The sequence below is a fragment of the Taudactylus pleione genome, unplaced genomic scaffold, assembly GCF_031769625.1.
Source record: "Taudactylus pleione unplaced genomic scaffold, aTauple2 ptg000086l, whole genome shotgun sequence".
NCBI classification, from domain to species: domain Eukaryota; kingdom Metazoa; phylum Chordata; class Amphibia; order Anura; family Myobatrachidae; genus Taudactylus; species Taudactylus pleione.
Window position 1 is genome coordinate 672,570 of NW_028284488.1, and position 144,179 is coordinate 816,748.

Below are 144,179 nucleotides of genomic sequence, written 5' to 3' on the forward strand. Positions count from 1 at the left end.
ATGAAATCCACCTGCTGGAATGTAGGCTTAACAGTTAAACTAAATACATAACACATATTTGTGGAATAAAGCTTTTTAATCTAGACCTGTCATCACTGTAAATGTCATTTACATGCCTGTTTTGTAATGCACTTGAGAAAATATGCCAAATGAAACCAAAATGAGGGGCACACCCTCTCAGCAACCACATTAATAATCTGAAAAATACACACAACATGAGAATGAATCTGCTGTGATTGGCTTGAGATGACTCAGGCCATAGTAGCAGGTACAGGGAGGGTTCATCAATCACAATTATATATAGGTAGGATGTTTACTTTAAGGTTTTAAAGTGATAAGGAAACCACAGCTTCCCTCTGCAATATAACAGTGTAAGTTACGTATAAATTATCTACAACAAACTAAATATTATTTCAACAAGGAAACATTGTTTAAATATTTGAGTAGTATTGACTTCTCTTCCTATGCAGTGTATTCAGAGATACTAATACATGCTACAGAAAAGATAGGCACTAGTATAGCTAATGAACAATCTTCTCTAACATTCCTATGCTCACTCCTGTGCCAGTCCAGGAGAAAACATTTTTTACTTACTGTTTTTTGCATACAGTACATAGGACCTGTTGAAAATCTGATTTAAAATGTACCCTACCAACAGTAAAGTTTGCTCCTGGTGTCAGTGAGCATCTTTGTAATCCACAAGTCTTTAGATTTGACTTACTGTTTTCAAAAGACTTAAGGTTTTATTTACAAAGCATCAGTTTGTAAAACCCGGCACATCTGATAGTGTTTATGGCCAATATTTAGAACAGCCATTCTTTAATTGCTTCCTGTGCCCTAACGATTTTCATTTTTTTAAAATGTTTACAGGGAGAAGGGCTTACATCATCATAAGATCCAAAACCACCAGTCATAAATAAAGGCCAATGCCTTAGCCTTTCCTTGCCACTTCGTGTGGTGAAAGGAATATTGTCAATTTTATGTCTTCCTGCAGTTAACTTCCCCTTTGATGGTGTTTCTTTACCAATGTAAAAGATTGCTCCTTTGATTTTAGATGCCCTGACTTATCGGCTTTAGTAGATGACGTAGATGGAGTAGTATCATCATGACTGGTGGCACTGGCAGCAGCTCCAGCACTAGTATGTGGTTCCTGCTCTCCTCTCAACTGATTGTTCTCCATATCAACAAACATGATTGAATTGGGGTACAGCACACACGTCAATTTGTACCAATTTTAAATATTACACTGCAGTATGAATGACCTACAGTGTCACCACATTTTTTATGAATAATACACTGTGTTTCCACTTACAGTGTCACAATAATTTTTATGAATACTTTGTGCTACCACTTAGTGTCACAATATTATTTATGAATAATATACTCAGCTACCACTGACAGTGTCACAATATTTTTTATGAATAATTGGACAACACAGCCCCCATTGGATGGAGTACAGCAGAGCACAACCTGACAGCCCGGGACTCAGCAAGCAAATGGCGCCGATCGCCGCTGGAAGGGACTTATATACAATCCAAAACCCATGAGAATCCGACAGCAAGATTCTTGACATTTTGCCTCGTCTGGATATCTGAGTCAGGCGGGAAAACACGAGCCAGACTCTGAACCCGGCCCAGATTGTGAAATTCAAGTGGGTCCGGTTCTCTTAAAACCGGACCCACTTATCAGTTTTAATGTATCTGACTGCCAAAATAAAGCAGACACATTACATAAGCTTTTCACTTACTGGAAAAATATTGATTCATTTTTTACATTAAAAAATAAAATGTATACACTATCACCTGCAGAGAATATTTTGTGGTCCAGTTTTCATGAAGATAATAAACTAGTCTATGCTATGTTTAAATACAACCTCACATCCCCCTATCTTATATTTAGTTACTACTAGGGGTGAGCGGGTTCGGATTTCTGAAATCCGAACCCCCCCTGAGCCCCCCCGATCCGAGGCCGATCCGAGTCAGGCTCGACTTTTCCCACCTGACTCGGATCTGAAATCGAGGCAAAACGTCATCATCCCGCCTTCCGGGTCTCACGGGTTTTGAATCCTATAGAAGGTACCTGCATCGGCGCCATTTTCTCACTCGGCTGTGGACAGTGAAGAAGGAGGGTGGGAGTTAGGGCTGGCTGGGCTGTGTAGTGTAGTGCAGTGTAGTGTTGTCCTGTGCTGTGCTGTGCTGCTGTTGTCCATAGGGGCTGTGTCCACTCCTTCAAAGTCCATAGGGACTGGCTGTGTTGTGCTGTGCTGCTGTTGTCCATAGGGGCTGTGTCCACTCCAAAGTCTTGTGCAGTGTCCCAGTCCTAAAGGGGTGTTGTAGTGTTAAATTTGTAAATAAACCTTTTAATACATTCCTGCCTATAAACCTCTAAGATTCACCTGCCTAGAACCTCTAAGACAAAACCTGCCTATAAACCTCTAAACACAACGCTAATTGCGTACGCAGTATGACCGCAAATAAAGACAGGAGTGGAATCTTGTGGTTCCAACGCACAAGTATTATTCAGGTAAAAGTACAGTCAGTTACACGCAATCTATACATACATAATTTAGGCGTAAAAGGAAATAATACAGACCAAGTACGGTTATACATACGCTGCGCCTCTGGACCCAGAGATAGACTTCTGACTAGATATCCTCAGTTCACCCAAAATTCAGCATGAACTGGCAAACCAGTGATTGGACACATGTATTTATTCCCCCCCAGACTGAAACAGGACAAAGGGGAAACTTCCTGCTGATCTCATTGGTTCCTAGAGGAGGAGCATATGTAACGACACATTTAACAGGTTGTTTCAAATAGACTTTCCCTGCCTCTAACAGCCGGGGTCTTTCTGGTAACGCCTCCTGTAACATTCCATCAACTAAAACATTTTGTTGCTTATAAGTTCTGCGATCCGTAACTTGAGTTTGCATGATGCGATCTCTCCACCGATAACACCGGGATTCTGTAAAAAGCGTACGCATCAGAACGAGACCAAACATACCTTGCTTATCATGTATAATACCTTAGATATCAAAAACCTCTATTTCTTAGCATTTACACTAACTTAACCAACTTGAATCATACATTTTGATGCTTATGGAACCTTATGTGCGAATATGTAGTGTGTGGGTATTCGGGGTTTGATATAAGGACGCTAGTTATTAATGGGTGAGATTTAAGTGCATAATCTCTCATACACGAAGTGAACATCCAGCAGTGTGGATGGCTGAGGGTTGTAATTCTACATGCCCTCTGTCAGCAGGCCCCCACCTGCTGTGTTCAAAGGAAAACAAAACCTCTTTTGTTCTCACAGACTCTTGTGTGAAGTGCAAATGTATTATCACCTCAAACTGTGGGATTTGGAGTCATATTCAGGCAAATCCAATTGTGTAGATATTATATTACAATTGCCACAACTATACTTTATCTGCATCCAGGGATTCCCAATTTGTATGTAAAAATACCCATTGTCTCTTCTTATTTACTTCTACTCAGACAGCTGGTTTTTCCCGTTGCCCTTGGTAGGTTAACAAAAACATTGCCATCTGTTCTTAGCTCCTGGGTTATAACTTGAATTAATGCTGACCACACAAAATGGTGTATTGCGATCTCATTTCCAACATGGAGTCTTGCGGCCATTCGCAAGATGGCGTCGCTGCGATAAAATTTTAAACTGAACTTGTCTCACTCAATTATTCAGCTTCGACAGTAGTGTTGCCCAGGGGGTGCTCTGTCCATCAGGGGTGCTCCCCCCAAGTGCAAAAAAAAATAATATTTTTTCTGTGTTTGTGAATTGTGTGCACTGTGGCTGCACGTGCATCAACAAAGGAGCAGCGCCAAGCATGCGCCTGTGTCCCATTAGTAAAGGGCCAGCTGGCTTGTCCGTTAAAGGGTGCTGTAACCCCCAAAGTACACTCCAAACAAAATAAAAAAATATTTTCTGTGTTTGTGAATTGTGTGCACTGTGGCTGCACGTGCATCAACAAAGGAGCAGCGCCAAGCGTGCGCCTGTGTCCCATAAGTAAAGGGCCGGCTTGCTTGTCCATTAAAGGGTGCTGTAACCCCCAAAGTACACTCCAAACAAAATAAAAAAATATTTTCTGTGTTTGTGAATTGTGTGCGCAGTAGCGGCACGTGCATCAACAAAGTAGTGCGTCTGTGTCATAAGTAAAGGGCCGGCTGGCTTGACCGTTAGAGGGTGCTGTAACCCCCAAAGCACAATCCAAACAAAATAAAAAAATATTTTCTGTGTTTGTGAATTGTGGCACTGTGGCTGCACGTGCATCAACAAAGGAGCAGCGCCAAGCGTGCGCCTCTGTCCCATAAGTAAAGGGCCGGCTGGCTTGACCGTTAAAGGGTGCTGTAACCCCCAAAGGGCACTCCAAACAAAATAAAAAAATATTTTCTGTGTTTGTGAATTGTGTGCACTGTGGCTGCACGTGCATCAACAAAGGAGCAGTGCCAAGCGTGCGCTTGTGTCCCATAAGTAAAGGGCCGGCTGGCTCATTTCTTAAAGCGTGGTATAACCCACAAAGTGCACTAGTCTCCAACAAAAATAAAAAAATATTTTCTGTGTTTGTGTGCGCCTTAGCCGCACGTATATATCAAATTAATATAACATAAATGGAGGACCAAACTTTCTCCGATAAAAATAAAATAGGGAACGATCAAGAACCACTTCCTCCTAGTGCTGAAGCTGCTGCCACTAGTCATGACATAGACGATAACATGCCATCATCGTCGTCTGCCAAGGACGATGCCCAATGTCATAGTAGAGGGCACATACAATCCCAAATGACAAAGTTCAGGAAAATGACCTTAAAAAAAACATTTAAATCATCTGAAGAGAAACGTAAACTTGCCAATATGCCATTTTTGACACGGAGTGGCAAGGAACGGCTAAGGTCTTTCCCTATGTTCATGACTAGTGGTTCAGCTTCACATGACGATTGAAGCCCTCCTCCCGCTAAAAAAATCAAATGAGTTAAGCTGGCAAAAGCACAGCAAAGAACTGTGTGTTCTAAGAAGATATCACAAATCCCCAAGGAGAGTCCAAGTGTGGTGGCGGTTGCGATGCCTGACCTTCCCAGCACTGGACGGGAAGAGGTGGCTCTTTCCACCACTTGCACGCCCCCTACAAGTGCTGAAAGGAGCACCCACAGTCCACTTGCTGATATGCAAATTGAAGATGTCACTGTTGAAGTACAACAGAATGAGGATACTGGTGTAGCTGGCGCTGAGGAGGAAGTTGGCGAGGAGGATTCTGATGATGATGTGGTTTGTTTAAATCAGGCTCTGGGGGAGACAGTTGTTGTCCGTGGGATGAAAAACCCATCACGGTCATGCCTGGGCAGAAGACCAAACATTCCACCTCTTTGGTGTGTCAATATTTCTATCCAAATCCGGACAACAACTGTCTTGCCATATGTACCATATGTAAAGGTGAAATAAGTAGGGGTAGGGACGTTAACCACCTAGGAACATCCTCCCTTATGCGGCACCTGCAGCGCATTCATAAAAAGTTACTGTCAAGTTCAGAAACTTTGGCTAAGACCGTAAGCAGTCCAGGGACACCTAAATCCTGTTGTCCTGTTTTATCCAAGCGCCTGCAAACCACACCGTCAACTCCCTCCTCGTCAATTTCCTCCTTAGTCAGGATCGGAAGTAGTCCTGCAGGCCATGTCTCTGGCATGACTGACTCTCCTATCCGGGATTCCTCCGGAGGATCCTGCATTGCTACGCCTACTGCTGCCGCTGCTGCTGTTGCTGCTGCTGGGAGTCGTTCATCATCCCAGAGAGGAAGTAGGAACACCACTACTTTTACTAAACAATTGACCCTCCAACAGTCGTTAGCGAGGAGGATGAAGTACGACAGCAGTCATCCTGAAGCAAAATGTATAACTGAGGCCTTGACTGCTATGTTGGTGTTAGACGTGCGTCCGGTATCCGCCATTAGTGCAGTGGGATTTAGACAATTGATGGAGGTAGTGTGTCCCCAGTTCCAAATCCCGTCTAGATTCCACTTCACTAGGCAAGCGCTACTGAGACTGTACAGAAACGTCAGAAAAAGTGTCCTCAGTGTCCTGAAAAATGCGGTTGTACCCAATGTCCACTTAACCACGGACATGTGGACAAGTGGAACAGGGCAGACTAAGGACTATATGACTGTGACAGCCCACTGGGTAGATGTATCACCTTACGCAGCAACAACAGCAGCGTCACCAGTAGCAGCATCTCAGAAACGCCAGCTCGTTCCAGGGCAGGCTACGCTGTGTATCACCGGTTTCAGTAAGAGGCACACCGCCGACAACCTCTTAGAGAAACTGAGGGAAATCATCGCCCAGTGGTTTACCCCACTTAGACTCTCCTGGGGATTTGTGATATCTGACAACGGCACCAATATTGTGCGGGCATTACATCTGGGCAAATTCCAGCACGTCCCATGTTTTGCTCACACAATAAACTTGGTGGTGCAGAATTTTCTGAAAAGCGACAGGGGCATGCAGGAGACGCTTTGGGTGGCCCGAAAAATTTCTGGCCACTTTTGCCATTCAGCGACTGCGTGCCGAAGACTGGAGTGCCAGCAAACACTCTTGAACCTGCCCCACCATCACCTGAAGCAAGAGGTTGTGACACGGTGGAACTCAACCCTCTATATGCTTCAGAGGATGGAGGAGCAGCAAAAGGCCATTCAAGCCTATACATCCACCTATGACATAGGCAAAGGAGGGGGTATGCACCTGACTCAAGCGCAGTGGAGAATGATTTCCGTGTTGTGCAAGGTTCTCCAACCCTTCGAACTTGCCACACGTGAAGTCAGTTCAGACACTGCCAGCTTCAGTCAGGTCATTCCCCTCGTCAGGCTTTTGCAGAAGCAGCTGGAGAAAGTGAAGGAAGAGCTAAGACGGAGCGTTTCCGCTCGGCATGTGGGACTTGTGGATGAAGCCCTTCATTCGCTCTGCCAGGATTCCAGGGTGGTCAATCTGTTGAAATCAGACCACTACATTTTGGCCACCATGCTCGATCCTAGGTTTAAAGCCTATGTGGTGTTTCTCTTTCCAGCTGACACAAGCCTGCAGAGGTGCAAAGACCTGCTGGTGAAAACACTGTCAGCTGAAGCGGAACGTGACACGTCAACAGCTCCTTCATTTTCTCCCGCAACTGGGGCTGCCAGGAAAAAACTTAGGTATCCTAAGCATCCCGCTGGCGGTGATGCAGGGCAGGCAGGACCAAGTTTGGACATCTGGTCCAGACTGAAGGACCTGGCAACAATTTCTGACATGTCTACTGTCACTGCATATGATACTGTCACCATTGACAGAATGGTGGAGGATTACATCGGTGACAGCATCCAAGTAGGCATGTCAGACAGTCCGTACCTGTACTGGCAGGAAAAAGAGGCAATTTGGAGGCCCCTGTACAAACTGGCTCTATTTTACCTGAGTTGCTCCCCCTCCAGTGTGTACTCCGAAAGAGTGTTTAGTGCAGCCGGGAACCTTGTCAGCGAAAGGCGTAGGAGGCTGCTTCCACAAATTGTGGAGAAGATGATGTTCATAAAAATTAATTACCAACTCTTCCAGGGAGACCAGCCTCCAGAACGTACAGAGGGACCTGTGGTGGTGGATTCCAGCGGGGACGAGTTAATAGTCTGTGAGGATGAGGATGTAGACAACACTGAAGAGGGTGAGGAATCGGTGGATGAGGAGGATGAGGACGACATCTTGCCTCCGTAGAGCCAGTTTGTGCAGGGACAGATTAATTGCCAGCTTGTTTTGTGAGGGCCCAAACGAACCAATCATTTCAGCCACAGTCATGTGGCAGACCGTGGCGCTGAAATGATTGGTTTGTTAAAGTGTGCATGTCCTGTTTATACAACATAAGGGTGGGTGGGAGGGCCCAAGGACAATTCCATCTTGCACCTCTTTTTTTTCTTTGCATTATGTACTGTTTGGGGCCTATTTTTTCAAACTGCCATCCTGTCTGCCACTGCAGTGCCACTCCTAGATGGGCCACGTGTTTGTGCCGCCCACTCGTGTCGCTTAGCATAGCCTTTTGGACATAAAAACTCTATTGTGAGGTGTTCAGAATAGACTGGAAATGAGTGGAAATTAAGGTTATTGAGGTTAATAATAGCATAGGAGCAGAAAAACCAACACATTCTGTGATTTTAGCTGTTTTTATTCTTTTTTTTTTTTTAAATACAGATCCAAAACACAAAATCCAGAACCCAAAACACGGAAGGGTGGTTTTGGCAAAACCAATCCAGATCCAAAACACGAAGAAAGATCCAGATCCAAAACCAAAACACAAAACACGAAAAGTGGCCAGTGCACACCCCTAGTTACTACTGATGCAAACACAATTTTGTTTAATTGTATTGTTTTTTCAGTTTATATGGGAAAAGACATTCAAATACTTTACAGAGATGTGGTCCATCTGTCACTGTCCACACACAGCCCAGGCAAAAGCTGACAATACACTGCACTCAGTGACGGGAAAGGGTCATGGCCACACATCGAGGGGCATTGTCACAAGTCACCCTCACAACACGTCCCTGTCTCTCTGCATGCCAGTCGACCAGAGTGTTGGAAGATGTGGGTGCTCAACCAGGCTTTTGGGCCAGACTGAAGTGCCAAATGGCCAGTCCGGACCTGATTCCACAATTACCATTCCAACTTGCCACCTAAAAGGTGTTTAATTGATAATTATGCAGTGTATAGGACAGACAACAATTGGCTGGCAATGAGAAATGTTAAAAAACAGATAAAAACGGTTGTTCCAATTTGCTGGTTAAATAAAACATATTTAACTCAACCACCACAACCACCACAACCAACTGATTAACGTCCAGTGTAGGATGAAAGGTGGAAACTTTTCCCCAAACTTAATGATATTTGGCACAGCTGTGCCTAGTTAGGGTACCCATAGTATAATGGTCCACCCACCATTTCCTATCAGCCTCATGCCAGCTGGCACCAGAGCTGGTTTCCCATGGAGGGGATGGGCCCACAAAAATGGAATCAGTATGAAATACTGGCAGTAGGGATCCTGGTGGCCTGAATCCCAATGCCGGGATCCCGAAATGGTTAACATACCTACACTTGTTGGTCAATATGCTAATCCGCCCCTTTCCCGATGATAACCCTAACCCTCCCTCTTTGGTGCCTTACTCAAACCCTCCCCCCTAGTGTCTGAACCTAACCTCCCTCTCCCCGCACCCTAAACCTAACCCTCCACCCTAAGTGCCTAACCCTCCCCCTAGGGCCTAACTCTCACCCCTAAACCTAAGCCTAGCCCTCCCACCAACCCCTTTTCTTACATTTAGCATCCCGACAGTTGGGATGCTGGCACTGGGATTCTGACCAGCATCTGTATTCTGGCACCAGTAATGAAAGCGTCAGCATCCCGACCACCGGGATGACGAACGCGTACCCGCAAAATTGCATGTGTGCACCTCTCCTGGATATAACCAGCCCTAGTGTCAATAGCTCCAGGGCTCTTTATATTATATATGGAATGGAAAGGGTATGGAAAGAATAGAAAAAAAAAATTAAACACTTTGTCTTTGACAAACTTCAAGTCCCTAAATGGTTTAAACAAAAGGAAAGGGAAAATTGGAATGGCGGGTCGCACCAACTTCAAGTCCCAGCACGACATTGTTGCCAAACATGGCTGCCAGGGCAAGCTGGCACTTGGAGAACCACAACCTGTAGGACATGCAGATCACCAAAGAATAATGTAAATAAAGTCACACAAACAGTTTAAGAAAATTACACCTAGTCCAAAGGTACTGGAATACTCTGAAATCAGGGGGACCCCACAATCATTTTTCCAAGTTTTGGGGTAACCAGTACCATTCTGTGTTTTACATGCAGAAGTAAAGATGTGTCCTCCTACATCTTTCCTCAATACGCCATGCAGCAAGATATGCCTGGCGTGAGTGAGCTGCCAGGTCCCGTGCAACTCTGCTAGCATCAGGCATCCTTATTTGCCAAAAATACATCTAAGTTGCAGTGTGGTGCAACTAGGATGCACCAGGAGACTGTGCTAATTAATTTGATATGTGACACTTGTATATCTGTGAGAACCTGAGTCTGAACAGAACTTGGCATGGAAAAAAGCTTTGGCCACTGCATCATCACTCTTTGCCAGCTAATTCAGAGACTCAGGAGTAAATTTACTAAAGTTCGATTAGAGATTCATTTTTATGAATCACTGAAATCTCCTGAGATCGAATTGAACTTGAACAGCAACATACCTTAGCAAATCTTGAATTTACTAAGAATGGATTTTGCTTTCGATTTTCAACTTGAATTCGATCTTGTTTCAGTTTAAGAAGGGATTTGCTGTTCAATTTTGCATGTTCATTTTCAATTCGAACAGCAAATCCCACTCCAAAACGAACTTCAAAGCCCCAAATAGAACTGCTTCATGCTTTCATTTTTAGCATGAGCAGTTAATTTTGACATAGATACATGCATACATCAGTGAGATGCATGCATGTATCTTACTGTGAAAAAGTTAATGTTTAAAAAAAAATGATGTGGGGTCCCCCCCTTAATACACAACCAGCCCTGGACTTTCATAGCCAGTCATAGTTGTGTAAGTACAGGGGAAAAATTGTGAACGGTTCCCCTGTACTTAGAACAACCAGCACCAGGCTCAGATCCGGTCCTGGTTCTGGAATTACAAGAGAAAAATGCACAGGGTTCCCCTGTAATTTCCACGACCAGCACTGGACCCTTTCTAGCGGGGGGGGGGTAATGTCACAGCCAGTGAAACCTTATCACCGGGTTTCCCAGCCAAAACATTACCCCTGACCGCTAGTCAGCCTGGGCCAGGGATCCCTGGGGAGTTGGGGACCCCCCAATAAAGGGGTCCCCCTCTCCAGGGCACCCCAGGCCTAATATGATAGCCCGGGGCTATCCCTGACACCAGTGCGCAGTGGGTGGCAGGTTGATAAGTGTAAACATTGTCTTTACGAGTAGAACTGCAGGTCCCAGCAAGCCTCCCCCGCATGCTGGTACATGGAGAACTACAAGTACCAGTATGAAGGGCATTAAGGGCCAGCTGGTACCTGTAGTTCACCTGCAAAAAAATGTTTAAATAAACACAATACACGCACCATGACAGTATAGTTTTAATACATACATACACACTCACATATACTGACCTACATTACTTGGACTGGTCCACTTCTCCAAGTAGGCATCCAAGGTCTTCGTAAAATAAAAATACACAAAAACCCAAGCAACGCAACAGGTAAGAACTACGATGGTTGTTATCTCCCGAATGAAGACCTCAGACACGTCTTTTCCCTTTGTAGAGCCGTGTCTGAGCATTCATTGGCTGAGAGAGGTCAGCCCCCACCTCTCTCAGGAAATGAATGGCTCCCACCATTGAAGTCGATGGTGAGAGACGTAGGGTTACTTAAAGTGATTTTGCAGTTACTCTCACCCCCCCCCCCCCCCCCGCTAGAAAGGGTCCGGTGCTGGTTGTGTGAATTACAGGGGAACCTTATGCATTTTTCCCCTGTAATTCCAAAGCCAGGACCGGATTTGAGCCTGGTGCTGGTTATGCTAAGTACAGGGGAACTCTACGCAATTTTTTCCCTGTACTTACACAACCAGTACTGGCTATGAAAAGTCAGGGGCTGGTTCTGTTTTTAGAGGGGGACCCCACGTAATTTTTTTTACAACATTAACTCTTTACAAGCTTTTTACAGTAAGATACATGCATGTATCTCACTGATGTATGCATGTATCTGTGTGAAATGGAAATGCTGACAACTAATGCATGAATTTCTTCTATTCATTTGGGATTTGCAGTTCGAGTATGAGTTTGTTTTTCATTCGATTTACAAATCAAATGTTAGTAAATGCAGGGATCCTATTGTCCTCTATGTGAAAACTTTGATGTTTTTCAGAAATTCGATTTCAATTCAAATTCCGTTTTCTGTTCGATTTGACATTCGATTTGGGCTTTAGTAAATCCCTTCATAAAAAATTTAACCAAAATCGAATGCCAAATTGAGCATAAAGCAAAATTGAACCATAGTGGTGTGTACAGGTGACCCGCATATCGCCAATGCAAATGCTGGGGGAACCCGGTGGTGATTGACAGCTCAACTAGGCGGGCGATTTAAATGCCCACACATTTGAGCTATCAAGCCTGACACATCGGGCAGATGAATTTGTAAGTGTGTATACCAGCTTTCTGCTCCCTGGTAAAGTGCCAGGAGTTTTTGAATTAGGATGCCATCATCAGCCAGTGTCTAGCCCTGAGAGAGAACTTAATATTGATATTTGCTTGCACTCTCAGAGGGTGCAACAGAAAAATCCACATTATGTGCTACCTCAGGGCTAATCTCTTGCTGATTGTGAGCTCCTGATTTAATAGCTCCCAGGACTTTACCCAGGAGCAGAATTTATGCGTTACAGCCCGCGGCTAATTGTATCTGTTCCTATAAGTTCTAAAAATAAATTTTGCAAGTAAAGTGATTAGCATTTTTTTCCAAGTAAAATGTTTCATAAAAGTTACAAACAGCGCTGCAATTCACATTATGGGTTATTGAAAGCTCTGAAAATTAACAGCACAAACACAAATCAAGCATTATTTGAAAATTGATCATAGTGCTTTCAATATTATATAGCTACTCACACTGCAATTACTTTGCTCTCTTAGCTGCTAAAAGCAAAGTTATACATCTTCATACTCTTATTAAATAATCCTAAATGTATGAATGTTCATAAATACATGCTTGTTTGCAGTCACTTGCAGCAAAACACATTTTCATCTGAATCAATGAAGGTTTTTTCACTTTCGTCTGGATCAGCAGAATGTGGATTAACAGGAAGCGAAGAACTAAAGTTTATTGGTTTTACTGCAAAGGTGTGCAGTCACTAATAAATAGAGACAAACTGCATCTTACTCAGCTAAACTGCACACAGTAGACAAACCCAGAAGCAAACTATGGGGCAGATGTATTAACATGTGCATAATGATCTATAAATGTTTGGCCCTGCTTCGCCCATTATCAAGGTGAAGCAGAGCCAGCAATGTATGAAAAGGGCATTCGCCAAAGAGGAACAGTGGTAATTCATCTCTCCGGCGAATTGCACTCTCCCTCTTTAACAAGTGCTTGCATGGATTGGAGTCTGAATATGCACCAGTCAAAACTTCCCAGTGGCACACACAACTGGTTAAGAATATAAAACTTTATTTTTTTTTAGAATCACAATCCCTGGCTGCATATTCCGACAGCCAAGAACAATACTGTATGTGCTGCAACGACAGCTGGATCTGACATAATCGATAGTTGCAATTGTCAGAAAGGTCAGTGCCACGGACCCTCCACAACTTGCCAAACCAGATCAATGCCCTATCTAGTTTATAGCGGTGCCCAGAGCTGAGCTGAACTTGGCCGGGCCAAGTTTCTTGGGATGCGTGGCCTAATGTAAGGTGGTGTGGCTATGCATCACAAAGCAACGCCGCGTGCTCCACAGGGGGCATCATTGTACCCCTCAACCAGGGGCAGATCTAGGGGTGGCATGTTCAGTGCTATCGATAACCCTTTCTATAAGGTGCAGGCAGTAGAGCCCCTCCAGGAAGCCCCGATAATCCGTACCTGCTCCCCTCCCTCTTGGCGCCCCTAGTGGCGCCAATAATGACAGGGGTAGATAGTGCCCTCGTCATTCTAATCACTTCCCTGCATTTTTGCATGCAGGGAAACGGGAACTGCAGTACATAATGTGCGCAGATACTAGAAATCCAATTAACACCTTTTCATACATCTGGCCCTATATCCCCAGACAGCTATGAAAGCATTCAATAAAGCTTATTATATCAGCACAGTGACTTCCAAAATATATTGACAGAAATTATAAAGAATTATGGATTAAGATGGTAACACGTGAAATATTTGTAAATAACAAAATAAGTTTAATTTAAACAATGTATAAATAAATAAATACATAAAATATAAAATACATTGACATATCATGCCTGCATGTGCTGAAATTCAAAATTGTGAAAATTAAGTTTTAAATAACTAACTATATATATATATATATATATATATATATATATATATATATATGATATAGACACACAATTGTCTTCATTTCCCACAAATGATAACAACATGATTTTGCAAGCACAGGTAATAATTTCTCTGCTGCTTTAGGAAAACAAATGTTAAATCATCAGCCTTCCTGCAGTACCGATTTGCAATACTTTTTCAACAATGTAAAAAAAAAATAACTGTTGCCTTGTCTAACAAGTTCTATTGTAGTTATAAATAGAAAGGTTTGTTAGCATTTTTTTAAACTGGATTAATGCTGTCAGCTGAAATCTCCAGCACATAAGTAGGTGGGTTAAAAACAACATAACACATACAGTGGGGGGCGGATTCAATTCTACGCCTATATCGAAGATTTAAAGCAGCCCAGCATTGCCAGTTTTCCTGTGTAAATCTATGGGGTACGAGGGAACATTGCTGACAAATGCAAGCTAATGGCATTCCAACTGTCCTGGTGATGTTTCACTGGCAGTTCATGGACATCACTGAGAACTGAAAGCAGCAGCAAAATGATAACAAAATTATCATCAGATGAAAGACATCACTATTCCAAAAATGGGTGGACTTTTAAATATAAAGCACATTAGTGTCAAACCTGTAAACGAACAGTTAAATTAATAAATTAAATATGAAATATTTTTACATAAAAATGAAATGCACAGTATGGAAAACAATGCTGAGGCACTTAAAAAAACAGATGAAGCGATTTTTGGTTCCATCACATGGCCCTGTAAAGATAAGATAGTGCTACAGTACCTAGTGCAATTCAAGTGGCTGTGTGTGATTAGACCTACAACATAATAAGAAATAGTGCAGCATCACGTGTAGTACACTTCTGTTCCTAAGTGAATAAGGTAAGTTATAATTGAAGTGTATATTGATCTTCAAAAAGTCAGTTTGTCCGTCTACACCTCTTTCATTTATGTGGGCCTGCATTTTGCCAAAAATGATGCATTCCACAAAGAAAGCTGAAGGACAGGCAATGTGTTGTAAGCCTTCTGTTTCAAAATATCATGGAGCACAGAATAATGAAACAAGTTTTCTATATGAGATGGTTGAACCTAACAAAAACACAGCTTCATTTGGCTTGTAGCTACAGTCACTTAGCGATCATAAATATTGGGTGGATGGGGATGTCCAAGATAACAGTCCTGCATGTCTTCTATTCCATGTGACTGATCTTAGAACAGTTTATAAGCTTGAGTGTTAGCAGCCTGTGATGTAGTCCAGATGGCTAACAATGCTATGCAGAGAGTTTTTAAGACGATCCAGTGTCACCTTTTCCATGGTAAAGGAGGCGTTTTCATGCTGCTCCTTCAGGTCTTCCTTTATGTTTGACTGTTTGGGCTCTCTAGCCATACAGCCCATGATACTGTTAAGGTGCTGTAATATGCTGCGAAGATTCTCTATGTCACTCAGCATTTGTTCCACGTTTTCAATTGGAATAATGGACAGAATGTTCTGGAACACTTCAAGAGTTTCATCTATCTGTTCCAGGCTCAACAATAGTTGCTTATTAGGTATGAAGTCCAAACCGCTAATCGTCAGACTACTGGGGTAATTGAGCTAATAGGATAAAATAAAAGAAAACATAAGTTATTGGTCAGTAAGTAAATAATGTTATACATATTTATAATGAAATCCTGTCCACCAATATCTGAAATTGTAAATTAGTGTGCAGAAATCATAAAGTCTTGGACTTTTAAAGACTTTACACTTTTATAAATAAAATCATAAACCCCATTTATTAAGGTCATTCCATAAGAAAATCCATTCTTTCACTTAATAGACTACATACCATGGAATCTGCATGTAATGCTGGCTGCTGGGATGCCTCCTGTCACAATACCGACAGCGGCATCCCGATGGTTGGTATCCTGACGGGTCGGGTAAGTCTACTTACCCTTCCTCCTTCTCCCGCTAACCCCCCCTTCTTGTAGTCTAACCCTAACTCTAACCACCCAACACCTTAACCCTAACCCTCCCCGTTAGTGCCTAAACCTGTCTCCCCCTTCATGCCTAAGCCTAACCCTCCCCCCTTAGTGCCTAACCATAACCCCCCCCCAGTGGTGCCTAACACTAACCCTCTCCCCTTAGTGCCTAACCATAACCCCCCCCCAGTGGTGCCTAACCCTCTCCCCTAGGGATGCCTAACCCTAAATTCCCCCCCCCCAAAACCTAACCTTAACCCCGCTACGCTACCTAAACCTAACACTCCGCCCGCAGCTAACAGCTAAAGGCACCCCGGACTAACCTCATTCGGGCTGGCATCCTTCTGGATTCTGGCGTCGGGATTAAGATAGTCATCATATTTTGACACCTATCTTATCCAGCGTCGGGATTCAGACCGGCGGCATGCTGTCTGCCGGTATGATAACTACAGCCATGCTACATTTGATACCTTTACACAGCCAAAGTAACACATCTTCATTGCACCCTGTGCCACTGCTGCCCCTCTCCCATGAATGCATGCTGTCATCAGGCTACTCCTCAGGGGGTGAGTTGGCGGGAATGCGATCACCAGAGCAGGGCACACTGCCCGAACCATAAGGATGCTCTGAGCAGCAGTACAGGGTGCATGGTCAAAGTGTCTGAAGGATGCTCCAGCAGGCATTGCAGCACGAAAACTGGCTGCAGGGTGCCGTTTGAGACACCATGGTATCCAGATGCAGAGGCTGCGACGGTGCCTACCCCAAAAACCGGCCGCACCGTCCTCCTTACGGCCCGTACCTTACATATTTTTATCTATTCAAGAATGAGATAAAATACATTTCTACTTGTCATCACATAGAAATATTTTAGCCATTAACAAATATTTTCAAAGAAACATTGAATGTAACTGATGTGAATGATTAAATATTCAGCACTGTGTAATATAGTGGTGCTACAGTATATACATAAGCGCTAATAAATAAATTATTAATGACATTAACTATTGATTTTCACTGGAAACCTTAATGCAATGGGGACAAGAGCCAGAAACAGGAACAAAACTACAAGAATAGAAATTATAGGCCCTGATTCAGAGCCGGACGCTCTGACCAGAGCGCTCGCTCTGAATCAGGGCCCACCTCCATTAATAATGGAGCGTCCTCCTGGACGCTCGTATAGCTGTGGGTCACCATCCACAGCATATACGAGCGTGCAGGATGATGGTCGCGATGGTCTTGACCATCGCGACCATCGAAACTGCGAGCAAAAGCCTGCGGTTGGGTTTTTCATCCGCAAGGCCAGGAGTGATTTTGGCTCTATCAGAGCCAAAATCACTCCCACTGACATCACTAGTGATGTCAGTGGGGCCGGCTTCAGACGGTAGGCATTCCCTTGGGAACGCCTCCATCTGGCAGGCACGCCCACCAAAGGGGGCGTGCTGTCAGTCACCATCGACAGCACGCCCCCTTTGATGAGACACTACGAGCGAAGGAAAGTCCTTCACTCGTCGGGTCTCGCACATGCGCACGACGGAGCTCCCTCCGTCGTGCGCATGCGCAGTGGGGACCATCGACCCACTTGCGAGCGGACAGCCGCAAGTGGGTCTGAATGAGGGCCATAATTCCAAGCTAATATCCCTAATAGTAGATTATACTAGATAGTTCCTGATAGCCTGTGTCAGTTTCTCTCGTTGCTTATACAGTATGCCACTTGATTAGATTGTGTAACTGAGGAGGGAAATGTATCAGCAATAAATATATTGGTGCTCCTACTAGGACAGATGTAGAGCCTTCTCCCCTTTAGTTTGTCAGCAATTCTTGCAGGTTACTTAAATATCAATTTATTTTAGTTGTTGATTTCTTGGATAATATTTTACTATGCAGCACACTGCTTATTCGTTATCTGTCTGCATTCAGATGTACCCAGGGGAAGCAGTTACTGTTACCTTATAACATTTTGCCCAATTAGGTTCCAAAATCAAAATAATCCCAAATCATTCCCAAACTAGCTTTGATTAGTAACCAAAACGAACCTATTTTATTTTAGTCTGAGCAGTTGTTTTGCATTTCCATATGTCTCACCTGTATTGGATGCTCCTGGATTCTCGTTATCAGAATTCTAGAGAGCATCTTTGCGTCAGCCTTGATTAGATCAGTTGTTATTGGCAGACCCTGGCACAGCGGCAGCCACACCCATAAAAGTCCATATAAGGAGAGCTGCATGTTTCTCTCAAACACAACCCTAGAATAAAACATAGCTTTTGTAACAAAGACCAGATGAAGATGCATTAAATAACCATGTCTCAGTGATACAGGTAAACCATGTTATGTTACCAGGGCCATATGTTGTAATTTAAAAAAAAGCACCAAGAGGTTGCAAGGCTCCTGCAACAACACTTCACACATTGGACCTATTTATGAATTGTATTATAAATGTATAAATGATTGTGCTATGCTGCATGAATTGTAGAAGTGTACCTAAATGCCGCCAAGCTACACAGGTTTTATGGAGCAAGGAAACATTAGGTTGAAGGGGCCAGTGGGAGAAGTTGGTTCCTTGTACAGTGCAGAGTAGGTGCACCAACATGCAAAGTTTTGTTGAGCAGCACAAAAATTAGTTTTCATGTAGAGAGCGAGATAATTAAAATGAGAAAAAGAGGGAATGAGTGTGCACTTTAGGGGCATTCCTTGCTGTGTGTAGGGGTGCACAGCTATTTCAACCCAGAAAAACTCATTCATTTTAGCCCAGCTGTCAACTTTTTGGAGATCAGGTATCGTTTTGTATTAAACACATTTTGCACGTCAGTTGAAAAACACATTTCTAGACACTCATTTCCAATGAACAACAAAGCCTAAAATACACAAAGGTGCCATATGTAGTAAAGGCTGTCCCAATGTCCCCCCTGATTATTTAAAGCTATACATGATGCTAAGCATAGTAGTACTATAAGAAATGTTATTGCAGTGGTTAAATCAGAAGTTTATAATTTTGCATTATATATTGTATGGGCATATGTATCTGAGAATGGAAAGCAGATATTTGTTTTTATGTGTATAAAGCAGACCACTGAAAGTGTAGTTATGATGCCAGGCATTTTGCACGGTATATCCAGAGTGCATCTAGTGCAGGCCAAAAACATTCTGTTAGGTTAATAGGAGGGTGCCTTTTTGTGTGGGAGAGAATTTAGTATATAACCTACACCAGGACAGGGCTTAAAATTTAAAATTAATGTACAGTATAATACAGTAAGTTACTAATAAAGAATAATAATTTAAATAATAATAATAATATATATAAATCCTGTGCTTCTCTTGAAAATAATTTAGTGTCTTTTAATTTGAATTAATCTCTTCCTACTAGGAACTTTAAGAGGCATATTTATTAATTTTTGCGGTTTCACCCCAGTATTTAAGATTCCTTATCACCACAATTTGCGGTAATAAGGAATCTTTGATCGCCGGAATGTACACTATTATTACTAAGCTGATCAGCAAGAAGTAAAGATCCCATATGCGATCAGCGCATGTGCAAGCGGGCGTCATACAGACGGGATCTTGCGGATCCCTCTCATGAAGAAATTTACGGTGAATAGCCCATAGGCTACAGGAGCTAACGCCATTTAGCAAACGTGGCCAAGGTTGGTAAATTGCACAAAATAGCATCTGCCATAGAAACCTATGGAGGCTGCTATTGCGATCGGCAATGGGGGAACCAAAGCAATATATCCAGTATCTGCTGTGGAACCCCTGTAATACATCCAGGGTATGCTTACATTGTGTGGACGTTTTCAGGAGTTTCCCGCAAAATTTGTTAATAAATATGGCCCTAAATAGGTAAACATAAATAAATTGTATCATTTTTTGAGGTAAATCGAAATGCAAGTGGACGTCATGGGTAAGGGATCCTACAAATCCCTCTCCCAAAGAAATTTGCTGTGATTAGGCCATAGGCTGTGGTGGCTAACACTATCTGAAGATGGCGTTAGCTGCATAGGCCAAGCAGTGTCATGACTTGCATGTAAGAAAGTTCCACTGGTGAAAAACTTTAAACTCAGAATATCACTTTTAATATGTGTCTATTTGTCAGGCCTGCCAAAAGAGTAAATCCTTTATAAATTTAGATACAGTTTGTAGTACAGTTTATGTATATTGTTCTCAAACAGTACAGTATAAAGTATATCCCCTTTGGGCAGAGCTTTACTGGGAGGTACTGCACACAGTACAGAACAATGTGTTGCCAAATACTAACTTATCCTTATTTCCCCTTACTATGTTCAACTTCTAACACAATGGGCAGATGTCCTTTGATGATCCCGTACTTATAAGTACTTGGCAGTTCAGAATGAGAGAATCTGGAATCACACTTATGCCAAAAGTCTTCCTTTCTTTTCCACAAAGTACAGTAAAAACCTCTGAACAAGGTTCAAATATGTCACTGGTTTCATGCAATGCAACCATAAGAACTGAAATGCTTCACATTTTGATTTGTTGCTATTACTAAATAACATTAATGGAATATGAAAGTATTGGAAACGGAATGATAATGTGACTACATGCACACCCTAATGTATACATATCTATGTAATCATAATACATTCTGCTGTACATGAGAGCAGCCATCACCATTGTCATCGGCACTTACATCTACCCCACGTTAGGGTCATATTTGGCATCCAGAGAGCATACACGTGACTCAGAATATTAATAAACTCTGGCTAAATGCCCACACCACACCCTGTGGGCAGGGGCAGCTTGAGGGGCAGGCTGCGAACATAGGCTGGACGAACTCAGATTTTAGTTAGTACAATGCACACTAACAACAAAATAATGAACAAACAAGGTAAGCCAAGAGGGCTGGCTGGGGGCCTGAGCTGTGTCTGATCAGACATGATAGCATAAGATCGATGCTGAGCATGGCTTGAGGGGGCTCTGGAGCTAGACTGGCATAAGGAGCAAGCACTGGCCCATGAGGAGGGGTGCTCTCACTGAGTTGGTTCAGATGGCATATAAGGGGCATGGCATGAGGGGGCTCTATGGCATTAGTGTCATACTGGTTTAATAAAGAGGCATTATGGCTGAGAGGGCTCTTAGCAAGGTATATGAAGAGGCTCTGATGCCATATAAAAGGGGCATGAGATGGCTTGGCATATATGAGGGGCTCTCTGATGCTATGTATAGAGTTATGAAGTTCTTTACTAGAGTGGAAAGAAAATGTCCTGAAATAAAATGGTCACAACCCTACTGCAGAGTTGGCCACACCCCTAAGTACACAATATAGGTAAAAAAAAGTCAAAGGTCAGAGGTCCGATATGAGTGACCCACGACATGCCTTGCGCCACATATCATTATGCTTAACCTGAGATATGTTAATTTGTGGTAAGGGGTTAAGGGGGCTCCAAAGGAAATTTTCGGCCTCGACTCCACTTGGTCTAGAACCAGCCCCTGCCCGTGGGCATCAGCCAGAGTTGCAATTCAGTTACCACTGCATATAAATGACTGAGGTGCAAATCACACACACACTTACTGCACATGACTCAGGATCAGGGCCAATGTGTCAGTTAAAAAGGGAATAACTAAATTATTGTACATATCTGTCATTTATGTACAAATTGTCCAGTCCAGATATAAAACACTCTATGAATAAATCTGTGTAGTAATAAGTAGTATATTCCATTAGTACATTATAGACATATTTAGCCCAGATTTTTATATTTGTTCCTTACACTGCTTTCCTTGCAGTTAGCTCAGAATGATCTCATGGATACTGATCACTCAGTTTTTTCTTTGCAGACACATGTCTGAAATGAGCTGAGTCATACAAAATCTCTGCTTTCCCCTTGCTGGGAAGTCACAGCCTCTCAGCTTTCATGCTTCAAAGAATTTGGCAGTTTGTTACTGGTTTTTATACTGAATTCAACTAGTGCTACTGGGGACAGGCATTCCGAAATGGCCTTGAAGTATGCAGTAACAGATTGTACAATTAAAGGTTGTTTTCCAGATATAGCTAATATACAAAATCACTTGGAATTATAGACACACACTGTAAATGTTATTTTAAAGTATTTGATCATTGAAAATAAAATCAATGAAACTGCATGGGGCTGATGCAGTGCTGAACCCAAATCTATTTTGTGGATGTACAGTATCTTGTGTATTATCGCACTGCGCTCCTATTGTGGGTGATTACTATTATTATTACATTTCATTTATAAGGCACCGCAAGTGGTCCACAGCGCTGTAGATATGTCATTAGTAGGACAGTACAGGGTACACAGAACATTACATCACAATACAGTAACTAAAGCATAAACAGAGCACAAGTAACAATTAGCACCACAATTCTCAGTACACAATACAATACAGCTGGGAAGGTGCTAGAGAAGAGGGCTGTGAGAACAGTGGTGAGGAGGACCCTGCTCCTAGGAGCTTACAATCTAGGGTGATTGAGTCGTATGCAAATGAAGGTCGTAACTGGATGATAGCAGGCATTCACATGGAGGCAAAGTTTAATGAGGGTGTATTGGTGCAGTCGCCGGCTATGTAGAGTTGCCTGTAAGCATAATTACATCTTCTCAGAGGGATCTTCCACCAAGGATAGGGCTGGTGCAAGTGTGAAGTGATAACAATGGGGGCTATGAAGTTAAGAGTACAAAAAGGATGGTCTAGCTGCAGATATGGGTACAATTCAGCATACGGGTGAATATCTGCATTTAGGGCCTGATTCAGACCGCTCCCGAGCGTATAGCGCTGGCAAGCGGGTCAATGGCGGCCCAGTGCGCATGCGCGGCGTGCACAATGGTCGAGCGCGAGCCCTGGAGCGAGTGAGACCTTCACTTGCTCCGGAGCTCGCAGCAAAACGGGGCGGCTGTCGATGCTGATCGACAGCTCGCCCCGTTTTGTAGGTGGGATGGGGGGGTGGCTGAACAAACAGAGGCGTTCCCGAAGGAACGCCTGCCGTTTGTGGGCAGCCCTACTGACATCACTCATGATGTCAGTAGTGGACTTCCTGCTCTATTAGAGCTGGAAGTCCACTTGGCATTGCGAGTGCTGAGACCCTACCACAAGGGTCTCCTCGCAATGCCGATGGTCGCGATAATCGCGACCATCGCCGGACCGCTCGTACAAGCTGTGGGTGGTCACCCACAGCTGTGCGAGCGGCCTGCAGGCGGAATTAAAAAAACATAGGGACGCCCTGATTCAGAGCGAGCGCATGCAAATAGCATGCGCCTCTGAATCTGGCCCTTAGTTCTGTACACGCAATGCGGGTGCAATAAAGGCCAACTTGCATTCATACCTTTCTGTGTTCTAGGCAATAACAATTAAACAGTTCACTGTTGATTCTTCAACTCTCAAGGAGCTATTAGGCGTATTAGAATAGTAATAAGAGTAGATAAATCTTGTTACTTAAAAACAAACGGATTGAACAATATGAAAGTAATTTTTTTCTTCAACTATCATCATTTCGGAAAAATTGCTAAATCCTAACGGTATAGTTGGAATACAACATGAATAATTACTTGGCAAGTGGAAGGCATTATAAAACATAGCAATAAAGAACAGCAATGTGAACTGATAAGTAGCACTTGTATAAATACATAATACTATTAAAGCACAGAAAGTGTGTTATGGGTTATATAAAGAGTATTCTAAAGTAAAGGAAGTCATTTGTTATGTAGTAGTTTCTATGGAATGTATGGAGACGAAATGTGAAACATCTCATTGTTACAGGTTAATATTATATTAATCAATCTGGGAAAAGCTACAGGAATTCAATGTTGTTTTTAATGATAAATAACATGAAAGGGCAGTACTTTAACATTGTTTGTTTTCAAGTGACTCATTTAAAAATAGTTTAAAATACACAGTTTGTGGTTATTAAGATTACACAACAGAGTATAGGGTCTACCACCACCATTCTTTATGATGTCCAATTTTAAAATTAACTGATAAATTAGGAGAGCAATAATTACAAAGTATAATGCATTTGCACGATTGTCATTCTCTAATCACTCAGAATAAAATGACAACAATAATCTCAGTCTGTTCCTGGCCATGAAGGTATCAGAAAATCAGAAGCTGGAAATTAGTTGGAAAAACAACGTAAAGTAATATTTAGGTATATTTCATGGGTGGCTTTAATTGTATAGGCAGAATTATGGAAACGTTTATTTCCTGTTTCAATAAAATTATATTTATTGAAATATGTTAGTTAAAATGAAATCCTATGTAAACATATAATTGTATATAGTTGTGTGTTTGACCCCACAATCTTCTGACATCAGATTGTCAAAAGTGGCACATCTCTTCTGTATGCTGTTTGTGCTTAGATGCTGGGATCAGCTTATACACATGGAAAAGCATAGTGCTATTAAGATTCTAATATCCTGATTGACTGCAAGTAATTCTACATCCGGTAAATCTCCTGCTCATCCATCAGTAGCACAAATGTGTTAAAGATGTCCGTAAATTACAATTATAATTATGCTTTTGTATGCATACACATTAAATCTTATGGGATAACTCAGAGTTTTGGAATTACTTAATCCTGTCATACCCTAGCTCCATGGGTGTAGCTATAGCAGGTGCAAGATGTGCCATATCAATGGGTTCCAGAAGCTTAGGGGTCCCATGACCCAGCTCATATCATGGTCTACCATGCTCCTGAAATTGCCTGCTAAGAAATTGGGTCCGGCCCATTGCCTGGGCCTGATACGGAGAGCTCGTCCATGGCAAGCTTTGTCTCTCCCTCTCAGTAAAGCTTCACACTAATATGATCCATCTCCCACATTCCTGTCTCATGCTCACAGACATAGCTGAGCTAATCAGTAAGCCCACCACTGTCGGAGAGTAGGCTTTGTGAAGCTGGGGTGTTGGAGATTAGGACTGTACCAGGTGTGGGAGATTAGGACTGGTGTTATAATGTGAGCAAGGACACTAATATGGGGAGTAAAATGAACTGGAGCACTATTATTGTATGGTGCATAAAGTGAACTAGGACAATATTATAGGGTATAGAATGAACAACCACTTTTGGGAGAGGTGTCTCTCTAGAAGCATTGAGAAGGTGCCCCTTCAAAATGTTGCTACGAGGCCCACAAAGTTCTAGCTACACCCCTGCCTACCTCGATATATATCCCCTAGGTCACAGCTTATATAAATTTTGAACATGAGAAAGGCATATGCCAGTTATCTTGCCATGGGATTGGAAATCCCTACACATGCCAGGTCTCGTTCTGCTCAAAAGTATCAAAACAACAAAATCCATTAAGTAACAAATGAAATTAGTATTTTCTAGCAAACAGTTTGCATGTAGAGTTACAAGTAATCAGAGAAATTGATAATTTCAATGAGAGAAAGCATCCACAGTGCACCAATGAAGGTGGCGAAAGAACCCTATCAATATCCAAAGTTGTGGGGCCCATACATCTAGCCTGTATAGTGACAATTCCCCATTCTGATGATGCTGGGGTCAGGGGATCGGAGAAATACAACTTGGTGGACAATCTCAATTTCTTGATTCTGACCTGAAAATAGTCAGAATCGTCGAGTTGGGGATTTTTAACATATTGAATTTCCCCAATTCCCTAAGAGGATCTCCAATCATCGATTGCATTTTTGATTGCCAAATGGCGGATCGGATCATCATTGGCAGAACGGGAAACGGGCCCTACATTTATCGCCACCATTAAATTAAGCCCAGAGATGTGCCTAGTTATTCTGGGCCTGACTTGGTAACTGAAAAATGTCTTTTAATTTTCTTTACTAAGTGGGAACTATAAAATACTAATAATGTCAGTGTAACCATGATTTCAATTACCATCAAGTGAAATCACAAATATGTTAAATTAATACTTATGAATGAATGTCCTAAGTTTTGTTCCTCTCGCTTTCAAACTGTTGCGTGAGACGTTATAGACCTGGCCATTTGTCAAGTGTGCTTTGCTCTAGGTCTGATTTTTTTGAATGGAATGTGGAACTTACAGTAGTAGTTGAATAATTCCATTCACATTGTGATTACACATGCTCCTATAGGAACATGTTTGGGAGGGTTTGAGGGTTTGTTGGTTGACATGATGAGTCATCCAGTACTTAGATTCTAACAAGATCAGACACTGTGTGTAATGTCAGCACATGTAATGTAGCTTAGTTGGAAGAGTGATATGTGTGGTAAAAGCAGACTGTCATTAAGTTAGTGGATTGTTTATGATGGAGAACATGAAAGAAAATAATTGTAAAGTTGGTAAGTACTTATTTTTGATCAAACTAAAATATGTATGTTAGTAATGCTGATTTTAGGTTAATGTGCAGGGAGACTTTGAGAACACATAGTAAGTATATTATTAAACATAAAGAAAACATTTTTGTGCTTTGCTTTTAATGCCATTTAGTGCATGGCCTGTTACAAGGTAACAGGTGCCTTAAATTGAGAATGAGAAAAAGCTATAACAATTTCAATTCAAATGGACCAAAGAAATACTCAGCTCATGGAGACAAAATGCAAAATCACAGGAATGGTTGAAGAACACACAATACTTTGTTTACAGTAACATCCACTACAAAGTAAAATGACATTAATAACAAGAAGAGGCTGATGAGCATAACTGAGCTCATAGGATCAGTTTTAGAGGGATATGAGAGCTGCTATGACATGATCAATAAGAAGTAAGCCTGAAACTTATTGCCACAGTTGCCACTAAGTATAAATGACTGGCTGACAAAGGAACTTGTCAGTTGTTCAAGGATAATTTGCTGTACAGACCAATAGGAAAATTAAGATAAATAGGAAGAGGAAATTACATAATACAGCATGTAAAACTGTTTTTCGTGAAACCATATTCTACTAACAGTTCATGCAGTGTTGGCTGTAATGATATAATGTAGCTTGTCCTCAATGTGCTTTCACTTTCACTCCAGTCTAAAAGTTTTGTAAATATCAGACTAAATTAATAAACTGTCTTAAAAGTTAGAGTTGCAGCTTAAATTCATGTAATAAAACATTCAAATGTATTATTTTTAATAAGTAAAACATAACAAAAAAAACACATAACTTTCTATAAAACATTGTGATTTAAAATATCTAAACTTCAGTCATGTTCTATCATGTTAAATATATAATATTCTGTGCTCCAAAAAATGTATATTCACTATAGCCACAACTATATAAATCTTGGCAGCTCCTTTGACATGGCATAGCTGAAATATTTGTGAATAGAACAGAGTTCCTTACCTTTCCAAGCCTGTCTTAGTTTGAATGAAGTGTGAGTGAGCCCATCTTTTTTCTGTCTTTATATAGTCAGAGCAGCACACACATTGATTGCTTCATGATATTATTACTCATCCCAGAAGCTAGTGCAAAAGGGATGCTGTCACTGTCACTTCATTCACACGGTTATAACATACACATGTATTTTTTTACTCTTACTTTCCGAAAGCCCCAGAGGCATTTTACTCATTTCAGGACCATGAAACTTTTAAGAAAGCTTAAATGTGCTTCAACTTTCATTTTTGACTGTATCCATATAAATGGTTATTTCATGAGTGTGTTCAAATCTATAAGTCATTTTTTTAAGATAATAAAACAATTAACATAACAATTTGTCTGTGCCATTTATTTTTACTTTTAATGACTATATTTTTATTGCGTTATTATACTTCTACATTAAATCTTTTTTATGGGTTACTGACCGCTTGGTCAAACTTTTGTGAAAGCCAGATTTATCAGCCCAAAGTGATACGCTCAGCTGCTGCATTGCTTGGATGTTATATTGTGGGATCTTCAGCCATGGTTAATCAAAGCTTACATTCTTGCTTTTAGTGTCTAAAATGTTGCTTTTCTTTGCCAACAAATCTTCAAGGAAACACTCTGTGGCTGAAAAAAAATAAAGGTGCGCATCCACTAGCAGATAAGGGAACGACAGTACGATTACAACATTGTAATCGTACAGTCGTTCCTTTTCCCCTGCAGTGCCTACACTGAACTATATGTCGTTCAGTGTAGGCACCCTCCCTCATCCCTGACCATGGCCACAGTTGCGTAATTAGGGCAGGGCGAGCAGGGCACGTGGCCTGGGCGCCGTGGAACCAGCAGCACGGGGAGCGCCACCAGCCACGGTGCCGGCCCGTCCTAGTTACCCAGTGTAGTGCCGACCGCAGTGAGAGCGGTCATCGCTACACATTTACACAGGACCTGCGCTAAGCTTCCCAGCGCCAGTCCTGTGCAGCACAGCCGAGCCCCTTCCCTCCCCCTGAGCGCTTGCCCAATAGCGCCAGGCAGAGGGTGGGAGGCAGGCTCAGGCTGTGCATTCTAACACACACATCGCCGCTAGCGTGGCGGCAATGTGTGTGTTAAACAGCAGCCAATGAGAGCCTAACAGACTCTCATTGACTGCTGCAGCGCTCACTGCAAGAGCCGGGCTGGAGCTCACTCATGAGCTCCGCCTTCTGCCTCTTGCAGTGGGTAATGGGAGAGACGTCATGACGTCTCTCCTATAATGCAGAGCGCGTCAGCCCGGGAGGGCTGACGTGCAGGCGGCAGCGGCGGGAGCGGAGCAGGAGCGTGGATGCAGGTAAGTTTTTATTTTTATTTTGTTTTTTTGCTGTGTATATGGGGGGGACCTCTACTGGGGGCAGTAATCGGTGGGACAACTGCTAGGGGCACTAATCGGGGGGACTACTACTGGAGGCAGTAATCGGGGGGACTACTACTGGGGGCACAAATCGGGGGGACTACTGGGGGCATTAATTGGGGGGACTACTACTGGGGGCACTAATCAGGGGGACTACTACTGGGGGCACTAATCAGAGGGACTGCTACTGGGGGCAGTAATCGGGGGGATTACTACTGGGGGCATTAATTGGGGGGACTACTACTGGGGACTAATCAGGGGGACTACTACTGGGGGCACTAATCAGGGGGACTACTACTGGGGGCAGTAATCGGGGGGACTTCTACTGGGGGCACTAATTGGGGGTACTACTACTGGAGGCACCATTGGGGGGACTACTACTGGAGGCACTACTGGGGGGACCTCTACTGGGGGCACTAATCGGGGGGACTATTACTGGGGGCACTCTATCAGGGACCACTACTTGAGAGACTACTACTGGGGGGCACTATATAAAGTGCACTGCATATGGTGGACTACTACTGGGGGCACTATATAAAGAGCACTGCATAGGGGGGGACTACTACTGGGGGTACTAATCAGGGGGACTACTACTGGGAGCAGTAGTCGGGGGGACTTCTACTGGGGGCACTAATTGGGGGGACTACTACTGGAGGCACCACTGGGGGGACCTCTACTGGGGGCACTGATCGGGGGGACTACTACTGGGGGTACTCCATCAGGGACAACTACTTGGGAGACTACTACTGGGGGCACTATATAAAGGGCACTGCATAGGGGGGACTACTACTGGGGGCACTATATAAAGAGCACTGCATAGGAGGGACTACTACTGGGGGTACTATATAAAGGGCAGTGCATAGGGGGGACTACTACTGGGGGCACTATATAAAGGGCGCTGCATAGGGGGACCACTAATGGGGGCACTGCATGGGGGGAGGACTGCTACTGGAGGCACTATATAAGGGGCACTGCTTAAGGGGGGTCTACTACTGGGGGCACTATATAAGGGGCTTACTACTGGAAGCACAAGGGACACTGCACTGGGGGCACTAAATAGGGAGGACCACTACAAGGGGCACTGGATAGTAGGGACCACTACTGGGGGGCTGCATAAAGGGGATTACTACTGGGGGCACTGTATAAGGGGCACAACTGGGGGCCTGCATAAGGGGGACCACTACTGGGGGCACTGTATAAGGGGAACTAGTGGGGAGCTGCATAAGGGGGACCACTACTGGTGGTACTGTACAAGGGCCACTACTGTGGGCCTGCATAAGAGGGACCACTACTGGGGGCACTGCATAGGGCGGACTGTATAAGGAGCACTACAGGTGTTAAGGTGCATATGGAAAGGAATGTTAAGAGTGCCGAGAAAGGGGTATATGTGTGCTGTTGACACACCCCATTTTTAAGTGACCCTGCCCCTTGTGACCACGCCCATTTTTTGACGCACGCGCCTTCGGTGCGCACATACATGGGGGGGGGCTCCATTTGAAAATTTGCCCTGGGCTCCAAATACCCTAGTTACGCCACTGCATGGCCAATCTGTCGTTAGCGGCAGATTGACCAACATGTTTAGGCGATGATTGATGTCGGAAACGACCAGCGGGAGCGAGCATCGCTGGTCGTTACTGACATTTTCATGCCCGATTTGTGCACGATTAATGAGCGACTAAATGAATACAATATCGTTATCGTTCAATCGCTCATTTTAATCGGCAAGTGGATACCTGCCTTAACTCATGCATCTAAATTGGCACAATATTTTAGCCTTGATTTTGCTTCAATATTATAAAGAGTAATTTCTAATTTTAGATTGTAGTAAATAACATTTTCTAATTGTTCTTCACTAAATTACTTTAATTACAAAATTTACTAAATTTCTTTGATTTATTAAGTAACACTTATTACAGTTCTTTTTATGTTACTCAATAGTTTCATGAGCTTGCCTTAATTAATTACTAGAAACAAGCATCACCAAAGCAATCTCTTAAAAATATTTACAGTAAATGTGCATTTTCCAGTCAGTTATATAGACATGGTTTTATAGCACTTTGTAGACAGACAAATGAACAATGTATTGTAATGATGCTGGTTACTATACTTATGATTCCATTAATCCCAGTGGTGTTTAACAACTTTCCAGGTTTACACAAGGAACAAGAGTGCAGCATGGAGAAAGAAGGCTTATTGCTTCTCAGTTTCAATAGAAAATATACTATATACAGTACATAACAACGGAAAGAAGAGAATAGTATCTGGACAGTGTTACATTTCATTTATATAAAATATAATTAAATATAAATACAAATATATCCTACTATGCTGCAGTCCAAATAGAAATATCAATTAAATAATGTGAATCATTATAACATCATATAACAAAGCAACCACATCAATGAACTATTGGGGTGAATCAGCTTGGGATGGAATTGCAAAGCTGCACGCAGACATCCAATCAGAAGTAGCTACTGTTACTGATCATCATCATCACTGCATGTCTTAGCGCCAGCCCTCCAGCACCCAGAGCAAATACGGCTTTGTACAGGTGATCACATGCATTTGTTACCAAGCCTACTTCAGTGTCAATTATGCAGACACTGAGTGTGTTTTGCCCCTTCTCTCCCCTGTTCTGCCTCTCCAGTCATAAGTATTCACATGTGGCAGAACTGTCTACTTCTTTGTTTTCTTTGTGTGGTGAGACAGCCGCTATTCAGAATATTTTTTTACATATTAAAGCAGTTATTTCAAATGTATTTTTATTATTTGTAGAGGATTGCATCACTAACAAACAAACGTGATATAAGCATTCAAAGTCAACTAGGTGAGAGTATCTTTTCATAAAAAGCATGATATGTCACCTTAAATAATATAATTTACAGTCGTAACTTCATAATGACATTATGGGCCAAATGTAATAGGGTGAGAGTTTAGAAAATATAAACTCTCACACTTTTTAAACTGGGCCAATGTAATAGAGTCGGAGAACATACAGACTCGCATGTTTTCAGACACAAAAAAAACTCACAATTTAAACTCTCATCCAGAGGTTTTCCCATTTTGAAAATACAACTCGACCAATGTAATAGTGAGAGAGATTACTGCTAAACTCTCACATAGTTTATAAAATTGGAATTAAAGAGCAAGGTAACTGATTTCATACCACATGTCATGCCTCAAACAGTCAAATGTCTTTTGATTAGCCATCTGGGTTAGAATATTAATGAAACTGTCACATAATACTAACATTTTGGGGATTTTTTCTCTATGTCTATGGTAGCATATAGCCAGCCCATATGAAACAGATAAAGCGAGAAATGGGAGGTGTCAGGAGACTTCATGATTGGCGTTGGCTTTATAAACTATAGCACTATGGGCCTCTTCCCTCTTTTGGACAGACATTCAAAATTGATCATTCTGGGCAATATGGTACATAACTTACTAAATGGTCTTTTTAATAGAATCAGTGTTCAGATCTAGAGCATACTGTCCACTACAAATATTCTATTGATAGAGATGGGAAATGTTCTAACCATTGCACCATTACCATTCATATTTTGATGCAGTCTTCCTGTTCCCAATAGATCAGAGGGGGATCCAAATATTCCTGTTAAGTAATGTTAAACTTGCAAGTATGCCATAGGGTAGGGAAGTAGGAAATCCTATGTCTCCATGGCTCAAGTGAATGTATATGGTTTTCCAGACATTTTGTCAGGCAAATAAGGTAAAGCCTTTGTGTTTCCAGTGGTGGAGGGAAAGGTTGCCATGCCAACTTGTCTGTGATATTTATGTGCACTAGTCTGAGCCATCCGGGGAGGTTGATGCTATAGCAGGAGAACACTCAGCGTGGGGTCCACCTTCCATAATGACAACCAGTCCCAAACTGGTCAGTTGAAGCCTGGAATTCCTAGTGAAGTGTAGGACAACCTCATATAATGAAGTTTCCACTCCCCAAGGACAACCAGCACTGGGCTGAAAGCCCAGGGCTCTTTGTCACATCCCATGGACTTTGAGTACGGAGTTAAAGTGTAAAGCACGTAGCCCTGAATTTCCATTATGTCTCTCTTGGCATAGAATCAGGATATAAGCCTGAAGCCCTTCTGTTCTTGTGTCCCTAATTGCAACTATATAATTTTCTATTTTAACGGTGTTCTTTGACATACTAGCCAAAGCCATGTTTCCCAAACTGTTGTATTAATGTTTAACATATGTAGTCCATATCATGTTGTACTTGTGATAGGAAAAGGTGTCTTGGTGTTGTTAAAACCCACAACTAGAAGGCAATGGGGGGTTCTAGGGTGGCATGTGCCCGGGCGCCGGATTTGAGGGGCTCCGCAGGGCCAGCTCCTGGGCCATTCAACCAGTGCAGCTGAATGAGGGTACCACCTCATAGGGGGTGTAGTGCCACAATTTGGAGGTAGCAGCATGCCTCCTCCCTTCTCTCCTTGCTCCCGCTGCATGCAGTGCATGCACAGTGCACACTGTACTGGGCTCTTGCAGGCTCGGTTGCAGCTCGGGCAATCGGTGATGCAATGGCATGTCATCATAGGTCACATTGAAGGTTATGTCACTGCACATCATCTCCATCCATGCTGAGGCTGGCTGCAGAGTTGAGGGGCTGACTGAGGAAGGTGATGGGGGCTGGCTGTGGAAGGTAATGGAGCTGGCTGAGATAGGTGAGGTGGGCTGGCTGAGGAAGGTGATGGGGGCTGGTGGAGGAAAGTGATGGGGGCTGGCTGAGGAAGGTGATGGGGGCAGGGTGCTGGCTGAGAAACATGACGTCATGCGCACTGAAGAACAGTGTGTGAGGAGTCTGCCACCACCACTGCCTTATGGAGGAGCAAAGAGAAGATCCAGATAAGTGTGGGGGGGTAACACAAATACAGGTTGCTGTTGCAGAGTTATAGGGGGGGAGACAAAATTATATGGGATGGGGGGACACAGTCTACTTATGTTTATCAGTTTCAGAATGTCTCCTCTAGCGATTTGCGCAGCTAATGGTATTGCATGTTGGTGTCTTTTATTTCTTGCAAATCATAGCGTGTCCCCTCATGATCACCTTCAACGCCTCCCAGAGAAACACACAAAATTTATATGGAATTTCATTCATTGTTAAATACAATATTTCATCCTGGGGGAGTAATGATGCCCAAATATAAAATTAAGAAAACAAAGGGACTCCAATTGTGAAATATAATATGAGTGATGGAATAGATGAGAAAAAAATGAAGGTACACAAAGTGGGTCAATTGTTGTCCTATAAATTCACGTCATGGACTTTGGAAACAGCTCTATAAAAGCAATCTGTGTCCAATTTGTGGGTTGGCAGATGGTCTGGAAAAATACGCTGGCTGAAAATAACAAAATCCAACCTACTATAACATTTATTCATTTAAAATTGAGTTATTCTTCTAAAATGCTTAGTTTAGCCTCAATTATGACATACAGTACATTGTTCATAAACAGTGAGGAGACATAATGGGCCTGATTCAGAGGTGCAAGCAGATGCAGTCCTGTGTTTTTCCGCAACCGCATCTGAGCATACTGACATGCCGTCTGGCAGCAGCGCCAGTTGCTTTGTGCATTTAGATGCATCATCAGGGCATCATCGGTTGCAACATGGAAACTTGTACCAGCCATATGGCAGGTGCAATTTCACCATCTGAACAAGGTGTCCTATGTCAGTGCAACTGTGTATTTACTATTTAGACGCAGTTGCTGTCAACGACATGCCTGCCTTCGGCTAGCCACCCCAAGTTACCTCCCAGAAACGCCATCTTCAGTTCCTGCATCTAAAATTGTACTGTATCTCCCAGCGGTAACCATCGGAAGGCATGCACAGTGTGACTCGGATGTGTGCGCAGACCGAAAACATCGGTCACTGTGTGCACCTCTGAATCAGACTCACAGCCTGTAACATGACAGTTAGGAGCATATTGGTTGGTACTTTATCTCTCTTCACTTTATCACTTTCCAAGGCTTAGTACATCTCCAAAGGGTGCAAATTTGCAGCTAGACAAATCGTGTTGCAGTTCAAGGAGTACAAATGCATTATGTTATCTTATGTTCTTATGCATGCAGGAAAAATACTGCCTAGCTTTGCATGTAGCACACAAATACAGGGCAGCTGTATAGTTACACTGCGATGGGAACATGCCCCATCCAACTGTAAAGGGGAATTGAATTGCTGTGTTGGGTGTCCAGCACTGATAGCCACCAGTGCTAACAATTGAATCACCCCCATCAAATCTTATTGTCCTCCTGCTTTACTACCCCATTCAAATAGGGAACAAGTGGCCTGGAAATTAAATTAACATAGAGCCACAAATCTGTACATTTCAAGTCAAGTTCTGACATTTACTCTCCCAAATTAGCTTCTACACTGATCCCCGGATTGGTCAGCTCTGTGGACTCCATCAAATTGAATGACTGTCCCTTTTCATTTGTTTCCAGGTTACAGATGAAATATAGCATAAGTATTATAGTCTGTAATATGGAGAAAGTTTGTTTTAATAGCTTGTAAAAGGGGCCTGATTCAGAGATGGGCGGTATTGCACAGCCGCTGCAACTTTGTACGCAGCCGCTGTGACGTAATATTGCTAATGCCGCACAAGGTATATTGTGTAAATAGACACCTCAGGTATCTCAGGATGGTCCTGTGTTATCATACTGCTGGGACCAGTAAAGCTGAGTTGGAAGACGCAGACACTGGCCTCGGCATGCCTCCCAAAACTAGGCTGACACGTTTCCATTTTTGAGAAAACTGGTCGTCACACCCCCGCCCATGCCCCCAAAAGGAATGCAGCATGTTAATCATGCTGCAGCTCGGGAACACTGTGTGCGATTCCACAGAGGGTGGGATGCATGATGCATGGCAGTTTGTATGTGATGCATCTCCCCACTCTTCGCATGCATGCGGGTGTTATTTACGCCGATATGCATGAATAAAATTACAAAGGACAGCGCTCTCGGTAAGAGCTGTCCTTTGCGAGTGAGGGGCTTCCGGGTCTATAACCCAGAAGTCCATCTAGTGACATTGTATGTATGACTATGCACAGAATGAAACGCGTGCATCTGAACATGGCGTTACCCATCGCATCCAAGCGATGCATTCCGAGGCTTGGTGCTTATGAGAAATGTGGTACAACCCCCGAAAACTGCATTTTCAGGGATTTGACCGCATTGCTGACATTGCTGCATCCCAACCAGTAAAGATATCTGCACATACACAGTGCGCCATCTGCACATGTGCAGATATTACACCATAGGTGATGTATGGAAACCATCGGATTTGCGTACATCTCTGAATTAGACCCAGTGTTTAAAAAATAACAATTAGGAGCTGTTTGGTTGGTACTTTATCACGCTCCACTTTATCACTCTCCAAGGCTTAGTAACCCCTATATCTGGATTTGCTCTAAATAATCTCAAACAAGTTCAGTGCTAGGCAGACTCCTGGGAGGTGCTCAGTGGAATCCGCATGTTACTTGGAGTGGGAACCGTGACTAAATGACTCACTCATTTTCATGAAATGAATTCATAAATATAAACAGTTTCTCCCTGTCACAGGCCAGTGATTCTTCTTTTACTTCTTTTTCTGCTATTGGATGTGTATTATCCTATCTGCTCATGTTATATTGTACATTCTTTAAATGTCACTGACCTGTCTCTATTTACAGTGTCTCTTATATCTTCCTCTTTTCTCTTCATTCTTCCTCATGACCCTAATTGTCATCTGCTTTTCTCTTGTTTTTCTGTCTTATGAGTACATCTGTCACTAACTTCCTAATACTGTATGGTCGTTCTTTTCCTTATTGATTATCTGCATTCTGGCTGGGCCAATATGCAATATATGGCACTTATCCTCATGGATATAATGCCTATTTCCCTACAGATTGTAAGCTTTCAAGCAGGGTCCTCGTACCTCTTTGTACCTTCTATAGACAAAATGTACTACAGCCATTCAAACTAGTGAAACAAACTCTCAGAGGCTAACTAATGGGCTTTGCTGAAGTTCACTAAAGGGGGAAATGTATCTAAACGTCTAAAGAATTGAAAAGCGGTGAAGTAGGAAAGTTTCCAATAGCAACCAATTAGCTTTTAGCTAGCAATTACCAAGAAAGTTCTATAACATTATAGATACTGTATACAGTAAACTGATCGGGTGCAATGGCCAACTTTTCCATGTCACACCCCCGGATATTAAATCCTCTTACCTCATTTAGGGGTCTATTTACTAATCAGTGTTAGGAGAAGTGAAAAGTGATAAGTGCCAGCCAATCAGCTCCTAACTGCCATCTTACAGGTTGTGTTTAAAAAATGACAGTTGGGAACTGATTGGCTGGCACCTTATCACGTTTCACTCTTCTCTTTTTACTTCTCCTAACACTGCTTAGTAAATAGACCCCTTGGTGTTTCCGATTCACTGGTTGGCATGTCTTCACTGACCAGTCATCTCAGGATTTCCGCTGACACCATTGCAGCCATTCACAGAAACTTTCTTCTCACAATACTCCAGTGTCCAATGCTGGTGCAGAGTGCCCTACATAAACCTCTCAGGCACCTTTGCTTGGCCAGTTCAGCTAGTCTTCTTGGAGTTTCTGTCTCAGAAGCTTGTTTCCTAGCTACTCCTGGCTCCTGTATCTGCAAATATTCAATCTTTTTACACACTACAAGGATCCACAACATTCTACAAAAGCACTACAGCTCCAACCTGCAATCCTGTGTAGTTTCCACACTACAAGCATCCACAGCTCCATTCTGCAAAGCATTGCAGCTCCAACTTGAAATCTCTTGTAGTTTCCACACTACAAGCACCCACAGCTTCATTCTGCAAAGCACCTGCAGTTCCAATGTGAATACCAGAGCAATTATCACATTGCTACTTCCAGCCTGCAACCAGCTATGAAAAAAACCTCCGCTACAGCCTATCAAGTGTTCACCAACATCACCTGCAGTTCACACTGCTCAATTACTAAATACAACCTGGTCTACTCAGCAAGTACTCCCTAGCACCACCTGCAGTTCACACTGCTCAACTACTAAATACAACCTGTTCCTCTCAGCAAGTGCTTCCTAGCACACCCTGTAGTGCTCTCTGTCAAATCCCAAATACAAGTTTTCCTTCTCAGCTTCAACTCATCGGTTACCAGTTGCGTTGCCAGTTCCTTCCCGGTTACCTATTGCTATACCAGTCCCAGCCCGGTTACCTATTGCTATACCAGTCCCAGCCTAGCTGCCTATTGCTACACTGGTTACAGCCTGGTTACCATATGCTATACCGTTTCTAGGCCAGTTACTTATTGCTACACCAGATCCAGCCCAGATACCATATGCTATACCGGTTCCAGCCTGGTTACCTTATATTATCTCCTAGGACTCACACCTCGTTATTTCTTATCTAGGACCTGCTCTTCTCTTCAGTCCTTACTCCATGCAAAGGAACTTAAACAAGCCACCTAGCTTTCTTCCCATAGCCTCCAAACCAGCTCACATTCAAAACTCCAGTCCGGGTACTAAAAATTCCTCAGTCCTGATGCTTGTTTACTTCTCCACCCCTTAGGTTTGATATATCTCCCCCAACTCCTTACTTGCAGCCACAACACTAGTATCCATGCTTTGCAGGCATTGGGTCCTATTTATTAAGTTTTGTGTAATCAACAACCACAGTAAATACTGAAGGAGCGCTGACAGGGAGCAGCTGTACACAGAGGTTAGTCAGACCTCAAAAAGGAAGAATATACAACAACAAAATTACAGCGCTAGAAATATATACTGATAAAATGAGGTATATTTAATAATGAATGAATGAAAAAATTAGTAAATAAAAACATGTGCATTGAATTCAATCATGAATTAAATTAAAATAAAAACATCATCCGATCCACCATAATAACTAATCCATAGGTGCTTAATGGCATGTGATAGTCCAATATTATTGGTTCCCAAATGCTGTTTAAACCAAGCCAGATAACTACCAAGTCCAATGTAAATATGAGGTCCTAATTAGCAATGCTGGCAGGTAAAGGATGTCACAACCGATCCTTTACCACCTTTTTTTAACCAAGGAGTGCCAGCTGCATGATTCATCCACGTGCCTAAATTGGCTGTACCAGCCCATCGCCATACCTGTGACCAGGGGACCGGACTCATGCGAAAGCTTGCCAGCATTGCTAATTAGGACCCCATATTTACATTGGACATTGGACTTGGTAATTATCTGGCTTGGATTAAACAGCATTTGGGAACCAATAATATTGGACTATCACATGCCATTAAGCACCTATGGATTAGTTATTATGGTGGATCGGATGATGTTTTTATTTTAATTTAATTCATGATTGAATTCAATGCACATGTTTTTATTTACTAATTTTTTCATTCATTCATTATAAAATATACCTCATTTTATCAGTATATATTTCTAGCGCTGTAATTTTGTTGTTGTAAATTTTGTGTAATATTTGGCGATTTGGAATATTATTCAGGGCAATTTATCACAGGCAGTTGTCAGTACAGTACATGTGTTGCAATAAGAGCCCATCCTGGTAATGGGTAAAAAATAAAGTGACAATTAAGCAGATTTTGGCTGCGAAAACCCTGTGATGGGCATTGGGAACAGCTCCAAGATCAGAAAAGCCCTGTCCCCATAGAGGAAATTAGGATAATGCCATTATCATCTAAGCTTTTTCGAGCTTGGTAAATAACCAAAGCATTGACGACCCTGAAGAAAACTATGAGGGTGGATGCTATTTAGAAAGCAGGAGAAATCTCCGATAGCCTTGCTAAATAAGGGCTGTACCCAGGTCTACTTTAAACAAGTGGAAATAGCTGTTTCTGCTCTTAAGGGCAGAAATAGTTTTAGATATATATAAACCCCTTAGAGATTAAAGTTTCACATTCAGTTGACTCGCACAGTAGAACCATATGATTGAATGAGATCTTTGAAAGGAAAACTGACTGAAATCTGCTGCTCTGTTACTAATACCAATAACCTTTGGTTTGTTTAATATTTGTACAGTAATTGTTATCTTCACTTTCAAGAGTGTTTAATAAGTTAGGAGGAGTGTGCACTGCATTACATTGTAACTTATTGTATTGTATGTTACAATGCAGATTCTGATTTTCGGGTAAATGTGGTACATGTTCCCATAAATGTTTATTTACATTAAACATATGCCTAGGTTTCTGCCTTATACAAAAAAAAAAGAAATTAGTTAAGGTGGTATTGAAGCAAAATAAAACGCATGCATATCAAGTTACCAGATGGTGGCCAATCCCAGGGCCGGTGCTAGGCATTGCCCTTCCGCTCAGCGGCGGGCAATGCCTGACAAATAAATCAGTTCCTGACCGGGCAGTCGCGGATATACAGTAATTACATTTAAATTCAGACAGGCTGGCAATTTGGCTAATGGGTTGTCTGGTCCACCCTCGAACCACCCCTTAGTTTTGCCTATGCCTGCCAGGCCCGCTCATGACACTGCTGTGCTGGCTACCTCAGCCTGCCTGTTATACAGTTTGACAGGCGCAGCTAGGGTTGGACTGGCCGACAGGTGTACTGGGGAAATCCCTGATGGGCCCTACTGCCTGAGGGCCCCAGTCCATCTTCTAGGGGTCAGTAACTTGATGGAGCAGGATCATGGATCAAATTGAGTGCTGGGTTTGTTTCTATGGAAACTACACTAAGATTATCCCTCCTGCCAATCAAAGTGGGTGGTCCTGACACATCCCTGTTCTCTCCTTTGTAAAGAGATGCTGTTGTTTGCATGTACTCTCTAATGGAATGACCAAGTCCCTCTCAGGTGGCTGGCCACACCCTCTAAGCTTGGGCCCCTGCCACTGCATTCTCTGCTGGGCCCTTCATGCTTCAGTCCAACACTGGGCACAGCGTGTGCAGGTAAATGGTAAATGCGCCCATAAAGCAAGCAGTAGGGAGGCCGCCACTCCAGCCCGGTGCCTCCCTGCAATGCTTACCTCGTGGGCTGCATCACGCTGGCCCTGGTCATATCCTTTATGTGTGAGGTAGAACATACATTAAAATCCACTTTGAATTCTTGGATACTTTTACAAAACTGCCATTCACATCTTTTGTCCAAACTTCAAACCCCTTTTTTAGTTAATGAATTTTAGTAAGCAGAAGGTTTAATTTTTTTTTCATGTTCCTTTTTTAATGCTTATTCAATTTGCATTACATATGTTAATACTGTATAAATATAATATACTGTATAAATATAATTTACTATACAATTAAAGATCATCTTTCATTTTTTTCTTCCTATAGAGAAAATGACTCTGCCACTAGTTATACATCCTGTCTTATCGTATGATTCATACAAACTAAAACAGTCTAGGCATGAATACTGTAGTATGTTATTTAATGTTCTAGAGTTGCTGATAGCTCATTCTGTATCATCTACAGTATTATTTTCTACAACAAAGTGAGGTCTATCGTCAAACACATATTAAAAATGGAACATATTCCTTTATTTTTTAATTTATGAGACAGCTTTGAAGCATCCTAACAGATCAGCACTAACAATATGTCCTGGAGGAGGGTTTTGTACTTATTATAAAATGCCTTTTATCATTTTACTCTACAGCACATGAATATTCATGGTTAGTTCTCAGCTATAATGTGTAAGCCAAATAATAATTCACCTTCCACTCACTAGGTTTATAATAATTGCTTTGTAGGGGTATATTGTTCTGCAAAAGTAATTAAGTATACATGAATTTTGGTCTCACACACAAGTTATTAAAATGTTTATTTTAACTGTATTTACTACATGAGTTGAGCACATGTCTGTGAATTGTAGTGAGGGTTGGATAATACTGACAGTTATTATTAGGGATCTTACTGTAACCTCTGTTTTAAGAAGGACTTCCTGGAAAGCCAGACAACTGAGCGCCTGCTACTCAGCAGCATTCATTGTCCCATCTCATCCGCCTAACAAATCGCAGAGTCAAATATCATTGGCAGTAAAGGGACTTGCAAAAAAGATTTGCCGTTCTATTGTGAGTCATAAATGAAACATCTGATCTATAATACATTGTCTGCAGCGGATCGGAGTTATTTCCTGCTGGCAGTGTAAGAAATTGGCACAAGTAAATCAGCTGCTGCCTGTACAAATCTAAGACATTAGTGTACAGTGTAATACAATAAGTACTTTTAATGAAGTAAGTGCATCTTTTGCTAATAACATTTTACTGAGGGGTCTATTTACTAAGCAGTGTTAGGAGACAGAGTTAAAAGTGATAAGAAAGTGATTAGGTGCCAGCCAATCAGCTCCCAACTGTCATCTCACAGGCTGTGTTTGAAAAATGACAGTTGAGGGCTGATTGGCTGGCACCTTATCAATTTCTTATCACTTTTTACTCTCTCCTAACACTGCTTAGTAAATAGACCCCTTATTATTGTACTCTAAATCACTTTTAAGTAAATCACTACTGTTGAGTTTACCATTTCACCAACAGTAGGCTTCTTTCACGTCCCTGTACTATTGATTCACTTTCTCCAAAAAGCGGTGACCTCATCCACGTGCCATTCACATGTCATTGCTTTCTAATCATATGTCATCTACTTTCTGTCCAACTGTATCTCCCTTCTTTGTCTGACACAAATTACATATTTCCCTATCTACATTACCCCTTCGTAACCCTGTCCTGGAGCCAAACTCCAAACATAAGTTATGGTTTCTAATTCAAACATATTTTAAATGCATTAAAAACTTTTTTCTGATGTACCAATCTACAGAACAAAATGACCAGAAGTAGTAGAGTAATTCATTGTGCATAAGTAGGGCACAATTCATTATGAATCAGCATTGCACTCAAGGTTGGTCTGGTGACAAATACCTGATGGAATTAGGATAATTTGTGCACATCCTGGATTAAGATCATTTAGTGCACAATAAATCATTATTCATCATTGTCTACATAGAAACATAACCTTTGTAATTGTGTTACTGGAAGTTTATACAATATTGTATTAGTTTTATTGTCCTATCTATGGGATGTAACACTGAAGAGCTCACAATCTATTACCTACTACAATATACTCTGCTACATTCCTGTGGTGTGAGGCACGTGTGTATAAGGAGACTCAACAGCATAATCATTTTATTTATTCATTAGTGTGGAAAACTGAATATTTTTAGTGCTTAGTCACTCTAAGGCTATTCAGAAACCACTGCATCTATGTGCAGCCTGCTGGGACTATAGTAAGTACTGAACATGCATCTTTATTGACTATGAACAAAAGTAATAAAGTAATAGCTTCATTTATATTGGTATATATGCCAATATATCATATTATAACAAAATAACAATACTTACGTAAAGAAAAAATGTATATAGTTCCGAGTTAGCAGATACATTTAACGGTTTGGTATGAAATCCCAGCTGTTGGGATGGCGCTGATCAGAATACCGACAGTGGCATCCCGACAGCCAGAATCCAGACACTCATAGGAACGCATGGTAAGTATTCTCCCATTCCCTACCCTAACCCTTACCCTCCCTCCCCAGTGCCTAACCGTAACTCCCCCCCCTAGTTCCTAAGCCTAACCTCCCCGCACTCTGAATCTATCACCCCCTCCCCGGTGCCTAAACTTAACCTCCCCCCTAGTGCCTAAACCTTACCTTCCCCTCCCCGCACCCTAATCCTAACACTCCCTCCCCAGTGCCTAACCCTCCCCCTAGTGTCTAACCCTAACCCCAACCTCACCCTAACACACCCTGATACTTACCTTCGGGATGCCAATGTTCAGGATACTGGTGCCGGGATCCCGACCAGTCGGGATTTCTGCGCTGGTATTTAGACCGACGGCATCCCGCACACTGGGATGCTGACTACATCCCACATTTAACATGATATATATGTGAATTGTTTAATAATGTTCAGGGTTAAGATTTTGAAACAAAAAGAAATAACTAATGTAATTTTGCAAACATTTGTTATTACAGTATTAATCATTTTGCTAATTTTCATTTCGATAACAATTTCCAGTAGAAAAGTGAGAAGAGCAAATTTAAAATGTGAACAATAATTAGAAAAGTGACAATCATGAAGGAAAATCTTAAAAGGGAATCATGAATTACAAATGACTGCACCCAATTATTACCTAGAACTTTTATTTAAAAACTTACAGTATGATTGTTTTTTTTTTATTAATTTCTATTGCTAATGTATTTTTTTATTATTCAAACAGTACTTTACTTTTATGTTAATTTGTTATATGCTGTGCTATTCGGCCATGAACTATATTTGAGCAATCAACATTTTATATTACTGTTCTGAGAAGCATGGATGGGACCAGCATTTGGAGGTTGTGCTGGTTACTGTAGTGCCATTTAGAGGATTTGGGGGTTCCTCCAGGTGAGTTGGTGTTTAATTTAGATATATTAATGTATATGCTATTATCATGTAGCCTAACAGTATACAATTATATGACCCAAAGTGGGTGCTATTATCACGTAGCGTTAGGGACCACCAGAACAGAGAAGCTTTAACGCAGTCTGGTGGCTTAAATATATCTTTGCAAATATATGCACCAAAGATCTCTATATTTCTAGTATCATGTAGTATTCAAGTCTCCTTGCTGGTCTATTGCAGTGTGCTGGGGGACATTTTACCTTTTCTTGTCTAGATTAGCCCCTCCCTTTCCCTGCACCTATGAAGGGCCATTAAGATAATTTGAGTAACCACCATTTTATATTAGTGTAAATAAATTGCCAGTCTTTTATAAACAAATTACAAAATGTGTTTAATGTGTTTCTGAGATGCAGAGTATGGTACTGTTCTTACTGTGTACAGTGGTATCACTGTCATCATTACTCCAAAATAATTATTGCAAAGTAATTTTCCTATCCTGGTGTGTAAAAAAAAAATCCAGTGTTTTATAAACAAATTAAAAAATTTGTTTAGATGAACTATAGACTGCTACACCAATCTCATATGACTCCAAAATGATGGTATTTTATGGGAATGTCTGAAAATTCTTAGGGGTCTATTTACTAAACAGTGTTAGGAGACAGAGTGAAATGTGATGTGCCAGCCAATCAGCTCCCAACTGTCATTTTTCAAATACAGCCTGTGAGATGGCAGTTAGGAGCTGATTGGCTGGCACCTTATCACTTTTCACTCTGTCTCCTAACACTGCTTAGTAAATAGACCCCTTAATCTTTTAAGTGCACTCAAATGGAAGCTGATTTGTTTAATTGTACATGGCTTGTGCTAAAGTCAAATAGTTTTGGTCACTAATACAATCTTACATTTCAAATCCATTAGGGATCACCTTCAAAGTCACCTCTGAATGGGCTCTATGGGATATCCATACCACATCTAAGAGACCAAAACTATTTTATGGGACTTGACTACTACTGGCCATGGTGCACCACTTTTCATTTTGGGCTTTGCCAAGATTGTGTGTGTTTGACAGGCTGCATATAATACTGTACTTTACTAAGTTGTTTATATTCTTTTGTACCTTGCAATGCAATCCATTATCAGTTTCTCATCCAGGCTGAGGCCTGTGATTTGCTGTTAGGACTCAGTTTTCACCTTACACTTGAAGGCTGAGACTATCCACCCTCCCTTCTGCCCTTAGGTGTTTGTAATCAGCACATTGCTGTCTACATATTAAAATGGGCACTATTATAGGTAAGTCCTGGATAAATTGACATAATGTGGTAGTATTAGTGATGGGGTTCACCTTGACGTGGTGGATGGGCAAACATCTTTGGCCAAACATGAACTAACAACCTCACTTATACTCCATGTTAATTGTAGAGTTGAGTACTTAGAGTGTGCAACTGCATTCTTTGTTCCCTGTATTGTACTACATGTCTCAGCATGGTCGCACCTCTTATTATGTTTAAAATTAGGGTGTGCAGTCCAAGCCAAGCTCCCTTCCCCTTTTCTATTGTTTACTTTGGCCAGCCAACTCACTACAGCCTTTGGCCAATATTGGTGAAAACAATATTATGAGCTGTGAGGTGGTCAAAATGGATTGGAAATGACTGGAAATTAATTTTACTAATGTGAATAATACTGTAGGAATAAAAACAGGTCCAAATTACATGATTTTAGCTGTTTTTATCAATAATACAGAGCCAAAACAAAAACACAGATGTCTGTGCACATCGCTAATTGCCCATTAGACAGTAGCACACGCATGGGGGTTTCTGAGTACCAAGAAACCCCCCCGACAGACTAGAGTGCAGGCAACATGTTCTTAAGCCCCACCCCCTCACAGCAATTTTGCCACGATTCGCGGGTCTATATTATGGAGGCGGAGCCAATATGACGCAATTTATTTTAAATAGATTTGAGTTTTTTATCCCCGCCCCCGGCGGGGCTTACGAACATGGTGACAGCCTGCTAGATCCTGTCCCTATCAGATCTGCTGCAAAGTAAGTTTTTTGTAATGTATGTGACATATGTTTGTGTGCTTGTGAGTAAGGTATGTGTGACATATGTATGTGTGTATGACAGAATTTTCAGATTTTGGCCTCTATTCGCCACCACAACGGTTTTGAAATGAAACAAACAAGATGTGCTTTAACTGCAGACTTTCAGATTTAATTTGAGGGTAATTACATCCAAATCGGGTGAACGGTGTAGGAAATACAACAGTTTCAATATGTGCCTCCCACTTTTTAAGGGGCCAAAAGTAATGGGACTATCAACTCAAAAGCTATTTCATGGACAGGTGTGGGCTATTCCCTCATTATTTCATTATCAATTAAGCAGGTAAAAGGTCTGGAGTTGATTCTAGGTGTGACATTTGCATTTGGAATCAGTTGCTGTCAACTCTCAATATGAGATCCAAAGAGCTGTCACTATCAATGAAGCAAGCCATCATTAGGCTGAAAAATTAAAACAAACCCATCAGAGAGATTTGCAAAAACATTAGGTGTGGCCAAATCAACTGTTTGGAACATTCTTAAAAAGAAAGAACGCACCGGAGAGCTCAGCAACACCAAAAGACCCGGAAGACCACGGAAAACTGTGGTGGATGACAGTAGAATTATTTCCCTGGTGAAGAAAAACCCCTTCACAACAGTTGGCCAAATCAAGAACACTCTCCAGGAGGTAGATGTATATGTGTCAAAGTCAACAATCAAGAGAAGACTTCACAAGAGTGAATATAGAGGGTTCACCACAAGATGCAAACCATTGGTGAGCCACAAAAACAGGAAGACCAGATTAGAGTTTGCCAAACAACATCTAAAAAAGCCATTACAGTTCTGGAACAACATCCTATTGACAGATGAGACAAAGATCAACTTGTACCAGAGTGATGGGAAGAGAAGAGAAGGAAAGGAACTGCTCATGATCCAAAACATACCACCTCATAAGTGAAGCATGGTGGTGGTAGTGTCATGGCGTGGGCATGTATGGCTGCCAATGGAACTGGTTCCCTTGTATTTATTGATGATGTGACTGCTGACAAAAGCAGCAGAATGAAGTCTGAAGTGTTTCGGGCAATATTATATGCTCATATTCAGTCAAATACTTCAGAACTCATTGGACAGCGCTTCACAGTGCAGACGGACAATAACCCGAAGCGTACTGCAAAAGCAACCAAAGAGTTTTTTAAGGCTAAAAAGTGGAATGTTATGCAATGGCCAAGTCAATCCCCTGACCTGAATCCGATTGAGCATGCATTTCACTGATGAAGACAAAACTGAAGGGAAAATGCCCCAAGAACAAGCAGGAACTGAAGACATTTGCAGTAGAGGCCTGGCAGAACATCGCCAGGGATGAAACCCAGCGTCTGGTGATGTCTATGCGTTCCAGACTTCAGGCTGTAATTGCCTGCAAAGGATTTGCAACAAAGTATTAAAAAGTGAAAGTTAGATTTAGGATTGTTTAGTTTGTCCCATTACTTTTGGCCCCTTAAAAAGTGGGAGGCACATATACAAACCATTGTAATTCCTACACCGTTCACCTGATTTGGATGTAATTACCCTCAAATTAAATCTGAAAGTCTGCAGTTAAATCACATCTTGTTTGTTTCATTTCAAAGCCATTGTGGTGGTGAATAGAGGACAAAATATGAAAATTCTGTCAATGTCCCAATATTTATGGACCTGACTGTATATATATATATATATATATATATATATATATTAAACAGCAGAAACGGTAGACACTTCAGAGGATTTGGCTTAAATAGGGTTAATAGACCATGAAAAAACCACTCGGCACACCGAGGCTGCAGTTCAACGTTTCATGAACTCAATTAATTTCATCATGAATTAAGTTCATGAAACTAAATTAATTAAGTTCATGAAACGTTGAACTGCAGCCTCGGTGTGCCGAGTGGTTTTTTCATGGTATATTAACCATATTTCAGCCAAATCCTCTGGCGTGCCTACTGTTTCTGCTGTTATTTATTACCTTATTGGAGTGGCACCTGCGGTACCTCAGTATACAAGTGGTGGAGTGCCAGCACATTGACTGTCAGGGCCGGCTCCAGGGTTCGGAGCACCCTGTGCCGGCCCTCGAGAAGGCGCCCTACCAACGGCGCGGCGACCGAATTTGGGGGCATGGCCTAATTACCATAGGCAACGCCCCCTGTGTGACGTTATTTGGAAGTGTGCCCTGCCAGCCCTCTCCCGCCAGTGAATGGTTGGCGCGCGCATGCGTGCGGCATCCATTCATACTCCGGGGGCACTGTGGGGGTCCGGCGGGTCCCCAACCTCCCGATTTGACCACCAGCGGGCCACATATATTTATATATAAACCCCCTATAAAAATCCTGCATTTGCCTCTGTTACGTGTCGACGCCTGTCATTTTACCCTCGCCGGGATAAAGCAGTCGGGAATCCGGCTGTCGGGCTTACGTCAGCTGGCTTCCCGATTGCATCCCGTCCTGTTATGCTCATTCAAATATACATAGCCCTGGTTCTTACTAGCCACACTGAAGTCTTAGTGGTATCTAGGTACTGGTAAAGCTTTATGGGAAATGCAGCTGTTAAGGGTGAAGTCAAAGGTTCTGTTCTAAGATTTTTTTCAGCAATTATATGATTCATAACAGGTATGATGTAAGATTAGTTTTTTGAAGAGTAGTCTGGCCAAGAAAGTGAATTTCAAGTGACACAAAACTGCAGCCAATGAAGGGTGAAGTTATCAGGTTATTATTACTGCACCTGAGGCAATTTATTTCTATGGGGCATAATTATCACAATCCGCTTCTCAGATGCGGATGGGATATGATAAATTCACCCACAATCGCACCCAAAATTTTAATACATCACAAGCTCTGTCCCTGCGAATCTCTCCCCCGCACTTCTCAGGGTATTTTTAGCAAAAAATAACCTTACAGAGTTACTGCGCATTTGCCGCCTGCTATCCAACCAAGCCCCCCACTCCCGCGCGATTCCCCCTTCTTTACCCCACTAAGCTAACACTTACCTGTACAGTGAGCCAGTGACCCAGGGCAGCTGATCGTTTGGCTCCTGCTCTGCGACCACGGTCAGCTGCTCTGTGCTGTAAACTGAGATGCTGAGAGCCACAGAGGAGCTCACCGGATCACCGACCACCGGTCCCCTGAGAGCAGCTATTTTTTTTCTTTAACTATTTTTTTTTACAGTGACCGGTTTGTGGTGTATTTAGAGACACACAAGGCTGATCACAGGCACCGGCTCCTGGCTCTGTTTTAGTGAAATGGGGGAAAGACCACATAACGCCATCTCCAGGTGTCATTATTATGGAAGGGCTTCCCCCGTTATTTTTTACAATTTTAGTTTAGTAAATCTGATCTCAAGAAAAACAGATCTCATTTAACATTACAAGTATGGGAAATGCAAGTTGCTTACTAAAATATTGTGAATTTAAGGGCTTGGAGTAGTTTTATCCGAAAACTGCTCCAATCGCACTTTAATACATTTAAGTGATACTAAAATAATATAAAAATTAGTAAAAATAATATTGATAAATATGCCCGTAGATGGGGTAAATCTTGGTTTAGAATTTATATTACAGCAGTGTTGGTGGTGGAGTTATCTTTAAATGTTTTTAGTTTTGTAGTTAAAAAAAAATATGTTTGTCAGCATATAGGTATTGTGTTCATTCTGATAATGTATTCACTGGAAGCAAAAAATGGACTGGGGAGATGGCAGGCTGCATGTCATCATGTCCTGCCCACAGGTCCTGCACCATGTTTTAGTACTGAAGCACCTAAAATGAGCAAGTTGCATAACAGCCCCATTTGACCTTAGGAGACTCAGAATCATAAATAAGCTTAAAAAAAAGGATATGCAGGAGAGCACAGCAGGCAGACATGATTGACAGGAACAGGATATAACGGTAACCAGACAGAAGCGGCAGCCGAAGAATATAGGAGACAAATACAGGAGTCCGGAGGACACAGAACAGGTTTATGAATAAAAATTCAAAACAAGGGACTTAAAAGTTCCTTCTTTTGAGAGGAATATTCCTAGATATAAATCACAACTGAAGCTTATTATTACCAGCACATTTCCACATAATCTCCAGCGTGAAAGACAGCAGAAATAAATTACAGTAGTCCAATTAGTTGAGAGGCTAAGCTGTAAACAACAACACAAGGTAAAAGCTTTGGGTTTGCATTTAGGGAGATGTCATGGAGACTAATGAAGTCTCAGTTATTCTTATTACTATAGTGTTCGCAGCAGCAGTGTTTATTTAAATACTTATTTATTCAGCAATTGTTACCAAAGGTGGAATTTTAAAATAAGAAAGAGCATTAAATATGGATGTTTTGGGCATCAGTTCAGCATATATTTTATTTAATCTCCATTTTAGGAAGTAATAAACTTTCTCAAGAGTTTGTGTAACGTTGCAGTTGTTATAATTTTTGTGTGTGACAGAAAGTATTCAACTAGATGCCCACAACTATATGGTACTTTACATCTAGGGGCCGTATTCAAGTAGCTGCGAAAAGAGCTGTTTGGAGAAAAGTTTTCTCCGATTGCACTTTTCGCCTGTTTTCAAAGTATCTCCATATTCAATTCAGAACTTGGTTCAGAACCATTTGGATACCCTTCCTAATGACTAGTAGAGCAAAAAAAATGTAAAATTAACTTAATTCACCCCAAAAAAGACATGTCATTTTTGGGGCGAAATTGAAAAAAGTGTTGGAGAATGTAAAAAAGTGGGGGGGCCTGGTACTTTGGGGGGCTATATGGTTGGGACAGGTGTTTTTGGGATTGCACAAGGCTGCAGCATGTGTATTTTTGATATTTTTTAAATCTTCATTTTAGAGACATCAAAATATACTAGTACCCATTTTCAGGAACCCCAAATTTAACCTCGGTACTTATTTTTCTGAAACAACATTGCTTTCTATCATTTTTCCTCACATATACAAATATGGATATAACAGCCCTTTGCAACAAAATAAGGCCCTGATTCAGAGCCGGACGCTCTGACAGAGCGCTCGCTCTGAATCAGGGCCGTCCTTCTTGATTTTTAGAGTGGCCTCCTGGCCGCTCGTATAGCTGTGGGTGACCATCGCGACCATCGGGTTGCGACGAGACCCTTGTGGTAGGGTCTTGTTGCTGCAAGCACTCCCACTGACATCACTTGTGGGGCCGGCCTCAGACGGTAGACGCCTCCGTCAGGGCAGCCACGCCCCCGGCACGCCCACCAAAGGGGGTGTGCTGTCACTCAACATCGACAGCACACCCCCTTTAGTACGAGACCCGGAGCGACGGTTTGCCCGTCGCTATCCGGGTCTCGCGCATGCGCACGACGAAGCCGGCTCCGTCGTGCGCATGCGCTCTGGGCCACCATCGACCCGCTTGCGAGTGCTCAGCGCTCACGAGCGGGTCTGAATCAGGCCCTAAGTTCACTAAATACCGTTATTAGGGCTACTAGTACTATTCTATATTGATTCCCAGGGTCACTGAAGCTTTTTATGGAGTACAGACTGATTTTCCCCAAAAAAGAGGTTCTTTTAGCTAGTTTTGCTTTAGAGAACATTCACCTATCCGCGTTTTCGCGTGTTCTACAATTGAATAGGGTGAAAAGCGGGGACACGCATGGAGAAAACATCTCATCAAAACAGGCGAATGAGGCAAATTCAATCCGCTTTTCGCCAGACGGCAATTTTCGTTGCTAATTGAATTCGGCCCTTAGACTACTATGCACCCCAATTCTGCTTGTGTAACTATTCTGTCACAAACATTGCAGTCTTACATGTGTAGTGTATGTAATGTCTCCTGATATGGCCAAATGAAAACACAGCACTATATCTATGTCAGGCATACAAATGTGTGTACTCTAAAGTTAATCTGTGTCATAAAAGTATCAAAATATTCAAAAGTCATATTTTCCATATTAAGCGTAATGAAATACAAACACTCACACAAATGTTTATTTCTTCCTAAATGAAATGCTAGTCTTCTTTTCTGCAGAAGTTCAATTAGCAATGGCAAAAAATAAATCTGAATAGAAAAATGCGACCAGACAACCAGGAGCATATTAAGAGAGGAGGGGGCCCATGTGCAGTCACCGTCCAGGGCCCGGGCATTAGTAGACTCTAGCACTGTGCCAGAGGAGTCTACTGTGCATGCGCAGGTCACCGGGGGAATGAAGCGGCAGCCATTTTCCTAGTAATTTCCCTACTGCGCAAAACACCAGGAAAACAACCACTGCTCCATTTTTCCGGTGATTTGTACAGCACTGCTACTGCCGACGCAGGACTCCAGAGAGGTAAGTATTGAAGAAATGGGTGCAGGGTGTACGGTGTGGACCCATGTCCACTGCACACCCTGCACCCATTATAGATAAGCCACTGTAGGCAACTAGACAACAGAGCTGCCATCAGACTTTGTGGGTACCAGTACAAATAACACATGCAGGCCCACTCTAACCCGGTGTGTCTCCAACCTCTCCCACAGGCATGGGAAACAGGCATACACACTGACCCAGACATACATAGAACTAGAGATGAGCGGATTGAATTGTGAGAAATCTGATAGAACCAAATTTTGGTGGCATGCCTTAATTTCTCCAAGCAAATTTGGGGCGGGCTGAAAGCACTGATACGCATGATCTGTGCAGTCTAAGTTATGTTTTAAAAAAAAATAGAAGAAATAGCTTCTTTTTTTTTTTTTAAATGTGTGAGGTTTTTCCCCAATTCAATAACCAGCCCTGAACCAATGAGCCTGGTTTGGTTTTAGAAAATAGAGGGAAAAAATGGCATGGGGTTCCCCCTATCTTCCAATAACCAGCACCAGGCTGAACCAGCCAGGGGGATAATGCTATAGCAGGAAGACTGACAGCGCGGGGTCCCCCTGCCATAAAGTTAACCAGTCCCAAAAAGGTCAGCCCAGGGCTGGAATTCTCACCCTCCCACCCCCACTCTAAAAAGGGGTCTCCCCTCCAAAAGGTACAACTAGCAGCCCAGGGCGCTCCTACACAAGTCAGTGTGGGAACGCCCCATTTGCAAACACTTTAGGTCCACTCCCAGTCTCCACTCTTAAACACCCAGGGATCGCAGAGCCGGACCCTTACGCACGTGTTACAAATTCCGTACACAATTGTGCATGATACCTGGGTTCGCACATGCACAGTAAGGGTATCCTGGACTTTTCACACATGTGCAGAAGTAAAAAATCGCTAAACTGTACAACATCAACATTGAGTCCATCACTGAATCAGGCCCTGTGTCAGGAGAATTAGCTTCCACCTTAAAGTGTGTCTCTATTACTGACTGAGTTGCACAAGCACCACTCATTTTTCTGTAGATGAAAGAGATCTACTGTATGTAAGAAACAAACGATTAGACACAAGCTGATGGCACAAATGAATACTAAGTGAATACCGAAATGAACAAAGTACCTTCAGGCACAATAGTCTTTGCACAAATGAGCAATAAAAAGTGGCTATATATATACAGCTGCTGGATGTCATCATCATCACATATCTTTACACCAGGCCTTTGGTATTTGCAGAAGATCTTAAGAAGCTGGAGATGCATACAAGTCTAATTACACCCTTACTGTACTCCGCCTATGTTTGCCTGTCAAAGGGGTAAAAAGCAAATAATCTAACATGTAAATCTAAACACGTAAGCATTTCTACAGTGGTGTAGCTAGGGTATTTGGAGTCTAGGGAAAATTGAAAATAGAGCCCCCCCCTATGAGCGCGTGCCGAATGCGCGTGCAATGAAAATGGGCATGGTCACAAGGAGCCTGGTCACTTAAAATTGGGGCGTGTCAACATAACACACACCCCTTTCTCATCACTCAGAACATTCCTTTCCATTCCTTATGCACGTTAATGCAGTGCCTATTATACAGTCCCCCTATGCAGTGCCCCCAGTAGTGGCCCCCCTTATGCAGGCCCCCAGTACTGCCCCTTATACAGTACCCCCAGTATCAAAGTCCCCAGTATTCAATTAACTGCGAAAAGTGCAGTTTGGAGAAAAGATTTCTTCGATTGCACTTTTCGCCTGTTTTCAAAGTATCTCAATATTCAATTCCCCGGAGATTTTGCCTACGCGAAAACTCCATAGGCAAAAACAGGCAAAAAAGTTTCTCCAGCAAAAGGCAGGAGAAAAGAAGTGCAAAATCCATATTTTGGGGTATAAATGTGGGGACTTGGTTCATAACCCTTTGGAAACCCCCATAATGACTAAAGGTGCATACACACTTAACGGTTTTTTTAACAATTTGTCGATAACGACGTCTTATCGTTAAATCGTTCAAAAAAAACATTCAGTTTATGAGTTATAACAATGAACGATAATCACAAATACGCACTCCGGTTTCTAGTTTGTAGTTATCTTTCATCGTCCATTTCAGACTGTTCAACATGATGATTTTCATTAAGGGAAGGAACATTGGGCCTGATTCAGACCCACTCGCGAGCGGCTGTCCGCTCGCAAGTGGGTCGATGTTATGCACTGAGCATGCGCACGACGGAGGGAGCTCCGTCGTGCGCATGCGCCAGACGCGACGAGCGAAGGAAAGTCCTTCGCTCGTTGTGTCTGATCAAAGGGGGCGTGCTGTCGATGTTGATTGACAGCACGCCCCCTTTGGTGGGCGTGCCGGGGGCGTGCCTCCCTGACGGGGGCGTTCCCACGGGAACGCCTCCCGTCAGAAGCCGGCCCACTGACATCACTAGTGATGTCAGTGGGAGTGATTTTGGCTCTGATAGAGCCAAAATCACTCCGGAGCTTGCGGTTGAAAACCTCAACCGCAGGCTCCGGCTCGCAGTTTCGATGGTCACGATGGTCACGACCATCGCGGCCATCAAAATGCACGCTCGTATAGGCTGTGGGTGGTGACCCACAGCTATACGAGCGTCCAGGAGGACGCTCCATTTTCATGGAGGGCGGCCCTCATTCAGAGCGTGCGCTCTGCTCAGAGCGTACGGCTCTGAATGAGGGCCATTATTCGTTCATTGTTAAAAACGTCGTTCATTAAACTTCAAAAAATCGTTCACTTTTTCAAGGGAAAATCTGAAAGAAAATCTGACAGAAAATCTGACAGAAAATCGTTGGTCACAAAATTGTTACGTGTGTATGCGCCTTAATAGGGCAAAAGAAAAAATTTACTTAATTCCCCCCAAAAAAGACATGTCATTTTTGGGGTGAAAATTTAAAAGTGTGATTCTTATTGGCTGCTGCGATGAATTCACAGCAGCCAATAAGAATCAGGACAATTTTTTTGGCTAGCTCAGCTGCACCAAACTAGCTGAAGTCGCGGCACTCTCTGTTGGCTGTCACTGTGGGGCAGATGTACTAAGGTCTGAAAATGGATTAATTGGAGAGTGATAAACTACCAACCAACCAGCTCTTAACTATCATATTTCAAACACAGCCTGTAACATGACAGTTAGGAGCTGAGTGGCTGCTAGTTTATCACCTTCCAATTTAGCACTTTCCAGAGCTTAGTACATCTCCCCCTGTGACAGCAATAGCCAATAAGAATCAGGCTAATTCTTATTGGCTAAGGTTGTCACATGTAACAGCCTCCATTGCATATGTGCCAGAGCCGTGTTAAGGGGGAGCATGGGGCAGGGTGCCAAACCAAAAAGAGGAAACAGTGCTGGATCGATAAAGACTGGCGGGCCTGCACTGTGGCTACTGGTGTCGCCCTGGCTGAGGACAGGGAGGGGCTGGTAGCTCCTCTCTCTCTCAAACAGGTCAGTATTCTGTTGGGGGCTGGGGCAATGTAATGTATGTTATATTTTTTATGTGAGGGACAATGGCCCTCATTCAGATCCACTCGCTAGCAGCAGTACACTCGTTCCGAGCGATGTTCGCACATCTGCGCATGCGTACGGTTTTTAGTATGCATGCGCGAACCAGTCAGTGCGGCCCAAAATTGTTTGTACGCAATATAGCGAGTGCCTGCTATTTTGAGTGACAGAATGAGGCGTATGTGGGTGGTAACAGGGGAAGGTGCTTGAAAACGGGGAGTGGAGATCAGAACGCAGGCGTGCTTAAAGGTCAAAACGGGCGTTTTATGGGTGTGCATAATTAATATAGCAGCGTCAATGACCACGTCATTTTTTTTTTTTTAACTCAGAACTGCTCGCAAAATAGCGGTTGAAAAAACCAACCACAAGAATAGCGAGCAGTTCATATCCTGTTCGATGTACTCGATTAATCTAATAAATAGCGGACATGACGTAGGATGCGAGCGGCCAGGGGGCGTATTTTTAAAAAAAACGAACGCAAGTTTTGCTCGCTCGTTCAGACATAGAGGCGTGAACAGACCGCAAACAGCGAACGGTTCATTGAATAGCCACCCCTTGTTTTAGAACGAACGACCGCAAATAGCGAGTGGCTCTGAATGAGGGCCAATGTTTTTTTTTTCCTGTGGGGAGACATTGTGTTTGGTTTTTTTGCTGTGAGGGCCAATGTGTGTATACTTTTTTCCTGTGGGGGCCAATAAGTGTGTATTTTTTTTCTTGTGGGGGCCATTGTGTGAGTTCGACAGGACAGAATCCATGCTCCATGCTGTGAGGTCACGTCTACTTTTGGCACGCCATGCCCTCTTTTTCTGCATCTACAGTGCGAGCAAATATAGATACTCGATGGATCACGGAAGATTTTTAGCTTTAAAGGTAGATCACCGAGTCCAAAAGTCTGGCTACCCCTGCCCTATATGTTCAGGTAAGAATTGCTTGATGTTGTGTAGAGAGCCGTAACTAGACTTTTTGGTGCCCTGTGCCAGAGAGAGCATTGGCGCGCCCTTTCCCAATTTTTAACTAGGGACATAAGATAGTGCACCTGAAAAAGGGCCATGGCCTCATGGGAAAGGGCCAGGGAAGAGATAGGGGAGGCCAGGAGATGCTGGTGATAAAAAAAGAGGACACTACAAGTGAGAATGATAATAAACAGGAAAATTGACAGGCCCAAACAGCGTTCCCTGCCCTGCGGTGCCATGCCATGGCATAGGTCACACTACCCTAGTTACAGCCCTGGTTGTGTAAATACCTGTATCTTATCATTGCACAGTAGTGTATAAAAATGGATGATAATTAGACTTTTCATGAAACAATGCAGCACATGTAGAGTTGGACGCAAACTTTGTTTTTCACCTTTTTTCCCACAATTTGCACTTTCTCAACTGTGGATGCACACCAAATATTCTTACATATCCATAGCCTAAGTGCACTCTGCACATGTGACCCCTTGCACTAAGGAGTACGGGATTGGGTTGGAGGCCGTACATAAGCATGACTCAATATGCCATGCGGCGTGAGATGCCTCAAGAAGTGTAGCATACCATCCTTTTCTTTAAATTTTGCTCCTTATTCGCATTGCAGAAGCAACAAAACACCAAAGTGTACTTGAGATGCTGGACTGCAACTGTATCCACACACTAATTAGTTTTAAACACGTACAAAGTCTCAGATGAAGCACAACAGAAAGTGGCATGTGAGAAATCCATGGCAGCTGTATTGCAGAACTTCGTACACAGATTCAGACTCATTCGCACACAAATGTGCTATTTGGCATGCCTGAAGCCACAATGTTTGAGGATACATCTGTACAGTCCCCTCGAAATGTGGGCCTGATTCAGACCCGCTCGCGAGCACTGAGCGCTCGCAAGCGGGTCGATGGTGGCCCAGTGTGCATGCACACAATGGAGCCGGCTCCGTCGTGTGCATGCGCGAGACCCGGATAGCGATGGGCAAACTGTCGCTCCGGGTCTCGTACCAAAGGGGGCGTGCTGTCGATGTTGAGTGACAGCACGCCCCCTCTGGGGGGCGTGCCGGGGCGGGGCTGCCCAGACGGAGGCGTTCCCATGGGAACGCCTACCGTCTGGGGCCGGCCCCACTGACATCACAAGTGATGTCAGTGGGAGTACTTTCAGCTCTGTTTGAGCCGAAAGCACTCTGGGGCTTGCGGCAACGAGACCCTACCACGAGGGTCTCGTCGCAAGCCCGATGGTCACGATGGTCTTGACCATCGCGACCATCTTCCTGGCCGCTCGCTATAGCTGTGGGTGGTCACCCACAGCTATACAAGCAGCCAGGAGGCAGCTCTAAAAATCAAGAAGGGCGGCCCTGATTCAGAGCGAGCGCTCTGTCAGAGCGTCCGGCTCTGAATCAGGGTCTGTGTCCCATGCTGACCACAAGCCAGATGCATGTGTGCCTGTTTGGAGGTGTACCACTTTCATATGCTCATCTCCTTGTTCAAAATGCAAACTGAGGATGATGATGATGACTATTGGCGCTCCCTTCTGATTGGCTCAATGCATCTGAACCACTCCCATTTATTCTAATACTATAGTTATGATGTTGCTCTGATCTATTACGGAGATATTAAAAATCGGACCGGCAACAATAAAGCATATTTCCATTTGATCTTTAAAGGGGTGTGTGTGTGTGACGTGACATAAATCAGGTGCTTATCTCCTGTAATAAAGCAGGCACCTATGCTACCCTCGCCGTGCTGACAATAAATATGACCAGGTCAACAAGCTAAGCTAAATGCACCATTTTGGGGGACAGATTTTGTGCTTGTGATGTACATATAAGTTCAATTCAGCTCCACATGAGAACCAATATGTTTAAAGTAAAAGTCTAAGGGGATGATTCAGCTTTGAATGTAATTGCAAAGCTGCACGCAGGCAGCTTTGCAATTCCGTCCTTGCTAATATGCAAATGCAAGTTATTACTTTGAGTTCATTTAATAGCCAATTCATGTATTAATTTGATTTCTTTTTTCATTGTGAACGTCTATGGAATTTTACTGTATAGTTATCAGTAAAACATTTATACCATATTCTTCTCATCAATAATTGTTCATCATCACCATTCATCAGTATTATATGGTGTAGCGCTTCAGTACCCTATTACCCTTGCTGATCACTTATTGTTTAGAGACGGGACATCTCTTTTTCTGGAGCAGCTCCCCTTTTAAAACATGATTTATCTTTATTAAGCGCTGGCTCTCTTCCCCCTATTGATTATAATATGCAAATGCAGCAGGAGGTGTATGACAATCCCTATTTCATTTTGCGATCCCAGCACTACGACCGATCCTCATCATGACTATCCGTCGCGATGGTGGACTGCTAAGGCTTACTCAGGCTGGCCGGCTTGCGAGGCCAGGAAATTGCATCTGTAGACACAGTCCCTGGCCTTACCTGTCCCAAAAAACAGGGGCATACGCCCCCGTTTCCGGGAACGCTGGTTGTCCCTGCCCCACACCGCGCCTTAATTGCCTCTCAGAGGCATAGAAGGGTCTGCATGCGATCACGCAGAACCCGTTCTGCACATACACAGAACAGGTCCTGCCAACGCGTAGATTCCTGATAATCAGGCCCTAAGTAGTAAAACCTTTAAAAGTAATATTTTTTCCCAGGTGAGCACTTGTTGTTGCTGCTTTATTTTAATATTTTGTATTTTGTCTGTTTCTTGAGACACTGCTACAATATATATAGTTCTACTTCATCCTTCACCCTACAAGTTTTATAAGACATGTACATTAGGGGCCTGATTCAGACTTGTACACCTTTGTATTCTCAAATACGTTTGCACTCGCAATGACTCCCCACCTGAAATAGCATGCGATGGACTGTGCAAATGTTGCTACACCCACTTCCCCTATCTGCATTGTGTGCAGTTCCTCCAGGGTTGAGAATACACCACCGTCAACGCAACATCGGATGCAAATCAACTCCTCCAGTAAGTCCCGAGCTGCGCAGATTCTAAGTCAACTATTTCTCTGAAACTGGTCTCTAAGACTTTGGTTATGTGATTAAGGAGGCAGCGACAAGCACATACACACCCCTGAAACTCTAATAACACACCCATGGACCAGCCTCCTTTTATGAACACTTTGAGCCACCTCCCCGACCACCCAGGAACGGCCATAGATCTCAGTGGTCTGCTCAGGACCTTGCGAACAGGGAGACATTGCAAATACTGTCTGAAACTTTAGTTTGCGGCGCACTGGGACAATACACAGATTTTCACGCATGCGCAGCAGCAAAAAATTGCTCACCTGCGTGAACATCTGCAGAAAGTACAACTCTGAAACAGGCCCTAAGTACAATATGAATTGTTTTGTTTTCAAGGTTTTCCAATGTAATAGTTACAGAAAACAATATTTAGCTTCTCTACTGTCTCAGGATTCCCCGTTGGACAGGAGCCACTGACATATCACCATTACTCTATATACTGGACTTACTTTTCTGTTTGCCTGTAATTATTAGTTTTAACTCTGCATATCCTGAATTGCTGCGTATAACTTGTATTGTACTATATTATAACATAAGAAGCATATTTAAAAATAAAAATGATATATCTATTTTTTTCATTGTACAGTCCTATGACTCAACCAACCACAAATCATCCCTTAGGTACTAAATTTTTATTTTGTGGCCAGTTTAATCTTGTTACTTTGATGTCTTTAGGCCATGAAGTCATCACTGAGCGTCTTTCCTATGAAGAGACAGATTTATCTACATCACCTTACTGTCTCATATTCCCCAGGCAAAAAGTTATTTCCCAAAAATCTAACACATGCATCACTGTGGAACCATCACATAGTAAATGTATTTACTTTTTAAACTTTATACCACTGGTAGGGAAGAGAAAAAAAACTCATAAATCTATTTTAAATCTCATTTTCTATGTACAGTATTCCTTGTAATATATTCTCATTGATGAAAGGAGCATATTACAATTTTTTTGTTGCACGTAAAATGTATTTCTTTAGGAAATATACAGAAGTTTTCATAATTATTTCCATACATGGGGAGCTATTGCTTTTGCTGTCAATACACACTTTTCCTACTTCCCAATAATGATGCAATCCTTATGGCAGGTCCTGTGCTTATTTTTGTTATAGATGCTTTATTATATCTTTTTATTACACTCAGTTTTTAAATAATTGGGATGGTATCAGAGCAGATATCAGAGATGTCTTCTGAGGTTCCTCTATGTTTGATCACAAGAACAGTCACCATAGGTATCGAGCGTGCAGTTTGATGGCCGCGATGGTCGTGACCATTGCGACCATCGAAACTGCGAGCCGGAGCCTGCGGTTGAGGTTTTCAACCGCAAGGCCCGGAGTGATTTTGGCTCTATCAGAGCCAAAATCACTCCCACTGACATCACTAGTGATGTCAGTGGGCCGGCTTCTGATGGTAGGCGTTCCCGTGGGAATGCCCCCGTCAGGGAGGCACGCCCCCGGCACGCCCAAAAAAAGGGGCGTGCTGTCAATCAACATCGACAGCACGCCCCCTTTGATCAGACACAACGAGCGAAGGACTTTCCTTCGCTCATCGCGTCTGGCGCATGCGCACGACAGAGCTCCCGCCGTCGTGCGCATGCGCAGTGCACAACATCGACCCACTTGCGAGCGGACAGCCGCTTGCGAGTGGGTCTGAATCAGGCCCAAGCACATGTAAAGGGCGGGGTTTACACTGAGCCTTTACAAGCACCTGTGTTATGCAATTAAGCTGATTTGAGCAACTACCATATTTTTTTGCAGTTTGGAGAGGCATGAAGGGAGTCAGCATTAGGAGGATGTGCTGATCCTTATAGTGCCATGTGGAGGTTTTTTGGGGTACCTCCAAGGTAAGTTAGCTCTCAGCTTATATATGTACTGTTATCATGCAGTACACCAATTGTAATTAGATGACCCAGAGTGGGTGCTACCATTATGTAGCAATATTTATTTTGGGGTGAGCGTTTGGGAGTGGGGCCCCCGGGGGGGTTCTGACTGGGCCTTTCTCATGGCATCACCACTTAATTCACATAGAATACTTTTATCACTTCTCTATTTGTTTTTATATTATTTATGTCATTTTAAATCTTTCTCATTTCATTAACACTTATTGATTTATCCTTACACATCTTTTCTTTACACTTCACTGTCACCTTTTTCCCTTTTCGTGTGATGCCCTGGGGATGGCCCTTGGCTGGAATTTTTTTTGGGGTGCCTTGCTTCTCGGACGTGAACCCCTTAATGTTAGGGACGCCAGTATAGAGGAGCCTTGACGATTGACCTGGCGCTTATTCATATATTTGCAAATGTATGTAACTAATACCTCTAAATCTCTATTATCATGTAGGATTTAAGTATTGTTTTTGCTGCAGTGTGCTGGGGGGCAAATCTCTTTTTTTCCTGTGTTCAGTGTAAACCCCGCCCTTTACAAGCACATGTGTTATGCATTTAAGCTGATTTGAGCAACTACCATATTTTTTTGCATATTGAAAGATTTCTCATACCTGACAGAGTGATTGGTGCTCGTCATGGCAGTACACTGCAATTATTGTCCAGATCGGATGATTGGGCCAATAACTGCACATTTTATCACCACTTTAATGGTTAGATTTGCACATGGACATTTGGCAAGCCAGTTCTGAATCTAGAAATAAAGTGATAGTTGGTTGGTAGTGAATGAGGGGGGTTGTGAGTGCTGCTGGGCTGTTGGTAGTGAACAAGGGAGGTGTCTATGTGCTGCTAGAGTGTTGATGGAGAATGGGTGGGGGGTTGGGCACTGCTGGATTGTTTAGGTGAATGTGGGGACTTTCTGGGTGTTGCAGGGGAGTTGGCAGTGAAAGGGGGTTGTATGCATGTCAATGTAGGGTGTTGAAGGTGAATCAGTTGGAGGTGTCTGTGTGTTGCAGCGGTGTTGGTGGTGAATGAGGTGGGTTGTCCGGGTGCTTCTGGGTTATTGGTGGAGAATGAGGAGGTGCTTTTGGGGTGTTGGTGGTGCTCCTGGTCAGCAAGCTGGATGGTTGACGTGGTTACGGCAGTACGGCAGCGGTGCCCATTTAAAAAATGGCGCCTCGGTGCCATTTTTGCTATTCAAAGATGGCCGCCATGAGACAATCACGGCTCGCGGCGCTGATCTTTGAATTTCAAAAATGGCGCTGAGGCACCATTTTTGAAATGACGCCACTGCTACACTAGGTAAGAATGGCTGGTGGGGACTGGATCCTCTCGTATCCAGGCCCGCCAACGACACCCGAACAGGCGCTGGTCCCGCAGCTGCCGGGTGCCGCAGATGATGACATCGCGAGCCGTCAGTGGAGGTGGCGGCACCTGATGAGGACCACAGAAGCCCTGGGGAGGTGGCAGCCACCCCCCAGGTGAAGACGCCATAAGCTGGAGCCCGTCAGGCGAAGACGCCGAAGCCCTGGCAGGTTGGCGCCTGCCAGACGAAGACACCATAGGTTCTAGTGGGCGGTAGCCATGAAAAAGAGCTGACACAGGCTGTTGTCCACTAGCTGAAGACACCGAAGCCCGGGTGGGTTGGCGCCCACCAGGCGAAGACACCAGAAGCCCTAGTGGGCGGCAGCCACGTAAAAGAGCTAACACTGGCTGCCGCCCACTAGGCGAAGATGCCGAAGCCCTGGCGGGTTGGCACCCACCTGGCAAAGATGCCGGAAGTGGGAGGCAGCCCCGAAAAATATCTGACACCGGCTGCCGCCCACTAGGTGAAGGCGTCGAAGCCCTGGCAGGTTGGTGCCCACCAGGTGAAGACACTGAAGCCCTGGCGAGTTGGCACCCACCAGGCGAAGACACCAGAAGCTTGGCAGCCGCCAGGCGAACACGCCGGAAGTCCTAGTGGAAGGCAGCCATGAAAAAGAGCTAACACAGGCTGCTGCCCACTAGGCGAAGACAGTGAAGCCCTGGCGGTTTGGCGCCCACCAGGCGAAGATGCCAGAAGTCCTAGTGGGAGGCAGCCATGAAAAAGAGCTAACACAGGCTGCCGCCCACTAGGTGAAGATGCCGAATCCCTGAAAGGGTTGGCGCCCACCAGGTGAAGATGCCGAAGCCCTGGCAGGTTGATGCCCTTTCTCCGGGGCCCCCAGCCAAAGCATCACCCCTGACCACTAGTCAGCCAAGGCCGGGGATCCTTGGGGAGCTGGGGATGCCCCTTGGGGTGCCCTCTCCAGGGCACCCCAAGCTTAGACTGATAGCCCGGGGCTATGTCTGGCACCCCTGGAGCATTGGGTGCCGGGTTGATTGTGTAAAGTGTGGTGCAAGTAAAGTTACAATATTGTCTTTTGCTGTGGAACTACAGCAAGCCTCCCCCACATGCTGGTACTTGGAGAACCACAAGTATAAGCATGCGGGGCATAACGGGCCTGCTGGTACCTGTACTACCACAGCAAAAGCAATATTAAAAAAACACACATCACACACACCTTAGAAATTTTAAATTTTATTAGAACATACATGCATACACACTATCTCACATACTCACCTATGTATCCCTGAAGCCATTCTGTCATCTTCTCCAGTAGACAATCTAATGGATTACTTGTAATAAAAATTCCATACTCACCTCCTCCTATGCGTGGACTGTCCTCTTCAAAGCAATCCAGGGTCTTGGCAATAAAAACAAACCGAAAACACGCGGACCCTCGCACATTAGTAGTGTTCTTAGAGAACACTACTACCCGAATGACAGCTCCGCCCAGCATATCAATTCAGAAATCCCAGTGCGGAGTGTTCATTGGCTAAGAGAGGTGAGCCTTCCACCTCTCAGCCAATGAGTTGTTCTCGCTATTGACTTCAATGGTGAGAACCGAGCGTGCCCTTTTCAAAAATGGTGCCTCACCAATCTGGCTTTACCCATCTGTGCTGCTCTGTCTTCACGCATCTATGCCACTCTGTACCCCCCATTCATGTAGAAACCGTGTCAGTCTGTCTCCCCCCATGTGCACCGTTTTCCACCAATCTACATCACTTTGACTCGCTCCCATCTGTACTGCCTAATCTTCCCCTCTACATGCCATTCTGTCTGCCCCATCCACACCGGTCTATCTTCTTTCCCCACAGTGGCGTAAGCTCATCCCAGACGCCCGGAGGCAAGTTTTAATTTGGTGCCCTCCCTAAAAAAAAGGGAAAATATATATTGTGCATATCTATTTATCTATTTATCTTTGTATTACATATGCACAAAAAAACTAATATAAAATAGCCTTAAGCGGGGTGAATATATTGTGGGCAATGGAGGAGGTGCCTCTTCAGTGCTGGCACCCAATGGCAGGTGCCTCCATTGTCTCCCTGTTCCCCCATCCACCATACTCTTATTCCATCTGCACAGACTGCATGTGTGTATTCCAATGAGCATACAATTCTGTGAATTAGCAGCTCCACCATTTTTGTGAGTGACAGCAATCTCACTCTGTGAGAGTGCTGAATCTGCAGTTAACCACATGGTGTCATGGCATACCATATCTGTATTACGCAAGGAACACATCCATGTGAAACCGTAAGGTTTTTTGTCTATGGAATTATATATATATATATATATATATATATACACTACATAGGATTTATATAGATGGAGGAGGGATGTGTGGGTTGTGTGAAGGAGGGGTCGAGGGGGCCCGCAGAGATATAAGTGTAGCAGGCCCCAATATTTCTGTTGCCGGCCCTGCAGGGGAAAAGAGTAGTGGAACGAAATGTCCGGAGTCTGTAAGCTTGGAAACTGGAGATTGGCCAGTTGTGCCAGGAAGGTTCCCGCCTTGGTTAATTAGATGTGGTAGCTTGGGCCATGTTATGGCTAATTATCCACTTAGCTCTGATCCTATGCAATGTGATACTGCTTATGTAAATCACAGAGTATCTTTCTTTGTTCGTCTAGCCTACTCTGTAGATCGACAGGCTGAGCCAGATAAACAAATGTGTATAATTACTGTAGAAGACAATCAGGTCTTTTAGATTCTTTTGTAAAAGCTGATTTGGTGAACCCCTCAAAACATCAGGGGAAAACTGTTGGTGTAACCTGTATACATGGAAATGCTCAGAATTATAATACTGCTGAAGTGAACATAGAAACACAGTGTGGTCCCACGGTAGTCACTGTGGGCTTAGGGCCTGATTCAGACCAGGTCACTATGAGAGTACGCTCGCATTATGCGTATGCAAATATTTGAAAGTGACGCGGCGGGGAGCAATCGCTCGCCACGGCATAAGCATGCCCATCGTACCTGTACGAGCATTCACTTTGTGTATGCAGACTCCCCTTAACGTATGCAGAGATGCCCACTGCCCCACGTCATCTCCTGGAAGTTTTCGAAAACATTGGTACATCGACTACTATCGAATGTGAACGCATTGCGAGGAAAACAGAGGAAAAAAATGGCTGGTGAAGTGTACTATGACGCTGCCTGTTAATTATGCACGTCTCTAAAACTGCGTTGAAACACTTGGACATGCCTGCGTTCGCATCTCCAACCCCCGTTTTTCCTGGACTGCCCCTGTCACCACCCACAAACGGCCTCTCCTGTCATTCACTCTGCTGGGCTGGTTTTGCTAGGCGAGCGAGGGATCTGTGATCGCAAAGTGTAGTTGGCACATGCGCACTGCGATGCATGCGCAGATTAGCAACCATCGGCAATTGCAAACGGACTGCAGATACCATCCGGGTCTGAATCAGGCCCTTAGAGCCTTATTCAGAATTCAAATTCCAGATGATCGGCGGCCGGCTTGCATGACCCCATGGGTCACCTTAGCCAGCCGGTGTTCCGCAGAGCATCCAATACTGCGTTGGACAATGCAACTTGGATAAGTAATGCAGCAGGAGGCGTGATCAGGTTATACTATTGTGCTGACTCTGTATTGGTTTCTCTGCACAGTGTGTTATTGTCTTGGGCTGGTACAGAGAAGGGTGTTGGTTCCAGGGCTAGGGTTCAGTGTGCAGTATGCGGTCTGTGCACTGAAGTGTCCAGTAAGCTGTATTACTAATCCTGACTCTCAGTTTCTGAGGGTATCCCGTCATTAGGTCTATAGTAAAAATGTAGACAATGTTTAGGTAGATAAAGCAAGTTAGACAGGCAGTAGGTCGACAGGGTCTGAAGGTCGATACACTAAAGGTCGACTGGTAAGAAGGTCGACAGGTACAAAAGGTCGACATGGTCATTAGGTCGACACACAAATGGTCGACACTTCTTTTTTTTTTACTTAGGATTAAGGTTAGGGTTAGGCACTTACCATTTCTGAGTTCCTCACTGGTTCCAATTCCAGGTCTTGCAGAGTATATCCCTGGTCTTACTGGTCCTCACTGGTCACTAGGCGAGGGGTTGACCGGTGGACCTGTTCTTATTACTACGGTTCCAGTCCAGAGGTGGTAGATGCTACGGAGACACTCATAATCCAGTCAGCCAATCGAGTGCTTAATAGGAAAACTGATACCACAGATGCTACAGTACATGGGTGCCAAGCTGAGGCTGATGGATGTGCAGAACAGATCAGAGAGGATGATGATTGAAGTTTTATATTAAGGATGTAGTGGGGAGTTGGATGTCACACCTGGGGCATGTTGCTAAAGTGGTTGTGAAGACACTTAATCACCTACATTGGCAGCCATGCTCTGATGAAGATTCAACACATAGCATGGGGCTGTTGCAAGTTTCAATGCTGCAACTGATGGTTGCATCTAAAGACACACAAAGCGGGAGTGTAGCATATAAAGATGTACAAAGTGGACATCCTAGTCCTTGCACATTAAGACACGAGGATGTGCACCGAGAATGCAGCATTTAGCATAAATTCGTAGATGCGACAGCGGCAAAAGACGGGCACATTGCCGCCACTGTGTCTGACTCAGAATCAGCCCCTATGAGAATTTAATTTTAACCAATCAAATATAATGAAAGTTTCTATTCTCTCCAAGGCCCCTAATTACTACAATCCACATTTCAAATGCAGTTGTAGTGTGATATTTTTGTAGCACCCCCCGCTCCCCCTCTCCGCTTACACTTAACTGCCCGGAGATAGGTGCTCTGGTGAGACCCAGACAACCTCACCAGAGCACTGATCACTGGTCTCTGGGTGCAGGTAGGTGTTGTTTTTATTTAAACTATTGTTTTTTCCTGTGATCAGCTTGTGGTCTATTTAAACCACAAAGCTGATCACAGGAGCAGAGCAGGAGTCAGGGAACCTAGGAAAAGCCTGGATAACACCATATTATTTTTAGTAAATCTGAGCAGATCACATTTCCCATTACAAGTATGAGATTTCTGACATTTTCATGAAAACTGCTCCAAAAGCCATTTAATACATTGTGATGCTAAAATAATGTGAAAAGGGTGTAAAAACTCCCCTTTTCAAATTTTTTGGGTAAAAATTATATTAATAAATAGGACCCCATGGGAGGTATTCAATTAGACTAATTGCCGGCCAAAATCCCCACGGCACGGGGAATGACTATTCAAAAAAATAGCCTTTTTTCCGCAACGAAAAAATGGAACTCATTCGCGGAAACACACTGATTCCACGTAAACTGAGGAATCAATAGTTTTTTCCCCATGCGCGAGCCCGATTTGGTGGTTTTTATGCAGATTTTACCTCGCACCTCCATGAGCTGTGAGGTAAAGTTCGACTGCGGGGACTCGCATGCAAGGAATTCCCACTAATTGAATAGGTCTGGCGCGACTAATTGAATATGCCCTGTTGAGTCTGTTATGATTTATTCTATAATTCTGATATTTCTCTTTCTAACAATTATCTTCCTTCCTTATGAAATGTATTGATAATGTGCTCTATGAGACTATTGCTTTATATAGGTGCTCTAATATTGTCAATTATTATTGTTTGCTACTGTGACAAATCTATATCCAGGCTAATTTCATTCAGATGACATAATTTTCTTTCTGTTTTTTTTTTTTTTTTTCAAGCACCATCAGCCACAGAGGCAATGTAAGCAAATAGCTTCTTCATTGCAGCCTTCCTGTTGCCTGTTCTTAAGCTGGCCACACATCTAAAGATTATCTGTCCAAACTAGTGGATTGGTTGGAATGAAAATCTGGTAATGTATGGGAGTAAATGATGATCAGCAATTTGCTCCTAAATGCCAGAATACAGATGAAAATGGTCGTCAGACAGGTTTGTTAAATGTTTGATCTAAACAATTTGCTCAAACAACAGTTTTTGTCCATTTTCTGGCGTTTGGGAGCAAATTGCTGATTGTCATTTGCTTTCATCCCTTACCAGAATTTCATTCCAACCAATCAACTAGTTGGATGGTTGGATGTAAGTTGGTCTAGTGTGTGGCCAGCTTTAGAGTACATCAGTGGACTTGGGGACTGATTCAGACCCGCTCGCGCTCAGCTGAGCGCTCGCAAGCGGGTCGATGTTGGCCCAGTGCGCATGCGCACGATGGACCTGGCTCCGTCGTGCGCATGCGCAAGACCCGTACCAAAGGGGGCGTGCTGTCGATGGTGAGTGACAGCACGCCCCCTTTGGTGGGCATGCCGGGGGCGTGGCAGGACAGATGGAGGCGTTCCTATGGAAACGCCTACCGTCTGGGGCCGGCCTCACTGATATCACAAGTGATGTCAGTGGGAGTGCGGCAACGAGACCCTACCACAAGGGTCTCATCGCAAGCCCGATGGTCACGATGGTCTTGACCATCGCGACCATCTTTTTGGCCGCTCGCTATAACTGTGGGTGGTCACCCACAGCTATGCGAGCGGCCAGGAGGCCGCTCTAAAATTAAGAAGGACGGCCCTGATTCAGAGCGAGCGCTCTGTCAGAGCGTCCGGCTCTGAATCAGGCCCTTGGTCCCTTAAGATCAAACTTAATTGATGTTGAGGTGTCAATTTGCAGGAACCCAATCAAAGCAGCTTGTGTCTCATTGGCTAGCATGTGTCAAAAACCTCTCTGATTGGCTATTAATACTTCATCAATTAAGTGCATTAAATATATTAATTCCATTCCGACTTATGCTGGGCATACACTATACAATTATCTGTCAGCTATCTGTCCAATCTGGCTGGTTGGAATGAAAACCTGGTAATGTATGGGAGCAAATGACATTCGAACATATGTTCTCAAATACTGGAAAATGGTCAAAATCGATTGATCAAATAGGTTAAATTCATCTAATAACCAATTTGTCTGAACGACAATTTTTGTCTGTTTTCCAGTGTTTGTGAGCAAATGGTTGAATGTCATTTGCTCCCATACACTACCAGATTTTCATTCCAACCAGCCAGCTTGGACAGATATCTGACAGATAATTGTATAGTGCAGAGGTTCCCAAAGTCTGCCATTACAGTCCACATTTTAGGGATTTCCATGCTTGAGCACAGGTGACTTAATTAGTACCTCAATCCATTTGATTTAACCATTTGGACTCAAGCTTGGATATCCCTAAAACATGGACGTAATGGCGGACTTTGGGAACCTCTGGTATAGTGTATGCCCAGCATTAGCTAGTAGCAAATGCTCATAGTTTTAGCTGTGTTTTTATTTTTTCACATCAAGACAGTAGAATGATTGGATTTAGAAGAATAATAATGTGGTAAATATGGGTGTTTATTACCAAATAATGTAATACAACAATCTATGTGTATATTTTTTAACTTTTAACTACATTTGTGGAAACAGATGTTTTACTTAACTGGTAGCCAAGACCAATATTTGCACTTGTATAGCTAGCATCAGCAAGATTACTGTATTAAGGGGCCACTTGCTGGGTATAACAGACTGAAGTAAAATGTAAGTACTGTAAATAATAATAATAATATCAGTAGATGAACAGTGCGCTACTTCAACAACATTGCAACAACATTTTAGAATGTAATTATTTATACTATCTATGTAGTCAAGTGTAATCAGAAGCCGTATAATATTGTAGGATCATTGGACACATCCTACAAGTGATAGAGCACGGTGGGAGTTGTAGCCCAGCAATACTGATATATACATTTTTTTCTGACAATGATCACTACTTTGAAGTTTTCCTTGTAAGAATAGCCTTCTGTCATAATAATACTATTTATCCAAGCTCTATTGTTACACATCAGTTACGCCAGATAACCATTTTCAAATAATAACAGTGAGTGTTATTTAGAAAAGGCTGATATATTTTGAATATGGTCAATATCATGCATTACAAGAACTGTTTATAGTTTAATGACAACCGCTTATTCTTCATATTATTAATCCTCTGAATTAACCTGTTCAAAGAGGAAAACAGACATGCTATGGCAGTGTCTGTGTGGTACTTTTCCAGGGCAATGACTTTAAGCAATGACCCCCCTGACCTTGAGACGTGTTATATGTGACTCTCATGCCAGACACCTTGGAGACTAAGCCCTTCCGAGAAGTCTACATTGCTGAAGTCTGTGTACCCAGAGGTGACGTTAGATCTTTTAATAAATTTGGCCTGACTTCCCAAAATGAGAATTAAACTTTTTACTTCTCTATATCCACATCAATAGCCAAGTGTTCCACACATAGACCATTAATTCAAAAGACTTATGGGCCCATTTATCGCCCTAAGCCCTAAGTAAATTACACTTTTCATGCTGCCTCTTTGTCAGTGCTTATGTTAGTCATTTGTTAAAGGTGTGTGCCCCATTAAGGAATTAGTGGAGATCAACACCCACCCCTAAATATAGGTAAATTTGTGTCTGGTCTATCTTGCTGTGGTTCAGCGCAAAGTTTGTACCTAAATACATTGTTAGAAAAGCGTCCTAAAACCACTTTAGGATTTAAAAATAGTGTGCGACAGTACAGATCAATAAAATTTGAAGCACTTTTTAGTTCCGATGCAAATTGCAATTTAACTGCTTTTTTGTTCTTTACTATTGCCCAATATTTTTATAATCCCCATACATTACCAAAATTCTTAGATATTCCAAAATGTAAAAATATGTTAGTTGTAAAGTAAATTATACTAAACATATGGCTACTAATTTAGATTCAAATGCAAAATGTTTCCCAAATATATCTTAACATATGTCCAACTTAAAATATTATGTGTAGATGTGTCTGATTATAGACATGTACAATAAAGTCTAGAGATGTACAGTATCTAGCATTAGGGTAAGTTCAAATGCGGTACAGAGCTAATTTTATTTACCCTATATACGGTAAATGTAGTTTTGACCTATGCCACATTTTTCCATCACAATTTATCAATGAACAACGGTATTATGTGTTGTGTTTTGGGCATTTCCTTTGCTTATCTGTTCTACAGCATTATGAAAAAAGCTGCATTTGCCAGTAGTGTTGTGTACCTGGGATTCCCTGTAATTACCTGACAGTGTCTTACACTATTGTGCGACTGCCATATTTGTCACTATAATGTATATCTGCCAGTGTATTACAGTATTGTATGATTTGTTTACCTGACAGTCCTTATAATTATCTGACAGTGTCCTACACTATTTGTCACCAGACATCAGTCATTGAACTGTGTTATTATATGTTAAGACATATAGGCATTTCCTATGTTATATTACACAGGGCTGGCCCCAGGTCTGCTAGCACCCTGATGGAGACTCTTTGGAGCATCCTCTCCTATCCTCAGTCCAACTACATCCCTCAACACACACAGTAACAAAAAATAAATAAAAATGGATGGCATCAAATTCGTATCACATGCAGCATCCTCCCACCAGACTGACACAAGACATGTAGTGCATTTATATTCCCCATATTACCACACAAAGACCCCCACCTCCAACCCTCATGTAATGTCATACCCCAAGGCCCAATACAACATATGCAGCATTCTCCTCCATGCAATGTCATGCCACCCAATATATTGTCATCTGATTCCTGCCCCACTCCTCCTATAATTGTTTTATCTTCTCCTGCAGGCTGCAGTACTGTCATGTCCAGGTTCCGGACAGTGAATGACTCCGGATGTCTCTCTCCAGTCCCGTGATCACACTGCCACAAGTGACCTCACCTCAGGCAGGCTCCGCTCTCTCTAATTGACATTGACTCATCACAGACATTGGAGATGGGCTAAGAGGCATGCCGCAGGTGGGAGAAGCAGCACAGAGACCTTGAGAATTCTGGATAACACTCGTCCGGGATGAGCAAGCCTCCAGACTCCGGAAAGATCTTGCCATTTATGGACTGTCTGTAGGAATCCCGGACGGGTGGTAACCCTACAGTCATCGCCGATTGAACATTCGGTGCATTTATTATCATAACTACATACTGTATGACAGTGCACAACTGATTATTTTCTTTCCTTTCGTAGCAACTTTATTTTGATGGTTTTACATAAATTCAACCATATGCAATGTTTCAATTGAATACGATAAAAGTTTGAACTAGGGGTGAGCGGGTTCGGATTTCTGAAATCCGAACCCCCCCGAGCCCCCCCGATCTGAGTCCGATCCGAATCAGGCTCGACTTTTCCCGCCTGACTCGGATCTGAAATCGAGGCAAAACGTCATCATCCCGCCTTCCGAGTCTCGCAGGTTTTGGATCCTATATAAGGTACCCGCGTCGGCGCCATTTTCTCACTCGGCTGTGGACAGTGAAGAGGGAGGGTGGGAGTTAGGGCAGTGTAGTGTAGTGTAGTGCTGCTGTTGTCCACTACTTCAAAGTCCATAGGGGCTGGCTGTGTTGTGCTGTGCTGCTGTTGTTAATAGGGGCTGTGTCCACTACTTCAAAGTCCATAGGGGCTGGCTGGACTGTGTTGTGCAGTCAGTTCTCCATAGGGGCTGTGTCCACTCCAAAGTCCTGTGCAGTGTCCCAGTCCTAAAGGGGTGCTGTAGTGTTGTCCAGGGGGTGCTCTGTCCATCAGGGGTGCTCCCCCCAAGTGCTAAAAAAATAATATATTTTCTGTGTTTGTGAATTGTGTGCGCAGTAGCCGCACGTGCATCAACAAAGTAGTGCCAAGCGTGCGCCTGTGTCATAAGTAAAGGGCCGGCTGGCTTGACCGTTAAAGGGTGCTGTAACCCCCAAAGTACACTCCAGTCCAAACCAAAAAAAAAATTATTTTCTGTGTTTGTGAATTGTGTGCGCAGTAGCCGCACATACATCAACAAAGTAGTGCCAAGCGTGCGCCTGTGTCATCATAAGTAAAGGGCCGGCTGGCTTGACCGTTAAAGGGTGCTGTAACCCCCGAAAGTACACTCCAGTCCAAACCAAAAAAAAAATTATTTTCTGTGTTTGTGAATTGTGTGCGCAGTAGCCGCACGTGCATCAACAAAGTAGTGCCAAGCGTGCGCCTGTGTCATAAGTAAAGGGCCGGCTGGCTTGACCGTTAAAGGGTGCTGTAACCCCCAAAAGTACAGTCCAGTCCAAACCAAAAAAAAAATTATTTTCTGTGTTTGTGAATTGTGTGCGCAGTAGCCGCACGTGCATCAACAAAGTAGTGCCAAGCGTGCGCCTGTGTCATAAGTAAAGGGCCGGCTGGCTTGACCGTTAAAGGGTGCTGTAACCCCCAAAGTACACTCCAGTCCAAACCAAAAAAAAAATTATTTTCTGTGTTTGTGAATTGTGTGCGCAGTAGCCGCACGTGCATCAACAAAGTAGTGCGAAGTGTGCGCCTGTGTCATAAGTAAAGGGCCGGCTGGCTTGACCGTTAAAGGGTGCTGTAACCCCCGAAAGTACACTCCAGTCCAAACCCAAAAAAAAATTATTTTCTGTGTTTGTGAATTGTGTGCGCAGTAGCCGCACGTGCATCAACAAAGTAGTGCCAAGCGTGCGCCTGTGTCATAAGTAAAGGGCCGGCTGGCTTGACCGTTAAAGGGTTCTGTAACCCCCGAAAGTACACTCCACTCCAAACCAAAAAAATATATATTTTCTGTGTTTGTGACTTGTGTGCACTGTGGCTGCACGTGCATCAACAAAGGAGCAGCGCCAAGCGTGCGCCTGTGTCCCATAAGTAAAGAGCCGGCTGGCTCATTTCTTAAAGGGTGGTGTAACCCACAAAGTGCACTACTCTCCAGCAAAAATAAAAAAATATTTTCTGTGTTTGTGTGCGCTTTAGCCGCACGTATATTATATATCAATATAACATAAATGGAGGACCAAACTTTCTCCGATAAAAATAAAATAGGGAAAGATCAAGAACCACTTCCTCCTAGTGCTGTTGCTGCTGCTGGGAGTTGTTCATCATCCCAGAGAGGAAGTAGGAACATCACTACTTTTACTAAACAATTGACCCTCCAACAGTCCCTAGCGATGAGGATGAAGTACGACAGCAGTCATCCTGAAGCAAAATGTATAACTGAGGCCTTGACTGCTATGTTGGTGTTAGACGTGCGTCCGGTATCCGACATTAGTGCAGTGGGATTTAGACAATTGAGGGAGGTAGTGTGTCCTCGGTTCCAAATCCCGTCTAGATTCCACCTGCATCCTCAAAGCAGCAGCGACAAGCGTGCGTCTGTCTGTTAAAGGGTGGTGACACCCTCAAAGTGTGCTACACAAACAATTAAAATATTGTTCTTTTTTTTTCTGTCTTTGTGAAATGTGTGGGCTGTAGCCGCACCTGCATCCTTAAAGCAGCAGCGACAAGCGTGCGTCTGTCTGTTAAAGGGTGGTGTAACTCTCAAAGTGCTCCAATAAATAAAAAACTATTTTTTTAATGTGCTTGTGACTTGTGTGCGATGTAGCCGCACTTGCATCCTCAAAGCAGCAGCGACAAGCGTGCGTCTGTCTGTTAAAGGGTGGTGACACCCTCAAAGTGTGCTACACAAACAATAAAAATATTCTTCTTTTTTCTGTCTTTGTGAATTGTGTGGGCTGTAGCCGCACCTGCATCCTTAAAGCAGCAGCGACAAGCGTGCGTCTGTCTGTTAAAGGGTGGTGACACCCTCAAAGTGTGCTACACAAACAATTAAAATATTGTTCTTTTTTTTCGGTCTTTGTGAAATGTGTGGGCAGTAGCCGCACCTGCATCCTTAAAGCAGCAGCGACAAGCGTGCATCTGTCTGTTAAAGGGTGGTGACACCCTCAAAGTGTGCTACACAAACAATAAAAATATTCTTCTTCTTTTTTCTGTCTTTGTGAATTGTGTGGGCTGTAGCCGCACTTGCATCCTCAAAGCAGCAGCGACAAGCGTGCATCTGTCTGTTAAAGGGTGGTGTAACCCTCAAAGTGTGCTCCACAAACAATAAAAATATTCTTTTTTTTTTTCTGTCTTTGTGAATTGTGTGGGCTGTAGCCGCACTTGAATCCTCAAAGCAGCAGCGACAAGCGTGCGTCTGTCTGTTAAAGGATTACATCGGTGACAGCATCCAAGTAGGCATGTCAGACAGTCCGTACCTGTACTGGCAGGAAAAAGAAGCAATTTGGAGGTCCCTGTACAAACTGGCTCTATTTTACCTGAGTTGTCCCCCTCCAGTGTGTACTCCGAAAGAGTGTTTAGTGCAGCCGGGAACCTTGTCAGCGAAAGGCGTAGGAGGTTGCTTCCACAAAATGTGGAGAAGATGATGTTCATAAAATGAATTATCAACTCTTCCAGGGAGACCAGCCTCCAGAACGTACAGAGGGACCTGTGGTTCCAGCAGGGACGAATTAATACTCTGTGAGGATGAGGATGTACACACTGAAGAGGGTGAGGAATCGGTGGATGAAGAGGATGAGGATGACATCTTGCCTCCGTAGAGCCAGTTTGTGCAGGGACAGATTAATTGCCAGCTTGTTTTGTGGGGGCCCAAACGAACCAATCATTTCAGCCACAGTTGTGTGGCAGACCCTGGCGCTGAAATGATTGGTTTGTTAAAGTGTGCATGTCCTGTTTATACAACATAAGGGTGGGTGGGAGGGCCCAAGGACAATTCCATCTTGCACCTCTTTTTTTTCTTTGCATTATGTACAGTTTGGGGCCTAGTTTTTCAATGCCATCCTGTCTGCCACTGCAGTTTCACGCCTAGATGGGTCACGTGTTTGTGCCGCCCACTCGTGTCGCTTAGCATAGTCATCCAGCTACCTCGGTGCACCCTTTTGGACATAAAAACACTATTGTGAGGTGTGAGGTATTCAGAATAGACTGGAAATGAGTGGAAATTAAGGTTATTGAGGTTAATAATAGCATAGGAGCAGAAAAACCTACAAATTCTGTGATTTTAGCTGTTTTTATGCTTTTTTTCAAAAAAATACAGATCCAAAACACAAAACCCAGAACCCAAAACACGGAAGGGTGGTTTTGGCAAAACCAATCCAGATCCAAAACACGAAGAAAGATCCAGATCCAAAACCAAAACACAAAACACGAAAAGTGGCCGGTGCACACCCCTAGTTTGAACACACACACACACACTTACCTGCTTACAGCAAGCTACTTTGATTTCCAAAAGACCTTGCTCTGTTTTTTTTCCCTTTTGATGAAAAGAGTTATTAAGGCCTCTGACACTGCACAACTGCTGGGCTCTTGGACTGCCTAAAGCCTAATCAAATTCCCCTTGTATGGCAGGAGGTGGAATCGTGTACTGCAGTGATTCCCAACCTCGGTCCTCAAGGCACACTAACAGTCCTGGTTTTAGTGATATCCATGCTAAAGAACAGATGGTTTAATCAAAATATCTGAGGTACTAATTAAGTTGCCTGTGCTCAAGTATGGCTATCCTTAAAACCTGGACTGTAATACCCCTTTTACACCGGAGCTAAAACCCGGGTTTTTGAAGGGTTAACCCAGGCAGCTCCCTGGTGTAAAAGGGGAGAGAGTTGGATCGCCGGGTCGAGTGACCCGGCAATCCAACCCAAGTAACTAGCAGGGCTTAACACGGGCGTAGCCCGTGAAACCCTGCTGTGAAAACAGCGCACTCCGGGTCACGATGACCTGGAGTGCGCTGCTAGCCGGCTGATTGGTCAGGCTTCAGTGGCACTTGGAGATGACGTCATCTCAAAGCAACCACTTTCACTCCGCAAAAGCCGGGTCTATGCAGACCCGAGTGCGTTGTGAGCAGCGCTGACTCGGGAATATCCTGAGTCGGCGCCGGCAAAATTCTGGGTCTGATCCGGATAGGAACTTTGTTCCAACTCCGGGTCAGACCCGGAATTTAGGTGGAAATGGGGTATTACTGTGCCTTGAGGACCGTGGTTGGGAACCCCTTGTTTACTGTAACATCTTATGGTGCATACACACGTTCAGATTTTTCCTTCAGATCTGAACGATAACGATTTAAAAATCGTTCAGACGTTCATATCTGAAGGAAAATCTGACATATCTGACATGCCTGAACGATGAACGATGAACAATGCGCGTTCCCGTTTGTCAGATAACGATATCTGACATCTGATGTGTTTGCAGTCAGACTTGGACAATTCCATTCATTTTAATGCAAGCAAAAATCTTTCAATCGTTCAAATCGTTCAAAACTTTGGTAAAATCGTTCAAATCGTTCAATCGTTCATCTGACAAATCTGACAAATCTGACCGTGTGTATGCTCCATAACTTTCAGTTTTTTCACAGGTATGCTTCAAACCAAGCTGTTTTACTGTGAGAGTGAGACAAATAAAAAAATGGAGCATCCTATGTGCACTAGATCAGGAGTAACTGAGCTTCCAATGTGTTCTCTTGATGGGTTCACCTTTCCCTCCTTTGATTTAACGAATGTATGTAATACTCACCCTGATAACATAATCTCAATAGGGCTTACATATGAAAGAAAAAGAAACACATAGGGGTAGATGTACTAAGTCTTGGATAAAGATAAAGTGGATGGAGATAAAGTACCAACCAATCAGCTCCTAACTTTCATTTTTCAAACACAAGTCTATTCATAGAGTAGTGAAATATCTTGTTCAGCTGAAAACAGGGTTTTTCACTACTTTCGGCAATTCATAGAGGGGGTTATTCCTTCTCCACCCCCATTTGAATGAATCGCATCACAATGCTTTTGTATCTCAGGATAGCATAATCTGCACTGCAAACTGAACAGAGCAGGGAAGTTGCATACTTCCCAGCTCTCTGTCTGGCACCCGGGGTTGGCTCCATCCCCTTTTGCAGCAGGTTTGACGTGATCTGCTGTTATCAGACGCCTACGCATGCGCAGTGAGAATCAGACATGTCTCTCTTCTCACTGTTTCCAGGGATCACGGAGAGGCCTGACACCGCGCATAGATGCCGGACAGGTAAGTGTACGTGAATGGCTACTAAACAGTGATATATAGTGATATTTTTAGTTAGCCAATAGACCACACAGTCTGTAAAATGGCACTTAGGAGCTGATTTGTTGGTACTTTATTTCTCTCCACTATATCTCTCTCCAGAGGCACATGATTGTAGGAGAATTACACTAAGGATTTTACCCCATTATTAGAAAGTGCTGCAGCTCGGCTCGGAGTGTGGGGTTATTGATAGGCTGCAGGCATTTGGGGGCATAAACAGGGTCTGTTCCAGTCTGTTCACCCATGTTTTTGGGGAGTGCTAAAGCCAAAGACTGAGGGCAGTGGCGGATCCAGGAAGGGGCGATCAGGGCGATCGCCCCCTGTGCATTTAGCCCCGATTCCCAAAAGCCCCGACTTAGTTACAATGACACACACACAGGCAGGGCCGGACTGGCCATCGGGCAATTCTGGCAAATGCCAGAATGGCCGATGGCCAGATGGGCCGGTCTATATGTCCTCAGGCCCGCCCGGCAGCACTACCTCCCGGGCGGCACTGCACTGCTGCTCAGTCAGACGGCAGCATCATTACAGAATTATGTCATGACGCGGCCGCGTTGTGACGTCATTCCGCTGCAGTCAGGCAAGAGACGTGCGGCTGCTGGGGGGGGGGGGGAGCCGGAGTCCAGGAACCTCCTGTGACCCGGAAGCATTGTACTCACTGCCGCTGGCCCAGACCGAGATGAGGAGGCAGGGCATGCCTTCCTATACGCTCCACCTCCCATTCAGCTATTATACGAGCGTGACGGACGTCATGACGTCACGCCGCACATGCGTGCTCACTCTCCTTTTTCAGTAACAGAAGAGCAGTGGAGGAGCAAAGCAGCAGTTCATGGAGGAGGACGTCTTTGTAGTGAGTAGTTACTAGTGAGACTGGCAGGCTGACAGGCAGTTTTTAGAGGGGAGAAAAGTAATTAAATGTAATGGACAGAGGGAACATACATGACGTGCTTGTAGTGAATGAGGGGACACAAGGCAGGTGGCTGGAGTGACAGAAGGCGCTGGAGGGCTACACAGGGTAGGTCGTTTGGGTGACAGGGGGGACACTAGGGGCAGGTGGCTAAAGTGACAGGGGGTTGGAAGGGAGACACGAGGCATGTGGCTAGAATGACAGAGGGGGCTGGATGGGAGACATGGGGCATGTGGCTGGACTGGAGTGACAGAGGGCTGGAGTGGGCATGTGGCTAAAGTGACAGAGGGGGTTGGAAGGGAGACACGGGGCATGTGGTTAGAGTGACAGGGGGGTGGGCTGGATGGGAGACATGGAGCATGTGGCTAGAGTGACAGAGGGGGCTGGATGGGAGACACGGGGCATGTGGTTAGAGTGACAGTTGGGTGGGCTGGATGGGAGACACGGAGCATGTGGTTAGAGTGACGGGGGTGTGCTGGATGGAAGACATGGGGCATGTGGTTAGAGTGACAGGGGGTGGGCTGGATGGGAGACATGGGGCATGTGGCTAGAGTGACAGAGGGGGCTGGATGGGAGACATGGGGCATATGGCTAGAGAGACAGGGGGGGCTGGAGGGGGCATGTGGCTATAGTGACAGAGGGGGCTGGAGCGGAGACATAGGGCATGTGGCTAGAGTGACAGAGGGGGCTGGATGGGAGACATGGGGCATGTGGCTAGAGTGACAGAGGGGGCTGGATGGGACACATAGGGCCATATTCAATTTGCCTGCGAAAAGTCGGAATCGGCGACAATTGATGACGTCATTTTTGCATGTTACAATTATCCCCGATCTCAATTTCAAACACTTTTCGCCGGTGCGAAAAGTCTTTGAAAAAATCCGGGGATAAGTTTTCACCATGTTTTACATGGTGAAAAAAAATGCAGAATTGGTGTTTAGGGGTGCAGGCTTAAAAAGAATAGCCTGCACCCCTGTGAATAGCCCGAAAAAAAAACTGTGTCAAAAAAAGTTTGTGGTTAGAGTGCAAGGGGGGGCTGGAGGGGGCATGTGGCTATAGTGACAGAGGGGGCTGGAGCGGAGACATAGGGCATGTGACTGGAGTGACAGAGGGAACTGGATGGGAGACATGGGGCATGTGACTGGAGTGACAGATCAGGCTGGAGGGGACACATAGGGCCATATTCAATTTGCCTGCGCAAAGTCGGAATCGGCGACAATTTATTACGTCATTTTTGAATGTTACAATTATCCCCGTTGTCAATTTCAAAGAGTTTTCGCAGGTGCGAAAAGTCTTTGAAAAAAAACGGGGATAAGTTTTCACCATGTTTTACATGGTGAAAAAAAATGCAGAATTGGTGTTTAGGGGTGCAGGCTTAAAAAGAATAGCCTGCACCCCTGTGAATAGCCCCTACAAATAAACTGTGCCAAAAAAAGTTTTAAAAAAATAGGGACGCCCCAAAAAAATATTAAAATTTTGGGGTTAAAAAAAAAAAATATGGGGAAAAAGTTTTTAAATAATGAAATTAATTCAGGGGGGGTTCCCAAGTATGCGGCAGGTGTTTAAAAGAATGCGAGTGGTAGCGGCTTGTGCATTTTTGAAGAATTTTCAAAATGCACTTTAGGGACTTAAAAATATACTTGCACCCATTTTCATGTACCCCAAATTTGGTGGGCATAGTTAATTTTTGCCCAAATAAACCGTAAGTGCTATTCTTCATCACTTCTTCAAAGTCGGGAAAAAACACTGGCTGTGGCTATTTAAAAATCCCGACAATATGCAGAAGGCCAAATAGGGGGTACCTTTAGTGATTCCCCATGTCAGGACATATTTTGGGGTGTGCCAGGATCAATTCCTGAAAAGGACTTTTCGCCAGTCAGTTTTTTGCCAGGTCCCGTTTCCGCACCTTTTCATTGAATACGGGGATAAGCCGGTACGCGCCTGATACTTTATCCCCACTCAAACCTCCGATGTGGCTTGTGGGGCAGGGGGCTAGTGGGGACACACTGGGGATATGGCTGGAGTGACAGAGGGGGCTGGAGGGGACACATATGGCATGTGGCTAGAGTGACAGGTGGCTGGAGGGGTGACATGGGACATGTGGATGGAGTGACGAAGGGGGCTGGAGGGTACATGTGACTGGAAAGACATAGGGAGCTGGAGTGACACAGTAAGGAATGAGGCACTGTTGTATGTGATGACATTGATTACATTCCTACACAAGCAGGCAATTTCTGGTCCATGTGATCTCCAACATGAATAATGAATACCGACTGTCCAAGCAAGATCAATTTATTCAGAGATCACCTATTGCAGAGAAATCACCGTACACACAAAAAAAATTATAGATTTTTTTTAAAGGGGGTTTTGCGCACTACCATTAGAAAGCCTGGTAAGTGATACTCTGGGTAGACTGCAGACTGGCAGGGATAGTATAGAGAGGAAGTATTAATTTAATTATCAACTCCCATCATACACAAAAATAATTTACAGTATATGGGACTGTACAGTGCTATATGAGGAGGAATAAAAGAGCTCCCAGCACACACTGATATGTGGGATTATCATACTAGTATTTTGGACCCATTTGCTGGATCACTAGATATTGCAAATGTTTTTTGACCACTTTGCCCCCTAGTCTCTCTCTCTCTCTGTCCCCCTAGTCTCTCTCTCTCTCTGTCCCCCTAGTCTTTCTCTCTCTCTGTCCCCCTAGTCTCTCTCTCTCTCTGTCCCCCTAGTCTCTAGAAACACTACAAAAGGGGCGGCTGTCGATGTTGATCGACAGCTCGCCCCTTTTTGTAGGTGGGCTGGGGGGGTGGTTTCCAAAACGGAGGCGTGCCTTAAAGAACGCCTACTGTTTTGTGGGCGGCCGCACTGATATCATCAGTGATGTCAATGGCGAGCTTCCTGCTCCATCAGAGCAGAAAGCTCCCTGGGGCTTGCGAGTGCCCAGACTCAACCTTAGGGTCTGGTCGCAAGCCCCGATGGTCGCGATGGTAATCACCATCGCGACCATTACCCTGGTCGCTAGCTAAACTGTGGGTGGCAACCCACAGCTTAGCTTGCGACCAGGAGGCCGCACCAAAAAAACAGAAGCGGCCGCCCTCATTCAGAGAGAGCGATCGCTTCTTGCGAACGCCTCTGAATGAGTTCCTCTGTCCCTCTAGTCTCTCTCTCTGTCCCTCTAGTCTCTCTCTCTGTGTGTGTCCTTCTAGTCTCTCTCCCTCTAGTCTCTCTCTCTCCCTCTAGTCCTCTCTCTGTCCCTCTAGTCTCTCTCTCTCTCTCTTTCTCTCTGTCCCTCTAGTCTCTCTCTCTCTCTCGGTCCCTCTAGTCACTCTCTCTGTCCCTCTAGTCTCTCTCTCTCTGTCCCTCTAGTCTCTCGCTCTCTCTGTCCCCTTAGTCTCTCTGTCTGTCCCCCTAGTCTCTCTCTCTGTCCCTCTAGTCTCTCTCTCCTAGTCTCTCTCTGTCCCCCTAGTCTCTCTCTCTGTCCCCCTAGTCTCTCTCTCTGTCCTTCTAGTCTCTCTCTTTGTCCCCCTAGTCTCTCTCTCTGTCCCCCTAGTCTCTCTCTCTGTCCCCCTAGTCTCTTTCTCTCTCTCTCTGTCCCCCTGGTCTCTCTCTCTGTCCCCCTAGTCTCTCTCTCTCTGTCCCCCTAGTCTTTCTCTCTCTCTGTCCCTCTAGTCCCTCTCTCTCTGTCCCCCTAGTCTCGTTCTCTCTCTCTCTGTTCCTCTAGTCTCTCTCTCTGTCCCTCTAGTCTCTCTCTCTCTCTGTCCCTCTAGTCTCTCTCTCTCTCTCGTCTTTCTCTCTGTCCCCCTGGCCTCTCTCTCTGTCCCCCTGGTCTCTCTCTCTCTGTCCCCCTAGTCTCTCTCTCTGTCCCCCTAGTCTCTCTCTCTGTCCCCTAGACTCTCTCTCTGTCCCCCTAGTCTCTCTGTCCCTCTAGTCTCTCTCTCTCTGTCCCTCTAGTCTCTCTCTCTATCCCTCTAGTCTCTCTCTCTCTGTCCCTCTAGTCTCTCTCTCTGTCCCTCTAGTCTCTCTCTCTGTCCCCCTAGTCTCTCTCTCTGTCCCTAGTCTCTCTCTCTCTGTCCCCCTAGTCTCTCTTCCCTCTAGTCTCTCTCTCTCTGTCCCTCTAGTCTCTCTCTCTCTCTCTGTCCCTAGTCTCTCTCTCTCTCTGTCCCCCTAGTCTCTCTTCCCTCTAGTCTCTCTGTCCCTCTAGTCTCTCTCTCTCTTTCTGTCCCCCTAGTCTCTCTCTCTGTCCCCCTAGTCTCTCTCTCTCTGTCCCCCTAGTCTTTCTCTCTCTCTGTCCCTCTAGTCCCTCTCTCTCTGTTCCTCTAGTCTCTCTCTCTGTCCCTCTAGTCTCTCTCTCTCTCTCTCTCTGTCCCTCTAGTCTCTCTCTCTCTAGTCTTTCTCTCTGTCCCCTTGGCCTCTCTCTCTGTCCCCCTGGTCTCTCTATCTGTCCCCCTAGTCTCTCTCTCTGTCCCCCTAGTCTCTCTCTGTCCCCTAGACTCTCTCTCTGTCCCCCTAGTGCCTGTCTCTGTCTCCGTGTCTCTCTCTCTGTCCCTCTAGTCTCTCTGTCCCTCTAGTCTCTCTCTCTCTCTGTCCCTCTAGTCTTTCTCTCTCTCTGTCCCTCTAGTATCTCTCTCTGTCCCTCTAGTCTCTCTCTGTCCCTCTAGTCTCTCTCTCTGTCCCTCTTGTGTCTCTCTCTCTCTCTCTCTCTTCTCTCTCTGTCTAGTCTCTCTCTCTCTCTGTGTTCTGGGGGCATTACTGTTTTGGCATAATGTAGAAAGAGCACTACTGTGTGACATAACCGGAATAAGGGGCTCCACTGTGCAGTGACATGTGAGCAAGTGGCACCAATGTGTGGCATAATTTGCATTTGGGTACTATTGTGTAGTTGTGCCCCTTCTCAGCAAGACTACATCAGGTTTTTTCTCCTTGCTTCAATTTTAGATGGGGGCACCAATGCTCTTTATGTACACAGGGAACCAACATGTTTCATTTTTATGCTTTTGTGTGCACAGATGTATCATCCTCTGCGTTCAGCACCCCTGCCCTAAAAAATTCCTACAGTGAACACTGTCTAATCCTCTACAACTGCTAAGCCAGGGCTTGTTTAATTGGGAAAATGCCTTCCCTTTTCTTTGTGTGTGACCTCGACCAATGAAATTCCATCTTTACCTTAGAGGATCAACCTTGCCTTGTAAATTATTGCAACTTTAAAAAACGATCGAGATCAGTCTGCATCCCGCACCTCCGGCAGACTCGATCTCTACTACATCCCGCCCCTTATGTCTGACTATGGCACATTTTTGAATCCCCTGCAGGATGTGCTCTGTTGTGTGTATTTTAATGCAGAGAATGATGGTCACTTGTGTTGTGTTCTGATATTAATTATATTTGTAAGAGTATAGACTAAGAAGTGGGAGGAGTCAGGAATAGTAAGGGGAGGAGTTTATGCCAGGTGCTGACGCGAGGTGGGCCTGTGTGCTGTAAATGCCAGGGCCTATTTTTAGTCCCAGTCCGGCCCTGCACACAGGGTTTAGCTGGGCAGCGCGGCACAAGTGCAGTGCAAGCCGCCGTAGCGCAGCACAAGCGCGATGTGCATGTGACTGACTCTCTGCAGAGAGAATTTTTCACATGCTCATTGCGCTGGTGCTGGGCAGCGGGCTTGGGGAGTTACCTGCTAGTAGTAGATAACTGTCTTCTGGCAGATACATACTGTCCTCTGCTCTGCCCCCTTCCTTATGGTGTATCAGCGTAGCTGCCACCTGCCGGGTGCCTGCGTGTCCTGTCCTGCAGTGTGTTCTGTTGTGGATGTGACATCATGATGCACGCGTGCATGATGTCACCCGAACCTACAAAGGAGCCGGGTTACACACAGAGAAGGTGGTGTTGAGGTGTGTGCTTGCTGCGGACAAGGTGGGTGCTGTTCCTGCCAGCGCCTTTATTGTCTTTTAATTTTGTAACTCACACGATTAACCTGCACTTATGCTGGGAGGGGGTGGGGAGCAGTGTTATTTCAAATACAGTGTCAGTAACCACCTGATTCATGGGGGTGGGGGAGGGCTTGTGGAACACACTGCCTGGGATATATGTGGGCTGCAGGATCCTGCTTGTGGAGTATATTATTATTGTGGGGCTCTCCGGGGGGGTCTGGTTCACTTTTGGGTAAGGGGAGCCTGCTTGCGGAGCATATTATTATTGTGGGGGGGGTCCGGTGTAGTTTGGTGCACATGTGGGTCAGTATTATTCTTAAACCGCCCCCCCCCCCCGTAAAGTCTACATCCGCCACTGACTGAGGGGCCTATTCATCATTATTAAAACATTGATGGAGGTAATTAGGTTTAGAACTCGCATGGAGCTCTACCTAATTACCGGAGGAATTCATCATTCCTCCTCTCCATCAGTATCTATTCCGAAAAGCTGTCATTTTTGCGATGACAGCTTTTCGGGAAATAGATACTTTTCCCTCTCTAGTCTAAGTTACCCCAGCTGTAATCAGTGTAGCGCATGCGCGGTTACATTCATAAAAGCTGCGAATGCGCAGAACTGATTACAGTAGCCGTAATTCTGTGTGGACATTCTGAAAAACGTTAAGGAAGACAGAAATGAAGTTTTATTGTACCACATATTTCCAAAAGTCATGCATATCACATACAAACAGTTCTATGTCACTCCGTGTGCCATTATCAAGACCACCAACACAGTCAACAGCCAGCAAACACACTTGTTTTGGATGTAGATAGATAGATAGATAGATAGATAGATAGATAGATAGATAGATATGACATAGATAGATATGTACAGTATGTACTATATATATATATATATATATATATATATATATTGTCGAAGCTGGAATTTTGCGAATGGCCGCCTAAGCGCCATTTTAGTTAAACTCACACTTTAGTACATGTGGCGATATTACTATTAGCATCATGCGATTGCATCTGTGACCATCGCCATAAGATACGGCGATTCATCAAAAGCCCATTTCATGACTTTACGTAGTTTGGGTGCTCTGGATAAAGTGTGTATATTATTATAATTCCCCTAAAGGATATATTTCAGAAATGGCTGTACAGTATGTCAAAATTGGATTGCATTAACTAAACAGAGCAAATGGCCACGTGACAACTAGCCTGTGTAGACAGGCTTCATAGACATAACGTCTGCTCTCACTCCAGGTGGCCCTGCTCGAATACAGCAAGAGGGTCGTTTGTAACACCTTACATTAGCAGGCTTCCTACAATAAAATACCTTCAAAGCCAAGAGTGTTATCTGAGGTTTGGGTCTTGTAGCTGTGCTAATTTGCATCCACACAGGCCCTGGGAGAACAAGGACCAGTATTTTGGAGCCTGAAAAGGGAGGGGGCTGCTGGGGCATGAGCAAGTCATGGAACTATAAGGCTCAGCATTCCACACTGCTAGGTGTTCACTTAGTTTAAGTGAGATTTAAGTGCACCATTTCTCATACACACAATAATACGCACAATTGTGCTGTTAACTAGTCGCATATTAGCGAATGCATAAGACCCTGTATGAAAACGCTGAATATTAGCTCAATGCAAAAGCATCTGCCCCAAGTTAACTAGCGTCTTTACATCAAACCCCACATACTCACACCTTACATATTCACATACAAGGTTCCATAAGCTTTAAGGTATAAGATTCAAGTATGCACATTTACTATAATTGCTATGAAATTAAGGTTATTTCGTAACTAAGGTTTTATACGTGATAAGTAAGCCATGTTTGGAATTGTACTGATGCGTACTCTCTCAACAGTATTCCGGTAATATCGATGGAGAGATCGCAAAATACATTCTCAACTTGTGGACCGCAGAGACTTCAAGCAACAATATGTACATTATATGAACAACTGTTAGGATGTTGCATGAGGCAGGAAACCAGAAACCCCCAGTTGTTAGAGGCTTTGTTGTGTCTATTTGAATCAACCTGTTAAATTCCTTGTAACATATGCCCTCTCCTTTAGGACCAATGGTATTAGCAACAAACTTCTCTATTGTGTTGTTTATTTCTGGGGGGTATAAATATGTGTGCTCTGACCCTGGGTTCCTAGTCTTTGTGCTGAATGCTGATTGACGAGGGGTTTCTTGCTGATGCCTAACATCTGGACCAGAGAGCGCTGCATATGTATAATTGTACTTGGGTCTGTATAATCTCTTTGCGCTAAAATTATATGAGGATCATAGCATGTAACTGCTGTACTTTTACTTGAATAATACTTTGTGCTTTGGAACCACAGATTCTAGGTCTGGAGTCTTTATTTACTGTATGACTGCGTACGCAAATTAGCGTCATCCTTAGAGGTTTATGGTAGGATATTAGAAGGTATAGGCAGGGGTATATAGAGGTTCAAAGGCAGTATCCTTAGTATATATATATATATATATATATATATATAGCAAGTGTGTTAGGTTATAAGCGACTGACGTATATTCTGCAATGATTTGTGAAGTGTGCAAATATTAATATATTAACCAACAAATATATCATACAGAATGTGGGTTGAAAATAAATATATCACAATTTATTGGAAGCGAAGCATGATTGGGCCTGGTCAGTACTTGGATGGGGGACCTCCTAGGAAGACCAGGTGTTGTAGTAAAATTGTGAATGGGAATAAAATGGCATATAGAATATGATATGGCTCCGAGTCTTGTTTTACAATTTTGCACCTGCATCAGTCACCTTTCCATCTAACATGTAATTTTTATGAATATAAACCTATTATTTAGTTGGTATCCATAGACTATTGTCTTTTTGTATAGTTCACTTTCTGCATTGACAATCAGGGAATGGAGTCTCTGATTAAATAGCTCATCATATTTGTGTCTGCCTTAATTTTCTCCTCTTTTTCAGGATACGTGTTAATGGTCAATAAAGACGTTTAGTATCCCAGAATAAGAATGCTAATTCCTCCCAGTTCTTTATTGAATGGCACTGGTCATAGCATCTAGGAACTACAAAGATGGCTGCCACAGGTTATGAAAGAACTACCAAGATGGCCGCCGTCCCTATCCGAAGTATTATAACGATCCATAAATATTGGAAGAACAGTGATGGAATACAAACAGTCAAGGAAAAACATTGAACATCTTATGTTAAGAATGGCAAACCTCTGTTTTCCGATTGACCCCGATTAGTGTTTGACATAGCACTCAAAACCATAAAGACGACTGCTACAAGTGGTAAAAGAACTACAAAAATGGCCGCCGGCTTCATGTAAAAGAACTACAAAAATGGCTGCCGCCTTCATCTAAAACGACCTCATGGTCTACTAATACAATTACAAGCGAGCGACACATCCTCCGGTGGGGACCTGGAGATGGAAAAATAACATCTTAATAGCTATTTAGTGGTGATGTAATATGGGGACTGGTAGTCACTTAACCAATACTACATGGAACAGGAAGTGACGCGGTGCGCTCATCCTGTGTTCTCCCTGCGTTCCACCTAGACTGGCATTATGTTAAACCAATACCAGCCAGCGGACCACATGACCGGAAATGACGGGGTGCACCTCACATGCGTTCCACTTGGACAGAACTATAATCATGAAGCAGAAAAACATTGACTCACATAATTTATTTGTTTTCTATGTTTTATATTGTTTATAATGAGTGCCATAATACAAATTTTATTGTTAAAATCTGGACATTATATGGCTTTTTGACCTGAAATAGGTAACAGGAAATGATGTCACGAAATGAGGACATGTGCTTCCTGTACTTAAGGTATATAAACCCTGCTCTGTCTCTATGCATACACTTCCCCTTGATGAAATCCAGAGGACGAAACGCGTTGGGACCCTGACCTTGCACTTTATGAACTCTTCCCAAAATACTGCTGGAAAAGATAAGCTATAAATCCGATTTATTTTAGAAAATATATATTTATTTTTCACTAAAAATCGCTATTTATTATCTTTTAGTACTAGCTTTTTATCCATTATTTCTGTGTATTTATGTCATTGTGTGTTGTCTATGAATTGTTTTATTTAATTAAAAAAATGTTATGCACATTATTTATGCAGTTTTAAATATATTTATTCATATATATTACACGGTTGTATTTATTGCACAAAGTCACTTGTATGTCAAGGTCCTGGATAAGGACAAGGATATAAACACAAAAAATTGTATTTGCACAGGTTTAATTGGTTCACTGTATATGCACTAGGAGGTGCTTGTGGTCAGCTATATTGTCATATTGTTTCCTGTACCAAGGTGGCCTAGCCATGGCCACCATTTTTTGTTGACCAAGCAGACACCTTATACTTATCAAGGGAGTGCTACATATACAAATAGTATATGTATAAATATATATATATGTATAATATTTCTATTATATTTCTATTAGATTTACCAATATAAAAAAACAAAAAACACACACTTGTGAAAGGTATTTCACGTTAAACAGAGTGGACAAATTTGGCGCTGTTTTCTTCTATTGATTTATATCACAATTTATTATTTAAAATAAAATAATTGAGTAAACATAGCTAAATGCTGTGCATACAAGCACAGATAATGCAGATGAATTACATCAATTTCCCACAATGTGCAAAGAGCGCTAATAAATATTTAAGATGATGTTAAAAATGCAATTCATACATTTACATACTAGGTATGTGCAGGCTCGGATAGGTTCGAGTTTGCATGTCGAGTTCGGATTTTTCCCTCCAAAAAACGGGACTCAAAAAGAAGCAAAACGTCATCTTGCATGGACAAACATCATCCCTGGTCAAAAGTCATCTTGCATGGACAAACATCATCATTCCTGGACAAAAGTCCAGGAATGATCATGTTTGTCCATGCAAGATGACGTTTTGCCTCTTTCTGAGTCCCGTTTTTTGGAGGGAAAAATCCGAACTCGGCATGCAAACTCGATTCGAGCCTGCATATCCCTATTACATACATCTAAAAAGCGAATGGAGTGCATATATTTAAAATAGCCAGTTACACAAAGGAATCAGTGGAGAAAAAATATGTAAAACTAAGTCTAAATTTTTTTTAAAAATAGTTCAAAACTTGTTTTAAAAATAGGAAGTTTCTACAAAATGATGTATTATCTGCATTAGTTAATTCAGTCAAAGAGGCAGCTAAACCAACACGTTTCATCCACTTGGGGACTTCATCAAGGGGTGCAGTTAATCAGGGTTTGCCACTCTTTATACCCTTTATGAGACAGGGCTCCAATTACCTCGTTTAGATCATTCATGACACCGGTCAGTCACATCGAAAAAAGCGCTCTTTTTTATATAGTTCATACTAAGTTGGTAATATATATATTTTATCCCACATCTATGCTTGGTATAGGATTTATAAATCTTGGATCAGCATTCACTGGATCCTAAAATAATTTGAGGCCACTTAGTCATATACTGGCCTCCGCCCTTACTACCTAGGCTTCCGCCCAAAGATGAAGTCATAGTCAGTTTATCACTAGCACAGGTAAACTTGTGATTGCTTCAGAGTATGTCCGCATCTTGTAGTATTGCGTCCACCATTTTCTTGTAGTCCGTGTGTGGCTGTGCAACAGCCATTTTGTTGTGATCCGTGTGCGGCTGTGATGTAGATCTAGCTTCTCTCAGCACGACAGAGTTATCCAAGTGTCCTCCACCTTGCATTGTTGCTTCAGCCTACTGGTGACATCTTGTCCACTCCCCATTTTCCACTACATTCAACGCATCTGTAGTGAAGGTATCACATCAGCATCATCGTTGCTATGGTAACAGCGACGTCATCTTTCATGCAAAGCTGATGACGAAGAAGGAGAAAGAAATTAGAAAAATACATAAAAATAGGAGGCTGGCTTCCTAATCATATGCTTATCTAGATATGTTTGAATGCATATTAGTTCAGTGGGGGTCATGCATAGGAGTTCTCTGATATCAATATGAAAAATAGTGAATAAAAGGAATGTATATAATGGTTTGAATCTTGTATATAAAAAAAAAATATTTATTTTTTTATTTTTTTATGTGATGGTGTATTTAAAAAATTAAAAACCAAAAAGGATCAAAAAAATCAAAAAAGATATGAGATGGTTATTAAGTCTTGTATAAAGTAAATAACCAAAGTCCAGTAATGGCTTCTATACTCCACAACTTGTAAATCCAGGCTCTTCAATGAATAATATCTTCCTTAATTCTCAAAGTTTCTGACTCACACGTGACCCATAATCCTCAAGTGAAATGAGTGGCGATTCAGCGCCCTACTGTGGATATCATATACTACAATACTGAGTATTCCCAGGAGGTCTCCCATCCAAGTACTGACCCAGCCCAATTGTGCTTAGCTTCCAAGACCAGACGAGATTGGGTGTCAGTACAATGGTAAGGTTGTAGATATTTAAAAAGATACCCATAGCTACCGACTCATCCTTTATAGGAAGGGGCAATTTCAGAACTTTCGTTAAAGCCATTCGGAGTCATAGTGTTTAATTGGAAAATCCAGAACATTTCTCTCCGCGAAAGTTTATTGCCCAAATCTCCTCCTCTTTCTCCTAGAGACACTTGTTCTATCGCTTTAAAAGTGCATTCTTCAGGATTAGATCCGTGAAGTGTGAGAAAATGTCTGGAAACCGCGTGTCCTACTTTATTCTTGATATTTAAGATGTGTTCTTGAATCCTTATTTTGAGGGGTCTTTTAGTTTTCCCTACATACTTTAAGTCACAGGTGCATTCCAGAACATATATAATTGAAGTGGAGTTGCAGTTCATAAAGTTTTTAAACTTGAATTTTTAGAATCATTATAGTTGTACAAAACTTTCCTCCGTGGATGAAGATATTTACATATATTACAACGACCACACTTGTAACATCCTAAACAAAGAGGGAGAAGATAATTTCTCGTCTGATTAGCATCCCTAATCATACTCGGTGCCAGAGTGTCCTTTAGACTTACCTTTCTTGAAGAGAACAGTAGGTTTTGGAGGTAGAATGTCCTTGAGTACTGGATCCATAAGCAATATATTCCAATGCTTCTGGAGACATCCCTTGATCTTACTCTCATGTCCATTATATGTAGTCACAAAGGGTATAAAGTTCTCTTTATGTGTAGTCTTCTTATACTCCAAGAGATCTCTTTTTAACCCTTTGTTTTTTCTGCTGCCTTGGTTATGAGAAGGCACAGGTTTGTTGTCCAGGAGATCCTTCTGAGACAATATGGCCCAAACTCCAACCTCAGAAGCATCTACCTCCAGAACAAACGGAAGCTCAGGATTTGGGTGACAAAGGACAGGAGCAAGCATGAAAGCGGTCTTAAGGTTGTCAAAGGCCAGAACAGCTTGCATGGAACAGATAGCTGTGTCAGCTCCCTTCTTGGTCAACTCTACTATTGGCACCACGATAGTGGAGAAAAATTTGATGAATATCCGGTAATAATTTGCGAATCCGAGGAAGCATTGGACTGCTTTCAAAGTAGTGGGTTGGACCCAATCCAAAATCTCTTTCACTTTTCCCGGGATCCATGAGTTTCACTTATAGATGGTTTTCACAAAGATTCTGTAGTACCAATCTGACGTGATGGCGATGTTGATCCAGTGACTGGTAATAGATCGGGATGTCATCAAGATAAACTACAGCAAATATGCATAGAAACTTGCAGAGGACATCATTAATTAAGTCCTGGAAGACAGCGAGGGCATTGGCAAGTCCAAATGATATGACGAAATATTCATAATGTCCCGAGAAGGTGTTGAATTCTGTCTTTCATTCGCCACCCTTTCTGATCCTAAGTTTATATGCCCCCCGGAGATCAGTTTTGGAGAAAATGGTTGCTTCACGTAGCTGGTCAAAGAGAACTGAGATCAATGACAGAGGGAGTTTTTTACCGTAACTTTTTTGAGATGCCAATATTCAATACAAGGTCAAAGTGACCCATCTATTTTCTTAACAAAAAAAGAAACCTGCTCCAACAGGTGATAGAAGGACAAATAAAGCCCTTTGATAAATTTCCAGGAATGTATTCTTCCATGGCTTTATTCTCAGGAATAGAGAGAGCATACTATCTGCTCTTAGGTAGTTTAGCGCCTGTTACTAAATCGATGGCACAATCATAAGGCCTATGCAGTGTAAGAGTATGAGCTTTCTTTTTGGATAATACATCAAGAAAGTAGTGATAAGGAGCAGGCAATTCTGGGAAAGAACATTGAGGAGAGGGCTGTATTGCCCGTACTGGAAGGGAGAGACATCTAGACATGCTTTAGAATCCCATTGGAGAATTTTGCCAGACTGCCAATCTACAACTGGATTGTGGGTTTTGAGCCATGGCAGATCTAGGACAATCATAGCTAAAGGGCAATGTAGCAAATAAAAGGTGTTGGATTCACTATGTAGAGCACCAACAGTGAGTTGGATGGATGGTGATAGGAGTCCCACAGAACTGTTGGACAATGGACTTCCATTCAGCTCGCAGATGGAAATCAGGTGCACAAGAATTTCAGATGGAATTCCCAGAGTCCATAAAATTTCCGGCCACTCCACAATCCAAAAAGGCAGTAGTCACAATTTCCCTTCCAGACACTAGAATAAGCACATGCACGAAGATGGAATTTTTGGGAGAAAAGAATGCTAGGCCTAGATGTAGTTCTCCCGGCAGATCTAGACCTTGCCAACTTGGATGGGCAGGAGTTAGCAGTGTGACCTTTACCTCCACAGTAGAGGCAGAGACCCAGGGACCATCTCCTGAGCTTCTCTTCTGTGGACAAACAAAACACCCCTATCTGCATAGGTTCTCCTTGCTCTGCCGAGGAATCCCATGCTGGGGACCGAGGGGACAAAGCAGGGAGGTCCTTCTCAACCCTAAGTTCCCTTATAATGCTGATAGTGAGATGCATAGGATTGTCCAGGGTCATGGGCAACAGATGTTGGACCAAGATATCCTTAATTTGTTCACACAGTCTGAGACAAAATTGACTGCATAGCGCTGGGTCATTCCATCCACTATTTATGGACCAGTTATGGAACTCAGGGCCTGATTCTGAGCCGGACGCTATTTGCGCTCGCTCATTCAGAAAAAGGGGCTGGCTATTTAAATTGAGCGCTTGCTCTTTGCGGTCTGTTGACGCCTCTATGTCTGAGCGAGCGAATTAAACATGCGCTCGCTATTTTGTAAAGACGCCCCTTTGCCGTTCGCATCATACGTCATTTCCGCTATTTATTAGATTAATCAAGTACATCGAAAAGGCGTCTGAACTGCTCGCAGTGCTTGTGGTTGGATTTTCCTACCGCAATCATGCGAACAGTTCAGGCTAAGAGACAACCAAGTGATGTGGCCGATGACGCTGCTTTGTTAATTATGCACACCCTTAAAATGCCCGTTTTGACCATTTGGCACGCCTGCGTTTGGATCTCCACTCCCCGTTTTAAAGCACCTTCCCCTGTTACCACCCACAAACTCCTCATCCTGTCACTCAAATTAGCAGGCACTCGCTATTTTGCGAACACACGATTTCCGACCGACTGGTTGGCGCATGCTCATTATGACATATACGCATGCGCAGATGTGCGAACATCGCTCGGAGCGAACGAGCGGCCGCTTACGAGCGGCTCTGAATCAGGCCCTCAGTGCAATAGTCCTCCGCCACTTTCCGACCTTTCCTAAGGGATTGCAGATTTGCCTCAGCCATAGCCGCTTTATCTGGGTCATCATAGAGAAGACCTAGGGCTTGGAAGAATGCATCAATTGATTGTAGGGAAGCGTGGATAAAAGGCAAACTGGAGGCCCAGGTCTGAGGATCACCTTGGAGCAAGGAGGTTCAGACCAGAAGAGGTCGTAGTCTAAAATATAACTTGCAGCTCTCCCTGACAGTGGACTGTAAAGAAGACGAGCAAACATCCACCACTCGTAAGGACAGTTCCTGAACCTTTTGAGAGCTTGGATTTGGGCGGCAAGAACCTGTGCAGGATTCTGGCCAGGATCCATGTCAGTCGCAACTGTTTTTGGCCGGCTATAATGGTATGGTCTCCTTGGGCTAACCGTGTAAAACCTCTAGAATCACTCAGGTCAAGTCTTCACCAATAACAGCCACCCGCCATTCCCTTAGAACTGGACACGTTCACCGGTACTTAGGTGGCCATCTGGACTTAACTCAAGATAGTAGAAGCTTACTAGGTTATCCTAGGGCCACTAGATGTTATGCAACTGTAGAATCACAGGAGAGGGTTAGATATACAAGGAGGAGTAGAAAGTGTGTGTTTTTAAGAGCTGATGGATATCCTGGCTAAAGAATTGAGGTGCGGTCTTGAGGGCCAAGATGTGGCTTTAAGAGAAGTGGTGCTGCTAGAAAAGCTGATGGAAGTACAGGCTGAGATGCGGCTTTGAGGGCCGAGGTGCAGCTGGAGAGCCCAGGTGCAGTTTGAGAGCCTAGGTGCAGCTGGAGAGCCGAGATGTTAAAGGCTTGAGATGTGGCCTTGATAGCCAAAAGTAAAGCAGCACTTAAAGTGGGCACAGGGGCAGCCAAAGAGGGGTTCTGATGCCCAAGCCTTCATACGCTCCTATAATCCAGGTAATAAGGGATTTGACCAGGTTCCCACTCAAAAAGGCAAATGGTGTGCACATGCGACAGGCCCTTGTGAAGTGATATGGTTCCATAGGCACTTCTGTCCTCGACCCCACCTCAACAGATTATAGAAATAAGTGACAGGAAAATCAAAACTGGGGCTTCGATGCCCACTCACGGGCAGCGGAGTCACCAAAGCTGGTAAAACTAAGGGCCTGTTTCAGGGCTGCTCACTATTTGCGAGCGCACACTCTGAATCAGGGCGGGGAGGATTTTTTCTTTCCTGTCCACTTGCTAAGCTGTGGGTGCCCACCCACAGCTAGTGCGAGCGGGCAGGAGATGATGGCGGATATCGCGACCATCGGCATTGCGAGGAGACCCTAAGGTAGGGTCTCAGCACTCGCAATACCGAATGGACTTTCAGCTCTAATAGAGCCAGAAGTCCACTACTGAAATCACGAGTGATGTCAGTAGGGATGCCCTCAAATGACAGCCACCCCCCCCCTACCCGCCTACAAAACGGGGCGAGCTGTCGATCAACATCGACAGCCGCCCGTTTTGCTGCAAGCTCTGAATCAGGGCCCTCCTCCCTGAAAATGGAGCGGCCTCTTGGACGCTCGCATAGCTGTGGGTTACCACCCACAGCTTATGCGAGCGCCCATGATGATGGTCGCGATGGTCTTGACCATCGCGACCATCGGGCTTGCGACGAGACCCTGCGGAAGGGTCTCACTGCCGCAAGCCCAGGAGTGATTTTGGCTCTATCAGAGCCAAAATCACTCCCACTGATGTCAGTGGGGCCGGCTTCAGACGGTAGGCGTTCCTATGGGAACGTCTCCATCTGGCAGGCACGCCCCCGGCACACCCACCAAAGGGGGCGTGCTGTCAATCAACATCAACAGCACGCCCCCTTTGGTGCGAGACCCGGAGCGATGGAGAGCCCGTTGCTCGCCGGGTCTCGCGCATGCGCACGACGGATCTCCCTCCATCATGCGCATGCGCAGTGGGGGAACATCGACCCGCTTGCGAGCGTACTGCCGCTCACGAGTGGGTCTGAATGACCCCCCAAGTCCACTATCTTGAAATCTCAACAAAAAAATAACTTTTTTGTCCATTTTGATTCAGTTTTATACTTTTATTTCACATGATTGAATGAGCAAAAAGACTAAAGGTATTTTCTAGGAGAAAAAACAAAGGGCTGGATTTAGAGATGGGTGTTATTGCAAATCAACAGGGAAGCGGCTGTGCAATACCATCCAACTAATATTGTGATGCAGCAGGAGGCGTCTCTAGTAAAAAGACGCCTTCTGTCAGCAAGTGCAATTCAAGTGCAGCATCTGTAGATGTTGCCTCGGATCATCAACGTCACCATCGCTCGCGATAGTCGCAGCTCTCTGCCAGGCTGATTTAGCTAAAACTTCCTCAGTCTGGCCGTCAGAACTGGACAGCTGGGTCCAGGAAGTCTTCATCCAGTGACGCAGACCCTGGGCTCTGCACACCAACAAAACATGAGCGACATGCCCCCGTTTTATACAACGGTCCTTGATTCCACACACTCCACCCCCAACAGTCCACAGCATGTCAACCATGCTGTGGATATGGGGAGACTGTGAGCAATCACACCGCTCCCTCCCCCCTCTTGCTGCTGTGTATTGGGCTGCAGTGAGTAAAGAGAGACTGCTACTGCCGCTGAGCATAACATCAGTCTCATTTGTGTACACCAGATAGGAGGGGGAAAGCGAGCACACTGAACAACCCCCCCCCCCATTCTGCCCCTGGCTAGGGGTCTAAACAATTCCCCCTGTGGGGGATAATATTTTATTAAAATTTTTGTCAGAAGCCGTGGTCTCGTGTCCTTACTTTAGGTCACACCCCGTTTCCATTACCCGGTGTATTGATGTGTGGTATGGTATGTTGATAGTCATAATCTCATCATATCGACATGAGAATCTCGCCAAGGTCATAATGTCAACATTGACTCTTGTATTGTCCCTTGTGGCCCAGCAGTCACTTACCTGCTCCTGACAGCTGCAGCAGCTCCATTACAACTTCTGTGTCTCGACGGGCATGGGACTGTTACTTCTGGATCAGACATCCGATGCTCCAAGGTGCCGGTAAGTATTTCGTCTCTATCCCTATCCCTAATCCTTAACTCTCAACTCCCTCTAGTGCCTAACCCTAACCTCCACTAGTGCTATAACCTTAACCCTCCCGCCCGCAGCCTAACCCTAATGTCAACATTCTGACAATGTTGACATTTCACATATCAACATTCTGACAATGTCGAGATGTTGCCTGACAACATTTTGTCAATATCAACACTGTGGTGTGGACATTATGATTATCGACATTGTAAATGTTGACGAATTGGCTACATCCTGTAGTAATACTGTATACATCTTTTTGAGAAAATTCTTATTAAGGTGCACCAGCTGAAGCTGTGATAATATCGCCAGTTCAAATTACTGATCTTCAGCTATTGACCATCTTTCCAGTTCTATATAGTATTGCTGTATTTCTGGTAGAGAGGAGTGCACTCCTGTACTGTCTCCTTTTCTGTTGCAATACACTCCAGGCACTAGGACCCAGAGGCGCAACATCCGACTCAATGCTGTAGTGCGCATGCGCGACCCAGTGCATTCCACCGTATAGAGTTTCAAAGTACTGCACTACTTAGCTCCTGCTAAAGACCTGTATTACCTGCTATATACCGCTGCAATAGCCTATTATTATATACGCTGTTAACCCTTTGCATTACCTCTATTAACGCTATTACCACTGTAACCATCTTGGTAACCAATAAACCACCAATAAACCTGCAAGCATGGTTAAGGACTCCATGCGTGGATTAGCCTCCATTTCACATTCCACAGACACACTATTGAAACCAGCCAGGTTCAACCAATAGGTCATATCAATAGGTTATGGGTCCAGCACCCCAAGTGTGAGCAATATAGAAAAGTCCTGCATTTTAGATCAGTACAGAAAATGCACAGCGCAGTAGCCAGCATGAGCTTCACAAAATTAAGAGGCTCAGAAAATTACACCACGTGGAAATTGCTATGGAGATGCACTTAAGCAAGGAAAGCTATGGAAATTCACAAATGACCCATGTGACAATCCAAGTCCTGATGAAGTGGATAGAGCTATGGGAACCATTGGCATAGCTGTGGAACAGCACGTGTATCCCATAATTCATGGGAAAGTGTCAGCACAAGACATGTGGATAGCCTTGCAGGCAATATATGAAAATAAAGGTTTAATGAGGAGGATAAACCTGAGACACACACTGTACTTTACCAAGCTAATTCAAGCCAATATATGGAGCTGTGATATAGACGGCTAGACCAATACAGGTTGAGTCCCCCATATCCAAATATTCCGAAATACGGAATATTCCAAAATACGGAATATTTTTAGCAAGACTGAGATAATGAAATCTTTGATTGTTGATGGTTCAATGTACACAAACTTTGTCTAAGGCACAAAATTATTAAAAATATTGTATAAAACGACCTACAGGCTGTGTGTATACGGTGTATATGAAACATAAATGAATTTCATGTATATACACAAACTTTGTTTGAGCCACAAAATTATTGAAAATATTGTATAAAGTTACCTGCAGGCTGTGTTTATAAGGTGTATATAACACATAAATGCATTCTGTGTGTATATTTGGGTCCCATTCCAAAGATATTTCATTATTAAATGCAAATATTCCAAAATACAGAATATTCCGTTATCCAAATTATCCCTAGTACCAAGCATTTTGGATATGGGAGGCTCAACCTGTATAAACTAACTGGTAAAGTAATCAATTATCTAGTTTTAAATTGGTCTACCAGGTCTGTTCCTTTTCTTGGGACTTTTCCCAGAATCAAAGGTCTACTTTGATACATATGGGGAGAGAATTATCAAACCTTCAAGAGATAAAGTGAAGAAGGTGCCAATAGCAACCAATCAGCTTCTAACAGTCACTTTATAGACTGTGCTTGATTAATGATAGCTACAATAGAAGCCGATTAGTTTATATGGACAAAATTTCTACTTTATCTCTCTCAGAGGTTTGATACGAGTTGGACATGGGATCCCAGCGGTTTGGATGCTGGCGGTCAGAATACCGACAGCGGCATATCTGACAGTCAGAATCCCGACACAAGAACATAAGTAACCCTAACCTTTCTCCCCCACAGCCTAACCCTAACACTCCCCCTAGTACCTAACCCTAAAAATAACCCTCCTCCTAACCCTGATTCTTACCGTCGGGATCCCGGCAGTCGGGATTCTGGCACCGGGATTCCAACCGCCGGTATGCTAACTACATCCCGTTTGATACATATCCCTTATAGAGAGTTAACAAATGTAGTGGGCAATTTATGTGCCTACATGTCATTACTAAGGCCTCACTATTCCACTGGAGTTGCAATGCATATGGATAATGTGTAATGACCCACTCTCTGGGACCATTTTTTTAGGTGCAGGATACCTGAGGCTTGTATTAAAATCCATTCAGGTATTTCAAAACATTTCAGAACCAAAGAAAGATACAAGGAGTGGGTCTGGAAACAAGATAGGCACACATATATCAGGATCAGAGACAAGCAGAACACTGAAGATTAGGAGTGAAGCTTAATACTTTGTCAACTTCCTATTGCCAGAGGCAGGTTAATATACACCCCCTGTGACATCAGCAGTTACATGACCATAAGCATAGAGCAGGAAGAGGGAAGCCGTAAGAAATTAATGGGCCTGTGAGCAAGGCCCACTGGTTCCCCACTCCCATTCATCACACAGGAGCTGGAATTTTTGGAATATTTTGGACATAAATCTCACTGATAATGTGTACATGTTTCTTCTAACCATTCAGCACACTGGACGGTTATCCGCCAGTCTGCCTGAGAATAGTATAGCTGTGAGGTGACTCATTTATTACAGGGAGTTAATCTAGATTCCCGAGAACTAGGTTGGCTGCTGCTTTTCTCCTAATTAATTAATGAATGGCCAAGATTAACACGGAAAGGGAATGGTTACCCCTTAGTGGGAATATATTTGTGAGCAACCGGCATATACCTTAGCACCCTGCACAAATACTGCAGGATCTGCCACAGCAAGAAAATTAGGCTATACTGGGTGTCTGCTATTACTGTCAATAAGCTCATATGTGAGCCCATTGATTTTATTTGATATATTAAGTATGACTAATTAGAATTTTCCCTTCATTAAGCCTATTAACGCATTTGGTTAGAGAATACCTCGAATATGGAAAATGTGCCTATCTTATATGATAAAGGATATAGATGTCAGCATCAAAAACTGCATCATCCACTAGGATAGACGAAAAATCTTCTCAGCTGTTTAGCACTTTTATGGCAATATGTGGAAATACCAGCTGTGTAAATACAAATAAATTTATTTGGGGCAGCTAGATCCATTAACTGCACACCAGGGAGCACCGGAGTTACCAGGCTACGTGTTGCGGAGAGTAATACCTCTTTTCCACCAAAAACCCAGGTCCGACCTGGGTTTTTGGACATGGTTCCAACCCTGGTCAGACCCAGGTCAGACCCATTTACACTGCACCTTCGATCTGGGTTATTCCCAGGTCAGCCCTGTTCACACTGAACTCAGGTCTGCCCTGCTAAACCTGTGAGGTCATAAAAAGTGGGAGGTGAATGCTCCACAACCACCAATCAGCTCATTTTAGGCATGACCCAGGTCAGATAACCCGGGTTGCACCGTTTACACTGCACCATTACCCGGGTCCATCCTGGGTCCAACCCTGGTAGCTACCTGGGTTGGATTGCTGGGTCACTTAACCTGGGTTATTTTTCAGGGACCCTTTTACACTGAGCTGCGACCTGGGTACACCCAGAAAAAACCCAGGTTTTTGCTCTGGTGTAAAAGGGGTATAACGGTGAGTACCCGTGACAGGCAAAGCCGCGGGTTAAGGTAAGAAGTGGTTTGTGTTGTACGAAAAGACTATGGTAGCCGGGGGATTTCGGAAGCACGGCGCTTGCAAGCGGCACACCCGTCACATGTGCTGTCCACCCGAACACCCCCCACACGCTAGAAATCCCCTTCGGAACCACAAAGTAGATGCTACATGGGCACTGCCGTGCAACAGTGCATGTGAGCGCTATCAGAAAACACTTACCTCACCACCCCTTCACTGCTGGGCGAGACTGTCACTTACTGCAGAACTGACAGTCTGTATTATCCGCAACATAACTCCGGACCCCCAAGAGGAAGTTTTAAACATAAAAGCATGTATTTGGGATAAGGACATTATCCTACATCTATTTCTGATTTTACTTCTCAACCATTGGAATGTCATTTATTCACTTACCTGGTTTTATAAGACTTTATTCTTTTGAAACTGATATTTTTATCCTTATTTTTAATTCTCAATATTTTTATTTTGATACTCATTTTATATATATCTATATATATATATATATATATATATACACTTTTTATACCCTCCCTCACCGTCATTCCTCCCCTTTCCCTCCATGTCTCCCTGTGAGTATTTGTGAGTCTGTCTGTTCATATAATTGTGAGCCCATTATTACAATAAAATCCCACCTTTTAAACCAGTAACAGAGTTTTTTAATATTGATTTTCATTCACCCCAAGATCGTGCATTAAAAAAATATTTTTTATGCCACTCATTTATAAACAGACCTAAATCCAAAGGTGAGCGCTAGCTTCCCCAAATAAATCTATATGTAATTTAGGAGAGTGGTGACCTCACCAGCAAAAGCAGCTACCAAACACACTGCGAATCCGTTTAGAAGAGCGCACGATAGAAAACCTAACTCCATCTGTAAATACAAATAATATAAGTGGTGTTCTATAGATAACAGTTTCTGAACAGACAAACAATAAATTACCGATAGTGCAGTGTATTCATCTCCATAAGGAAAAATTATAGCTGCTGGCAATAGAGTTACTGTACCTTTAAAGAACAAAGCATTAAGTTAGCCAGGCCACAAAATCTCCTCTATAATAAGAAGGTATCTCAGAAGTACTGTACCATGAATCTTTTTATTACCCAATTAGGGCATCATTTAATTTAATCACACACATTACATAAAATATAAAATACAATAATAAAAATAAACACTGGCTAATATCTATTCTTTCACGGCGAGTAAACTGTCACATAAATGATAAAATGTATTAATCCCATACATTTGTAATATGATGAAGGAAAGGATTGTAATTATGCATTTTTATTATATAAAAGATTTTTATTGAGTGCAGGCTAGCTTATTACATAGATAACAGATTCTAAATGACACATAATTATGCTGAATATTATCTTGCTATACATAAAACCTGCTTACCAATGACACATCATCATAATTGAATGGAAATACAGTCGTTAAGAATTACAAATCAGAAGATTATTTTGTGTGGCTAATTTGGAAATCCTATCCAGGGTACCAGACCTAAATGATCCCACCCTAAAATCGGGGATTAAATTAAATGTCCTTGAATATGCAATGAGACTTTCTGATTTTACTATAAAACCACATAAGTGCTGAACTATTCAGGCGTGTTACTGAGTTAATGATTGGATAGGTCCTAATAATAACTGCGTCTATTATGAGTAAATGTGATTGATGGTCATGTAACTGCGCTATTATAGTCAGCAACGTCTGCAGAGATAACAGGTGCCATTGGCCTCTTTCTATAGATTCCTGTTTATTGTACAGAAGTTACTGTGACAGGTGCCAATATGTGTTCATCTTGAACAAATAAAATTCAGTAAGCATCAATGATAGATACTTGTTGTGAGAAGCAACTAATGTGGTCTATTGAGGATCGGATAAAGGGCCATATTCAATTAGAGATGAAAAGCCATTTTCGCCTGTTTTTTTGCGAAAATTTTGCCTAAAATTTTTTTAGCAAATTCAATTCCAGGACAATTTCGCCTAAGCGGAAACAATTCTCCAAAAAAGATTCTTCAATCAATAGCAGGTGAAAATAAATGCAAAATCTTTATTTTGGGGAGCAAACATGGGGAAACGACTCAGAACCCTTCGGACAGCCCCCTAAAGGACAAATCTGCAAAAGAAAACAAAAACAAAAATCTAAGAACACCCCAAAAAAGACATGTCATTTTTGGGGTGAAAATTTTAAAAGTGGGGGGATAAACATAAAAAGTAGCTAAATAGACTTCTTGGGGGTTCCCGAGTATGGGTCAGGTGTTTTTGGGATTGCAGGTGCATGCAGCAGGTGGATTTTTCACGTTTTTAAACAGTTCACTTTAGAAACATACTGTAAAAACATACTAGCACCCATTTTCAAGTACCCCAAATTTGACAGGACTACTTGTTTTCACCAAAAAATACAGCTTTATGCCATTCTTCACCACTTTTACAAAAACGCTAATAGCAAGCAATTTACACAACTTAAATACCCAAAATAGTCTTATTAGGGCTATAAGTACACATCTATATTGATTCCCTATGTCACAGGTTCTCAAACTCGGTCCTCAGGACCCCAAACAGTGCATGTTTTGCAGGTCTCCTCACATAATTACTAGTGAAATAATTAGCTGCACCTGTTGATATTTTAAAACATGCAAGTGAGTAATGATTACACCTGTGCACGTTCTGGGTGACCTGGAAAAAGTGAACTGTGTGGGGTCCTAAGGACCGAGTTTGAAAACCACTGCCCTATGTTAATGTATCTTTTTCTGGGGTACAGACTAATTTCCCCAATTCTTTCAGTACTTTTCGCCTGTTACGCATTCGCCTATTTCCGTTTTCGCCTGTTTTGCAATTGAATTAGGCGAAAAGCGGGGACGAGCACGGAATGAATTCGCCTCTGAAACAGGCTAATGAAGCAAAAAGTCGGACAGGCGAAAACTTCGCCTCTAATTGAATTCCCGTCAAAATGTTCATTACAATGAACTAATGTCACGACCAGGGTTTCTCGGCATGGTGGTCGACGGGTAATATCTGTGAGGTCGCTGTGGTGGGGGTCGTCTGGCGGTGGCGCTGGTGTTTGGCGAGGGGCATTGGCTGTGCGTGGTTCTGTGCAGGCACATTGTCACTCTGGGCTGGTGAGGCCTGGCGGTGTTTTCGTTCCGCCCAGCATGGGCACTGCCATCTTGCCTCCTGCCATGTGATTCAGTTGTCCAATCCTGGTGGATCATGTGCTCTCTCCGGCCAGTCACGGTGCGGCACTTGGTATTTAGGGAGGTCCAGGGCCTTCCTTCATTGTCAGTGCAATGCAACATGTTTCTCAGCGACAGCTGAGAGATATTTCCTGTGCTCATTACCTGCCTCCTTGGAAACGCTACCTAGCCTGCTACCCTGCCTGCTCCAACCGCTGCACCCTCCATTTACCTTCCCCCTGCCTGAGTACCTGAGTCTGCTGTCACCCTGCACCTTGCCTTCACTTACACTCTGCTGGATTACATCCCCCCTGCCTGCATATCATTTCAGCTCACCATACCTGCATACTGGACTGTTTCCTGCCTGTCACTATCTGGACATTTGCTTCACTACAGTTCCCAAGTGCACTTCAGTGCTTTGCCTGGACTCTTATATTTGCCATATTCATGTCTACTAAACAACTCATTAAAAGCTCCACATTTTCATTTAAATCTGCTTCTGTGTCTGCTCCTATCACCACCCCGGGTCCACAACAAAACCAGAACCTCACAACTAATATAATACATAGATAGCAGACACAAGTACTGTGCGTTACTAGGGGGGAGCGGGCTGCACCAGGTGACACCATCCAAGGGGGTGACGCCTCATGAGGTTGTCATCCACTGTGTCAGGGTGTGGCTGGGGATGCCCAGTGCTGGGCAAGCCACCAATGTGATGAGAATGGGGGCATGGCTCACAGTCATACCTCGAAAATGTGACATGCCAGGGGGCATGGCTTCACAGACACAATGCAATGCCCACTGTTGCGCGTGCATACACCCTCAGTGCGCACAAAATCTACATACTGCCGCATTGGGTGTCAACACACATAGTGACAACACTGATGTAGAATAATACATTTGAAATCGGCATGCATTCATTAATGAACAATATTTATTTTAAACTTAAGCACATGTTTTTTAATCACTTTGCACACTTTATATTTATATTTTGTGGGTCTATTCATGAAGTAGAGAAGAGCCCTGTTTAGCTGAAGTCAGGGCTGTCAGGAACCTGATATGCTTGCTCCTCACTGCGTATGCCCTGGTATCCGAGAGCAGCAGGTCATGTCAGACCTGCTGCAATGGATGCTGGAAAAGGGGGCGGAGTCAGGGCCGGGTGCCAGGCAGACAGCAGTATGCTACTTCCCTGCTCCGTTCGGCTTGCGGTAGAGATTACGCCATCCTCAGATGGCAAATCTGTACCGCAGGAGAGGAACGGAAAGCTGAGTTTTCCTTTCCTTTATGAATCGCACTCACCATACAATAGTATAGTGATGCGATGCAGGCATGGAGCGGGGATGCAGCTGGAGAATAATACACTTCTCTATGGTGCAGAAAACTTGCTCCATGAATAGCACAAAGCAGAGAAGAGCCCTGATTTCAGCTAAACAAGGTTTTTCTCTGCTTCATGAACAGACCCCAGTGTCATTTAAAATTTTAACAATTATAATAAAGATTTGTTTTATAATACTTTCTAAAATTCTATAACCAGAGCACCCGAGAATTACCTCTTTGTTTTCTCTGACCTTAGGCCCTCATTCAGAGCCGCTCGTTAGCGGCAGTACGCTCGTAGCGTTCCGATGATGTGCAACCACGCATGCGCCGGTGTTACACAGCGCATGTGCGTACGGCTGATTGCGATCTTTTTTTAAGTTGTTCGTCAAATAGCGAACAGGAAGTGACATGTCAAATGTGATTGACAGGACAGGCCGTTTTTGGGCGGTGACGGGGGTGGAGATGGGAAAACGCAGGCGTGTCGAGGCATTTTGTGGGCGTCCCTAAGTTATCTCATGCGAACGGCAAATGTGATCGGAACGAGTCATACGTCACTGTCTGATCCACTTTCCGTTCAAACTGCTCACACAGCTTGGGGTCTGGTATACTCTACCACAATGTCGATGGTCTCATCCCCCTCCCCGTGCCTCTTCGATGTTTCATCGATGTTTCAATTTTACCCAGAAAAGCAATCAACTTTGATTACAAAACTTGCTTGTAATATGTTTAGCAACTAGGTTTTTTTTGGAAGCACAAAACCGTACGCAGGTGAAATACTCAGCTGCTAATTTCAGGATTAGACAAATCAATTAGCGTACCATTTTTTGTGACAAAATTTTTTGCTGTTTTTTGTTTTTGGGTTTATGTTATTGCAACAATATTGTCATCATGTTGGTTTTTTTTCTCCATTTTTAATGTTCACGGAAATTTCACAAACATTTTTTAATGGAAAAGTGTGCCTTTAAACTCCGAAATGGTTTTTAACCCTTTAGATTTTTTTTTTTTTTGGGGGGGGGGCCGGGATTACCTAAAAACCATTTTTGGAATAATGTCACAATACAATGTTGAAGATTTAGAGTGTTTTTATTTTTTGAAGCACATTTTTTGTTTTTCCAGGCCATTTGCCAGTTTGCAGGTCTGGATAACGTCACAAAAAATGACATAATGAAATAAAAAACAAGAATGGCATTTGGCCAAAATAAAATAGCACACATTAAAAACAATTCACAAGAAAGGAGAGGGAAGTTTTGGCCCTTAAGGAATATGGGTCAAGCACAGAAGGATTGTGGGAAAATTAGCCAGTGCTGTCATCGCTTTTTGGCTGGCGTAGGGTGGGAGCCTGACCGGGTTCGGGATGTCCTTTGGCTGGCCTCTCCAGAGGCAGATGTTGTGGCCTCTGGACTAGGCAGAGGGCTAGGCACATTTGGAGGGATGGCTGTTGTTGTGCCAGAGGTGGAGGATCCTGATGTTCCGGCAGGAAGGGAGGCCGGCTCCACCATGTGCTGGCGAACGAGCTGCTCCAGGGCATTGGCAATTCGGATGTTGGCCCTGGTATTTTCCGCCAGGGCCTGACCAATGGTCACGTTGGCCGCAGCATTTTGCTCCCTGGCCTCCGCCACCCGTAGCAGACTGACGTCCATCCTCAGCAGAATCTCCGTGTGGTGATCCGATTTAAAATTGAGATCCGTGAGGAGGGCCACTGCCTGCGAGGGGGACTGCCCTGGACTGGCTTCTGCAGGGTCCCCAGCCAGATCTACTGCTTCCTCCCCTGCAGAGCCAGCAGAAATTCTGTGGCCAAGGCTCCCCTCTGGAGCAGACTCATCCGCCTGTGCCTCTGTGAGAAAAATGAGAAAAATCTACATATTGTCACAAACACATTTCTGAGTTGGTAACATAACAACATTTACCTGGGACAACATGAGGAGCCGCAAAGTCTGGCATGTCCGTATCCATGTTTGACAAGCCAAACACCTCCTCATACTGCACACACCCCTGTGCCAGCTCTTCCAAGTCATTCAGCTCCAATGACACAGGGGTGGGACCCCCACCTGTCCCCCTTGCATGCCTAGCCCTCTCTGCCAGTTTTTGTTTCAGCCGATATTTATAATCGGTCCATCTGTCGGTCAAAAAAAAAGCATTATTCCTGCAGTATTTGGGCCTGTAACCACTTATATTAAAAATCTAGTTTTTACGTACCGGCGTTTGACATCCCGGGGTAGACGTTCAAACTCACCCACCCTATTGACAGCACTGGCTATCTCCGACCACATTTTCCACTTCTGGATTGAACCCATATTCCGATCTGCCTGTGGCAGGGTGTCAACACACATTTGAACCAAAACCTCCATCTCCTTTCTTGTGAATTGTGGATGCCTATTTTTTTTGGTTTCTTTGGTTGGCATACTCAGCCCAGCAGCCTCTTCCATGGCATCCTCCACACCTTTTATGCAAAAAAATATTATCATTTACATGTCCAACTGTCTCTAAATTCGGGCTCTAACTAATCCTTTAATCAGAAAGAGACAAGTACTTACCGGGCGCCTCTTGGCCATCGTTTTGCTGGTCTGTAGACATTTTGATCAAAACAACTTGAACTACACCAGACCGTTTTGGCTTTTCCGTGACGTATTTATACATGCGTCCTTATTTTTGGTTCGCATCATTGATTGTGCGCTCCTATGATCCGTCCTTAATTTGAGCGGGAAAAAAAAGACTATTTATGGATATGGGCTACTCGAGTCGAGGTGGCGGGTGTTGATTGTTGGAGGTATCGTGTGTAGTAGTGGATTGTTGGCGGGATTAGTGGTTGAGGCATTTTTTTGGAGGTGGAGTTGGTGCTTTATTTTTTTTGGCTATTTTGCGTTCGTTTTTTTATTGCGGATATTTTGTTTGTTGGTTTTTTTGGGAGTAAGTATTTTTTTCATGTCCTTTAAAAAATAAGGGATCTACAAACCGAATTTCTTCATTTTAATATTTTTTTTTATTTTTTACAGTTATTTTGGCTGGGCCCCAGAGAAGTTTTTGGACTGTGACTTATTGTTCGACTTTTGGTAAGTTTGTATTTAACATTATTTGTTGAATTTGATGTGTGGGTCTTCGCATATATTTGGAACATTAATGTCTTATTTATATTTTTTCCTATCATGTATTAACACTAAATATAGCGTCAGTTATTGGCAAATAATTTTCCTTGGTTTTTCAATGTCCAAATGGGAACTATTTAGCGCACTGTTTCCTTATTCTCCTTCGCCAAATGCTAACTATTTAGCGCACTAATGTTTCCTTATTCTCCTTCGCCAAATGCGAACTATTTTGCACACTAATGTTTCCTTATTCTCCTTCGCCAAATGCGAACTATTTAGTGCACTAATGTTTCCTTATTCTCCTTTGCAAAATGCGAACTATTTAGCGCACTAATGTTTGTTTGGGTATAAATTTGCCAATTCTTTTTTGGCCTCTTAAAGTAGGTTTCATTTTCTAAATAATGTGTGCTCCCCCTATCTTTTAACGCATTTTTATTTTTGTTAAAGAATCAAATATGTCCCACAAAAAAACTAACCGGAATTTCAATTTTGGAAATGTAGGTTGTTGCACTCATGACCATACCCCGGCATGTAAGCATCTTTGGATTTTAACCTAAGATAAGTATATTTTTGGCTTTACATTTTTAAAATAAAATAACTACCTGGCTTCCCATTTCAGGTTGATGTTGGTCGTATTGTTTTGGCCATGCTTCCAGAACCCGACCAACCTCAATCTCGTCCCAGGCGTAGGCATCATAAGGCCCAAGATATTTAGAACACGTGTCACCCTTTTTGGAATGGCTGATGATGAGGTTTTACGACGATACCGTCTTCCTCCAAAAATCATCATAGACACTCTCTCATTAATAGAGAGTGATCTTGAGCAGCAAATTGACAGTCCTACAGCAATACCACCACTTACGCAATTAATGGCGGTGTTACATTTCTGTGCCTCAGGATCCTTTCAAACCATGGTGGGAATAGTGGCTGGAATCTCGCAATCCTCTATTTCAAGGATCCTGAGGGCAGTGATGAAGGCCCTTTTCAAGCACCTCCATCATTTTATTAACATGCCATTGGATATGGGTTCCCTTAGTGTGGCAAAGGCCAATTTTTACCAAATAGCTGGCTTCCCACACATCATAGGGGTTGTGGATGGTACTCACATACCACTTCAACCTCCAGCATGGCTGGAGGCCATTTTTAGGAACTGAAAGCAGTATCACTCCCTTAATGTAATGGTGGTATGTGATGCCTCCCTCCAGATCCTGTCCCTGAATGCAAAATTACCCGGGAGTTCACATGACTCATTCATCATCCGACAATCAGGGATTTGGCATAAATTACACAACCTACAAGCTGGTGATGCGTGGCTTCTGGGTAAGTGGAGACCTTTAGTTGTAACCAATGCAAAGCTTGATACACAGTGATCCTGATTGTTTGTTTTGTTTTTTCACAGGAGACAGTGGCTACCCTTGCACGCCCTGGTTGCTCACTCCTTATTTGGCTCCCACACCAGGGCCACAAAGTGAGTATAATTCCGCACTTACAGCCACCAGGCAGGTGGTGGAGTGCTGTATCGGCCTTTTAAAAGGCCGATTCAATTGCCTCCACCGTTCTGGTGGCGAACTCATGTATTTGCCGGCTATGGTTTCGAAAATTGTGGTCCTGTGTGGGATCTTTCACAACATCGCCATAAGGAGTGGTGTCCCAATGCAGCCAGAGGATGCCTTACCTGAGGATGGCCCCCCCGAGGTTGGTCGGAGGTCAGTATGTGGGGGGGCCATAGGCGATGATGTGGTGACCCGATTTTTCAGGTAATTATTGTCAAACATTTACTTAATTGTCCCAATGTCTACATGTACGATTGTAATGTGCCTTTTTAATCTTGTTTTTCATTTTTTGTTCTTGTCTTCCTTTTCAAACCATGTAAAAACGATGCCTACTACCTGATCCACTAAATTGTCTACATGTGGCCACATTGGAACTAACTTGTTGAAAAATTATTTCATCGCCTCATTTGTGGATTCATGTTGGCCTGCTACTTATTTCAACAGTTCTTGAGTGTTGTTTGTTTTTTTTGCGTTTGGTGTAGGTTGTTTTTGTAGTGTGTTTTCACTGTGTGAATTGCTTGTCACAATTCACTTTCTGTTTGTGTTTGCTGTGTATTAAAGTTTTGTTTTCCGTTAAAAATACTGTTTATTTACACATTACAAGCACGTGTAACCTGTCTCCAAAAATGCCACCTTTCATAACGCCGAATCCTGTAATGTGTGAAATTGTTAAGTCTTTGAACATGCTTTGTGGCTTAGAAAAAACAACAAAGGTATTAGGGTGAATCAGTAGTTTGATAAAAAAGAGGCCTATGCAGGTTTCAGTTTCTATTTACATTACCCACCACAAGAAAAACAACAAACTGTTGGTTTAGCCACAAACCTATTGGTATGGTGAGGTGTTTAATGTGGCAGCTTACATACTTTGTAGCGCTTTGTACAATCTAATTTACCTTACTTTAAAGAACATGACCAAATAGTGGACTTATGGAAGGTTAAACAATGAAATATTTTCAGACAAGAAATGAGACTCGTTAACATACAACGCTATTTTATTTTGACAAAAAAACATAAATAAATTACAAACAAACAAAAAATCAGCTACGAAGGAGCGCCGCCATGTGGTCGAGGACCACGAGCATAGAAATGACGTGGCCACACAAGGCGGCCAAGCCCTCTGGCCCGCTGTTGGTATAAAAAAAAAAAGGGATCCTTAATGAAATGACACCTTACATTATAAGTGGAATAAACAAACTAAACAAATAAATCTAGTTGCAAACAAGATCCAGTTTGGTGATAAAAAAAAGGCCTGGCAAATGCTAAGATGGTATCAATAATAAATTATAAATGGACACACAAAAAGGTGAACCAAAAAGGACACAGTAGCCTTGTTAGGGTAAAGCACAAAACCCCAAGAATGAGTGTTTTCACATGTGTGATATGTATCAGTGGAAAGTATCCAAGACATTGTATATCCAATTCAAAATGATTTATTACAACAAAAGAAAGGTAAACATACCGGTCATTGGGCTGGATGGTCTTGGTTGAACTCCATCCTCCTCCTCGGAGGTGGGCCAGTGCTGGTGGGTTGAGGGAGGGGAGAGGGCAGAAATTGTGGAGGGGCCGGAAAATCGAGGGGGTGGTGGAGGGGAGGGTGAAGAAAAGAGAGGGGGGGTTGGAGGGGAGGGTGAATTTTGGGGGTGGGGCAAATTGGGAGAGGGAGGGGCCTCACCTATTGGCCGGGCAGGGGTGGAGGGGGAATTGGGGGAAGGTTGGGGAGATGGGCTCGGACTGGTCGGCGGCGTCAGGGGCCAAGCCCAGCATCGAACTCTGCGACGAGTCCAGATTCTGCGTTCAGCCCCTAAATGATTAAGGAAAAATTTGTAAATTTTTTTAGGGAAGGGGGGGTGTGGAAGCCAAATATCCAACACCCAAAAAATAACAAACATTCTAAAACAGGAAAAAATGCACACACAGACATGTCAATAAACAAAAAACAGGGCTAGACTGAAAACAAACATGCACACACAGACATGTCAAAAAACAGGGCTAGACTGAAAACAAACATGCACACACAGACATGTCAAAAAACAGGGCTAGACTGAAAACAAACATGCACACACAGACATGTCAAAAAACAAAAAACAGGGCTAGACTGAAAACAAACATGCATACACAGACATGTCAAAAAACAAAAATCAGGGCTAGACTGAAAACAAACATGCACACACAGACATGTCAAAAAACAAAAAACAGGGCTAGACTGAAAACAAACATGCACACGCAGATAGGGCCGCAACAAACAAACAGGGCGAGACTGGAAACAAACAAGCACACGCAGATAGGGCAGAAAACAAATCCGACAAACCAAAAAAAAAACTTACTTGCAGCGATCCGCTGCCGAAAACATGCCAGCAAGCGGGGGGTGCGGCACCGCAGATCAGACCACCTGCGCTCTAATTGTCCTATATTACGGCGTGAGCTGAAGGAGCGCAGGTGGTGGCGAACCTCCGCATAGGCCGATCGCTTGGCCCGGTTGGTGATGGGGGGAGGCTGGCTGGTGATCCTCCGGTCCATGACCTCTGTGAGGACCAACAGCTCCCGTGTTGTAAATGCGGAGGCTCTCATGATGGCAATGATTTTTTTTACAACAAACAGTTTTAATAAAGGCCAGAGAAAACTTTTGATTGGCTAATGTACTTTGTAAATTAACAGGAACCATTGTATTGGTTATTGTATGAGTCATGTGTCCTACAGGCTACAAAATCTAATGTGAGTTATATGATAGGCTTCATGCAGTGACATGCGTAAGCTAATTTAAATAAAGAAATTTATATCTGAAAATAGGAATATCCTAAACACAGGAAAACAAAAGGATAATTGGTTACAACATGTTTTTTTGAAAAAGTAAACCATTGGTGAAACCGTACGTATTCTGCGGGTAAAATGACACACGCGGACAACAATAAAGTTTATTGAAAAAAAAAAACGGATGGCAAACATGTGAAGAGCAATTAAGCTAATTAATATATTGATTGGCATGATACGATTAAAGTATGTATGCAGAATGAACGAGCAGGTAATCGAAATCTGACAGGCCCACTTCCAGTTTGTACTTGTGCGAGCTTTCCCTGCAACCAAATTGGGAGATGGCCGGTAGCAATTTTGCTTGCTCGTTAGCTAGAGGAGGGGTTGGGAGACTTTGGGGCGGAAGATTAGCTACGAGCGAACTTACGAGCGAGCGCTTGAATTTAAATTTCTCGCTCGTTCGTCGAACGAGCGATCAGCCACTTGCGTACGGCTCTGAATCAGGCCCTTAGTCATCAATAATTTTAAAACAATATAATATAGAGTTCTGAATTGGCAAATATATCTTTTGCTTCTGATGTACCTAAAGAACTGCCTTACGCATTTTAGTTGAGAAACATAGCCAACCCACTGAGGCATTACTGAGACATATAGTGCTCCGAAGGTAGGGCCTGATTCAGACCCGCTTGCAGAGCCGGCCCTAGGCATAGACAAACTAAGCAAATGCCTAGGGGCACCCAAGCCTGTCTAGGGCCGGCAGAGGTTTGGGTTATTCACGGCTGGGGCACCTGCTGCTGGCTAGGCAGGGACTCTGGCAGCTGCTACTGTCACTGTGCAGCATCCATGAGCGGAGCTCAGCTGGCAGCTCCAATCGGGCCTGGCGGCAGCAAATGGTGAGCAGGCAGCGGCGGTTTGCGGGGATGAGGTACCTGGATGGTGGCTAGTGGTTAGCGCGGGTGCTGTGCTGGGAGATGGCCGATGGGTGCTGTGCTGGGAGAGGGGTGCTGTGCTGGGTGAGGGGTGCTTTGCTGGGACAAGGGTGCTCGATGAGGTGTTCTGTGCTGTGATCTGTGCTGGTAGAAGGGTGCTGTGCTGAGTGATGTATGCTGTCCTGTGATCCGTGCTGGGTGAAGGGAGCTGGGAGCACTGCACAATGGAGAAGGGGCTACAGCACAGTGAGACCACGCCCCTTCTGTGAGGCCACACACTTATTCAGGTTCCTATGGGAGGGCACCACCCAAAATCTTGCCTAGGGCACTAATTTGGCTAGGGCCGGCTCTGCCCGCTTGCTAGTATGCATTCGCACGCAGCCGTCAGCTGCCAAAGTATGCAAATCCCGCGATCGCACGGCAAGACATTAGCACGCCCACTATGTCTTGCCATGCGATTGCGGTGTGTATTTAGATGCCCACCAGCCTCACAAGATGCCCACTTTCCCTTAGTAACATACATCATCTCCAGGAGGTGTATGAAACAATCAGTAACATCGAGTAACATCGGACCCATACGCAGCACTTGAGGCTGACCATACCCTACCGCAAGCACTGCGAGTGCTGCTGTGTGTAATTCAACCATGTGACTTGTATGCTGACAATGTGTGTTAATTATGCACGCCCCTGAAACGACATTAAGACGCACAGACATGCCTGCGTTCGCACCACCACACCCCCGTTACCATCGACCAACCCCTGTCACCACCCACAAGTGGCTTGTCCTGCCACTCATTCTAGCGAGGCGTCAGGGTACAGGGTGCGAACGCTTCACAATCACATGGACTAATTCACGCATGCACACTGCGTCTTATACGCATGCGCAGATTGCTAACATCAGCAGGCTACGTGCAAACGCAGGCTAGCGAGCGGGTCTGAATCAGACCCGTAATTCTTCATCATCTTCACTTTTGAAAAAGAATGTTCAGATGTCACTGGGATTGTCAGAAGCCATAAACATGCATTGCATAGACTGCATACATCTGGAATTGTTAATAAAAGTGCTGGATTTTCAATTAAGAGAAGTTCAGCAATTCCTTTTACTGATGACCTTATTGTGTTATTGCAGTGTCACTTGTGTCATAGAACACACTGATCTTAAGTTGATGTTAAGAAGAAGTCAGGCTCGGGTCTCCTCAGAGATCGTTAAGCATTCTTATTAATTTTGGCACGTTCTTCTCTTCACATTTTTCAGTAATTCGCCAGGATTTAGCTACAGTACATCAACAGCACTTTCCAAGTAATCTTGAGACTTATCTCTGGAATCCTCCAAACTTGTAAGTGCTGTATTAGGTAGTTTACAGATGAGCTAAGGTCTCCCTTGGGATACTATAGTAGTTGTGGCACACAATTTATTAACTTCAATATATTGCCCAGACGAACAGTTAAAAGCACAAACTTAAACTTTTACATTTTTGTTCTTAAGGACTTTGCTTGCTGTACTTCATCATGGCTAGTTCATATACAATCTCATTTCAAGCCTGATGAAATCGAAAAGATAGTTTGCCACCTTTCTTTCTTATATGTAAAAAACAGCATGTGCTTCCAATCGTACAATAGAAATGTGCAGTTTCAGAGGCAGTTGACATACCATTGGGGTAATAGGGGGAGGTTCTTTATTGCTCTGTATTGATCTTTATAGCACCATTAAGACCATATTCAGGTTTGTGATACACAGTATACATATAGTTCTTTGCTTTGTTTGGCTTATTTGTTCTAACTTGTATTCAGGAATAAGCACCACTCATATAATTAGTCATTCTAGCTTGTTGTTCTGGATGCCAGACTGGTCCTTGATCACAATGAATTCAAAAAAAGACTCCTTATTCTTAAGAATTTTAGGATTTAATTTTTCACTTTCAGCAACAGACACATAGCACACAACTTGACTAAACTGATTGGGATGTAGTCATAATCCCTGCGTGCAGTATGCCAGTGCCGGAATCCCGACACCCGTCAGTTTCCCGACACCGGCATCCCGAAAGTAAGTATTAGGGTTAGTGGAAGGTTCAGGGGTTAGGGTTAGGCACTAGGGGGTGGGGTGGTTTAGGGTGCGGGGAGGGAGGGTTAGAGGTAGGGTTAGGAAACTTACCGACAGGTGTTGGTATCCTAACTTTGTCGGGATGCCCGTGTGGGGATTCTGATTACCGGGATCCCGAGCACTGGCATTCCGTACCCAACCCAGCTGATCAAGTCCTGCACTATCTTGAGTGGTTTCTATACTAATAGAGAAAACGGACAGTTGGTAATATATGAAATAATATCTTGTTTCACATGATCTGCCAGGGTATGAATTGTTTAATTTTGAATTCCTGCACTCAAATATTTAAATGTTGGGAAAATCAGTTTTTCAAGAACTGGATTATATTTTGCAAGAAGAGAGATTATGGAATGAAAATTTCCTTCATTTTCTGAACCCAATGCTGGGTACACACTATACAATGTACTGTACGATATAAAAATGAACCCCAGCATGTATGTATACATGTACATGTTGTAGGGAGAATACATTGTATAGAGATTGTAAGCTTCACTAGGGCGGGGACTAATGTGAATGACTGAAATATCTGTAAAGCAATGCATAATATGTGTGTACTATATAAAATAAATGTTTATAAATAAATTAGCTGTTGCCCGCGGCTTCGCCCACAATGAAATCGCTTCTGCCAATTTTTTTTTATTTGAGGTGTTATAGCTGTATTGCTTTCTATAGGGGCCCTGTCGCGGGAGTGGCCCACATGACCAGCAGCGTTATACAGACTGGTGGCAGCACCTTAACCAACCACTCACACCAATGTCACTGTGTGCCCTGTGCACAGACTGCTATGTAGCCTATCCTATTCAAGTGAACGTGGGCCCAAAACACCTCTTCCCACACCTTTTACTGGCCATGGGCATGGTGCCACACCTATCTCTTGCATTGGTGATGTTAATAAATTTATTTTTTGTTATTGTTCAGCTTTAAGTTGATGGATCAAGATGAAACAAGGTGCATCTTATTTCTAGGAGTTTGCAGTACAACATTATGCAGTCTTCATGAAAATTGGTTCAGCAGTAGCAGTTCACCATTTCACAGAGGATGCCTAAGGGTTAGGGTGAGCAGTGGGCATCAGCACTAAGTCAGTGTCAGAGAAGGGCTGTGAGGTGCAACTAGACAATGCTGTGGCAGACTGTGAAGGGATTTGGGCTGCCTGCAGCATTAAGAAGTCTGTGTCAGCGAAGGGCTGTGGGGTGCAAGCACTGCTGTGGCTGTGTCAGAATGTGAAGGACTTTGGAGTCCAGCACTAAGAACTGTGTCAGTGAAGAGCTGTAGGGTTCAAGCACTGTTGTTTCAAGGGCTGCATCACTGTCAATAGCGCACACAGGAGGGATTTCTGAGTACCCAGAAACCCCCCTGACAGCCTTGCGAGCAGGCACCATGTCCTTAAGCCCCGCCCCTTGCAGCAAAATGCCGTTATTCGCAGGCTAATAGGGAGGAGGCAGAGCCAATAGATTCAATGTCGATTCTATTAGAATTGCGTCATTTGGCTCCGCCCACTCCCGACTGACCCGCGAATCTCGACATTTTACGGGTGTAGTAGATATTACCGCCGGCCACATGGCCGGCAGTTCAATTCCCGACAGCAGCAGCCCGGCAGGGGTGAAGATCCCGATCGTTAAAAAGTTAAGTATCGCTAACCCTATTTTCCCCCCTAACCCTAACCCTCCCTTAGGGGTGCCTAACCCTAACCTCCCCCCCCAAGTGCCTAACCCTAACCACCCCGTCAGTGCCTAACCCTACCCTCCCCCCCAAGTGCCTAACCCTAACCACCCCGTAATTACCTAAACCTAACCCCCCCTTACCTGCAGCCTAACCCTAAATCTCCTGGGGGGGTTCCTAACCCTAATCTCCCCCCGGGGTGCCTAACCCTATCCCCCCCTTCCCCATGCCTAACCCTCCCGGGGGGGCTGCATAAACCTAAATCCCCCCAGGGAGCCCCTAACCTAACCCTCCCCCCCGCGGCTGTCCGCGCCCGGCACCTGGCTTACCTTCGAGCATTATGCCAGGCGTCGGCCTCCCGGCGTAGGTCTAATGACAGGAGTCGAGTTTTCGATGCCTGTCATTAGTACCTTGCCAGCATTAGAGAGTTGGGAAGCCGGCGGTCTGCATTTAGACCGTCGGCTTCCTGACTACATCCCCATTTTACCACTAGGGGGAGAGGCCTAATGACATGGTGCCAGCCTGCCAGGTCCTGACCCTGCAGCTGCTGCAAGGTAAGTTGTGTGTAATGTATGTGTGACATATATATGTGTGTGTGTGTGTGTATGTGTGTGTACAGATGTGTGTATATCTATATGTATGTGCATGTATATAATGTGTGTGGAAACCCCCCTTTAAAAATCCTGCGTTTGTCCCTGACTGTGAGGCACTGTGGACCTCATTCAGACCCGCTCGCAAGCGGGTCGATGGTTGTGCATTGCGCACGCGCGAATGCGTGTGCGCAAGCCCCGTAGCGAGTGAGAAATTCACTCGCTCCAGGGCTCCCTACAAACGCGACGGCTGTCGATGTTGATCGACAGCTCGCCCCGTTTTGTAGGCGGGGTGGGGGAGGTGGCTGAACAAACGGAGGTGTTCCTGAAGGAACACCTGCCGTTTGTGGGTGGCCCTACTGACATCACCAGTGATGTCTGTAGTGAGCTTCTGGCTCTATTAGAGCCGGAAGCTCACTGAGGCTTGTGGCAGACGAGACCCTACCACAAGGGTCTCGTCGCAAGCCCGATGGTCGCAACGGTCTCAACCATCGCGACCATCACCTGGCCGCTCGCAAAAGCTTCAGGTGGTCACCCATAGCTTAGCAAGCAGCCAGGAGACCGGCTTAAAAAAAAAAAAGTGGCCGCCCTCATTCAGAGCGAGCGCTCGCTTTTTGCGAGCGGCTCTGAATGAGGTCCTGTATTCAGTGCAGACACAATATTAAAAAAGTTAAATAAAACCGTGAAATAAGAACATTCAGTAGGTGCCGTGCCACCTTAATATAAGTGCTGTGAGTTGCAGTGTGAACCTGTGTCATTTGTTAAGAAGAAAACTTTTTTTTTGTTTTAAAAGTTGCGTGTGTTCAGGCAGTTACCTGATAAAAAGTAATGTTATGTGGATACTGTGGCACCATTAAGTTCACACTGTGACTCACAGCGCTTATATTAAGGGTGGCACAGCATCCACGTAACGTTACTTTTCAACAGTGCACTGCCTAAACACACAACTTTTAAAACAAAAAAAAAGTTTTCTTCTTTTTTAAAAATGACACAAGTTCACACTGCAACTCATAGCACTTATATTATGTCATTTGTTAAATGAAAGACAGCTTTTTGTGCCAAAAATTGTGTGTTCAAGAAGTGCACTGTGTAAAAAATAACTTTTAGTAAGTGCTGTGCCAACATTAATATAAGCGCTGTGAGTCCCAGTGTGAAAAAAAAAGTTTGTGTTCTAAAACTTGTGTGTTTTCAGGCAGTGCACCATGTTAAAAGATAAAGGACCTCATTCAGAGTCGGACATTGCGGCCGCACGGTCGTACGCCACCGATGTTCGCTAAACTGCGCATGCATAAAATTCGCAATGCGCGTGCGCAAACTAGCTATTACGATCAGAAATTGCTCTCTCCTTGAACTTGGCCAGGTCGTTAGTATGAGTGACAGGATGAGGCATTTGTGGGTGGTAACAGGGGAAGGTGCTTGAGAACGGGGGAGTGGAGATCCGAACGCAGGCGTGCCTGACTATGCAAATGGCGTTTTATGGGAGTGCATAATTAACTAAGTAGTGTCATGGCACATGTGACATGGGAGGTTTTTACACTGACTTGATCGTAGTGCTTAAGAGAGGGTATGGTCAATCTTAAGCTCTACGACCAGCTCCGATGGTTCCCGATGGTCTTGATTAATCCTTATATGCCCGGAGATGACGTGTAATGGGAACGAGAAGGGGGCGTATTTTTAGTCTTATAGCCGCATCCTCCCCTCGCTCGTCCAGCTAACGATTCCATCTTAACGACGCAAATTGCGAGCACTTCATTTGCATATCCTGCCGCTTTTACCTTACGACCGACTCTGAATGAGGTCCAAAGTGCCTGATTCAGACCCGTTTGCTATCTGCGTACGCTCGCTAGATACGTATGCAAATTTGTCAAAGTGACGCCACGGGAAACGATCGCTCGCCAAGGCATAAGCACGCCAACCATGTCTGAGCGAGTGGTCACTTTATGTATGTGTACGCCCAATTGCACAGGCACAGCCACCCACCAGCAACACGTCATCTCCAGGAAGTGTATTAAAACATTGCTACATCGAGCGCCATCGGATGTGAACGCAGTGCTTGAGGTAGCTTTACCCTACCGCAAGCATTGCGAGGAAATCAATGTAAAAAAAAGGCAAGTGACGTGTACTATGACGCTGCCTATTAATTATGCATGCCTCTAAAACGGCATTGAAACACTCAGGCACGCCTGCATTTGCATCTCCAACCCCCCATTATTAGTGTCCTGCCCCTGTTACCACCCACAAATGTCACTCATTATCCTGGGCTGCCTTTGCTGGGCGAGCGAGAGGGTTGCGATCGCAGTGTGTAGTTTGTGCACACGCAGAACGAAGCGTGCGCATGCGCGTACACAGAACATCGGGCGATTGCGAATGCACAGCGCAAGCGCGCGGCTCTGAATCAGGCCCAAAGTGCAGTAGGGGCTGTGCCACTGTTAATAAAAGAGCTGTGCATTGCAGTGTGAACTTGTAAAATTTGTTAAAATATATATATTTTTTTTGTTCTAAATCTTGTGTGTGTTCAGGCAGTGCACTGTGTTAAAAAAAAATAGCATTCAGTAAGTGCCATGCCACCATTAATATAAGCAATATGAGTCGCACTGTGTTAAACAATTACGTCCAGTAGGTGCAGTGTTACCATTACTAGAAGCGCTGTGAGTTGATATGGATCACGATCAGTGGATAGAAGAGCAGGAGCAGCAACCAAGAACTAGTGCTGCAGCTGCTGCAAGACAAGATGATACTAGCATTTTAACATCTACTAAAGCCGATGCTGAGGGGCATAGATGGTTTAAGATAGGAAACCTGAAATCAAAACAATATATCACAATGTTAAGGAAAAAAACATCTCCTCTAATAATAAAAAGAAAGTTTACTGCCAAAAAACATAAAATTGCCAATGCCATACACCACATGCAGTGGCAAGGAAAGGCTCAAGCCTTGGCCTTTAAATGCGAGTGATGGTTCTAGAAATGCTGTCAGTAAGGCATCTTCTTCTGTTACCTCACATGATGAAGGAGCACATTCTCACTCAGAGTCTAGAAGAGTTGTCAAATGTAAAACAGGCAAATCAGTGCAGAAAAAACTAAGGCTGAAGAACAAACTGTGTGTTCAATAAATCTGACAATTCTGATACTGTACTCGTAGAGAAGCCTCCTTCCACCATTTTGGCACCCTCTGCAAATGTGTGGATGAGCAGCACAAGTAAATGTAATACCCCACTATGCAAGGTATTATTATTATACCTAACACTGTGCGGACAATTCCCAGCAGCCTCTGCAGCTCAGGAGGTCAGGACCAGGTCACATGACCAGTGTCAGGCAGGTGCCAGTTGGAAGAAGGCAGCAGTGTCAGAGGAGAGCCTCACTGCATCACGCTTACCTGAGCCCATGTTGTAGTGGTCAGCCAACAAACTGGGATCTGTGTGGTGACAGGAAACCCCATTTGGAGACTGCATGTTGGCCCGGAAGTGACGCTACGTTTCATCCGGCAGAGACAGGCAGATGGAGATGGGAGCATCGTCCAGGGAAGAAACGGCTAAAGTGGAGTTTCTGAGTCCGTCTCAGAGGCTAGATCTGGGCTAGGCTGAGTGGCTCGGAGGCAGTGACAAGCGCTGTAGTAAAGGAGAAACAAAAGGGGAATTGAGGATTCCCAGTGGTAAGCGATCTCAACACGCCCCCACAGCAGATGCTCATCGGCAGCTATTTACAGGCAGTCAGACTAAACAGTTTAATTTAATTCTGCATGCACTAGTTTTCACACCATATAATAGTCAGTGACTTGTCCACACCTACTTAGCACCTGATACCTAACTGAGGAACAGTAGTGAGCCAGCTCTATCATCCCTTTGACTCAACTTAGCTAGAGGAAAATATTAAATAAAAGTGGTCACAGAATATCATCAGACTCAGCTTCAAAGATATTGGAAAAGCTATAATTGTGGATAAATAAAAGTAGTGTTGCATTGAGCTGGGCAACAGCAGGAGCTAGCTATAGGATTGAATCACTAGAGAGGAGTTAAGGCAATTCAGCTATCAGAATATTGTACCATTGCCAGCCTGTGTTATCACTGTAACTAGTGAGAGACTATAGACAAGTAGTAAAAATAACTAACTTCAGCTCAGGGAGATACAGACTTGCAACAAAAGTATCATTAAGAAACTTTTCAGGCTGCCAATCAAGTTTCTGTATACAACCACATAGCAGCAAATATTGTCAACAGTAATCCTCAGTAGGAGTCAATTGTAATTCAACTCAAACGTAGCTTCTCTCTAAGACACTTGATAGGGAATTGTTTTCAAGTATAAACAAAACTAACGTGCGCACCACCACCAGAAAAGTTTACTAACCCGGTGTGCACCAACTGAGAAGTAGCGCTATACAAATCACTGAACTAATAGTATCTGGCCAAGAGAACTGAGTTATAGAATAGATAAACTAGAATTTTTTACTGTAATTCCGTAATACACTTAGGACCTCATTCAGACCCACTCGCAAGCACTATGCGCGTGCGCAAGCTCCTTAGCGAGTGAGAAATTCACTTGCTCCGGGGTTCGCTACAAACGGGGTGGCTGTCGATATTGATCGATATTGATATTGAAGGAACGCCTGCCATTTGTGGGCGGCCCTACTGACATCACTTGTGATGTCAGTAATGAGCTTCCTGCTCTATTTGAGCAGGAAGCTCACTGGGGCTTGCAGAAGACGAGGGTCTCATCGCAAGCCCGATGGTCGCGATAATCGTGTCCATCACCTGGCCACTCGCAAAAGCTGTGTGTGGTCACCCAAAGCTTAGCGAGCCGCCAGGAGGCCGGGATAATAAAAAAAAACAGCCGCCCTGATTCAGAGCGAGTGCTCGCTTTTTGCGAGCACCTCTGAATCAGGGCCTTAACTTGATCATTCTGGTTACAGCTGAATAAGGAAAAGTTGTTAATAAATACGTTGATTATACTAACCATTTTAAAAACGACAGGTTTTCGATGAAGACCATCAATCGGAGTCGGTTCGGAGTTCCTGAAAAATAATATTGTTGAATGGTTACTGAATTGTTGATAAAGTAATTCTATTGAAATACCAATTGTTTTGTGAAAGTGTGACTTCATTTTGCTTGTTCTATCACTCCCATTAATAAAATAAGTGTTCCGTTGATACAGATCTATAACAAGTATTGCCTCAATCTTTACCTCTCTCTAATGATCTCTAGAATCAAAACATAACCTTAGCAACCTTGTTATTGACTAGATTAGTCACATCACATAAATATGGTAAAATAGAAATTGAGGATGCTACTGTGAAAGTGCAGCAGGATGAGGAGAATATTTGTGTAGCTGACGCCATTAATGAGGATGTTGATAATGAGAATGTTGTTTGTGAAAATCAGGCACCAGTGGCAGCAGTTCTTGCCCGTGATAAGAAAAAGGACATTGTCATCCCTGGGCATAAGACAATAAAATCCAAAGTAAGTAGAGGTAGGAACGTTAACCATCTAGGAACCTCCTTCCTGTTACATAATTTGCAACGAGTTCATGCAAAGTTTTTGGAAAAAGCTGAAAAATCGGGTAAAATAATAAAAATCAGTCCAGCATCAGCTAGCTCCCAGCTCTCAGCTAGATACCAGTTCATGCAATCTCTACCACGTATACCTTCATCATCAATCTCCTCATTAATGATTGGAGGTTGTCTTCCTGCATTCAATCTGCGAACGCTAACTGACTCCTCCCCTACTAAAGATACCCGAGATGAAACCTTGCGCGCTAGGGCTGCTGCTGCTGCCGGGGTGAATCTTCATCCCAGAAGGCGACCAACAAGACTCGTTTTAAACAATAATTGAATGTGAAACAATCCTTTGCAAGAGGAAGCAAGTATGAAATCAGCCATCCAGTTGAACAGCGGAATACTGAAGCCATGATGGCTATGTTACTGTAGCATTAGATCTGCGCCCAATATCCGTCTGTTAATCGAAAGTTAATTGAGATCCTGTGTCCCCACTACCAAATTCCAACTCGATTCCATTTTACAAGAAAAACAATTCCTCGTCTGTACCGGGACGTTAAAAGAAAACTAGCTCTTGGCCTGCAAAATGCCATTGTACTCACTATAAATAATATCTTCTTGTTCCAATTTGTATTGCTGTACAAAACCTCCTGATGGTAATACATAAATACATAATTGAAATATATGTATTACCATCAGAAGGTTTTGTACAGCAGTAAAAATTTGGAACAAGGAAAAATTATTAGTATGAGTGAATATTCTCTATTCAAACTAATCCTATGATGTGAATCTTAAAGGATTTATTTTTTACGTGAACAATAGTTATGTTTCTATCTTGATTGATTTATTATTTATCTTTCTGTCCATTTTCCGAACAGACCCCACAACAGCTCAGTAACCCTTATCAATTGTCCTATACCATATTGGGCATGACAGTTGAAAGCAGAAGTGAACAGATGTACAGTATTACTGATACTAGCTGTTGTTTCTGCGGGTTACTGTATAACAGGGGTCTCTCGCTCCCTATCCAATACCTTGGTAAGATAGGAAGCAGCAGAACCTACTGTCCAACAGCTCTCCATATCCCTGACTTTACTCTAATATCACAATTAATTAGGAGTGGAAAACATACTGATGTATTTATCTTGATTATTTCTAATTAATGAACTTGAGATTAAATTGACCCTTATTTTCCAGATCCTAGGTGTTTTTTATTTCTTATTGTATGTAACAATTATGTGTCATTTTTATAGTATCGTTTGTAATATTCGCTGCTTTAGAGGGATTTAGGAACCTATTCTATGTGGTCCTTTTACCTTCATATTTCTGCACTCAACCATACCCCCATTTTGTGCATATTTGTTAGTCTATTTTAATTGCATTGTAGTTGGTAATAAAGGTTATGTTTTAACAACTTCATTAATTGTGCTATAGAGTGCTCTCATCATAGATTATTTGGTGGTCTCCTAGACCTCCTTCTGTTTTCTTTCGAGACACAAGAAAAGCCAGAGAGTGTAATATATCTTTCTGTCCACCAGATGTCGGTTTTCATAAGCTGCACTGAGAATGCGTCAAATGGGTTGGGTATGATATACCTATGGGTAGAATGCTGGCTATCAATACACTGACAGCGGCATCACGATGGCTACAATCCTGACAGGAGAATGATTAGTAGTGTTCCCCTGTCCTATTTACCCCTTAACCCTCCTTACCTGCACCCTAACCTGATATCGATTACACCTTATTCTCTTACTATTAGAAACGGAGAGTAAAACGGTGTATCTTACCCTTTACAGGATACGAATCTTAAATTGCACTGTCTGTTTTATGTTTGTCTGTTCTGTTTGTATGTTACTATTTTAGGCTATCATATACCGGTATATATATTTTTTATCATACACCCTGAGATACCATTTAAATAAATTATTGTTATACCTACTTACTATTTGTGCTTTGTACTTTATATATATATCTGCCGGTTTTATTACAGGATGAGAATGAGGATTGGATTAACAAGCTGAATCAGCAACTAGTCACATATAGACGGGATTTGATTAAATTTAAAAGGCAAAAACTTGAAAAGTTTTTAGGGACTATGTAGGGACTATTAACTTTTTAGGGAAAAGTTAATAGGGACTATGAGCAACACCATGTCTACAGATGGCTATCTGGCAATAGGTCTGAGGATCGTAGAAAACCTTTTCATAGAAGAGTCAAATATCCTAAAAGCGTTATTGATACGGATACCTCTGCGGAGAGTAACAGTAGCACCAGTGAAAGTGAGGGGAGACAAAGAGGACGACGTGATCCTTCTGTCCCTTTAGGGGTTATTACCCGTACACAAGGGGCCCAAAGAAACGAGTTACCAGGAGAGGTGGTCAACACAAGCGTGAGAGGACGTGGAAGAAAACCTCCAATGCCAATAAAGAGGAAATAATGGCCCTGATTCAGAGCCGGACGCTCTGACCAGAGCGCTCGCTCTGAATCAGGGCCCACCTCCATTAAAATGGAGCGTCCTCCTGGACGCTCGTATAGCTGTGGGTCACCACCCACAGCATATACGAGCGTCCAACAAGATGGTCGCGATGGTCTTGACCATCACGACCATCGGACTTGCGAGTGAAACCCTGTGGTCGGGTTTCTCAACCGCAAGCCCTGGAGTGATTTTGGCTCTATCAGAGCCAAAATCACTCCCACTGACATCACTAGTGATGTCAGTGGGGCCGGCTTGAGACGGTAGGCGTTCCCATAGGAACAACTCCGTCTGGCAGGCACGCCCCCGGCACGCCCACCAAAGGGGGCATGCTGTCAGTCACCATCGACAGCACGCCCCCTTTGGTGAGACACTCCGAGCGAAGGAAAGTCCTTCGCTCGCCGGGTCTCACGCATGCGCACGACGGAGCTCCCTCCGTCGTGCGCATGCGCAGTGGGGAACATCGACCCACTTGCGAGCGTACTGCCGCTCGTGAGTGGGTCTGAATGACCCCCAATATTCAATCTGTCTAGCCATGAGTTAACTAAGAGCGAACACAGTTTATTATCGAAAGGTCTTTCATTCATTCCTACTAATGTTTTTTCTGATCTTAGATGGCAGGCTGAAAGATTTCAGCTTAATCTTAGGGAGTATTTCTCTAGGAATGTAAGTGAATCCGATATAGGTCAAATGCCTATACCTAATAAATCTAAAGCATTGCAAGGAAAATCCACATTTGATTCATTATCTAACAACTCGTCCATTAAGACATTTATGAGACTTTTGGAAAGTGAGACTACTGATTATGTATCACAACCTAGACCAGTTCATCATAATCTTACCCCTGATGAGAGACATGCATTAAAATCTTTAAGTAATAATGATCAGCTTATTATTCGCCCTGCGGACAAAGGCGGGGCGATAGTCCTTCAAGATATTGGGGCATATCGATCTGAGATTATGAGGCAATTGAATGAACCGGGTGTTTATAGTAAACTTAAGTGTGACCCGACAGACACATTTACTCGTGAGCTTAAAGAAACCTTAATTTTGGCGAAGGATGCACATCTAATTGATGATCAGATCTTACAAATACTTATTCCTACGATCCCAATTAAACCTGTTCTATATACCCTTCCCAAGGTACATAAACGCCTTAACCCGCCCCCTGGCAGACCGATCATGTCAGCAAGAAAATCATTATTTCAACCGACATCTATTCTATTGGACTCTATACTTCAACCCCTCATTCATGATCATCCGAATTTCCTACTGGATACAACTATGTTGTTACAATTATTAAAGTTGATTAACATTCCATCTTCTACGGAGGTGTGGCTCGTTACGGCTGACGTCACCAGCCTTTACACCATTATTCCACATCTTGATGGAGTAGCGGCTGTAAAGAGACTCCTCATCAATAAAAGTACCATGGAATCAGACACTATTGATATCATCTTACGATTATTGGAACTTGTTCTTTCTTGTAAATTTTCATTTTTGATGGGGCATATTACTTGCAGACTAAAGGTTGTGCGATGGGTTCATCTGTCGCTCCTACATATGCTAACATTTACATGTTCGATATTGAACAACAACTATTCTTTAATGATGTTAGAATTGCCACTAGGATTTTGTTCTACAAAAGATTCATAGATGACTTATTTCTTATATGGACTGGTCCTTGTAATGATCTCAGTACGATTTTTGATAATCATAATGCCTCTGATTGCCCTGTGAAATTTACGTTTAATATACAGGCTGAGACAGTTGATTTTTTGGATGTGAGAATTAGACTAAAGAATACCTCGTTTGAGACTACAGTATTCCGGAAAAATACTGACCGGAATACATTTGTACATGCTAGCAGCTGCCACCCTAAAGGTTTAAAACTAGGTATTCCTTATTCGCAGATGGTCAGATTAAGGAGGATTAACAATGACAGACACAAAGCTGAACAACAGATTGATGAGCTCATATTGCGATTTGTTGAGAGGGGCTATGTATTAAAATACTTGTTGCAGCTTAAAAGTAAAGTGCTACAATTTGATCAGAATGAGCTGTTGACTAGAAATGTACATGCTGAGCAACAGGAGACATTCACTTGGGTTACACAGTACAATATTCTGTCACCTGTGATTAATGGTATCAGTAAGAGATTATGGCACCTTGTACAGATGGATACTGATATAGGGTTAAAGAAACATAGATTACGCACCTGCTACTCTAGGGGCAGAAACTTGAGAAATCTATTAGTTAAGACTGACATTACTGGCATGGGGATTAGCCCGGTACGTAATATACTCCCCAGCAAGCGTGGTTGCTTCAGGTGCCTCTGTGTAATGTGCAGATTTATGCTCACTGGAGATACGTTCTATCATCCACATTCGGGGAAAAAATTAGTGATTAAACATCATCTTACCTGTGAATCGACCTATGTTATATATCAGATCCTGTGCCCATGTGGTCTTACCTATATAGGTAAAACCACCAGAAAGTTTAAAGAGAGAATGGGGGTGCACAGGTCTGCCATTAGAAGTGCGCTTACAAAAGGCTCCAGCGATCAGCCTGTAGCTCACCACTTCCTAGAGGCTGGTCATAGTCTTGCATGCTTAAAATACAGAATGATCGATCATGTCACCCAACCTTTGAGAGGAGGTGACAGGAACATGCTATTACTCAAACGTGAAGCTTTTTGGATTCATTTCCTAGATGTTATAGCACCTAAGGGCTTAAATGAAATGCTGCCATTAGCTTGTCTTAATTATTGATTTCTTTTTTGCATATTTGCTATTATATATCTGTGCAGGTGTTTATGATGTGTACTGTGATGAATAACTTTGTCACAGTAATATCTCTGTTTTAGGATCTGTGCTTCTCTATTCGCTATGCTGCTTTGTATATTGTAGTCTCCATGGTGATGGTTTTTCTATTGGTTCCACTGACAGAAACTACATTGCTGTGGTTGACGTCATTCTTGTGCGCGCCGACTCGGATCGGGTTGGAGCACGAGTCACTGGGTGTTTCATTTGCTGTTTGTAAAGGTATAAGGTAAGGTATTCTTTGTATTGTGTTTTACTACCTCATGAAAATCATAAACTGATTGAAACGTTAGTACGTTATTTCACGTGTTGGAGTTTCTATTCTTATACATAGCCCTGAGTGCCGCACCCGTGGTATTGCTGTTACTGTCTTTTTGTGTGGAGGCACCGGCGAAGTTTTGTTTATTATGTGAGTGCCGGATCATTTTTTGACTATTGTATATATATATATATATATATATATATATATATATATATTCTGATCTATAAGTCATGCGCCTGGGGTGCAAATCCTTCTCCTTTCTTTGCTTCTTCTCAATATACTAACCCCAAGGCTAGCATCCCTTACAGAATATATAGGTGCAGCGCAACCTTTATTTTTGTTTTCCACTAACCCTCCCTAATCCGCACCCTGACCCAAACACTACCGGTAAGTGCCTAAACCTAATTGTCCCCCCTTAGTGCCTAACCCTAATTCTCCCCCCTTAGTGCCTAACCCTAACCTCCCCCAGTTGGTGCCTAAACCTAACCCCCCCTATCTGGAGCCCAGCTCTAACCTCCCCCTCCAGTAGCCTAAGCCTAAGTCCCAAAGGGGCACCTCAACCTTACCCTCCCTCCAGGGGCGTTTCTAGAGAGAAGGGGACCCGTGTGCAGTCTCCGACACGGGCCCCCTCCTCTCTGCCCAGCAGCGCACTGAGCTGTGCGCAGCCAGCTCCGGAGATACAGACTCTGGGCACTAGAGTGTGCCTAGAGTCTATAATGTATATGCAGGTCACCGGGAAAATGGCCGCGGCGGCCATTTTCCCTGTACTGTGCATGTGCAGATGACGTCGTTTTACAGCGTCAGACCCCCGTGCCGCTGTGGGACTCCGGAGAGGTAAGTAATATTATGGATGCAGGGTGTGTGATGCGGGGCCTCCCTGGACCCAGGGGCCCGTGTTCCCCGCACACCCTGCACCCATTATAGATACACCACTGCCTGCCTCCCCCCCAGCAGCTAACAGCTACCAGGCCCCGCTGTACTTATGACCGGGATGCCGGATGTCTGGATTCCGGTGTCTGCATCTCCAGCCATGTTGGGATTCTGGCGGCAGTCTTCCCACGCTGATCGGGATTCCAGAGCCGGAATTCCGGCAGTCGGCATCCCGGCCTTTGGTCAATTGACCACATCCTGCGTCAAAGAGCCAATGCAGTTTCTGTGGCACTGACCACTGATTGACTAACAGAACCATGTGGGAACTGTCATTCGGGACGCTATAGTATACAGTAGTAAGTATGTACAGTATACTTTAATAGTGTGATTGTGTGTGAGTGTATAATAAAGGATTAAATCATTTGGTGTGTGCATTTGTTTTAAATATATTGTTTATACTGGTAGTATAGGTGCCAACCACCAATTACTGTCCGCACATCCTGGCACTTTTTGGTGCTGAGATGCCGGGGTGGGCTGGCTGTGATCTGTAGTTCAACCGTACTGTATCTGATAATATCAATCTTACGCCCACCATCAGCAGGGTCTGAGATGCACACACTGGGCCTGATTCAGAGCCGGACGCTCTTTCAGAGCGCTCACTCTGAATCAGGGCAGCATTTTTTTTTTTTTGAGAGCCGGCCTCCTCGCCGCTCGCTAAGCTGTGGGTGACCACCCACAGCTTTTGCGAGTGGCCAGGTGATGGTCGCGATGGTCGCGACTATCACGACCATCGGGCTTGTGACCAGACCCTTGTGGTAGGGTCTCGTCCATTGCAAGCCCCAGTGAGCTTCCGGCTCTAATAGAGTTGCTGTGAATATGGGACTACTGTGTAGCCTGTGTAGCACCTCAATTGGTTGCTGCAATGGGTGATTGCTACTGTATGTTCAATACTTAACATACAGTACCAGTCAACTTGGATTTGAATCCCATTAAGACCAGGGTCATAGAAAAATAATTCTCAATACAGTTAAATTTTTTTTGACCAAGCCATCAACACCCATCCCCCAACCCCACCGTTCATTTCTACAGTATGCAAAGCCACAGAAATGGGTATGCAATTCCACAGAGATGGTTTTGCCCCCAACCGCTATAGACATTGTCGCTACCAGCTTGCTCAACATGACGCCAATCGCTATACATAACTGAGCTGGTGTAAAGATGCGATTTCACTGTTTCGAAATAGGAGAGGAATTCATGTTGACCATTGGTAGGGTACTGCTGCAAAATAATATAGCTCTGCACCATCCCCCAGCCTTTATTTCTATGCAATGTCACAGGGATGGCTTTGCCGCTAATCACTATAGATATTGTCACTAGCAGCTTCTCTATACACATACTGTATAACTAAGGTGGTCTAAAGACGCACTTTAAGCTTTCAATAAAAGGAGATTCTGACACTTGTAGTATTGTGTATCCTCTGCCTGTTAAACTGCTACTACAGGCACTGCAGAGCAAGTCATAGACAACAGGTGTGAAGCATCTTAGCCTCCGTGGGTTAGGAGTAAAGATGAATGCTTAACAGAGCAGTCATCTTGGGTTCAATCCCCATAAAGGCCAGGGGCATTAGGCAATGTGATTTTGTAATCAATATTATGTTATCTACAGTATATACGTTTTAAATTTAACCTTTGCTACCATACTGTATCTTGGCCAAGTCAGCCGCACACAAGCTGCAAACACACAGCACAAGTCATAATGCACTTCAGCAACAAAGATGCACTTTCAGTTTTCAATAAAAGTAGAGGAATCCGTGTTGACAATTGGTAGGTTATTGCTGTTTAACTCACTGCAACATACTGTAACTCTGCACCTCTCCCCAGCCCTCATTTCTATCAATGCCAAAGAGATGCCATTGCCGCTAATCACTATAGACATTGTTATTAGCAGCTTGCTCAACATAACGCTAATTGGTACACATAACTGCGGTGGTGTAAAGATGCAATTCAGCTTTCAACTAAAGGAGAGGATATCATGTTGACGATATCAGTATGATTTACCGCTGGTATGATCTAAATCCCAACAGTGGAAACCCGGCAGGGTTGAAGATACCGAATGTAAAAAGGTAGGTATTAACTAACCCTATTCTACCCCCTAACCCTAACCCTCCTTTAGGGGTGCCTAACCCTAACCTCCCCCCCGAAAGTGCCTAACCTTAACCCTCTCTAAGTGCCCTAACCCACCCCCCCCTTCCCCGCAGCCTAACCCTAAGTCTCCCAGGGGAATGCCCAATTCTAACCTCCCCCCGGTGGTGCCTAACCCTAACCCCCCCCTTCCCCTAGCCTAACCCTAACCTCCCAGTTCTCCAAGCCATCTGCCAGACATAAGAGGAGCAAGTTTCACCCAACGCATTCGCCTCAGGTGCTAAACACCTAAACCCATCATACTCAAAGCATGATAGTGCGTCTGCAATCGAGTTCTCTACCCCTGGAACATGTTTAGCGCGAAAAGTGATATTAGCTTGCAGGCCTCGCAATACTATCTGTGCCAAAATATGCGGAGCTACTAATCCGATGCTCGCTGCTTGTTTACTGCATGAACCACACCTAACTTATCACACCAAAAATTTACATATCTGTTCTCCAACAGTCCATGTCACAGCTCGAGGGTGACCATAATGGGAAAACAGGGGTGTTTTAAGAGAGGAGGGGTCCCGTGTGCAGCCTCCATTTGGATCCCCTCCTCTGTCAGCGCACTAAGCGTGGTAAAATCTGGCCTCATGCCAGAATCTACTGCGCAAGCGCGGGTGTCATTTTCCCGGGGACATCTGTTTTGCGCATGCGCAGGTCTCCGGGAAAATGGCCGTCTCCATTTTCCCAGTGATTTTTTGCTGCTCTGCAGCGCCGGACCAGCGCTGCGAATCAGCACATCTCTGCAGAGAGGTAAGTATTTATTAACTATGGGTGCAGGGTGTGTGGTGTGTGCCCCCCCCCCCCCGGATCCAGGGGCTTGTGTGCACTGCACACCTTGCACCCATTATAAAGACGCCTATGATACCTAAATACTGCATAAATGAACATTTTCACAAGATTTTACCCTTAATCAATCGGCTCCCCAGTCCATCTCTATTCTCCCTAAAGTAAGGTTCTGCTCACTCACTAATCACATACTCCATAATGCACCAATGTATAGTATCTCAACAATAAAGGGGAAATCCTTCAGAAGAGAGGTAAACATTTCTTCAATTTACAATCACAGTGTAGATGGAGAAGAGAAAGTATAACTCTAAAATATTATTGCAGATAATCAGAATCTTTGCAAAATACCTTGTTCTGCACAAGAAATGGGTTTGCTCATAGCTGCCGATGGTTTGCATTGTGCACATGCGTATGCATCGCAGTGCAGGTGCGCTAGTCCGAGCGATCGGGAAGCGTACCCTCGCCGAGCATAGACAGCCCAGCTGAATGAGTGACAGGACAAGCCGTTTGTGGGTGGTAACAGGGACAGGCCACAAGAAACGGGGGAGTGGAGGTGCGAATGCAGACGTGCCTGAGCATCTTAACGTCCTTTCAGAGGCGTGCATAATTAACATAGTGCACATCACCTGGTTGAATTTTACACTGAAGTGCTCGCAGTGCTTGCGGTAGGGTATAGTCAACCTCAAGAACTGCGAATGCATCCGATGGTACTCAATGGTACCGATGGTTGCATACACTTTCTGGAGATGACATGCGCAAGTGGGCATCTTAAGACAGGCTGGTGGGCGTTTGCATACACAAAGCAATCACACGCCAAGACATAGTGGGCGTGCTTATGCCTTGCCATGCGATCGCCTGCCTTGCTATCACTTAGCCGAATTGGCATACACTGGGAGCGAGCGTACGCATCTAGCGAGTGGGTCTGAATCGAGCCTTCTGTGTGGTACGAACTACGATAATGTAAGATCATGGGCGTAGCTACCATAGATGCAAGGGGTGCGTTCATAGGAGCCCTTACAAACTTTTGCTTTGGGGCCTTCAAATACCTAGTTACACACCCGGTAAAGATGGTGTTTAATATATAACGCTAGATGCTAGTTAATATTTTAAAATCACACGTACACTGCAAATTTGGGCTGTAAGCTCTTAATGTTTGCAATACTCAGTTATTCCATCCTTCTGCTGCTGCCAAGTCGGTTGCTGTGACTGACATGAGTGTTCTCTTTCCCATTCTCTGTGGGAAATTCTGGATAATAACCTTGTGGTTTGTAGACCTTTAGCTCATAGAAATGCAAACTGCAATTTAAAGCCATAAAGTGACCTTTTTTGAATTTTTCTTTTTTGTAAATTTATACAAGATTGACTGGTCACATTAAATATGTGTCATTTGGCTGTGAACTTATCTGCTGGAAAAATACAAGTTTGGTTCACTTCTGCAATTTCCAGCCTAAATGTATTATAATGATGTTTTATGTATAGTTCAGCAACATTGCAGGAGAGCTGAGCAAATCCCTCTCCAAAGTTATGCATCCCCCATTCCACACCGCTCCAGGTGATTCCATGTTTACATATCTACTGTAGGAACATTTATATTTCAGATTCATAGTGCAGATGGAAGAATTAAGATCAATCCTTGAAAACATATTGGGGCCAATGAGAAGTTGAACCTATGTCCTTATCAGGAATGCTTAAAGCACTGTCAATGCTCAAAACCTGAGTGTACACAAGTACTGGAAATGCAGAGTGGTATCACTGGTATGCAATTCAGTATTGGGGCGTTATCACATAGAAAAGCTCAGAGAAGACTCTTCAACAGAATCAGAGGCTGTGCATAGTTGTGCGTAACATCTGATTTCAGGCATATTTGTTGCAGCAAGGATAGTGCTGGTGCAAGTGCTTACAGATGATGCATTGCGGATGACTTCAGCCCACAGACCCAGCTAGTGGCCAGCGGCTGCGAGCGGGTCTGAATCAGGGCCCAAGTTTGATCCAGTATCGACTAATGCATTGTTGAGAACATTCAATAGACTTCTGGATGAATCGGTTACTAAATTTATGTCTGCTCCTTGAAAAGCACACTTGAATTTATTGAAGGCGGAGTCTGATGCACTTCGGGATCTTGAATCATACGAGGATATCGTTATCAGGCCCGCCGACAAAGGCGGTGCCATCGATATTCAGGATATTATCGATTACAGAGTGGAAATTCAAGCACAACTGGCAGATGAGGCAGGGAGTATGAGATGGAGACGAGATCCGAGTTTGGATTATCAACATGAATTAGAAGTTATTCTTACTAAGGCTAAGGCCTCACAGTTGATCCATCAAAAGTTATTTAATGCCTAATATGTTAAACATCCAAGGGTACCGGTTTTGTACACGGTGCCCAAGCTCCATAAAACCCCAATAAGCCTCCTGGATGTCTGATTGTGTCGGCAAGAGACTCTTTATTGCAATCAGTTTCTCAGTTGTTGGATTGCATTTTACAACCTTTAATCTATGAGCAGGAGACTTTTCTTAAGGACACCACGACCTTTTTGCAGAAATTGTCCAATTTCCAAAAGGTTCCAGTTAATACCTTGATGGTGTGTAGCTTGTACAACTCCATACCGCATCAAGATGGGTTGGGGCTATGAAAAAGTTCCTGGAAGCCAATCTGTCCAGTACAGTATTTGATCATAGGCCCTGATTCAGAGCCACTCGTTAACAGCAGTACGCTCGTTGCGTTCCGATGTTCAATAACCGCGCATGCGTCGGAGTAACACTGCGCATGTGCGTACTGCAGATTGCGAGTTTTTTGGGACTCGTTCCTAAAATAGCGTACAGGAAGTGACATGTCAAATGTGATTGACAGAACAGGGCGTTTTAGGGTGTTGACGAGGGTGGAGATGGAAAAACGCAGGCGTGGCGAGGCGTTTTTGGGGCGTACACACATTAGCAGATGCGAGCGTAAAATGTGTACGGACCGACTCCTACGTCACTGGATGATCCTCTTTTCCTTCCAAATGCTCGCACAGCTTAGGGTCTGGATTACTCGACCACATTGGCGATGGCCTTCTCCTCCGTCCCTGGACTCCACGATGTTGTTGCGATTAATCGCGGGCGGGCAGAAAAGCAATTAGTGTTGGATTGAGAACCGGCTTGGTATGTGTTTTGAAATCAGTTTTTTGGGATAGCACAAAACGTACGCAGGTGGAACTCAGAGCTGCTAATGTCAGGATGACACAGTCAATTTGCGTACATTTGGGGGGGTTTATTTGGGCAGCAATTTGGTGGTTAGGGCCTATTGTAACAATAATTTCATCATGTTTTCAGTTTCGCACCATTTTATTTGTGCCTCTTGAATTTGCCGAATTATATGAATTTTTAAACGTTCCTTAAAGAGCCCTTTTTTTTTTTTTATTTGGCCGAGTTTTTGCCTTTTGGCCCAGGATTAAATGTAACCCATTTGTACAATAATTTCACAATCCAATGTCATTGTTTAATTTCCAATTTATTGCTCAAACAAAAAAACTTATTTTTAAAATTTTGGGGACATCTTTTTTGCCCAAAGATATGTTCCCAAATCAAACAAACTGGCCCAACATAACTGTTAACATAAACATACATCAAAAAAATAAAAACATTTCACAAGAAAGGAGAGGGAAGTTTTGACCCGAAAGGAATATGAGCCAAGCACAGAAGGATTGTGGGAAAAGTCACCATTGCTGTCACCGTTTTTTCACCCGTTTGGATGGGGGAGGGAGGGCGCCAGACCGGGTCCGGGATGTCATCGGGCTGGCCTGTCCAGAGGCAGATGTTGTGGCCTCTGGACTAGGCACAGGGCTAGGCACATTTGGAGGATTGGCTGATGTTGTGCCAGAGGTGGAGGATCCTGATGTTCCGGCAGGAAGGGAGGTCGGCTCCACTATGTGCTGGCGAACGAGCTGCTCCAGGGCATTGGCGATGCGGATGTTGGCCCTGTTATTTTCCGCCAGGGCCTGACCAATGGTCTCGTTGGCCGCAGCATTTTGCTCCAGGGCCTCAGCCACCCGTAGCAGACTGGCGTCCATCCTCTGCAGAATCTCCGTATGGGAATCCGATTTGAAATTGAGTTCTGTGAGGAGGGCCACTGCCTGCGAGGGGGATTGTCCTGGACTGGCTTCTGCAGGGTCCTCAGCCGGATGTACTGGTTCCTCCCCTGCAGAGCCAGCAGAAATTCGGCGGCCAAGGCTCCCCTCTGGAGCAGACTCATCCGCCTGTGTCTCTGTTAGGAAAAAAGAGAAAAGCCTCACATTACAATCTACATATTGGCACAATAACATTTCAGAGTTGATGACATCCAAAGATTTACCTGGGACAACATGAGGAGCCGCAAAGTCTGGCATGTCCGTATCCATGTTGGACACGCCAAACACCTCCACAGGCTGCACACACCCCTGTGCCAGCTCTTCTAAATCCGTCAACTCCAATGACACAGGGGTGGGACCCCCACCTGTCCCCCTTGCATGCCTAGCCCTGTCTGCGAATTTTTGTTTTAAGCGATATTTGAAGTCGTCCCATCTGTGGGAAAAAATGGAAGCCATTATCCTTTGGTTTAAAATGGGGTTTGTTTTCAGGGGGGGCAAGGGTTTACTTACTGCCGTTTGACATCCCGGGCTAGACGGACATAATCACCCACCCTATTGACAGCAACGGCTACCTCTTCCCACATTCTCCACTTCTGGCTTACACTCATATTCCTGTCTGCCTGTGGCAGGATGTCCACACACTTCTGGATCAAAACCTCCATCTCCTTTCTTGTGAAATGTGGCTGCCTTTTTTTTTTGGCCGCTTTGGCCGGAATACTGGGCCCAGCAGCCTCTTCCATGTCATCCTCCTCACCTATTTGTGTAAATTTACAGAATTCACAAAATCACAACTTGCCTAATCTTATGTTTCAAATTAATCGTTGATAGAAAATGCATGAAAGACTTAACGCCTGACTCTTGGGCATTTTTTCCCTGGTCTGTCGCCATGTCTGAGGTCCAAACAAGAAATACAACAGAATTTGAATGTGTTTTCGTGACGTATTTATACATGCGTCCTTATTTTGCGGCCGCATCATTGATTGTGCGGCCCTATGATCCCTCCTTAATTTGTGCGGGAAACGAAACACTATTTATGGCTTGGTGTGTCTCAAGTCGAGGTGGCGTTTTTGGATTGTTGGAGGTTATCTTGGCTGGAGTTTATTGATTGCGTAGAAAGGAGTTGGCGGTTGTAGATTCGTTTGTTGGTTTGATTTGCGGTTTTTTTTTCCGTTATCTTTGTTGGTTTATATTTTTGGGACCTCGTTTCTTGATTTGGTAAGTTTTCTGAAGTCTAACTTTTGTTCAATTGTTGTTTCATTGTGTTTCTTATTTTTTTTTAATTTTGGATCCATAATTTCTTCTATTTTAGATTTTGTTTATTTTCGACCCAAAAGACCTTTTGTTTTTGACTCTTATATATTTGCTCTTGGTAAGTCCATTTTTTATCTTGTATTTGCGAACTAATTAGCGCATTTTTAGTAGTTACTCTTGTGACTTGTATTAGCGAACTAATTAGCGCATTTTTAGTAGTTACTCTTGTGACTTGTATTAGCGAACTAATTAGCGCATTTTTAGTAGTTACTCTTGTGACTTGTATTAGCGAACTAATTAGCGCATTTTTAGTAGTTACTCTTGTGACTTGTATTAGCGAACTAATTAGCGCATTTTTAGTAGTTACTCTTGTGACTTGTATTAGCGAACTAATTAGCGCATTTTTAGTAGTTACTCTTGTGACTTGTATTAGCGAACTAATTAGCGCATTTTTAGTAGTTACTCTTGTGACTTGTATTAGCGAACTAATTAGCGCATTTTTAACAGCTTAATAATCATTCTAACTTTTTGGTGGTTTCTCTTTCGCTTTTTGGGCCAACATTTCGACCCATTTTGATGTACTGTGTTAAATGTCGCTTTGCTGTTTTGCTAAATGGGTGTTTGGCATATTTTAACTTTGGTCTAGCACAAAATTTGTAAACAAAAATGCACAGAGTGAAATGTGTCAAGTAATTTTGGTGTTTATTTTCAGTTTGGACGTATCATGACAATACCCCGGCATGTAAGCAGCAATGGATGGTATCATCAAGCTAAGTTGTTTTAATATAGTTTTGGGGTGGGTCAAAAGCCTTACTTTAAAATCTTTGAATTTCAGGTTGATCTGGGGCGGATTGTTCTGGCCATGCTCCCGGAAGCCGACCAACCTCAATCTCGTCCCAGGCGTAGGCATCGTAGGCATGCAAGGCCCCAGAAATTTCGAACACGTGTCACCCTTTTTGGAATGCCCGATGATGAGGTTTTAAGACGCTACCGTCTACCTCCCAAAATCATCATAGACACTCTCTCATTAATAGAAAGTGATCTTGAGCGGCAAATTGACAGTCCAACAGCAATACCACCACTTACGCAATTTATGGCGGTGTTACATTTCTGTGCCTCAGGATCGTTTCAAACAACGGTGGGAATAGTGGCGGGCATCTCCCAATCCTCCTTTTCCCGGATCCTGAGGGCAGTGATGGAGGCACTTTTCAAGCACCTCCATCATTTTATTAAAATGCCTTTGGATATGGGTGCCCTTAGTGTGGCCAAGGCCAATTTTTACCAAATAGCTGCCTTCCCACACATCATAGGGGTTGTGGATGGTACTCACATACCACTTCAGCCTCCAGCCCGGCTGGAGGCCATATTTAGAAACAGGAAACACTATCACTCCCTGAATGTAATGGTGGTATGTGATGCCTCCCTCCAGATCCTGTCCCTGAATGCTAAATTACCCGGAAGTGCACATGACTCCTTCGTCATCCGGCAATCAGGGATATGGCACAAATTAACCAACCTACAAGCTGGTGATGCGTGGCTTCTGGGTAAGTGGAGACCTTTAGTACATAACAATGTTAAGCTTGATACACAGTGTTTCTGATGTTGTCAATTCTTTTCCATAGGAGACAGTGGATATCCTTGCATGTCCTGGCTGCTCACTCCTTATTTGGCTCCCACACCAGGGCCACAAAGTGAGTATAATTCTGCACTTACAGCCACCAGGCAAGTGGTGGAGCACTGTATCGGCCTTTTAAAAGGCCGATTCAGATGCCTCCACCGCTCTGGTGGCGAGCTCATGTATTTGCCGGATATGGTGTCGAAAATTGTGGTCCTGTGTGGGATATTTCACAACATCGCCATAAGGAGTGGTGTCCCAATGCAGCCAGAGGATGCCTTACCTGAGGATGGCCCCCCCGAGGTTGGTCGGAGGTCAGTATGTGGGGGGCCATACGCGATGATGTGGTGGCCAGATTTTTTAGGTAAGTTTGAACAAAACAGTGTTTTAACCTAATGTGTTTGTGTTTGTTTGCGAACATCTAATTTTGTTTTCTTTTTTTCAACATCTTCGGTTTGTTCACATAATCTTTGGCCCTACAACGCTCACTACTTCATGCTACCCTTACCAAACCTGGATCTGCTCATTTTGGGAATATATTCTGGAACCCATATCGCAACGCCATGTTTGTGGAATCATTTTGGCATGGACCTTCCTCAACCAGTTCTTGATTATTTTTTTTTGGTTTTTTTTTTATTGGGTATGTGTTGTATTTGAGATTCTCACTGTGTGTTTTTTTTGTGAGTGACCACTTTGATTTCTCAGTTATGTTGTGAATAAATGTTTGGAGAGTTAAATGTTCTTCCTTTTTTTGGACGTTACCAGCAAGTTTAACCAGGTTAACACACCTTACATTTGACTAAGGGGTAATCCAGTACTGACGCCAGTTGAGCAAAAATGAAATATGTTTTCAGGTTCCCAACCCACACCAAAAGGAAGCCTGTCCAATCATTTGGCTTTGTAAGATTCGCCTAAGCAGCTTGCCCACCAACTAGGAACCTGTAAAATGTAGAAATATCTAATTGCCACTACACACAAAAAGGGAAATGACATTGTTACTGTTATGTGTTTCTTGAGGGTGTTTTACATACAAATGCAAAACCCACTCTAATTTTAAAAAAATGCAAAACCTTGCAGGAACAGTCTACTTATGTCAGGGTTAACTATCTTTGGTTTTGAAAAAACGAATGAGGCAGAACGTATATTAGAAATAAACAATTTATTTTGAAAAATCTAAAAACAAAAAAAAACTACTGGCGAAGGATGCCAGACAGCCGGTCAAGGGCCACAAGCACCCCAATTACATTTTGGCGCATGTGTGCCACACAATGTTCGACCTCTTGCCGACGCCTCTGTTCTTCTGTGGGTGAGAAAAGTGTGTGGATTAATCAAACAATAGGGAATCCACATTAAAAAAACAAAAACACAACGAAATCACTCCAAAACCAAAATTTAAAAAAAAAGGGGTGCTGCAAAAATTACAAGGCCTATGTAGAAATACCCACAGGTGTGATATGTGTATGTTGAAATCAGCAGGAAGAGGTAAAGGCAAACTGCTAAATCACCAAAAAAGAACCCAAAAATCACGAATAAAGGAACGACACATGATTACATACAAACAGTTTGTGGTTAAAAAATACGCAAAATAAAAACATACCGGTAGCCAAAACGGCAGATCCCGAAGTCCCTCCATCTTCATCCTCGGAGGAGCCTTCATTCCCCAAAGAACGGGGCGGGGTTATCACGGACTCCGGGGAGGGGGTAATTGGAAAAGGGGTGGTTGGAGGAGAGGGGGAAGGGGGACGGAGGGGAAGGAGGCCCGACAGTTCCGGGAGAGGCTCTTGGAAGGCTTGGGAGGAAGGGGGAATAGGGGAATTATTTGGGGTGGAGTGTTGGCTGGGGGTGGGTGAGAGTGGGCGGGACCGCCGTCTGGCCGGACGGTGACGGCGTAGTCTTGCCTGTCCCCCTAAAAGATGTCAAACAAATTGTGGTTAGTTTCTGGCCAAATCCTGCCTAAATAACATTTTAAAATCACCCACCACCAACAAAAAACATGCAAATATGAGTAGAATGAATATATCAGAAATAGAGGGAAAACATGGTCATGCAGATATGAGGAGAATGAATAAATAGGACAGACATAAAAACATGCACACGCAGATATGATGAGAATGAAAAAATAGGACAGACATGAAAACATGCACACGCAGTTTGCCCCACAAAGACAAACATGAAAACCACAATACATAACACTTACTTTCCAATATCTGCATGCGAAAGCATGCCAGCAAGCGGGGCGTTCGCCGTTGCAGGTCAGACCACCTGCGCTCCAGCTGGCCGATGTTGCGGCGTGAGCCGAAGGAGCGCAGGCGGGCCCGTGCCTCCGCATACGCGGAACGCTTCTGCCGGTTGGTGATGGGTGGAGGCTGGCTGGTGATACGCCGATCCAGCACCTCCGTTAGCACCAGCAGCTCGCGCCTGGTGAATGCGGAGGCTCTCATGATGGCAATGGTGTTTTTCTTAAAATTCATTTTTGATAAAGTGTGGCAAAAATTTCTGATTGGCTAATGTAGCTTGGAAATTAACAGGAGCAATTTGATTGGTTAGTGTATGAGTCATGTGTTCGACAGGGCCAGAAATCTCTGGAGAGTTATGATAGGCTTGATGCAGTGACATGCGTAAGCAAATTTAAATAAAGAAATGAACCCCGGAAAATATGCGGGGATCCACAGCAATAGAACAATTGTCTCATTGTGGCTAACATGTTTTTTGAGCAATAAAAGCGAATGTTTAAGCCATACGTATTCTGCGGGTAAACACAAACACGGACAAGAGTAAAGTTTCTTGCATTGTGTTGAAAAAAAAAAAACATTAAGCTAATTG

General features: G+C 43.7%; 1 protein-coding gene and 1 pseudogene across 2 annotated transcripts; both read right to left on the reverse strand.

Annotated features, from left to right (window-relative positions):
- Positions 1 to 15,288: 15,288 nt before the first annotated feature.
- On the reverse strand, positions 15,289 to 77,188 carry LEP (leptin). Of its 2 annotated transcripts, none has more exons than XM_088468856.1 (3): positions 77,102 to 77,188; positions 18,096 to 18,255; positions 15,289 to 15,648 (listed from the first exon to the last, which is right to left on the reverse strand). In XM_088468856.1, exons 2-3 carry the CDS (start codon positions 18,234 to 18,236, stop codon positions 15,289 to 15,291), a joined length of 501 nt encoding a protein of 166 aa, XP_088324982.1. In that variant the 5' UTR covers positions 18,237 to 18,255; positions 77,102 to 77,188. The 2 variants fall into 2 exon arrangements, with proteins under 2 accessions (XP_088324982.1, XP_088324981.1); XM_088468855.1 differs by lacking the exon at positions 77,102 to 77,188 and adding an exon at positions 37,356 to 37,408.
- A 14,916-nt stretch (positions 77,189 to 92,104) lies between these two features.
- On the reverse strand, positions 92,105 to 92,223 carry LOC148529091 (5S ribosomal RNA; annotated as a pseudogene).
- Positions 92,224 to 144,179: the final 51,956 nt, after the last annotated feature.

What these genes read in the sequence shown, in the direction of transcription:
- LEP (XM_088468856.1), bottom strand. Translation starts at nt 18,236, where the DNA reads ATGCAGCTCTCCTTATATGGACTTTTATGGGTGTGGCTGCCGCTGTGC. An exon ending in TCCAGGAGCATCCAATACAG is followed by an intron (nt 15,649 to 18,095) that starts GTGAGACATATG and finishes TTATCCTATTAG; the next exon opens with CTCAATTACCCCAGTAGTCT.